We start from the raw sequence: 114,545 nt of genomic DNA, 5'->3' as shown, positions 1-114,545 counted from the left end.
TCCAGGCTGCATACCAGAAAGTCATTGCTCTGTCCTGACTCATTTCCTTTTCTGTAAAATGGGAATAGTTGTGAGAACTGAGATGACTTAGAGCAGTCCACACACAGCCCTCAGGTGATAGCTGTGATTATTAATTCAGACTTTGGTGGCAGGGGAAACTTCCACGAAAGGCCCATGAGTATATTCAGTGGCCTTGAAGATCTGGAAAAATTAAGAGTGGCTCAATGGTTATGAGCATCTGGCCTTACGCTCCCATTGTGTTCCTGCTGGAAATTCAGACTAAAGTGGGCCAGTGGTGGGTTCAAGATGATGCTGTGTGCGCCTACTAGAGCAGAGGTACTCGGGGCTGCCAACTGTCGCAGACCTAGCAAGCTGGGGCCCCACACTCAAGGAAACCTCTCCTCTAGGTCAGGAGTCAATAACCAGACTGAAGCAGCGGAGAGGTGCAGGCTTGTTAGAAACTGCAGGTTTCTAACTGGGCATAAGGTGAGCGAGGGCGGGTCTGCCCAGCAGCCTCCCTTTTCATCCATTCTCGGCAGATTGCTTTGTAAACTTTCTTAGCCGCACCCCGCCCCCCTCCCTTTGCTCCAGTGCTTTAAGCCCTTCTTTGTCCTCTTGCTGTTTCTTTTATTCCTCAGGACTGCCTGGGGGCAGGACGACTCTGGAGCCCAGCTTGGCTGCTCGCCTCCTTCTGAGTAAGAGCTTTTTTCTGTCTTCACCTGGGACCCTCCAGAGGGTGGAGGAGAGAGGCTGCCAGCAATGGAAAGCATGACTGCATCTGGAGCCCCTGGGGGGCATGGGGAAGAGGGGGAGGGAGGAAAGACAGGGGCTGGAGGTCTTCCTGTTGCAGCCTTCAGCTGGAATCTGAGGGATGGGGTCACTGGAGGAGGAGGTGGCTTCCTGCTCCATTGTTCAGGACTTCAGTGTTTCCCAGGAATACCTACTGTATGCAGGGTTTCCAGTAACCACTTGGAAAGCCATGTTTGTTCCCATCATTCAGCAGAGGATGAACACCTACTGTGTGCAGAGGCTGCAGTACAGCTTATCACTGGGAAAAAGGGTCAGGAGAGCCATCTGGCCAGAATCTTCAGTTTAGGTTTTGACATCTCCAAATGAGGTTTTGCATTATGTTGGACACACTGTTTTTTGGTCAAAGACCCACCATGTATGTCCTTAAAACTTGTGCCTTCCTACCAGAACGCTGTGTCTGTGGTGCACTGTGAATTATTACGAATTAATAAATCTTTGTTATCTTGTGGGCAGCACAATTGTATTGCAGTTTTTTGATATCAGAAGTATTGTTAACTATTTAAAGCCATGCTTCAATGTTTGTATTCCTGTTTGTCAAATAGGGAACATCAAAAAATAGAAGTGACCTGGGCTTCTGGATTCCACAAGGAGTCAGGTCACGGGGGACACACTGACTTGCGAACAGTCACGAGGGGTGAGCTAGTCTGTACCCAGCTAGGGGCAGACTCCTAGCTGGGGGGGAGGGGAGGGAATTTCCCAGAGGAGGTGACATCTGAGCTGGCTTGCAAAGACTGTAGCAGTTTCTGGGAGGTGGAGAAGGTGGGAGGGCAAGCATTCCAGGCTTCAAGAACAGCATGTGCAAAGGCCCGCAGGCGTGAAAGGACAGACCATGTTCCAGAATGGCCAGGATAAGTTATGGCTAGAGGGAATAGTGTGCGGGTGGAGCAGCAGGGGGAGGAAGCAGAGTAGGGACAGTGTCTTATGTCCCCTTGCCTGCCTGCCTGTCTCTGCCCTTGGCTATGGATCAGCAAAGCTGGTGATGAGACACAGATGTGGGGTGGCCTGGGACAGGCCTGGGGTAGGAAGAGCAGATTGACTCTGTGGGAGGAAGGCTGACTGCAGAGGACTGGGAGGCTTTCTGACATCAGACATTTCTGTCAGTTTTTTCTCTGTAACAATATTTTCAAAAAGTATATACAATCGCTAACCTGGCACCTATAACACCAGCAACTTGGAAGGCTGAGGCAGGAGGATCACAAATTGGAGGCCAGTCTCAGCAATTTAACAAGACCCTTGGCAACTTAGTAAGACCCTGTCTCAAAAAAAAAAAAAAAAAAAAAAAAAAAAAAGGACTGGGGTGTAGCTCATTGGTAAAGTGCCCCTGGGTTCAATCCCCAGTACCAAAAATAAAGAAAATAAACAGTAGACAATTGCATTAATAATGTGCAACCCGCTTATTTGATATGGTCTAGCCTATTGAAAGACATCAAATGGGCCCATTTCATTCAGTCCTCCTCTGTGCCAGACACCGAACGGGGAAGCTGCCTCCCCCAGCCATGCCTGCGGAGCTGCTGGGGGAATAAATGTGAGGCCTGCAGAGGAGACCTTGGCGCAGAGCAGCCATCATCGCTGGGGAGGTGAAACATGGAGGCTGGCTGAAGTGAAGCCATATCTCATGGCTCAGAACCAGACAGAGCCTGGGTTCAAATCCAGCCTCTGTCTCCTTGGAACGAATTACTCTCTGAACCTTGGGTCCCTCCGCCTGTGAGGAGTGTAACAATACCCATTTGTAGAGACAAAGTACAGCAGCAGTTGCTCCAGGTGGGGGAAGGGAAAGCGAGGAGCTACTTCACTGTTTTGGAAGAGGAAAATTTTGGGAGCTTAGTTGCACAACAATGTGAATGTAGCTTACCACACTGCATGCTTAAAAATGGTTAAAACGGGTTGTGTTTGTTAGTGATGAGAACTTGGTATGGTGGTCTTGGACTCCTGGGCTCAGGTGATCCTCCCACCTCAGCCTCCTGGGTAGCTGGGATGTATACTTTTAAAGGAGTATAATAGTAGTGCCCTGGAACACGGGGTCAGAGATTAGGTGAGACAATGTGACCCACTCCCCTACACGCCTAGTAATAATAGTAGCTAATGTTTACTGATCGCTCCTTGTGTGGGGCAGGATTCTCAGTGCCTTCCTGGCGTTCACTTAATGAATCCTCAAAACAACCCCTGGAGCTAGCAGTGGTTATTATCACTGTTTTATAGACGAAAACTGGAAGTCTGGGTAAGCTGCATAGTGTGCCCAAGACACCCAGCTAGTCAATTCTCAACAGATACTATTGACACTGCCGGACAAAGAAGTATCAAAAGAACCTCATCATGAAGGTAGATGCAATGAGAGAAAGAGCTAGACTCATGGTAGATTCAGGGGTGGCAAGTTCACCGAGCTATGCGAGTCCTGGGGCACCATTCGTGTTGCCAGGGCATCAGAGGCTTCAAGATGCGCATCTGAGGTGAGCCTTGAGGAATGGGTGCCGTTCTGACCAGGGTGAGGAAGAAGCAGCGCAGATGGTGGTAGGAGGGAAGGTCCACTGGGTACTCAGGAAGAGAGCGAGTTCGTATATGAACACGTGAGCAATGTGACTCCACATCATGTACAACCAGAAGAAAGGGCAGCTGTACTCCACGTATGTATAATACGTCCACATACATTCTGTCACATATGAACGACAACAAAAACAAATAGAGCAAGTTTCCCCCATGGGCTGTAGCGCCAGGGGCAGCAGAGGTAGAAGACAAGTCACCAAGACAGGCAGAGGGTGAGGGTCCACCAGGGCAGTCACAGAACTAAAAGCTCCCAGGTCCCTCAAAAAACAAAAACAAAAAAACCCAAAAAACAAAAAACCAGAGGGCAGAAGGAGGTGAATTTTGCAAATCGAACCAAGAAGTCTGAGTTTGAGTGGCTCACTGATGGCGACGAGCTGAAGATAACCAGGAGAAGAGGAGGCTCCGCCATGCAGATGGGACAAGGAGTGTGCCAGATGGGAGCCCAGCAAGGAGGCTTCGCGCAGTCCTAGAAAGGAGAAGCCCTGAAAGGCCACATCCAGGGTGCTGGCCGGGGGAGGGTAGGAACAGGCAGACGCTGGAGACGGTAGCTGGTCAGGTGCAGAGGTGGGTCTGAGGACTGAAGCAGTGGACAGAAGAGAAAGCGGAAGGGACTGGGAAGGAGGTGTGAGTGCGTCTTCAGATGAGTTGTGTGGGGAGGGGCCACTTGGGAGGCACTTGGTGTCACAGCCTTGAACTGAGGGAAAATGAGGACGAAGACAGAGGTGACAGTGTGGGTGAGATTTCTAAGGAAGACCTCTGTGTGGCGTTCTAGGTTCCTGTAACCTTTTGAAAATACCTTTTAAATGGGGTCACAGGATCTTGTATGGGCTTTTCTGTTCTCGTGTGCTTTTGGCCAGAATGTCCCTATAAGGCCGTCCGTCCCCCATCCCAAGCATGTCACCTGTTTCGCCTCATCTAACCCTGTCCTTTTCCTCCGACAAGGGCACGCTGTCCCCTTCCCGCTGAAGCCGTCCTGGGTCGTGCTGGCCTGCGGTGGCGCACACTCTCAGGTTTGAGATGGAGGAGAAGATGTGGCTGAGCCTCGTATTCCAGCCAAGAGCGTGTGGAAGGCCTCTGTGCCCAGGAGGAGCACAGCCCGCCATGAGGACCTGGGCGGGGCCTGGATGGGCCCGGGCGGCTGGAGCACTAGGTGCGGGGCGAGGCAGAGGCCCGCCTGCCAAGCACAGCGGGGCGCAGGGAAGCTTCCAGGCGACAGGTGGAACAGGGAACTCAACACCCTCTGATCACCCTCAGATCAACTGTCAAAAGCTGATTCTGGAGCCAGGGCACGCCTGTTATCCCAGAGGCTCAGGAGGCTGAAGCAGGAGGACCTCAAGTTCAAAGCCAGCCTCAGCAACTTAGCAAGGCCCCAAGGAACTCAGTAAGACCCTGTCTCTAAATAAGATATAAAAAAGGTCTGGGGATGTGGCTCAGTAGCTCAGTGCCCCTGGGTTCAATCCTTAGTACCAAAATTAAATTAAATTAAATTAAAAAAGAAGGCTGACTGTGGTCCCTGGCAATGGAGGGCATGGGTAGAGGAAGGTCGCTGGGGAGGGGGCACACTTGTTGACGGACACAGTCTGGCCTGTTTATGCTTTTCTGTGTCCTTCTGTGAACCTAGACAAGGACCAACAGATGTGTGGAGTTGAGCTGGTTAGTTCTCTTGCTGTTTAATTTGACACATTGCCTTTGTAAGCAGGTTTTGGGGGGGCTATATAGTTGCTCCACTCACTCTGCTGAAATCCCTATGGAACACAGTGGAGATCAGACTGCCCCTGGGTACCACCTGTAAAAAACATCCCAAAGTAACCTTCATTGACATTAATTTGATAGTGGCTGCTATTTTTTTCTGCTATCGGTTTCTTCCTTTTGAGGGGGGTACTGGGCATTGAATCCAGGGACACTTAACCACTGAGCCACATCCCCAGCCCTTGTTTCTGTTTTATTTTGAGACAGGGTCTTGCTCAATTGCTAAGTGCCTTGCTAGATTGCTGAGGCTGGCTTTGAACTTGGGATCCTCCTGCCTCAGCCTCCAGAGCCACTGGGATTATAGGCGTGCGCCACCGTGCCCAGCTCTGCTGTTGGTTCTTAAACATTTGAATGGAGGATTAGATAATGCAAACACAAATCTAGATATCCATGCCTTTCCTACTCAAGAGTGCAGCCCATGGTCAGCAGCATCAGTATCACCTGGGAAGTTTTTGGGAGTGAAAAATCTCAGGCGCCACCACAGAGGCACTGAATCAAAATCTGTATTTTAGCATAATCCCCAGGAGGTCCCCCCTAATAATAAAGTTCATGGGGCACCTGGGTTTCTAAGCAGCATCCCTCTGCATTTCTGTGGACAAGATTCACACCTCCGATATGGCCTGTCACATCCCGCCTAGTATGACAGTCCCTGCCTATGGTTTTGAAATTTCCCCATCAGGCCATGAACTTCTGGAAGGCAGAGGCTGAGCTTTGTGTCCAGCTCTCGGTGTCTCAGTGTCAAGCACATCGACAGGAAGCCGAAGACTGGGGCCTCGGACCTGGCCTGCCTTTGGGAGCTGTGGGTGTTGCACCCTCTGTGGGAGAACCCCAGCCTTTCCCTTGGACCCTCCAACCCTGACTGCTTACGAGCTGGAGATGGTGGCAGATTCCTGTGCACAGTCTCCTTATGGGCTTCGTCTTCAGGAGGGATCCCAAGATGGGCAGAAGAGGATGCAACTGTTCCAGAGGGGCTGGTGCTCAAGGGGGTGAGGAGCTTGGGCTGTCAGTTCACCGCAGGGTGAGCCCGGGACCTCCACCTGTCACCCGGGAGGCAGCAGCAGTACTGCTTCCAGTTCTACGGGTCAGGAAGTGACTCATCGAGGTTAAGGGACTAGCCCAAGCTCCCGGAGTCCTTAGACTCCTGCACAGCATCCATTTTAGGTAAGAGAGGTAGCTCAGCCTGGGGCGGATGGAAGGCCAGGGACAGACTGAGGCTCAAAAGACCTGCTCCCAGGGGCTCTTCCAGAAATTTCCAGCTTTGCCTAGAGTTCTTATCAGCATGAGAAGCCAGCTGATGTCCTGAAGGGAGAAGCATGCTGGGGGCTGGGGAGATAGCTCAGTCGGTAGAGTGCTTGCCTTGTAAGCACAAGGCCCTGGGTTCGATCCCCAGCACCAAAAAAAAAAAAAAAAAAAAGGGAGAAGCATGCTGTGTTCTGCTGGCTTCCTCTGAAGTTCAGGCCACAGATGGAGCTGGGAGGAGCCCAGTGCCAGGGCTCGGGACCTCCACGGGGCTGTGGAAGTCAGGGGCACTGCCGTAATGCTCACCAAGAGAGCCTGCGTTCAGAGGGGCCATTCTCCACCTAGAGGGACCTGGTCTGGGGTCCTCCAAGGTCCCCTAAAACCAGCTGTGAGCAGGGAATAGCAGGGAGTTGGGGAAGAGACGCGGAGGAGTGGAGATGATCCTGCCCGGCGTGGGAGTCGTATCTCCCGGAGCCAAACCACACAGCAGCCATGTGAGGCTCTGGGGCCGGGAGATCTGTGTTGATCTCTTTTCTCGTTTACTTGTTTTTGATTCCCTGTGGTCCTGGGGATTGAACCCAGGGGTGCTCTAACACTGAGCTACAGCCCCAGACTTTTTATTTTTTATTTTTAAACAGGGCCTCACTAAATTGCTGACGCTGGTCTCAAACTTGAGATCCTCCTGCCTCGGCCTCCCAAGTTGCTGGGATTACAGGCGTGTGCCACCACACCCGGCCTCCCCTGGTATTTTTCAGTCCAGAAAAGGCTGAGATTCATGTGGGAGGGAAGGGACCGAAAGCAAAGGTCTGCTAGCCCACTGAGAGATGTGACCCTCAGCTCTGACGCTTCCACAGGAGTTCCACCAACAGATGGAACTGTACCCCAGCAAGGCTCCCTGTTCACCAATCATTATTAACAACTGATTACCAATTCGCATAAGGATTCTCCCTCGGATCCCCACTACCTCATTCAGAGTCCAGTATTGTTCTTCATTTTAACGTTTATTTTTCTGCAGTTCGGGTGGCTCAGCGCGTGCTCTCTGTTCTTCCTTCCCTCGTGTGCTGCCGTCCTGGCCGGTGGTCCTGTCAGCAGAACTACAAAACCAAAAAGCAAGAGAATCTGAGAGGTTCCTGTGGATTCCAGGGAGGCCGTGCGGGAACACGGGGAAGAAGGTGGGTCTGGAGCCACACAGGCCAGGATCCAAAGCCTGGCTGGGGGTCCTGAGCCGTATGACCTCGAACAAACCACTCATCTGCAAAGTGGATGACGATGGGAACAAGATCAGGTAAGGAGGGAATGGCCCCCGGTACCTGGCAGGCGCACCGCAGCCTCTCCGTTCACAGCTGAGAACACTGGCATTGCCACTGGTCCCTCGGGCAGACTTAGTCTCCCCATGGCAGTGGACAAGAACTGAAAGTATTAGTGGACGCCACACAGCTGCCACCTCTAGCGGGTCCTGCCTCTCCAACTAACAGGAGGCAGGGAGGAGGTGCTGGGTTGTAGCATGCAGGACACCTTCCCCAGGGGTATCCATCACAAGAGCGATCGTTTATTGAGCACTTACTCTGCACGAGGCAGTAGTGACATGGTTAACTCATTTCATCCTCACAGTTTCCCATGAGGTGGACACTAGTATTACTTGGCTTTGCACAGGTAAGCAAGCAGCTCAGTTAAAGGACTTACCCCAAATCCCAGAACACCAGTCGATGACATACTCAAAATGGCACCAAGAATGGTTTTTACATATGTGCTCAGGGCTTTTTTTGTATGGTTGTACAAGTCATTGACTGCACAAAGAGCCTAACCCAAGGGGTAAGCTGAGGCTGAAACTTAGCCCATGCTCTGATGGCTCTGTACTTTGGGACAGAACTGTATGCCCGGAGGAAGGGCCACTTCTCTTTCTCTCTTTTCCAGTACTGGGGATTGAACCTAGGGGCACTCTACCACAGACCTACATCCCCAGCCCTTTTATTTTGAAACACAGTCTTGCTAAGTTGCTGAGGCTGGCCTGGAACTTCTAATCCTCCTGCCTTGGCCTCCAGAGTCGCTGGGATGGCAGGTGTGCACCCCTGTTCTCAGCAGAGACATCTTTTTCTAATTTGACAAAGATGCCACAGAGGAATCAGAGGCCTGGGAGGCACGTGATGTCTTCAGAACAGCTCCGCGCTGGACGTTAAACCCCACATTACAGAGGAGGAGGCCCAGGCCTGGAGACTGGGGCAGTACGCGGAGGTTCTGTGAGCAGTAAAGCCAGGATCTGAGCCTGGGGCCCAAGCCCTGCTCTCCCCACTAGCCACTGTACTGACCCTCCCCTCAGTGTCCAAGGAGCAAGTAAAGGACACACATCGCCACCTGGCTTCTGCCTTAGACATACGGCAGTTCTAAGCAGGCCTGAAGAAGGGCTGAGGCCCTCCATCTGAGACCAAATGATCGGGAACTCGGAGCCTCATCCTTCTGAGCTTCAAACCGTGGTTTTAACTGTTTCTTGAGCTCAGTTTCCTCACTGAACGTGAGACGGTCATCATAAAGGGACACCTCGTACTGTCTGGAAGTGTGTGCATGTGTAGTGACCCTCACATCAGCCCTAGGAGAAAAGCACCATCACCACCCTTCTGCTCAGGGAGGCAAGTGACATGTTCAGGGTCGCATGGTGAGGAGGGCAGAAGGGGCCAGAAGCCAGGGCCCCAGCTCCCAATCCGGGCCCAGCCTCAGGTCCCTTGCTAAGCACCTTAGGACTGTTGGAGCCCTGTGGCCTGCCTGGTGGCCCAGAGGTCACCCAGTGCACATACAAGTGAGATAAATCAGATGGACTGGACCCTGGCATGAGCCTTGCGACCACGCCCAGTCCTCCCGGGAGACCGCTTGGCGGGGAAGAGCACTCCAGGAGGAGCCTCTTCTCAGCCCAGAACAAAGCCTCTGCCTCTGCGGAGCGGGCAGCCTGGGTCCCAGCCACAGGACACCTGCAGAGCTGCCTGGAGGGGAGATGCCTGGCGGTCCCGGGACAAGTCTCCCCCAGTCTCTCGTCCCGGGCGGCAGCGGGTCAGAGGAAGCACCATCTGTGAAAGCACTCGGCAGAGAGGTATGGTCGGGTGCTCAGGGCCATTGTCCTTCCTCCCCGCTGTGCGTCTCAGGAAGCAGTTCTCATCTCCGCACCGAAGACAGACTCGCCCACCCATCAGTAAAAGGGAGGCTACTGCTCCCACCCCGGTTGGGCACCCTCCCAAAACTAACACACGCAGGCGCGCTCTCCCGCTGCCCCAACCACCTGCCACTCCCCCGGCTCTGCGGGCCTGCTCTGTGGGAGGCGCCCCAGGCCCGAGGCCCTTCTGGGATGTGGGTAGCACTTCCTGTTTTGGGCAGGTCTGTGGGTGGTCAGGGAGGGAGACAGATACAGACCTTCCAGCGATTCCCGCACTCGTTGCACAAGACAAAGGTAGTCATGGGCTCATCGGCACTGCGCGTTTGCACCTGAGAGAGAACCAGCCATGGAGTCACCCTCCTGTTCTGGGACCTCCACTTTGGCAATTCCCTTATCTCTAAGAACTCCCTAAGAACTTCCTCTCCCCTGGCTGACCGTCAGTCACTCCCAGCATCTCACCGGCTCAACCTGGCCTCTGCACTTACACTTTGGTTGATCTGTCTGAACCGATCTCTCTTATGTTGCCTCAAGACTCACCTCCTACAGGCGGAGTCCCGGCCTCCCCCTCCCCGAACACAGATGTGCCCTGCTCACCAGAACTTCAGGTGAGCTGGAAGCACTTTAGAAATCACCTTGTTCATCTTTATTTTACCCTGAGGCCTGGAGAGGAAAGGGGCTTGGCGGTCACTGGGCCTTGGTTTCCCCAGTATATAGCGAGGGGGCTGGCTTCACGCTGCTAAGTTCCCTTCCAGCCATAAGTGACTCAGGTTGGGCCCTGAGTCTGGCTCTTCTCATTCTTACTTCAGGGCAGGCCAGAGCATACCGTTCCCACTTCATAGTCACGCAGCCAGCTGTTTCTACCCCCTAGAGAATGTTCTAGAAGCCACAGGAGCACCCAGTGGTACCCCAAGGCTGGCCCTTCCCTCTGCAGTCTGGGGAATCTCAGCCCTTTCTCCCTGCGGCTCCTTCCTGAGCTTCTTTCTGGTCACCGCCTCTGTGTCCCCGGGCTGCTGCACAGGCCTGGCCCACCCCCCGTACCTGGTTATAGGTGCAGTTCTTCTTCTTGCACTTGCTGCACTGGAAGAGGTCGGTGGTGGTGCCGCCGGTCTTGGCCATTTGGTGCTCCCGGATGGCCTCCTGGGTCATGGCGTTCCTCAACTCCTTCAGCTCATCACTGGCCATTTCCTAGAGAGAAGTGAGGCTGCCCGTGAGGGCCGGCGAGCCCCAGGGGCTTCGCCCACACCTGCTTGCCGGAGCATCTGAACAGAGGAGTGGGGAGCAAGCCGGATGGAGTACGAGGGGCCAGTGGGAGACCTGGACCTGAGGGTTCCCATTCCCGTTCCATCCCTGGTGGCAAGGTCAAACCCGGGGGCTCTGGCTGGGCCAAGGTCAGCAGGCCGTGTACAGGAGGACAGCAGGCCAACAGCCTGGCCAGGGATTAGTGCTGTGGTCAATTCCATCGGGCCTGGCGCTTGCCCGGCCTGCCAGGGCCTTGGCCTGGATTGAACCTCCCTGGTGCGAGCTGACTGAACCACTGCCCATCTGATCTAGATGTCCTGTGTCCCCTTACCCTTCCAGGCTAGACTTGACCCAGGGCCAGTGCGTCCTGCCCCGGGAGCTTGGCCCAGCTAGCCATGACTTGCTGCTGCCGCCCCCCACCCAGGGAACCCTGAGGCTTCTGGGCTCACAGGTAAACCACAGGCCCACTTGAGCACGATGGCAGGACTCCCTCCCACGGCACCTCAGGGACTCCAGCACCCAGACCCTTCCCTTCCCTAGCCGCCCCCTGGCTACGGGTTTCCCCTTAAGGCCTGCCAGAGGACAGCAGAGAGGGGACGCTCGGGCTGGGGGCAGCGCAGCTAAGGGTGGGTTCGGGGAAAGGCGCACAGCTGAAGCTGACGCTGAAGCGAGACTTGGTGTTGGCGGAGGATTTCAATTGTGGCCAGCTGTCGTGGCTTCCGCAGGGAACGGAGCTGGCAGAAAGGTCAAGGATTTCAGAGCGCTGACCCTGCATTGTAGCCACTGGGCTTCTTGGTAAAATGCACATTCCTCTGACTCTGGAAAGCCAAGAGCAGACCCAGGAATATGCATTTTTACCAGTGCCCCCAAGTTGTTCTGGTGCACACTGACGTTTAAGTCCTGTTGTGTTAAATTCACAAATTAGGGCCTAATCCATGGCAGGGCCAATAGGAGAAAAATAAGTCAACCAGGATCACAGGAGTTAAAAGCTGCTGACTTTAATTTGGGGGGATTTTCCAGAGCATAATGTATTCATTCATTTGAAATTTATCCGATGCCAACTTACTGAATGCTTTAGCTGCAGTGCTGTTACGTAAACGGGCTTTGACAGTGGGAGTGCCTGAGTCATTGGAAACATCTGTCAATTTACCTGTCAAATATTCCCACCATGGTCAATTTCTTTTCTCTTTATTTTGGTAAAAGATATATATATATATATATATATATATATTTTTTTTTTTTTTTTTTTTGCGGTGCTGGGGATCGAACCCAGGGCCTTATGCTTGTGAGGCAAGCACTCTACCAACTGAGCTATATCCCCAGCCCCCTTTTTTCTGTATTTTATTTAGAGACAGGATCTCCCTGAATTGCTCAGGGCCTCGCTAAGTGCTGAGGCTGGCTTTGAACCTGCGATCCTCCTGCCTCAGCCTCTCACTCACATTATGGGATTACAAGCGTGCCCACTGTGCCCGGCACTGTACTCAATTTCAAGCTCCTAGGGTGATGGAGCTGAGTGCTGCACATGCTTAGCAATGGCGCTGGCAGGGCCCAGCTGGGCACACCACCACCCCCAGGCTCCCGGGCTCCAGACAGGAAGCTCTGCTCCCTGCCCCATAACAAGAGGGAAGGGAGTCCTGGGCCGGGGTGTACAGGTGCCGGAAGCACAGCCTCCCTCAGCAAAGTGCCTGGGAAGGCTGGTCATAAAGAGGCTGATAACCTTAGCCAGTGTCCACGACGGGGGTCTGGGAGAATGGCACACTCCAGACAATAGAATAGCAGACACTAAAGAGCAGAGGACAAGGACAGCGTGTGTGGGGAAGGGTATGTGGGGTGGGATCAAGTTGAGGAGTGTGGGAAACAGGGCGGGAGGCCCGATCCTGGAAGGAGGGTGTTAAGTGCCTGCTGATAGCAGGAAAACCACCCCCCACCCGCCAACCCGCTGGCCTGTCTCTGCCTGGCACAGTGGAATGAGGCAGCACCAGAGTCACACCGAGTCAGCCGCCAGCTCTGTGGTAGAGCGCTTGCTTAGCATGTGCCAGGCCCTGGGGTTCACCCCCTGCTGCACCAGAACAATGAGCCCGATGAGCCAGCAGGGAAGAGTCCTGAACTTGAACTCAGTACATATCTGTTCAGCACTTTCCCCCAGAACTAGAGATTTAACCCAGGGGCGCTCTATCACCAAGCCACACCCCAGCCCTTTTTTATTTTGAGGCAGTCTCACTAAGTTGCCCAGGCTGGCTTTGAACTTCCTGTGATCCTCCTGCCTCAGCCTCCAGAGTTGCTGGGATTACAGGCGTGCACCGCTCTGCCCGGCACCGTTTTTCTTACTGGAGCAAAAATCATCCTGTGTTTCTTTCCCTTTATTTTTTAAATGGCACTAGGGATCAAATCCAGGGCCTCGGCATACCAGACAAGTGCTACCCCTGAGCTCTACCACCGAGCCCCTCCCCAGCCCTGTCTTTTTTGGAGGTGCTGGGGGTTGAACCCAGGGCCTTGGGCGTGCAAGGCAAGCATGCTCCCAACTGAGCTGTACCTCCAATCCCCGTCTGGTATTTCTAATAGGAACTTCATTCCTGGGGCAAGAGACGCTCCCAAGTATTCCAATGCTGAACTCCTAATCCCTAAAGTGATGGGGTTTGGAGGTGGGGTCCTTGGGAGGCGATTAGGTTCTGAGGGCTGTGGGATTACTGTCTGTATAAGAGAGGCAGAGGGCTGGGTTGTGGCTCAGTGGTGGAGCGCTTGCCTGGCATGTGTGAGGCACTGGGTTCGATCCTCAGCACCGCATATAAATAAATGAATAAAATAAAGGTTCATTGACAACTTAAAAAATTTAGAAAAATAAAAGAGGCCAGAGACCCTCACTCTTCCTGCCAGCTGAGCTGGCCACATGTGAGAGCTATCTGTAAGGAATGAGGCCCTCGCCAGATGGAACCTGCCAGCCCTTGATTCTGGACTCTCAGCATCCAGCACGGATGGGAGTAAGCCTGTCACTCATTGGTGGCTCGGCTGTGGTGTCTTTGTCACAGCAGCCTGAACTGAGACACTGATAAGCTGATTTGCGATTTAAAACTATGGGCACACGCTTCGATTTGTCCAGACGATCAGATATTTTAAATTGAGCAGAAAGATAACCCTGGTGCATGTGCGCCAAGTTCCCTCCGTAGCTGAAGGCCGGGGCTCTTTGTTGTTCGGGAGCCCCTCCCCGAAGTGGACATATACACATCCCGGCACACCGCACTGCACTCAGCACGCACCACGCGGTGCTGAACACGCAAGGTGGACCCCACGTATCTACACGCCACACACACCGCACGTCCGTGCCACTCACCCCACACAGATCACAAACAGGTGCAGCCTTGCCAACGGCTTCAGTGGGCTCCAGACCCCCTGAGGCCCACCCAGGCCCCGGGGGCCTAACCTTCCACTCCCTTCTCAGGGTGACTTCAATTCTCCAATCTCTGGGTGCCTGCGGGGATCCCCTAGGGGCTCTGGCAGGAAAAAGCCATCGTGCCTGAGGGTGGCAAAAGGTGTCTTTCCAAGACGTGGGTCTGAAATAAGCAGAGCTGGGATCAAGTGGCCTCGGTTTCCTTCTCCACGAAATGGGGACATTTCGTCCTCCACAGCACCGTGAGAAGGGTCATGTGAAAGACTGGTGAGGGAGCCGTCACGCACGGTTCTGAGGGGAGCCCTGCCTGGAGGCCCAGGAAGCCCTTCTCCCCTGCACTACGTGTATATTACTTCACGTATCAATTCATTTAATCCTTCGCAAGAGAGCAATTGTGATTCTCATCCTCATTCCATAAACAGAAAAAGAGAACAGAGAGGTTAAACAGTTCATCCGAGATCACACAGGGAAGTGGCAGAACTGGAATTCAAACTTGGGCTGACACAGTCTGGGCTTCTATTGTCCCTCCTCAAATGGTCTCTTCCCTTACTGACCCCTTGAGGCTGGGTCGTTCTCCCCGCATAAATTCCCACGGTGGTGTTATTTACCACTCTGTATTACACATATTTGTAAATCTATCTCTTCACTTTGGACTCCTATCCTGGCCAGGGCCCTGGGCCCTGGGTCCTGGGATACAGCACTGAACAAGAGAGAGAGGGGGTCAGAGAAGGGTGGGTGCCTGGGCCAAACAGCTGCCTCCTGGCTTCAAGGCTTTCTAGCCCCCGCGTGCAGGGAAAGTCAGCTGACCTGTGTCCTCATCTGTAACATGGGGAAGATGAGCATTTCTACCTTAGTGGGTGTGGCCCACATGCTTAAAGTACTCAGCACAGCACTCTGTGCAAGTCAGCTGCGGTTGTTATCTAGCTGGTTCTCCAAGCCCTGTGGGGAGGTTGAGATGATTCTGGTGGGAAAAGGGCCCTGGGCAGAGTGGAGGGACCTGGCCTCCCACACTGCCACCGGAAGCTCTGGGCCCTCACCTCTGCGGTCATCTTGGCTATGAGCCCAGCGGAAATGGCCCCGCTGAGCACATTCCGCCTCAAGCCAGGGTTCCTGGGGTCCTTGAGGTTGCTGATGCGGCTGCGCACGCGGTTCCGGTACTTCATGTCTGTGCTCTTGAGCTCCTGGTAGATATGTGACAGGGTCAAGGGACAGTAAGACATCTGCAGGGCCATCTCCTCCTCTCCGTACACTTCTACAGGGGTCAGCGGCACCTCTGTGGCTTCTGACTGGCCACTGAGGGGTGGGACTTGGGCATTTGGGGTCACCCAAGTATCAGAGACAGAAAACAGCCTCCGTGGAGAGATTAATGGTAGCAAGCACTATGGAGTCAAGGCCCCCGGGAAACAGGCACCTTGCTTTTTCTGAGGCTCTGTGTGACCTCAGATGAGTCACATGACTCCTCTGTGCCTCAGTTTCCTTATTTAAAAGATATAGTGTTGGGAGTTGGGTAGGGTGGCGCAGGTCTATAATCCCAGTGATTTTAGAGGTTGAGGCAGAAGGATGGCAAGTTTGAGGCCAGCCTCAGCAACTTAGTGAGACCCTGTCTCAAAAGAAAAAGATAAAAAATAAAAGGGCTGGGGATGGAGCTCAGTGGTAAAGTGTCCCTGCGTTCAATCCCTAGCACTGCCAAATAAATAAGTAAATGAGTAAATAAATAAAATTCAGGGTTGTCACAAGGATACAGTGAGCTCACTGGTGTGGCATCTGAAGCTTATCAAATGTCCAACATTATGGGCTGTGAAGACCGCAACAAGATCAGGATAGACTCGGGAGGCTGAGGCAGGAGGCTCTCAAGGTCAAAGCCAGCTTCAGCAACTTCGTGAGACCTTGTCTCAAAATTTAAAAAATGGAAAGGGTTGGGTGCGTAACTCAATGGTAGGGCTCTTGCCTAGAATGTGGGGAACCCCGGGTTCGACCCCAGGGTGCTGGGCAGGGTGGGGGAGACATGCTGAAGCCTCTGAGAAGTACTGCCAAGAGGAAGAATCACCGAACCTGCGTGATACGGTGGACCTGCACAGCCGATCACAGGTCCCGCCCCCGGACGTGTACTCCGCTTGGTGCCATGTGCTTGTGTACTAGAAATTGCATCAGGACGCCTACCGCCGAGCTACATCCCCGGTTTTTGCTTTTTGTTACTGGGGATTTAAGTCAGGGTGCTTGACCACTGAGCCACATCCCCATCCCCTTTTGTTTTTTATTTTGAAACAGGGCCTCCCAAAGGGCCTTACTAAGGCAGTGGCTGAGGCTGGCATTGAATTTGTGATCCTCCTGCCTCGGCCTCTCAAATTGCTGGCATTACAGGCATGCGCCACCATGCCCGGTGTTTTTTATTTTGAGATAGGGTCTCATGAAATTGACTGCCCTCAATTTTGTGATCCTCATGCCTCAGCCTGGGATTAGGGGCCAGTACCACTGTGCCAAGCCCCCCTCCTCCTTTCCTGTGGTAATCCCCATGACCATCACTTCCATCCCATAGAACCCACTTTGGGAAAGGCTAACTTCTTATCCTATTACGAGACAAGGAAACTGAGGCTTGCAAAGGGTGCAGGCCTTTGCTGAAGGTCCCAGGGAAGATTCCCAGCAGACAGGGCTGGAAGCCAGACGCCCTGTTAACAGTAATGCTCTGGCCACTCACCCTGCAGGAAGTTGCCCCTGGCCACCGACCACAGCGAGTTTCTGTCCAAACGCTGCATCCCAGATGGGCCTCCCACCCCTCCACCCTCTGGAGAAGCTCGGGAACACAGCCTCATTTTCTTGCCCTCCTGAGCCAGGCAGAATCAGAAGACAAAGGCGGTTGCTGGGGAAAACCATATACAGAAAGAGACTGCGGGGGACGCAGAGCATGAAGCCACTGACTTGCTGGGGCGCTGGAAAGGAAGGCGGCCTTACTTCTGTTTGTTTTCTGTACCATAAAAGTGTGAAAAGAAGAGAGTGTGTCATAGTGCAACTCAAGAGTCCACGTGTGCTGAAAAAGCAGCCACGCAGGATTTCTGGACTGTGGACCTGTCGTCATGCGGGACGGAACGTGTCCCCACCCCCCTCAGTCTCTCTCCGACTCGACTCCTCCATTTCCTTCCCTTGGGGACACTGAGCATTCAGATGCCACATCCATCCTCCCAGTCATAAGCGAAGGGCTAAGAGGTTTGCGCAGTGTCCGTGTCCTTTCCTTTATAAGAGGGACATCCAGTGGAGGAAGCAGCTGAGGCAGGGAGGCCAGGAGGGGAACCAGGTTCACGGCCAGCCACTTAGTTTCAAACTAGGCTTGGGGGGGGGGGGACCTGCTTAGAGGCGGCTGTTGTGGAGAAAACGAAGCCCTGTCACCTCAGGTGTGCTGTGCTCAGCCTTCCTGCATTAACAGGAAATGAGGAAAATGTGTTTGTTGAAGCGTTGGGTGGTTCTAGTCACTGGATGTGCAGAGAAGCTACTGGAAAATGTGTTGGGGGACACAGGGTTGGTCTCAGGCAGGAGATGGAAGCAGGCAAGTTTGCTGTCTGCAGATTCAGCCCAGGCCTCTCCAGGAGACCCAGCTGAGAGCTCCCCCGCTAGAACCCAGGAGGCCTGGGAAGGGCCACTCAGGCCCCATGTGACACTTGGACTCCCTCTCCCCTGGGCAGCCTAGCCCCTCCCTCCACACCTCTTTGTCTCTGACAGGCAAACCTTTGTCTCCAGTAAAAAGACATTCTGTGCGTGCATTCAGCAGGGCCTAGTGGGGAGAGAGACTTTCCCAAGCCAGAAATTCTCTGGACTAATGGGCCTAGAGCACAGTGATGGTTGCTCCTCCCTGTCTACGAAAGGCCCCTTTCAGACAGGAGTGGGGAGCAGGCCTCTGGAGAGAGTCCAGTACACAGAGTCCAAAGACCAAAGCTTCCAGTCCAGCTTTGACACCCAGTAGGTCCTGGGCCTTGGCTTCCTCATCCCTACGGTGGGAACAGATTGCCTGGAGCATTAACAGAGACAGGAAGTGTCAGGTGCAGAGCACACACGCCCAGTACACATCAGGGGGTCAAACGTGGGCACTGTGACCCTTGGAGGCAGAGTGGAAAGGTCATGCGAGAGACCTGCTTCCTGTCCGACCACCCAGATCCACATTACGATGCGGCCTGTCCAGCGCAGCCACTGGAGCCCAGAGGTTCTGAAGTTACACCTTCTGGGTTCAAATCCCAACTCTGCAACCACCGTCAGAGGCAGGGCTTTGGCAGGTGGCAACCTCCCTGCGCCTCAGTGGCCACACCTACAGTGGGTGGGACGGGGAACCTGGGCGGGGCTGACTGAAGTGCTTAACAGGAAGCTTGCAGGGAGTTGTCCCCAGAGCCCGCCCCCACCAGGCATCCGGACACCCACAGCCCCGGCACATTTCAAGGATATGATCTTCGATTTCTGATGCCATCTTGTCGCAGTTGACTCCATAGTCCTTGTAATCATCTGAAAGAGACCAGGACATGGAGACATCAGCCAGACTTGTCCCTGCTGGAGCTGGGGACAGCAGCGCTCCCGTGCCACTCCAGGAAGCGGTGCTGGGGACGGGACACCTCGCCTGCCCCGGGGAGGCCCTGTCCTCCCTTTCCCTGGTCCACGCGCACTCACCTTCTGCCTTCAGGGCCGCTGACAGCATCTCCACACACTTGTCCCGGACAGAGTCCCCTGTGAGATAGCAGGGGGCCAGGAGGCAGGCGGAGGGGGCGAACGTGGGCGTGGAGGGGCTGCTGGGCGTCTTGGGGGTCTCTGCTCTCGATTTGCTGCTGTTTGATCTGGGGATGAGAGTCAGTGGTAGGCATTCTGACGTTAAGTGGACAGAGCACTGATCGAGCGCCGCCCTGGACGTTTTCAGGGGTGTCCGCTCTGGCTCCTCCTACCAGCCCAGTGAGGCAGGTTCTATTTCAGCCGCTTGATACGGATCATCTCATTTAATCCCCGTAACAATCCCATGAGGTCAACGCTATTCTCATCCCGACTTCAGAGGTGCGTCTCAGATGCAGATCCATTTTAAGATGCACTTGACTCGGATCACACATCCAGGCGCCAAGAGTTAAGAGCAGTCAAACCCAGGCCGCGGAGCTCCCGGGCACCTAGGCTCTGGGCCGGCCACCATTCTCCGCTAGTCCCAGGACAGGTAGCAACACCTGTAATTATGTTCCGATCCATTAAGCACTGTGCTAGTTTCTCTCCGTCCAGGTTCCCGTAAGCACAGGAGCCATTCATTCGTGGAGAAACTACCTATTAGGCACCCATTCTGCAGACTCCGTGCTACGACCAGGGGACAAAGCAGCCAACTGGGCATGGCTCCCCGCTCCAGGAGCTGGCGTCCTGAGAGCAGAGCTGGCTCCCACCCTGCGGGAGAGCTGGTCCAGGTACTTCACTAGCGTTCTCTACTTTAATCCTATCGCAGCACCACAGAGATGTGAACCCAAGGCTGCCTGGCTCCAGGACCTTTGTTCTTGATTCTATGATCTACTGCCCAGGAACAATCCCGTTTTTTAAAATGGCAGATATAAATGCATACCTGCACAGATAAAAGGAAGACTAACCAGGTGTCTTAGCTTGGGCTTCCGTAACAAAACACCACAGATGGATGACTTCAAGAGCAGAAATTCAGTCAGGCACGGTGGCACATGCCCGCAATCCCAGTGATTCAGGAGACTGAGGCAGGAGGACTGTGAGTTCAAAGTTAGTCTTAGCAACTTAGAGAGGCCCTAAGCAACTTGCTGAGACCTTATCTCTAAATAAAATATGTAAAGGGCTAGGATGTGGCTCAGTGGTTAACCATCCCCTGGGTTCAGTCCCTGGTACCAAAAACAAAACAGAAATTTATGCCTCACAGTTCTAGAAACTGGGAAGTCCAAGACCAAGGTGCCAGCCAATTCAGTTTCTGGCGAGGGTTCTCTCTGGCTTGTAAATTGCTCCTTCTTGCTCTTTCCACATGGGGGAGAGCAAGTGAGTTCTCTGGTGTCTCTTCTTGAATAAGGATGCTAACCCTATTGGATCAGGGCTCCGCCCTTATGATTTCATTTAGCCTTAAGGCCTCCATAAAGTTCCTACCTCCAAACAAAGTCATATTGGGGTTTGAGGCTTCAACATATGAATCTGGCAGGGGGTAATCACAGAATCCACAACCATGTTAATAGCAATTATCTCTCAGATATGGGATCATAAGAGATTTTCATTTTCTTTCTTTCTTTTTTTTTTTTGCTTACATACACTTTTGAAATCTTCTATAAAGAATATATATATATATATATATATTATAATAAGAATTGCTTTCTTTTAACATTGGACAATCATGAGTGGTCACTCTGAGCTGGTGGCTAAGACAGGTTTCCTCTCTTCCTCTTCTCAAGGAGCTATCAGCAAAAGGTGGAAGCAACCCAAGTGTCCACAGATGGATGAATGGATAAGAAAAAGGATATATACATACAATAGAATATTATTCAGTCATGAAGAAGAAGGGGATTCTGACACACGCTGCAACATGGATGAACTGTGAATAAAATAGGTGGAATCAACCAGACACAAAGGACAGATGTCATGTGATTCCACTTATATGAGGTTCCTAGAATAATCAGAGTCAAATGGAAAGTAAGATGGTGACCACGAGAAGCTGGAAGTGGGGGCGGGAATGTCGTTTAATGGGTGTAGAGTTTCAGTTTGAGAACTGCCATCCATCTCTGGAACTTTATGGTTGTAATGGTTGCACAACCTGTGAACAGACTCAAGGCCACTCGACTGCACACTTAAAATGGCAAAATTGGGTAAATACTATATGTATTTTCTTTCTTTCTTTTTTAGGATCGAACTCAGGAACACTCTACTACTGAGCGATATCCTTAGCCCTTTGTAATTTTTGTTTTGAGACAGAATCTTGCTAAGTTACCCAGGCTGGCTCTGAACTTGGTGATTCTCCTGCCTCAGCCTCCCAGGTTGCTGGGATTCCAGGCATGTGCCACTGTACTTGATGTGTTAAATATATATTTAAAATTTTTTGTAATCCATATTGTAAGTTCAGTGAACAGGAATGGCCAGGAAGTTCAGTGGTAAAGCTCTTCCCTAGTATGCATAAAGTCCTGAGCTCGATTTTCAGCACTGAGTGATGAAAAAGAGTTGGCAGGAAATCCGCAATAAACAGCTATAACTAATTTGTCCTATATATTTGGCAAATCTTTGTGTCAGGGAGTACAGGAGATTGACCACTGAGCCACATCCCCAGCCCTATTTTGTATTTTATCTAAAGACAGGGTCTCACTGAGTTGCTTAGCTCCTTGATTTTTTTTTCCAGTATTTTTTCAGTTGTCAATGGATCTTTATTTTATTTATATGCAGTACTGAGAATTGAACCCAGTGTATCAGGCATGCTAGGTGAGTGCTCTACCACTGAGCTACAACCCCAGCCTGCACCTTGCTTTTGCTGAGGCTGGCTTAGAACTCGCTGATCCTCCTGTCTCAGCCTCCCGAGCTGCTGGGATTACAGGTGTGCGCCACCTAGACTATATTTGATAAATCTTAATGCATTTGAAATGACACACTATCTCATTTTTCTCAGGCTAAAAAAAAGAGGTTAAAATGGTAACTTTTGTTGTATATTTTACCACATTAAAAAAAAAAAAAAAGCCTGTCATCCCAGCGGCTCTGGAGGCTGAGGCAGGAGGATCACATTCAAAGCCAGTCTCAGCAACAGTGAGAGGCACTAAGCAACTCGGTGAGACCCTGTCTCTAAATAAAATACAAAATAGGGCTGGGAGTGTGGCTCAGTGGTTGAGTGCCCCTGAGTTCAATCCTCAGGACCAAAAGAGAGAGAGAGAGAGAGAGAGAGAGAGAGAGGTGAAATTGGTCACAATTCATTCCAAAGAATTCATTCCAAAGCAAGAATGGAGAGGAGGCAGCCACTCAGAGGAGGGGACAGGACAATGACAGTCATTCTTGGCAGGAGCATATGGGAATGCGGAAGTCCCGGTTTGCATGGGAAGCTGAGGGGCTCAGCATCCTGGAGTGGGAGGGCGGGGAGCCTGTGGGACGCGGGGCTGGTGAGGGGCGGAGCTAGCAGAAGCCACCGCTGGCTACTAGCGTTTCCTATTCACTCCTCATGGTAGCCCTGAGAGGCACGAACTCCTGACCCTGTTTAACAGATGAGGAAATGGAACCGGGAGACGTGAAAGGACCTGGTGACAGCTGTGTGTGGCCCCCTCCCTTCCAGAGCTGTTTCTGCCCTGGTGGGGAAGGGGCCCGGCAGCCAGGATGTCTCTGCGCTGCCTGCCTCCCTTCATCTTCTGTGCCCACCAGGATCTGCCCGCCAACTCTCACGCTTCTGTTCACAGAATGACTCATCAGTGACTCTGGGCTTGCATTTTTTTTGAGACGGGGTCTTGCTATGTAGCCGAGGCTGGTCTCAAAATCACAGCCCTCCTGCCTCTGTCCCCTAAACAGCAGGGATGGCCGGCACCTTCAACCTCAACCTTGCCAGACCTGACTCATCAAAGAAATTAGACGCCCTTCCTCCAGGGTCTCCTCCCGCCCAGCCCTTGTGAAAGGACCCAGAGGCTGCTGGGCTTCCTGCCCAGGAGGAGGCTTCATACCACGAGCCTCCCGGAGGTGTAACTGCAGTCTGAGCAGCTGCACTCGGCAACCCTGGGGTCTGCATCTGCAGCTGCTTGTCAAGTTCACTTCCAGTGTGTGGATGTGCTTCTTCAGAAGAGGAGGGTGCTGGGCTGCTGAGAGAGTCTTCAGGTCTAAGGAGTTGCGGCTGAGGTAAGGCTGGCTGAGTAGCCAGGGCTTCCAGGTATTAAGCTCCTGGGGTTTCAGCCAGGCCGGGGGCACAAGCCTGTAATCCCAGCAACTGAGGCAGGAGGATCACAAGTTCCAGGCTCGCCTCAGCAGCTTAGAGAGGCCCTGTCTCAAAATAAGAAAGAAGGAGAGCTGGGTGGTGTAGCTCCGTGGCGGAGTGGTTGCCTAGCCTGTGTGAGGCCCTGGGTTCTGTCCCCGGTATCACCAAACCAAACCAAACCCGGGGTTCCAAGAGAATCCCACTCAGCATCCTCAGAGCACTGCCCAGTGTGAACTTCGCCTGTGCCCTCCTGTCCCCATGCCCGCGGTGGGGCCTGGCTTTGGATGCCCTCTGTGGCCACAGGCACCCCACACCACTGGGCTTTCTGCTATGCTTCTCAACGGCGTCTCCTCGTCACCATGTGGGCAAGGCGGGCTGGGAGCACAGGCTGGGCCCTTGTGCCATTTGCACTGTAAGTTCCTAAAAATTTCACTCAAAGGCATGCCTCCCTCACTCTCACTATCCATTCTCTAAGACGGTCCGCAACTTACTGTTCTGGATCTTAACCCTTGATTCCACCCAACTCCCCCTGGCCACAGGTGGCTCGGGCAGGGCCAGGGGATGAGGGTCCGGGACCCAGCTGGATCTCTCTATGGCCGTTTCAGCAGGAGGGGTGGGAGGGTTGTGGACGGGGTGCTTCTTGACCCTGTCCCCAGTCGCTGGGCTGCACAGGAGCTGTTTCCCTGGTGCTCTTGCCTCCCATAAATCCACTTGCCACCCAGCAGCTGAGGGACCCCTCAAAACCTCACGCAGGCCAAGTCATGCCCCTGCCTCTGACTCGCTAACGGCCCACTTATTTTCATCATCAAGTCCAACTCCTCACCTTGGCTTCCCAGCCCCTCGGCATCTGGCCCGTGAGACCCAACCTGGTGGCCCTGCCCCCCCGCAGCTCACTGAAGCCCCCACCGGGCTGCTCTTTCCGCTCCACTGCCACACCTCTGCCCTGTCTCCTGCCTTCTCCTGGAACGCTCTTCCTCCCGACAGGTGCCTTCCCCCTGGCCAGGTCTCAGCTCAAATGTCACATCCGCAGGGAGGCCTTCCCTGACCAGCTCAGCCGAAGCACACTGTCCCTGCCCTGAATTCTTCCCTGCAGAGCAAGTCTATAATTAACCTGTTTATGTGTTTGTAAACATTGTTTGCCTCCACCTCCAGATCACAGGCCACTGAGTGCCGCGACCTTGAGGCTTCCCACCACTCTGTCCCAGCACCTGTGACAGTGCTCCAGGTGGGCACCTGGACGGACAAATCCGTGACGAGCTGGGGAAGCTGAGCAGGAGAGGCGCGCGTGTCCATGGGCTCCAGGCGACCCTCTCGGCAGGTCAGTGTCCAGACCCCCTGGGCTTAAGAGGGTCTGTTTTCCCATGGCCTGTGGTGGCATGAAGCCTGTGGCCCAGCACACGTCCTTAACATCTCGGGCTCACCAGAGGGAGGCTTGGAGGGAGGCCAGAGCTCGCTGCTTTGAAGGAGCCATAATAACAGTCGCTGTTTCTGGACTGTCCACACCAGGTGGTATATTTATGAAGAATGCCGACTCCAGAGCCAAACTTGTAGGTACCTCCACTGTGCAGTTATAGGACCTCAGGTAAACTCCTTAACCTCTAGGTGCCTCACTCAGTGTCTTCACACATGAAATGGAAATAACAGTAGCACGCATCTTATGGGGTTGCTGAAGTGACTAAAGAACCTAAGGGAGGTTCACTGGAAAAGCACCAGGCAACCCACAGCAGCGCGCACCCCACACATGAGCATGACCACTTCCCAGCATGCACTTAGGAGCTCTTGCAGGGCTGGGGACAGTGCTGGCGGCTCATTACCCCTTGGCGCTTCTGTGACTTTGGGGGGTCATAATTACTCCTGTTTTACAGATCGTTAGACTGGGACTCCAGGAGCTGAACTGACTTGTCCAAGGTCCTCCATCCAATACCAAAGGGCGGGTCAAGCCACAAATTTAGGTCTGTCTGCCTTCCCAGTTCTTTTCAGCACATGGCACTGTGTCTCTAGACGAAAGCTTTCCGGAATCATGGTATTAGAGCAAGGCGAGGCTGCTCGGAGCCTTCTCCTCCACCTTCTCGCAGGGCACACCAGCCCCTCCCTCCGGCTTGGCCAGGAGCTGGCTGGCGGGCTGGAATGCCAATGCCTGTCGGGTGGCATTTCAGACAGCCCACTATTCTGCTTTCAGTGCACACGATTGGGAACCACTCGGAACTGCAGAGAGGGCGTCATCGTTGGAAGTAGGGTGGGGGCTGGATTTATCAGCAGTTTCTTTCTGCTTCCCCAAGGGCCAGCGCCAGTCCTTAGGAAACCCTTTCCCTGGTCCGGGCAGAGGCACCTGGAGCCCCTCTTGCTGCTTCTGTGCGCCACCTTGAGGGCATTTGAGTTACTGCACCACCAACATGCAGTTGCTGCTCTAGTCAAAGTCCAACGATTCTAACTAGGTTAAGGGCAGAAGATTCAAGTGCAAGTCCTTCCTTGTCACCATGGTGCCCTTCCTGGTCAATTTCCTGGTATTCCAGCTACATCTTGGAGAGTACCATCGTCACTTTTACTGCCGGGCGGTTGCCTGGGCCATTCCTCTGCTTGGGACGCCCTCTCCTGGACGGTCTACCCAGCAAACTGCTATTTATCTTTTGATTCCCACTCCAAAAACTCTCGCTGCCATGAGTCTCCAGTGACTACTCGCCACGTTGAAACACTCTCCCCGCGTCCCCACTGCGTGTTACATCCACTCCCTTCTAAAAGCTCTCACTCTGTGGCGTGTGTCTCCTCATGAGCTGTCAGAGACACAAACTCAGAGGCCACAAGCTTCAGTTTTTGCCTGGTTTTAAACACGATAAACAGGTAAGCTACAAAATAATGTTTGGTGTCCTGTTGTGCCTTAAAAAAATATGGATATGTTGCCAATATTTAAAAGTGGAAGTTTCACAGGAGGATCTAGGTGTTCAGCTCTCCTGAAAACACTGGAAGACCACCTGGCATTGTAGTGTGTGCCTGTGGTCCCAGCGACTTGGGAGGCTGAGGCAAGAGGATGCCTTAAGACCAGGAGTTCAAGGCCAACCTGGACAGCACAGCAAGACCCTGCCTCAAAACCCAAACCATAATATTTGTAGTCTACTACCTTTTAATAAGCTAATTAGTTGGTAATGTGACATTACTGATTTGTAAGGTGACACAAATTATACTAAATATATCAAATCAATAAAGACAACATGTGCTATTAAAAAAAAAAAAAAAACCCTGGAAGATACGGCCCATTGGGTCTGCATTTCCCAAGGCAACTACCAGCTGGGGCTGGGTAGAGACCGCCCCCTTCAGATGGGCACACACTCTCTGGTTTGTCAGGCTGGGCACATGCCCTGGGACTGCTGAGGTTGCAAGGAGGTGCGCTAAATGCATGCGCACATGGGTGAATAGGAAACACGAGCTCTCTCTGGAGAGTGGGGAAAACAGTCTGAGTAGAAGGTAAAGTGAATTTGCAAGATTGCATGTGTCCTTTAGGTTGCCCACCCCCCAATACCGAGCCAGCAGAAAATGGTTCAACCACTAGACGGACAAATATAATCTGCCTGACTGACCTTTAGGGAAAAAGTGCATTAGTAGAGGGAGCCAGGAGACTTTAAGGCTGGGAAGCAGTCAGGAAAGCAGTCTGGAGGTATAAGCCCTACGTCATGTTTTGGTTACAGCATCAAACCCAGAACTGGGTTAATGGTCAATTTGATCTGGGGATAGGACAATTGTTCACTTAACATCTATGGTCCCTGCCTACTAAATGCCAGTCGTGTCTTCCTGCCCTCACCCCTTACCCCATTCAAGTCATGACGACCAAAAATGTCCACAATGTCTAAGTGACTCCTGCTGAGAACCAGCAGGCTAGAAGCAAGATGACACTGAAGTCTCTGTCTAGGCCCTACCCATGGCAGACATTGCTAGTTGAGTGCATTCATGAAGATAAGTCTTATAATTGGGAATCTTTTCTTCAGAGGCAGGACACAGCTTCAGACTCCTTCTCCAAGGAGCAGTCCAGAGAGCCTCCACTCACCAGCTAGGGCTGGCACTCGACTGCCATGCTGGAACTGGGTCAGCATCTCAGGTCTGCTGCAATTTGCTACTAATGCCTTAAATGGCCAAATCTTTGTGCCCTTACCCTTCTTTCCATTAGTGTCTTACTGGTACATTAGACTTAAACCAATTTCAGCTCTCACACAGTCTCCTTGAGGTCAACACCCTGCTTGTCCAACAGGCCTCTCCAGAATTCAATATGGCACCTGGACCCTCACGGCTGATCTTGATCCACCTCTAAGCCACCTCCTGTCTGCCCTGCTCTTCCCTGGTCCTACTTCTCCTACTGTTCTGACTTCTGCCCTCCCTCTTGGGCCATGACCTGTGCTCACTCCTTCATCGACAATCACTTTGGTGATGTCACTTTGGTGATGTAACTTTAAATGCCAGCTTCACACTAATGACTCTGTAATTTATATTTCCGGCATAGACTTTTTCCCTGAATTCTACCCTTCTATGACTGTTTATTCAACTTCTCTGCCTGAACACACACCTCAAATCCAACATGTCCAAACCTGACCTTTATTTTTTTTCTCAGTATCAGGGATTAAATCGAGGGCCTTGCACATTGCTAGGCAAGTACTGACTCACAGCCCTAGCCTCCCCCCTTTTTCTTTTTGGGACTGGGGACTGAAACTAGGGGTACTTTACCACTGAGCTGCACCCCCAACCCTTTTTATTCTTTATTTTGCCAAGTTTCTGAGTCTAGCCTCTAGTTGACAATCCTCCCGCCTCAGCGTCCTGATCACTGGAATTACAGGTGTGCACCTCTATGCCCGGTTCTCCACACTCCTTTTCCATTTTTTATTTTGAGATAGGATCTCACTAAATTGCCCAGTCTGGCCTTGAACTTGTGATCTTCCCATCTCAACCTTCCAAATAGCTGAAATTACAGGGATGTGTATGCAGCTTCCAAACCGGACTCTTGATATTCCACCCCAAACCTAATTTCCATGCAGTCTTCCCCAAACCAATCAATGGCAACTCCATCCTTGCAGATACTCAAATGAAAAATCTTGGGAGTCATCTTCCAGTCTCACTTTTTCACTCATACCCCACATCCAATCTGCCAGGGAAATCCTATCAGCTCTTTTCCAAAACAGATCCTCAGTCCACCTCTCCTTCTACCCATACCTCTCTCACCCTGGTCCAAGCCACCATCATATCTGGTCTGAATCATCTCAACAGCCTTCTGACTGGTCTCTCTGCTTCTGCCCAGGGGTCCCTACAATCCATTCTCAGCTCAGCAGGAAGAAGGATCGTGGTAAACATGGTGTTTTGATTCCAGTGCTCAATGTCTTCTAAAGGTCCCCTCCAGCCTCCCTCCTCCCCCAATTTGCTCCCTCCACCTCCAGTGTCCCTGAACCCTATCAGGCTGTCACCCTAGGACCCTCGGCTTAAAAAGACACTCATATCTGCATGCTCACTCCCTCGCCTCCTTCAAGTTTTTCCTGCAAGGTCACCTTCTCAGCGTAGCCTCCTCGCCCCTCTGATGAACCTCCTTCCTTCCCGCTCCCTCCCCTCTCTGCTTTCCTGTATGTACTGCCTGTTGCCACTCTGGTGGGGACTTTTCTTCTTTTGTTTGTTTCTGTATTCCTGGCACCTGGAACAGTTCCTGGCACGTAACAGGCCCTTGGTAAATTTTTTTTGGGGGGGATACCGGAGATTGAACCCAGAGGTGCTTAACTACTGAGCCACATCCCCAGCCTTTTAAAATTTTATTTAGAGACAGGGTCTTGCTGAGTTGCTTAACATCTCTCTAAGTGGCTAAGGCTGGCTTTGAACTCACCAAATTCAAACTTCCCAAGCTGCTGGGATTACAGGCGTGCGCCACTGCGCCTGGCTCCCTCAGTAAACATGTGATGAACGAATGTCTGGATTTGTGCTGCCTTTGGTGGACGCCCTAAGCAGTTCAGCCCAAATGCAGGTATGTCACTCTAGAAAAAGGCTTTCAAGACTTCTGTCCTTTCTGGGTTCAACTAGATCTTGGGAATGTTTCCCAAATGGTGAGGGAACAACAGCAACTGGTCAGCTGCCCCAGAGAGGCCGCACCTGTGGGGCCCTGAATTTGGAGGCCACATAATGTATGAGGTTTCCTCCTCCCACTGCCTCAGACTGCCTCCGTTAAGCAGCGACTTTTACAGTGGAGAAATCAGTGGCTTCCTTTACCTTTCCATCGGAGGCCTTTTCGGAGAGGAGGTGGTGGAAGACTTGGAGTCCACAGAGTCTCTCCTGAAAGAAGAGAAATTGGAGATGAGAGTCTTGCAGGCTGGACCAGGGCTGATGCCCCAGGAGGCTGGGAGAAAGCGTCGTGGAGCCAGCTGGCAGTGCCTGGCGAGGGAGGGCCAGGCAGTGCTGGCTGCTCACCCTCACCTGCTCCCGTCCAGTGGAGCAACAGGAGGGGAGGAAGCCCAGACCCGCAGACCCGCTCCATATGTTACACCATGTAATTACTAATGACTATTTATTCATAACTAGTTCTCTGCAGGCTCCCTCCTTGCAGGGTTGGTCTGCACCTGTACCCGTCTGTAGCCAGGGACACCGTCTGCAGCCAGGGACACCGAGAGATGGGCTTCAGCCACCCCTGCAGGGCACAGTAGGAGGAGGGGCGGGAGAGAAGTGCAAAGAATTTGAAGATACCAGAGCTGAGTTAAAATGGCAACTGAAAGAGTCGGGGACAAAATTAGATGTAGACTGTGCCTGAAGTCATGCCAGAAAACCTATGCCTGGGGTGGGGAAAGAGATGGGAAGAAAATGTACCGGAACCCTATAGAAACTGTCAGGTTTGGGTGTTGAGATTGGGGTGAATTTCCTTTTTTTGCGGGGGGGCTGGTGCTGGGGATTGGACACAGGACGTTGTGCATGCTAGACAAGCACTCTACCAATTAATTGAGCTATATACCCCCAGCACCCCCTCCAGGTGAAATTTTTTTTCTCAATTTTCCAAAATGCATTTAACTTCATTATTTTCATGATTCTTTAACACCATTTTTTCATTCATTGGTTTTATGAAATGAACATTTGCAAACTGCAATTCTTCCAAGTCCACAGCACATGTCATCTTCTAACATGATGTATGACTGATTATATTTATTGCCTAACCACCCTTCACAAGAGCAGTTAGGCAGGTCTTGGTCACTGTGGTGGACACTGTGCAGAGTCCATTGCCTCTTGGGCCCTCCCTCTCCCAGGGTCCCAGATCCACAGGCTTCCTCCTCAACCTCTCCAGGGCCTCTGCCTTCAGGGTTTTTCTAGGCCAGCCAGGGGGCTGCCAAGGCTGGGGAGGTGCAGATCCCAGAAGCAGCCTTCAAGCAGACACATGGGGACTGGGGTAAACACCCTGGCTTCCTCGACCCCCACAGCGGCCATCTGACATGTGCTCTCCACTGTCCCCCAGGATTTAAATCCCAGTGCCCACACCGGTAAGCGGCTGGGCAATTCACACTGTGCTGGTTTCTGCCCCGTCCCTCTGGCTTCCGTCTCTCCGTCTCACTTCCCATTCCTCTATCCACACCTCCTGAATCACTTCCACAGAACTGCACTTGAATCCATGTGTCAGGGGCTGCTTCTGGGGAGCCCAGCCTACTGTGTGGTCAGGCTTATTCCAAACATACAGAATTGCGCCTGGCACCAAGTAGGTGCTCACCAAGTAGGTGCTGAATGCTGTAAAATCAAACAACACAGAAACGTCAAACTCAAAAGGTGGAAAAGGAACCTCTCCAGAGGCAGTTGCTAAATTTATTTCTTATTTATTATTAGTATTTGCAGTACTGGTGATTGAACCCAGGGCATTCTACCACTGAGCTACACCCCCAGTCCTTACTTTTTAGAGACAGGGTCTCAATGAGTTGCCCAGGCTGGCTTTGAACTTGTGATCCTCCTCCTCAGCCTCCCAAGTTGCTGGGACTACAGGCCTGAGTCACTGTGTCTGGCTGCAAGGAGGGGAACACCAGGCTCCAGCCCAGAACCCTCACTACCTTCTGACCCTGCTTCCTCGTTTTTCTTTTATAAACAAACCCGAAATAGTCTACAGTTATTACCAACGGTCATTACAAAAACTATTCAGGAAAATGAAAAAGTGCTTAGAACACAATAGGAAAATTAATAAACAGCAGACAGTAGTTTGCACACTCTGCTTACAGAAATGGAAAAATTAATTATGTAGGTAGATCCTTTGCCAAAGGTGGCACACTGTGGGCAAAGGCTTCTTAGTGTTATTTTAAATTTCATGACTGTGGCTATGGTGTTCGTATAATAAGAAAATGTACAATAAGAAAATGACAAAGAGAAAGTTCATCAATTGAGCTGAAATAGGACCCCTGCCAGCTTGCTTCTCCCAGCAGGGTGGGGAGACACCTCCCACCCTCTGTTGAGCCCCAGCAACATTTCAGAGCCCCGAGGCTACGGAAGGTGAGCTGGCGTCACAACTCAGCATCTCAGGAGAACATAATGTGCGCTTCAAATTTTATTAAGAAAATACAAATGTACATAGAGTTGTTTTTACAAGACTAGAAAGATAGTCATCAACATATTAGCAGTGTTTACTTCAGTTATTTTCTTCTCCTGTTTGGTTTTCTAAACTTTTTACAGGAAGCATGACTTACTGTTGAAATGAATAAATGTGTGTATGTGAAAAGGGTACAAAATAATATACAGGGTATACTTCCACTTGTTTAAAACAAGTATTTTATGAATAGTGATGCAGAAGAAAAAGTCTAGAGGGATATAATTGTGTGTGTATATGTACATATACACACACATATATACACACACATTCTAGGAAATGGACGATTTCTTTTCTTTTCTTTTCTTTCTGCAGTGCTGGGATGGAACCCAAGGCTTTGAGCATGAGAGGCAAGAGGTCTACCACTGAGCTATATTCCCAGCCCCCATGTATATTTTTAAAACTTCCTACAATGAATAATTGATTGCCTGTATAACAAAATAAACATAAAATAGTTAAACTACCTTTACTCCATGTACAAACAGAGAAACAACATGTATCCCATTTGTTTACAATAAAAAAATAGTTAAACTGTACAATAAATATGATTAAATATATCACAAATAAAATATTTCATTTTTAAGAAGCAGTGAGATAATGATGGTCATTTGACAGGCCACAATAACAAGTCTCAGAGACTAAGGGCGAGAGTAAGAGATCAAGGTCAGCCCAGAGCCTGGCTTCCTGCTTTCTAATTGCTGGCTCTCTCATACTGGTTATCTCTGTAGTCCTTTAAAGAGGACCCTTTCCTGACCATTGAGCGGGGTTTGGATATGGAGCAAAAGACAACACACATGATCTGGCTGTCATCTGCTTTTTTTTTGGTCCTGGAAATGGAACCAGGGGTACTTAACCACAGAGCTACATCCCCAACCCTTTATATTTTTTGAGATAGGACCTCACTAAGCTGCTTAGAGCCTCACTAAGTTCCTGAGGCTGGCCTTGAACTTACAGTCTTCCTGCCTAAGCCTCCTGAGTCATGGGGATTACAGGTGTGCACCACCACACCTGGCTCAGTCTGTCATCTTTTGCAGGGGGGCGGGGTGTACTGGGGACTGATCTCAGGAGCACTTGACCACTGAGCCACATCCAGTCATATTTTGTATTTTATTTAGAGACAGGGTCTCACTGAGTTGCTTAGTGCCTTGTTTTTGCTGAGGCTGGCTTTGAACTCTTCATCCTCCTGCCTCAGCTTCCTGAGCCACTGGGATTACAGGCATGTGCCACCACACCCGGCTTCAGTCTGTCCTCTTTTCCTGGATGTCTATACTCCCCATTCTCCAGCTCAGTCCCATAGTCCATTAGGTCTCCTCTCCCAATAGTCTAGCCTTTTATCTTTCAATTTCACCTCACAAGACCCCTCTCCATTCTGGTCCTTCATTTGCCGAGGTGCTTAGAACAAAACAGGTGCTCTGCCGTGGCTGGACCCCCTAGCGCATCAGGGGGTCCACAGGGCCACACCAGCAATGCGAGCAATGCACATTACGTTCTCGCTCTGTGCTTGGCACTGTGGGGGCGGTCAGAGCATCCCTGCCCAGCACCCTTCTAACCCCTCTGGGAAAACAAAACACACCCATGTGAAACGTCCAATGCGTTAGTGCTCTCCAGCTGGGACGCGACTGCAAAGGGAGCAAAATAAAAAGAACAGAACGTAGAAAATGCTATAGACTCTACGCTAAGATACTAAAAGACTAACGTCACATTTTAAAAAGCAGACTGTAAAACTGGTGATACGATTAGAAAACAAGTAGAAGACAGAATAGAAAGAAAAACCATATACCAGATATGAAGAGTGATTGCTTCAGGTGGTGGGAATGTGGGTGCTTTTATTTTACTTTTCTATATTTTCTAGATTTCTACAACAGATTTTCATTGCTCTTATTTGTTTCAAAAGTACACTGTTTGTTCTGATTATTTCTAAAGCAACACAGGGGCTGGGGCGGTAGCTCAGTGGCAGAGTGTTTGCCTAGTACACGTGAGGCACTGGGTTTGACCCTTAGCACCACATAAAAATAAACAAATAAAATAAAGTCATGCTGTTCATCTATAACTGAAAAAATATTTTTTAAAACAGCAATACAGGATCACTGTGGAGAAAAACTGAAAAAAAAGATCTAAAAATTTTATTGTGAAATATAGAATGTGAAGATCATCTTAATTACAATCACATAGACATATCTTTATTTATTTGTCTATTTATTTATTTATGGGTGCTGGTGATTGTACCCAGGAGTGCTATAGCACTGAGCTAAATCCCCAACCTTATTTATTTTTTTGAGACAGTCTCGTTAAGTTGCTGAGGCTGGCCTCACACTTGCAATCTTTCAGCCTCAGCCTCCCCGGTCACACACCACCATACCTGACTACATCTTTGTTTAAAATGTAGTTTCATTATTTTTTATTTCAAAATCAGTACATATTTTTTGGAAAAGAAAATAGATATAAACTTGTCGAAAGACAAAAAAACAAGAAACTTCTCAATTTTACCACCCAGAAATAATTGTGATTGCCATTTTAGTTTTTTTTTCCAATGCATATTCATAAAATTCACTTATTTCATTTTTATAACAATATTTTACTATATATACTACATCATTCACAACTTCTTTCAATACTTAGTGAACATTTCCCCATATCATTAAATATTCTTCTACCCTATGGTGTTTTTTTCTCTCTCTCTCTGTTCCAGGGATTGAACCCAGAGACACTTAACCACTGAGCCACATCCCCAGCCCTATTTTATTTTTTTATTTGAAACAAGGTCTCACTAAGTTGCTTAGGGCCTCGCTAAGTTGCTGAGGCTGGCTTTGAACTTGTGACCCTCCTGCCTCAGCCTCCCAAGCTGCTGGGATTACAGATATGCACCACCAGGCCCAGCCCCGCTGGTATTTTAAATGTTAATAAATGCAGTCATTCCTTAGTATCCATGGTTACCAAAATCCACAAACACTCAAGTCTCTTAGGTAAAATACCATAGTACTTGCACACAATCTCTGCTTACCCTCCTGTATACACCTCTACATTACTTTTAAAATACAATTTAATATAAATGCTATATAAATAGTCTATACTATATCTTTTAGGGGGGTTCATGACAAAAAAACCTATAGATGTTCAGTACAGACATAATTTTCCCCCAAATATATTTGACCTACATTTGGTTGAATTTACAGAGAGCCATCCATGGATGTGGAACCTGAGCCTGGGAGGGCTGACTGTATTTCTTCAATGTGGGGGGACTATTCTGTGGACTGCAGGATATTTAACACCCTGCCCCCATGCCTATTTCTTTTACAATCCAAAATGGGAGCCAAGTGGTTAGGGTATTTTCAATCCACCTGGTTGAGAATCACTCTCTCAGGGCCTTGTCTTTTATACAATTATAATAAATGTTCATTTAAAAAAGTGTTCAGAGGGGCTGGGGTTGTGGCCCAGCGGTAGAGCACTTCTTAGCATGTGTGAGACACTGGGTTCGATTCTCAGCACCACTTCTAAATAAATGTCCATCAACATCTAAAAATATATATATATTTTTTTTAAAAGAAAATATTGAAATGCCCTGAACGGCAGGCGTCTTTAGTTAGGTGTTACCTAATACCACCCCTTTATCTACTAGATGGACAAATGTAACCACCCCTTCCCCCCAGGAGTTCTGGCTACACAGGGAACAGGTAGGGTTTTTGTTTTTGTTTGTTGGTTTTGTTTTGTTTTGAGACTGGATCTTATGTTGCCCAAGCTGGCCTCAAACTCTCGGGGTCAAGTGACCTTCTTGTCTCAGCCTCCTCAAGACGTATTTAGACATCCATGAAAGCTTTAATCTACTGCAAAGACCATGGTGTTTGAGCCCTGAGACTCATGCAATTTGGGGGAACACCTTGGCTGGGGTGGGCAAGGGGGAACAGGGACAGAGCTGAGGCAAACAACTTCTATTCCTGTTTGCAGAATGGTGGAGGCCCCACTCCGTGGCATACTAGCCACGTGGTCTCGGAGGAGTCTCTACTCCCCTGACCTCAGCTTCCTGGTGGCAGATGGGAATGCCAAGTAAAAACTTAACCAAACACGTCTTCCCGATGAGCTCCCAGTCCCAGGGGCCCTGCAGACCTGACCAAGGTGGACCGTGGGCTGGGTTACCAGGCAACATCACTTACAGAGCAAATGACCCCTGGCTGGAAAAGCTGTCTAGACAGGAAAGGCTGAGAATGAATTGCAAATAATTAGTGGAAATCCACAGTCTCTGGGCTGTCCTGAGGGCAGTGGGTCGGGCCAGTGGGTAGTGTCCTTGCTGGATCCCAGACGCTCTGCCTCCAGGACTAGCACCATATCTGGGACACGGGGTTCCCTCCCACGTGGTCACATTTCCCTGTCCTGGGCTGTTGCCCGGTGACTGGAGTACAGTTCTGTTCCCTGCGGTTCCATGTGAGAACTCTGGAGGTGGAGCACGCCTGCTGCACACCTGTGTCCCCTCCCTGCACCCTAAAAAATGTCAGTGCCACCTTGGGTGGATTTGGTTCTGTCAGGTTGAGCCAACATCCCCTGGAGGGAGCGCTGCAGGAGGCAGCGACTGTACCTCCCAGGCCCAGAGGCTCCAATAAGCTACTATAAACAGCTGCTGGGGCGGGGGAGCAGGTGGGGATGAGTGTCAGACCGCTCTCCCCATCCCAGAGAAAAATACCTGTGTGGGGGCTCCTCCCCTCGCTTCTTCCTTGGGGGAGAAAGGCCTGCTTCTGGCTTCCAGTCTGAACAGCCCAGGCTTTTCTCCTCCTTCTTTGCTTTTTCTCTTTCCTCTCCTTTTTCCCCTTTGGGGTGTCCTGGGGAGTCTGGAAATGAAAGCGAGATATTGTCCCTCAGCCCAGTGCCTTCTCAGCAGAACCCTGAGTGACTTTGGGAAGGAGGGAGTCAAAGGCAGGGACCGGGACAGGGGCACATAGTCTACACACACATACACACACTGGACACAAGTGCACATATAGCATGCACATGTGTGGAAATACATGTTTTCATGGGAGGACATCAATATAAGTAGCACCACATCCGTGTGCACAGGAACACGACTTGCGTGCCTACAGACATGTACCACGCACACGAACAGGACCGCTCACGTCTACACGGCTCCCTGTCCTGTGCACAACACTGGCATTCCTCACTCACCACCTCCCTGGTCCATCTGCCATTTACTGAGTCACTTAGCAGACACACCGAGCACCTGCTATGAGCCACGCTCTGTCCCCTCCACAGTGGCCCGAACCAATCCTGCCCACGCTCACCCAGCAACCGCTTCCAGTTTTTGATGAGGACCTTGGCCAAGGACACCACCTCCCGGTCTGAGCAGTGCTTGCGAACCCCGTTGACGGCAACTCCGATCCTGGTCGTCTGCAAAGCAAGGGGTTAGGGCTGGTCTGGGAATGGACAGGCGGGACAGCTGCCTCACTGGCAGCACCTGCCGTGGCTCAGTCACCACCTCCCCTCCGACCTAGATCCCTCCAGAGCCCTGGCCCTGACTGGCGGCTGAAGTGATGACCCCAGTCCTACAGCGAGCCCACGGCTGAGGCCCTGACCTGCCGCCCTGTGTGCTGCCCAAGGCACAACTCTGACCCCAGATGTAGCTGGCTTTGGTGGAAAGCTGAGGACAGGGCTGTGGCTACAATCAGGACCTCGCCCCATTTCCAGACCGCTGGCATCTTCGAGCGCAAGTTTCAGCGAGGTGGCGACTCTGGCTCCCAGACCTTGGGTCTGCGCTCCTCTCTCAGAGGCAGGAGCTTCGGGAGGTTTGGGGGCATGTGGGCAATCCAGGGAGGATTTAAGGACAGAGGAATCTTCCCTCTTCCTGGATTCTGGCCTCTTGGATTTCACAGGCCCAGGCCTCGGGAATTGGGGAACCCACGGAAAGCAAACTAGTCTTGCCCCAGAACCAAGGTTGGGTGAGCTAGAAAGTACCCTGCCCCCAACAAGATGCTTCCGGGTATCCCTGGGCCTCCCCTCCGCCTGGCTGCACCTCAAGGTGCCCCTCCCCCAAGACCCTCCTCAGAAATTCCTCCCAGAATCCATCCTTGCAGGTCTCCCCCAGGGTCCCTCCTTCCCCCAGAGGCACTGCCCCAGGGGCTCCCCACACACACCTGTAGCAGCTGGATGGACATCTGACAGCTGTTCAGCTTCTTCAGAAGGTCAAGGGCCCCTTCCTGTGGGAGGTCACAAGGTGAGACTGACTGTTGCGTGGGTTTGGTGGGAGGAGAGGACAGAGGAGGCAGACTCGGCAGAAGGACCGACGTCAGGCAGACAGACAACAGAAAAGGAAGAAGTCCTATCCCAGACCAACCCTCTATCTTCGCCGCCCGCACCCAGCTGCGTGGAGTCCAGTCTGACCGGCCTCTGCTTCTGTGTGGTCTCTCAGCGCCTCCCCTTCCGTCCTCCTCCAGATGAATGGCTCCCCACCACCTGCTGCTGCTTCTGTGGCTGGAGCCTCGCTCCCTCCCTTCCCAGCTGGGAGGGTCCACAGGTGAGGACTGTGGGCATTTTTTGTTTTTCTTTTTCAGAGATAGGGTCTCGCTGGGTTGCCAGGCTGGCCTCGCACTCGTGGGCTCCAGGAATCTTCCTGCCTCAGCCTCCAGAAGGGCTGGGACCCCGGGTGTGTGCCACTGCACCTCCGTCTGTTGTGCTTTTCCCCAGCTTTACTGAGGTGTAACTGACATACCATAAGCCACACATGCCTAGGGTCCAGTTCGATGAGTTTCGACAATGTCTGACCCATGAAACCATCACCACGATCAAGATAAGAACATGGCCACTATCCACAGAGGTTTTCTTGGGCTCTTTTAATCCATCCCTCCCACCACCCCCAACTCCAGGTAACCACTGCTCTGCTTTCTGTCACTATAGGTGACCTTCCTTTTTTCTTTTTTAGCACTGAGGATTAAACCCAGGGGTGCTTCACCACTGAGCCACATCCCCAGACCCTTGTATTTTTTGGAGACAGGGGTCTCTCTAATTTGCTTAGGGCCCTGCTAAATTGCTGAGGCTATCTTTGGACTTGAGATCCTCCTGCCTCAGCCTCCTGAACTACTGGGATTACAGGCATGTGCCACCATGCCTGGTGTGACTGTGTATTTTTAAGGAATTTATATAAAAAGTGCAGGCTGAACATTTTTTCACTAGCTTAATTATTCTGAGATTCCAGCTGCCTCAGAGATCAACAGTTCCTTTTTATTGCTCAGTAGTTTTCCACTGTGTGTATGTACCATAGTGTTTATCCATTTACTGTGGGTGGGTCTTTTGGGTGATTTCCAGCTTGGGGTTACTGCACTTCAGGCTTCGAGAAACACTCATGTTCAAGTCTTTGTGTGGGTAAACTCTCACCCCTCTAGGTTAAAGAGAACCGTTTTTGTTGTTTTTGAGGTGCTGAGGATTGAACCCAGGGCCTTGTGCTTGACAGGCAAGCACTCTATGAACTGAGCTAGACCCCCAGCCCAAAGAGAACCCTTTCCATCTGAGTCCTGAGGGCCATGCGCAGAACCCAGCGCTCCCCAGTGAACGATGCGTGGATGAGAGCTGCAGAGCAGAAGGTGGGAGGGGAGGAGGGAAGCGTAGATTGGAAAACCTGGCTGCCAGCCCTGCACCCACTCCTGACCCGTTTTAGCCTTCTTCCCCCTCCCCCTTCCTAGAAGCCAGCCATGGCTTCTCACCTAAGATCAAGTGTAGTGTCTAGAAGCCAGTTCCAGCCCCCAGTCCTGAGACTGGTTCCCTGGGGAACACCAGCTGACTGTGTCCTGTATGTCCTTTGCCTGCTTCCAGCTGCCAACCCCGCCCTGGGAGGAGCTGGACCACCTCCCGCGGCTGCCCTCTCAGGCCTTAACCTCTCATGGAGCTTGGGTTCAGTGTTTTCAGAGGTGCGCCCTGCAGATGTGACATGCAGGAACCTGTGGGCCTGCAACTCGGTCTATGTGCCAGGCTCTCTTCTAAGTGTTTTACCTGCATCAAGTGCTCACGGTGACCTAGGAAGTAGGTCCTATTCACTTCCCTCATTTTTATAGACTTACTAACCTCTTTTCACAAAAGAGGAATCCAATCAACAGAGAGGTTAAATAATCTGCTCAAAGTTCCAACTTCGTAAGGAGTTGCACTGGGGTTCAAACTCAGGACTTTGGGCTCGAATCACGACAAACTGCGGGCATGGGCATAGATCTGTCTAGACGTGCATGATCATGGCATAGCAAGGTCACGTGCTGACCAACATATGACGGCCAGCTCTCAAGAAAACCACCTGATTTGTTGTGTTTGCCAGTTTCTGTGGTGGAAAAACTCTTCCCATGGCCAAGTTCAAGCTACTGACATGCTGTTACTGAATCGAAACAGATAAAGGGAAGAAAAGTGCAGTACCTTACCATCTAGCACTTCCAACATCTGGATTTATTTAATAGAAATAAATTACCTCTAGACTACGGATGAGAGTAAAATAATGAGAAAGTGATGATTTTGAAGTATTTATTACCTTTATTTTTCATACACTTTATTTAATTGAAAGCAGACAATCTATTTTTTTAAATAATGGCTGAGTTTAACAACCAGCTTGCAAAATCCCTGAAAATTCAACCACCAGTACTAAACCAGTTCCTGCTTGCCACTGGGGGCATGTCTCTGTAAAGTGGGGTCAGACTGGAGAACAGCCACAAGCCTGAGTTGTACCCAGTTCAGAAAGCCATGTGCAAAGGTTACGAGGTGTGTCTCTCTAGGTGTAGTGAGCAGTATCTCTGGTCCAGGTGTGGAGCTCCGGGTATGCAGCCCCAGGCCCAGCTGCGTTTATTTGTCTTTGTAGAATACCTGAGTTACAATGTCTGAGTGTATACATGTGACTGTTTGCTGAGTTTGCAGCTTTGCAAGTGGGTCTAGCTGTGTTGTGTGCATTCGGTGCATTCGTGTGTGCAGCTGTCTCACGTATCAGCTGTGTTGTGTGCATTCGTGTGTGCGGCTGTCTCACGTATCTTTCTACAACTGTAAGGGTCAGTGTGCGTCCTGTGGGTGGTGCCTGTCATGTCAGTGTCAGAGGCCATGCCTCACATGCAGTTAGGTTCTTAGGTGCCTGGGTAGCTTCTGTTGTGTGGGGTGTACGTGTTGACTCTGGTGATGTATCTGCAGCTGTGACTGTTGGTACTTGGTTGTCTGTTGGAAGCTGTTTCCCTTGGTACTCAGGTGCTCACAGTATGTGACAAAACCCGAAGTCCCTGGGAGTCAGGATTCATAATAAACCCTGGGCTGGGCTGCAACGTGGAGCATCCGTCTTCTTACAGGAAGTGTGTCCTCCTTTGCCTAACCACCACTGGGCGGGCCCACTTTCACTCCCAGACCAGGCCCCACCTTTCTCGGCTAGATGCCCAGAGCTCTGTGCCCACCCAGATGCTGCCAAGAGCTCAGGCGCAGACGTGGCTGTAAACTGGTTTTGCACTGGAAGGACCCTGCCACCAGACCAGGACGGCTCTGGACCCTTCCAAGGGAATCCGTCCTCAAGGGATACGGTTTCCTCTTCCCATTTCACAGAGGAGGAAACAGAGGCCAAAAGAAGGAAAGTAGAATGGCTTGCCTCAGGCCATAAAAGGAGTGAGGGGGCCTTTATCCTAACTGCCTGCCTTTCTTCAGGTCTCTTAAGCTCCTCTAAACTGCACCCCGCACCTCCCAGAGAGGCTCAGAATTTCTTTCCTGGCCCTAGTGAGGGTTGTCAAGGGGCTGTGCTGGGATAACCTGTCTATCTGAAATAGAATTCAGCTCAGGACACCTCAGGCTGCCTGGCTGGGCCCTGCCACTCCCAGCTAGGACAGCATCCCCCATGGCTCAAGGCTCTGTTTTACTGAGGATTTGGAGGAGGGTAGGGAAGCCGCTCCCAGCACTCTGGAGGTCTACACTGAACCTTTCTGTGTCCACCTGGCCTGGGGGAAGCAAGTCCATCACTCCCTCCTACCAGGCAGCAGACCTCAGCTATGCCTGAGCAGGGAGTTTTCATGGCTGAAGAAAGCAGGCTCTGGGCTTTTGTATGGATGCCATCTCATTACTGTCCACTCTAGGACCCCGACACTTCATGGTTCCAGTGACCCCTCCCTCTAGCCTTGGTCACCCTCCTCAGGGCCCTCCCTTCCCAAGCTCCTAAGGTCAAGGAATGTACTGGAATGCAGGTACTGATGCAGCATTCAGCCTATGGATGGTGGGAGGAAGAGGACCCTAGGACCGGGCAAGGTGGGGGACATGCCAACCGGGCTTCTCACCCATCTCTTTCCTTCACAGGGTGAGCCCATGCCCTCAGGTACTGTAGCCAAGTTTGCTTTGGCCAGGCGACACGGCCTGAGGCAAAGATCACCGGGAAGATCAAACATTAACTTACCGCCTGGCCTGCGCCCTGCGCGGCTGGGACTGCGAGCCCAGGAACCCTCAGGTAGGGCGGTGGGCCCGATCCCCCATGTCCCCTCCCGCCGCGCACCGCCCGGCGCGGCCCCGCGGCCCAGGCCTCCGCCCGCCCCTTCCCCCGCCCGCACCTGTTCCACCCCGCCCGCCGGCCCCACCCAGCCGCCAAGGAAAAAGTTGCAAACAGAACCGCTGCTGGCACCCGGGCTGTGGGGTCGCGGATCCCCTCCGGGGCGCGGAGGAGACGGCTCAGCACTCCTCTCAGCCCATCTCTTTGCTCCTTTTTGGGCCACCCGAAGTTTGCTCCCTAGTCCCTGCCTGCCCCGCCGCTCAGGGGCTTTGCACGCTCTGCGAGCGCAGGGATCCCTGAGTCCCTTCCCAGGCTCTTTGCCCGCTTTCCCCGGCCCTGCACAAACTGCCCGCGGTGAACCCTCCGCGTCCAGCGGGACGTGCACAAGCTGCGCCTCCGCCTCCGGGGCCTGCACGGTCCCGGCGCCCTGGGCCGTGTTCACGCCCACCCGAGGTACCCAGCAAGTGTCCCTGGGGACCCTGCGCCCTACACCGGCCCGCCTCCCTGGGGTCCCAGTGCCCCATTCGCGCGCGCCCGGCGCCCAGCCCGCACACGCCCCTGGGCGCCCTGGCTCGCCCGCGCCGCGCCTCCCGGGGCGGGGGCTGCGGCCCAAACTCTGCAGCTCACCGTGTTCTTCCTGGCCACCATCTTCTCCAGCTTTTTGGCGATCCTCAGCAGCTCCTCTTCCTGGCCCATGTTGGCCTGCGACGCCCGGCTGGGCGAGGGGCGCAGGGCAGCAGCCTGGACGCGGGGCAGCGGGCGCCAGAGCAGAGGGCGCGCAACCCGCGCGGGCCCCAAACACACAGGACACACACACGCCTGGCGGGGGCGGGGCGCTCCCCTCCCCCCCGCCTCCCGACAGTCGGGGGGAGGGGTGGCGTGCACTAAATATAGACTTCAAGGACTCGCCCGGACCGGGATTGCCCGCGCCAGTCTCTCGGGCCTCTGGGGAGCGGACGAGGCTGCGAGACTGGCACTTCACCTAGGACCCTTCCAGGAGTGCCGCGCGACTGAAGGGAGATTTAGGGAAGAGGACTTTCTGGTGAGCTGGGAGGCTCTTGTCCCGGGCCACTAGAGGCGGTCGTGGCGCGGAGGTCTCCTGAGGGTGCCCCAAGAGCTCCAGGAAGAGTTTTGGGCGCTCGCGTGTCTGCATGGTTGCAGCTCAAAGAGGGAGGACCCAGCTTCGTGCCCATGCCCAAGTGCAGGCAACTTGGTGCACTCGGATCACGTCCGGGTGCAGATCGTGGAGTCCTGCTCTGCCCTAACAAGCTTGTGCGGGTAGCCTGCTGTTTCGGTCCGTGGCTCAGAGCTTACAGTTAGCTCGCAATTTATTTCGTTACAGTTAAGGTTTTGCGTTTCTAGCAAGCTCCAAAGTGCTGGGGGTGCTGCTGGCCTCAGGGCCATACTTGGAGTGGTGAGGGAGATTCTTAAGGGCACCCAACTGAGAGATAATGACCAGGTGCCCACCGGTGCCCAGAATTTATTCAGCGCTAGACCAGGGCCTTCCCAGCTGGGTTGGGCTTGCAAGGGTAGCTTGCAGTGGAGGGGCAGAACGACTGCCTAGCTCCCCCAGCTGTCCACACATCAGCCTTCTTGTATAAGATCTCCTGAGCGTTCCTTGCAAACCTGGTTCCCTGGTCCCTTTCTAAACCTGCAAGTGTAATGGACAGAAAATGACCTTCCCCACGGACCGAAGGTGCCTGACTGTAATCCTAGCACTTGGGAGGCTGAGGCTGGAGGATTGCTGGTTCAAGAGCAGCCTGGACCCCTACATCATCAGAATTAGAAGGACCCTAAGAAAACATCAAGTGCAACCTTTCCATCATACATATGGGAAGACAGAAGCCCAGGGAGGATTATGAGCCCCAAGGGATGTGGTTCTGGACTGACACTGTAGGTACCCACTGTATCCCCCTGTCTACCTGTCCACTTGGAGGTCACTGTGGACAATGCATGAACACACCTCCAACGGCTTCCCACATCCCTGAGTTTGGGGCAGACTGGGAATTGATACATCCTAGAAGGACCCTGGTAACCAACAAGACTCCAGAGTTGGTGGCCAACACCCTTTCTCTTTACTCTTAGTGGAACAACTTGAGGAGTCTTCTAAGTATCATCTCTCAAAGGCACCCAGCAAAATTAAACTCGTGTTGCTTGCAGTGGTCAGCCCTCATGGACACATTCTTTATTGTCCCCACCCTGCCCTGGTATTAGGGATAGAACCCAGGGACTCTTTATCACTGAGCCACATTCCCAGTCCTTTTTGTTTTGCATTTGGAGACTGGGATTTGTTAAGTTGCTCAGGGTCTTAATAAGTTGCTGAGGTTGGCCTTGAACTTGCAATCCTCCTGCCTCAGCTTCTGGGTCACTGGGATTACAGATGAATGCTTATCCTGTTTGTTTGTTTGTTTCTTTGTTTGAGACGTGGTCTTGCTAAGTTGCTGAGGTTGGCCTCATACTTAAATTTGCAATCTTCCCACCTCAGCCTCCCAAGTAGCTGGGATAGAGGCATGCACCACACCTGGTTCTTTCATTTTTTGATCTGATTCACTTCTCTATACCCTCATTATGCTTCTGGGATCATCTCACAAATAAAATACTTACTCCTAAATCCTTTTCTCAGGGGTCAAAAGGGACTGGTGGAGCCTGTGGCAAAGGTGAAAACTTGACTCTCCAGCACAGTCCTGGGCTCTATCCTCCACACCAGAGCTCCGCAGCCTCGGCACCATCAACCTCATGGACTGGATAATTCACTGTTGGGTGTGTTGCTATGGTTTGGATGTGGTTCAGTGTCCTCCACAGGTCCACTTGCAGGAAGCTTGGTCTCCAGTGTGCCCATGTTGCGGGGTCAGGGGGGGATCTTTAGGAGGTGGGGCCTCTTGGAAGGTAGGTAGGTCATGGAGTCACTGCCTTCCAAGGGATTGATGCTGGCTGCCTGGATTGAGTGCTGGAGAGAATGGGTCGTTGGAAAGTGAGGCTACCCCACGCTATTGGTGCCTTCTGCATGCAGCTGATTCCTTTCCCTGCCACATTGTGACATGGCCAGGGTGCCGGCGCCATGCAGTTTGGACTCTCCAGCCACCAGAATTGTGAGTCAAATAAACCTCTCTACTTTAGAAAGTACACAGCCTCTGGTATTTTGTTACAGAAACACTAAACAAATTAAGACATAGGTATTGTCGATGTTAAGCAGTATCCAGACCTTAGTCCACTAGCTCCAGTAGCACCCTCCAACTGGGGGGAAAAGTCTCTTGTACCAGACACCTCCCGGGGCAAAACTGCCCCTGGTAGCACTGCAATCACTGCCCCCTACCAGGCTGTCTCCCTCGCAGGGTCCCAAGAAAGAATTCCAGGCCCCAAGATTTGTCCCCTTCCCTATTACTCTTCAGATCTCACAAATAAAATCAATGGAACTTATCTCCCCAAAATCCTTTATTAGAGATGAATGACATAACACGAGATGAACAAAACCAGACACTGGGGGCTCAAGGGCAATCCTGTTTCTGTGGGGCCGCAGACCTCCTGGGTAAACGACTCAGCCTCCCTGGCGGACTGCTGTGCTGCTGGCCCTCTGGCGGCCTCTGCTCGGCCTGGCCGGTGCGCACCTGGGCCCACCCAGCTCCCACTGGTTGTAACGTTGAGGTGTCAGCGGTTGGTGATTCCTGCCACGGGAAGAACCTTGAAGACTGCTCTGTCCCTCTCCTGTCTCCTTTCTCGGCCCCTCTCACCCCCAGCCTGGAAGGCTCCTGAGTTGACAGAACGGAGAGATGAACGGGGATCCATCGCCCCAGTCTGCTCCTTTCCTTCTTGCTAAATCATGGAGATAAACCAAAGTGGGTGAGCCATTCTCTGCTTCCTGGCTGGGGAAGACAGTGGAGACCCCCGGGAATGATGGGTTGTCACATTCAGAATGTTTACATAATAGCCAGTTCAGCAGGGGCGCTGGCCAATTAGAATAACGATGGGTTGCAGACAACCGTCACTGTCAGATGGGAAACCAGGTGACGGTAGGTCCTGCTCCTAATCTTAGAACCATCCCCTGGAATCTGGCCCTGCCCATTCTTAAGCCAGTCCCTGAGACCAGCTCTGCCAGGGACCACACCTGTGACCCTTGCCTTTTCCATGTGGCATCCATAGTGCCTTGCACAGACCTGGACTCAGCTGGGACTCAGTAAAGGAACACTTGACTAATAAGTGGTAAGAAGACAGTCCCTGGTCTGCAGAGTCTGGGAGCTGGAAGGAATGAGAGTGCCCCAGACTGATGGGAGAAACAGTCCTGGCCTGACGGGGACCGAAGGTTCTGTGCCTGAACCCAGCTCAGGAGCACTCGGATCTAACCACCGGGATGCCTGGCCAAGGAGCGTAATGAGATAGCGGGGAAAGGACCAACTCAGCCCCACCACAAAAGGGCACAGCATCCTCGGCAGGGACCTGGTCCACAGCAAGAGGAAGGCCAGCCACAGAGATCCAAGGGACAGAGAGTGTGAGACCCAAGGGAATGGATGCCTCCACTCTCCAGTTTTGTGGGCTAAGTCCCACTCCAACATGGGCTGTGCAGGGGTCAGCAAGGCCCTAGTCTTGCAGAAGTTGCACAGAACTTGCTGGAAGAACCCCAGTCTTTGCACCATCCCCTTCAGTGAAGCCAACCTGGGGAAAGAAAAATGAAGTGGAGTTTCCCAGCACTGTCATGTGGCAGGTACTTACCTCACTCAGCTTTGTGACTGCCCACGCTGAGGAGGCTGAATGATTCCCATTTTTACACACAGTGAAACTGAGGCTTAAAGCAGCGAGGCCACCTGCCCACTGAAGCCACCTTCCTCTAAGGCTGGGGCTCTTACAACCATTCACATGCCACAGGAGACTAAATGCCAGGTGACGGGAGCACACAATTTGATGGCTCACAATTATTTTAGTAGATGGACGTAAGAGTCTTTTTAATGGGTTGCCTGGCTCTCAGGGCAGTGGTGGAACCAGACGTGGACACAGGTTTGTACTGGCACTTGACTGATGGACTGAATGTGACAACTCCCCAGGGGAGCCAGCTCCTGCCCTGCCATCCCCACTCCCAGCACAGACAACCCGTGCCATCCCTGGGAATCCAGGGGAGCAGGAACACAGGAGGCCACCTTCCCCTGGGCTCTGATCGCTGCCCACTTGCAGCTGCAGCTCAGTACGTGTAACGGCTGGAGACCAGGCGCCTGCAGCAGGGCAGCCAGATTAAGGCTCTGCCTATTTCCCCGTCCCATCCCTCTATGCCTGGGATCTGGAAGTCCATGCAGATTCCAGAAGCCTCCTGTACAAGGGGAGAGGCGCGCCAAGCCCAGGTGTGCAGCCACCCTGACCCGCCTAGGCAGGCCTGGTGGTGGCAGCCCTGCTCATCCCTCGGGGAGCAACACCGCTTGGGCCGCTTTGCCTCTTCCACCTCTTGAGGCCTGGGTGGCAAGGAAAGCTCCAGGGCAGGGACTTCCACCAGGTGGCCATGTGGGCCCACGTGTGCCCCAACCATGGGGAGCGGTCTCCCAGCCGCGGCACCTGCTCCTGACCAACTCCGGCTCCCAGGCCGCCCCAGGGCCTTCAGAGCTCAGCTCAGCGGAGCTCCTACCTGCGTGCTCCTTCTGGGCACAGGCTGCCGCGCTGAGGGGCCATCGTCCAGGCTCCGGCCGCCCCGCCGATAGGATCGAGTGCTCTCTGAGCTGAAAGGCAGGGAAAGACCAACCCGTCGCCCTGGTGCCCGAGCCCCTCAGAGTGGGGAGAAAGGAAGAGAGCGAGGCCCGGGCTTCGGGCGGGTGGCCAGCCTCGAGGCTGCCTGCTCTGGGTCTGGAGACCCCCACAGGGCTCCAGGGATACCCCCAAGATGCTTCTCCCAAAACTCCAGATGGAAGGGGTTTATGAGGAGGGGAGAGGACTGGATTCTGGTTTGGAATTGCGGAGAGAGCGAGGGTCCCACGAGTCTCTGAAGGAGCCACGCAGCGGGGCTGAGCCTTTTCTCCTCCAGCTTCGGTGGCCAGGTCCCTGGCTCCTCCCCAGCCCTGCAGGCCAACCTGGGAGCAGGTGGAAAGGGGGAGGGGCCGCCCCTGCACCCAACGTCTAGCACCTCCGCCTGGGGCAGGGCCCCAGAGCTAGAGTGTCTGTCTTGAGGGAGGTGCTGTTCAGAGGGGGAGACGTGGTGATCAGAGGTCAGGAGACTTGCCAGCTTCCACAGCGGGGCCCTCACCCACCTGAATCTGACCGGGAGATACACCTCTGCAGGGGTGGCTCCAGGGGCCGGGCCTGGTCGGGAGGTGCCTGGGGTCTCCTGGGGGCCCTCTTCAGGGCCCAGCAGGGCTTGACTGGCATCCCCAGGCTCCATGGGGCTTGTGGGGCTAGAGGAGGAGGAAGCCAGACTGCCCAGAATCTCAGAGGCCTCAGCGGGCTCGGAACTTAGGCCGGGGACTTCGGGATCTGGAACCAGAAGTGACAGAGCATACTCCCATCGTTCCCTCTGCTCTCTGGCCTCCTTGGTTCTCTCCCAACTCCAGCCCCTCCTCCTCCACCGTCTCCAGCTGCCTCCCAGCCGGCTCACCCCTCCCCTCGGTCTGGCCTCTCCTCCCCGGCCCTCAGCTCAGTTCCAGGGATCCCCCCCCCCACCCCAGGAGCTTCCCAAACCACCCCCTCTCCCAGCAGGACCTGCCCCCCCCCGCCCAGACCTTCCGGGACAAGCCTGCTCTAGTCACTCAACAACAGCCCCTAAGCTCAGGCACAGGGGACAAAGAGCAGTCAACGAGGTCCCTGTCACACTGAGCCTGGTCTCATCGTCAACTGCATTCCAGTTTCTACTTCCTCACTAGAGGTGTCTCAGAGGCCCTTGGAGGACTCAGGACTCAGAAGATGATTCAAAAACTCATTTCTTTTTTTTGGTTCCAGGATTGGACTTGGGGCACTGGACCACTGAGCCACACCCCCAGCCCGGTTCTGTATTTATTTAGAGACAGGGTCTCAGTGACTTGCTTAGCGCCTCGCTCTTGCTGAGGCTGGCTTTGAACTCATGATCCTCCTGCCTCAGCCTCCCGAGTTGCTGGGATTACAGGCGTGGGCCACTGTGCTCAGCTGTCTGTCTTTATTTAAATGGAGTGCTGACAAATTTGGAATAAGACAGACATGGGTTTGAACTCCACACCAGAGGCTTATTGCTGTGGGAACTTAAGCATGTTACTTAACCTCTCTGTTCCTTTACCTGTAAAGGAGAATGATGATCCCTGTGCGAGGTGACTATGAGGACGAAGTGGACTGGCTAACACTCAGCTCAGGGTCCCCGCATACAGGAGGCCCTCAACAAATAGTACCAGGAGCCCGTTTCTGAGCAGCCCACTGTACCTCCACTGGGATGTCCTGTACGCCCGTGGACTGCTGACCGAGAGGAGCTTTTGACTGGCAAGGGCGGGGGGCAATCTTCACTCTGGCTCTGCTGGGTGGCTGGTCCCAGGCTGGCAAAGGTCTCGTAGGTCTTGTTGCTGATGTCCAGCCTGCCACTGGCCCAGCGGGCTTGGGCTGGGGGCTTCAGAGGGCAGCGCTGTGGGGGCAGGGCCAGTTTCCCCAGTCCAGCCTGCCCTCCCCCCCAGGCCCACTGGCTCTGCTCCCGCCGCCTGGAGCCACGGCAGGGCTGGCACCCACCTTCTCTTCCTGGTCCTCCTCGCTGTCAGAGCCAGGTTCCGCAGAAATCCCCCAGGGGTAGTCCACATGCAGAGGGAAGGTGAGGGTCCCCGCCTGTGCCTGATCCAGCTGCCAGGGACAAAGGGCCCCAGTTCAGAGGCCAGGGGCCCAACGGGAGGGAGAAAGGTCAGAGGGCAGCCCCACCCTCTCACTCACCAGCTCCTCGCACTCCCTGTGCTGCGTCTTCCTGGCTACATCCAGGGCCGTCTCTCCTGCCTCATTCACTGTGGAGGGGTAAAGTCGGGGTCATGGTCAGGGCCAAAGAGACATTACAACGTAGTTTAAGATGGGCCCCTGGAATCAGAACGTCTAAGTCTGAATCCTGGCCCTGATACTTCGTAGCTGTGTGACCTTGGGCAAGTTACTTAACCTCTCTGGGACTTAACTGTCTTATTCATAAAACGAGAATGATAATTGAAAGTATCTGAAGAGGTTGTTGTAAAAATTTAAATGAATCAACGAGTGAGTTGGTTGGCATGTGTTAGTGAGCAGCAGCTATTAGAGTCACTATTATCCAGATCTGGCTAATATTTATTCTGATAGATACTTTCAGAACCGTTACGTCATTTCCTCCCTTTAGCAGGTCTGCCACACTGGTGGTGTTACGCCCATTTTATAGATGAGGAAGCTGAAGTTCCAGAGATGAATGACAAACCCCAGGGTCACAGGGGCGGTCAGAAGCAAGCCAGGATTAGAGGCCAAGTCATTTGTACAGCCATGCCTGAAAGGCAGGAAGCCCCAGGAAGGCAGCGGGGACAGGGCGGGGACAGAGACAGGGGAGGAGGTGTCCCCAGCGCACCTGTGCCCACGGCGGCTCTCGCCCTCAGCAGCAGCTTGATGCAGTCGACCTGGCCGTGGAGCGCCGCGCAGTGCAGGGCAGTGTTCCCGTCCGCAGCCTTGGCATCCAGGTGACCGCTGGGGGGTTCAGGGAGTATGGGAGTATGGAGCGGAACCAGATGGGGGGTCAAGGCCAGGGGAAAGGAAAGGAGGAGACGGGAGATGCAGAGGGCAGGCAGCGGGCGGAGGGGCCAGGCAGGCAGGCTCTCACCCGTTCTGGATGATGAAGTCCACCAGGGGCAGGGACGCCTGGTTGGCCACTTTGACAGCCAGGTGCAGGGGGAGCTCTCCGGGCGCCTGGACACATGCCCACACCTGAGTTTCCCCAGGTCACCTGCCCCCAGCCCAAAGCTGCCCTCTTGGACCCGTGCTGCCTCCAACCCTCTAGATAAGAAGCGGCCGGAACCCGAGAGACGAGACCCAACGGACACAACCGCAAGTGTGGGGAGAGGGGCAAGGGCCAACCACCACCGAGTGTTTCCCTCCATGGTTCCTCGTCCCAAGCTGGGTTCTGGCCCTGGCCTCCTCTCTGCCCCCATTTCCCCATAGAGACCTGTGCAGCCTCACACCCTGTCATGCTGACCGCGCTGAACGGCTGCACCCTTGCTGACCACTGGACGGACGCCCATCAGAATACCAGACGTGGCTCAAGACATCCAGGTTCTTTGTTGTTTTGGTGGTGGCAGCTGGGGCTGGACCCAGGGCCTCGTCCACACTAAGCATGCACTCCAACACTGAGCCACACGCCCAGGCCACGAGGCCAATCCTCAATGTCCAGTCATCACGGCGATCTGCTGACTTAACCTTTCCAGTGCCTCTGATACCCTCCTACCTCACACGTGGTGTGGACCACTGGAATAGCCGGGCAGTGGCCTTCCTCGCTCTAATCCGACCTACCCTGACCCAATTCCAAGGCTATTCAACCCTGTGGGCACTATTCTTTTTTTTTTTGGCACTAGGGATTGAACCCAGGGTTGCTTAACCACTGAGCCACATCCCCGACTTTTTTTTATTTTTTAAGACAGGGTCTTGCTAAGTTGCTTAGGGCCTCACTAAGTTGCTGAGGCTGGCTTTGAATTCATGATCCTCCTGCCTCAGCCTCCCGAGCCACTGGGATTCCAGGTGTGCACCACCGTGCCCAGCTCTGTGGGTGCTATTCTGAACTCATTTTACAGGTAAGAAAATAAGACTCAGAGAAGTAACCTGCCCCAGATCGCACGGCTAAGAGGAGACACAGCTGGACTCGTGGCCAGTCTGCTTGACTGAGGCGTGCTCCTCCCCACTGACCCCCTGATGGTGAGAACTGAGCACCCGGCACAGAAGGGCACAGGGGAGTGACAGCTGGTTGGCAGGAGGTCTGGGAGTATGAGGGTGCTGGTGGGTTATAAGGGGCCCTAAGCCCGGGTTCGCACCTGCCCATCAGGTCCTGGCAGAGGCTGTCCAAAGTCCTGCCCATTGGCAAAGGCCTCCAAAACTGACAGCAGGTCCCTGTTGCAAATGGCAGTCCAGAGTTTCTGGGGCTCAGGTGTGGACCGACGTGCAAATCTGTGTTCCATATACTTGGCCACGATGTAGTCCCTGCGGGCATTCCTACCAAAAACAACTACAGATTCTCAGAGCAAGAGCCTATTTCCACCCAGAGGGCCCCTGAACCAGCCCACTGGATACAAGTGTCCAGTTCCCCAGAACCATGCCCGGGAGACTCCCAGTCCTGAGGTTCCCCTCTCCCTGGACATCTGATCCCAGATCCCTCTGAGGCTCTGGGAGCTGGGGAGGTAGAATCCCCGAGTCACGGGGTCCTTCCCTGGGAGAATCTCCTTACATGTCACTCTCAGCTGAGGGTTTAGGTCTGCCGTGGGAGGGCAGCTGGGCCTCCATGACCTCATTGAAGCGCGTGTTTCCGATGTTCAGGGCCAGCTGGGGTTAGGGGTGTGTGTGTTTGGGGTGGGGAATGTGTAAAACCCGGAGGTTAGGTCAGCGCTAGGGGGAAGGGGAGGCCTCCAGAAGTCCCCGCGCAGGGTCGCCCTCCTCCCCAGGCCCGGCCCTGGCTCCTTCGGATCTAGCCTATCTCGGCCTAGCCCCGCCCCCTGGCCGACCACACCCCTAACCCTCCCTCCGGCCCCGCCCCCGTCCTCACCAGCAACTCGGAAGGGCCCAGGAGGTCCAAGGTGAGCGACTGCATGCGCGAGAAACGCACGCCCAGCTCGCGGTGGACGCCGGAGCACTGGATGCAGGTGAGCACGCCCAGGTTGGTGCTGAGCCACGTGGGGTCTGCAAAGGAGCGCAGCTCGAGCCGGCGCCCCTCCCCGCCCATCCCCTCCGGGCCGCGCGCCCCAGCTCACCTGCAGCCCCGCAGTCGCAGCACTGGCCGTTCCCGGGCCGGCTCTTCACCTCGGCGATGAGCAGCTTGGTGAGGTCCTGGGGCTCCCCGTCCAGCCCGGCGCCCACCCAGGGCGCCAGGCCGCTGCTGGGCTCCCCGAGGAAGGCGCTGCTCAAGGCTTCGTCCTTGCTGTTCTGCAGCACCGACACCCACCTGCGCAGACAGAGCGGACGCGGGGGCTGGGAGGGGCGGCCCAGGCTCCCCGCCCCACCGCAGGGCTGGTCCAGGGCACTCACGCCTCACACTCGCGCTCGTCCTCTGCCTGGAAGTGGTACGTCCGGTTGTCTGTCGGGAGAGAAGGGGCGTCAGGCCCCCACAAACCCTGCAAACCCAGGCAAAAGCACTGACACCAGAGGGGCCTTTCTTCCCTGCCCTGTGGGCCCTCCCGAGCCAGGAGGCCCAGAGAGGGTGTGGCAGCGGCCGGCAGCAGGGGCAGCTTCTCAGAAGACACCTCCAAAGTAGGATTCCAAAAGGTCTGCCTCAGTGAAAGCCCTGGCTCCTGGGTCAGGGCACAGTGTCCCCGCCCCAAGCGCAGGCAGGCCCCTCTGACCTACTGCCACCACCCCACAGGCCCTCAGCCTCTTGCCTGGGCTCCCTGCTTTCCCATCTCTCCCCACCCGACCTGCACCAGCTCCCACCACTGCGCCTAAGGCTCTGGTCGGCTGCTGTCCTGCTCCAAGACCTCCAGGGTTCCCTACCGCTGGGAATAAGGTCTGAACCCTTAAGACGCCTTCCCAGGCCTCACACCCGCTCCTGTGAACCCTCCCGAACCCTCCTTGGAGCTCTGTGCCCCACTCTTCTGGACACCTCCTCACAGGCCACAGGCCCAGCTGCCCCTCATATCCCTGCTGGAGAGGACTCCCTGACCAGGAGCCTCAGCCTTAGTCCCTCATATAAGAGGCTCCAAAGGAGGAGAGAAAATTTGAGTAAGTAACAGCTTCAAAAGCCGGATCACCCAAAGCCATGCGAATATGCCAGACATGATGACCACATTTAACACAGCGGCACCTGGTGGGAGTGACGCCTCCCTCGGGGGTTCCAGGCCTGCAGCAGCAGCCGCTCCACACCAGGTGGACAGCACAGCTCCTGCAGCCTCCCAGGAGTCCACCAGCCTCTTCCAGGAGCCCTGGGCAGTCATGGGGAGGGGGCAGGGGACACTCACGGGTCACCAGATGGAAGCACTTTTTCTCCTCGGGGTTCGGCCTCACTTGGCACGTCAGCAGGGTCAGCTTCACTGGGGGCCGGTTTATCTGCAGTATTTGGGGGTGAAGGATGTACAATCTACCTTATGGGCCTCTGGAACTCCTGAGGCCTCAGCTTCCTGATCTGTTAAATGGGTATATGGCCCTGTCCTAATTTGTCTCCCCTCTCCCAGAACCTCAAGGGCGTGAACTGCAGACCATGGCTAAGTTGGGGGCTTTGGGTCCCACACTTTCTTCTATGAAGGGTCTTCAGTTCTCTGATCCAGTTTTAAGGGCCAGTCTTGGAGGGAGGACTGGACATCTGCCTGCCCAGAACACAGGGGAGGCCTCACCGTGCTGTGGGAGATGGTCAGGCAGCCATACTTGACTCCACACTTCCTCTTCTGCCAGACTCTTCGAATCCTAAGGGCCAGAGGGACAGACAGTGACCAAGGCTTGTCTAACCCTCCCGTACTGGAGAAGAGTCCTGGCCTCGCCTGTGACCTCTCGCCACTCCTCTTTCTCTTCCTTCCTCTGACCTTCCTTTCACTCTGTGGGACCCCTGCTTTTTTTTCTTTTGGTGGAGCTGGGGATCGAACCCAGGACTCTACCAGCTGAGCTCTATCCCCAAACCCTCTGTGGGTCCCCTTTGGTGGAGGAGGCACAGTCTTGCCCTCAGGAAGTTGCCGGGCGATGGAGAAGGGCTTGCTCTCGTGGATCCTTATTCTAAAGGGAATGATGTGGCTATGGCCCCCCAAGAGCTCTAAGGCCTGAGGAGATGCCACTCATACCTCAGGGAGTGCCTAGTCTGAGAGGGGGCGCGGGATCTCCACCAGCACACGAATTGTGGTTAATTAAGCAAGATAAACCTGGAGACCCCAGAACTAAACAAATCCACCATTCAAAGCTACTTGGCACTTCTCCTTAAGGGTTCAATATTCCTTGGTTTCTTCTTCAAAGTTTTTCTTTTGGGATAAAAACCAATTTGTAGTAGAAATGTGAATACACTCTGTAAAGCCTTCGCATTTCAGTTTTTGCTTCTCGTGCACCAGGGAGCAGGCCCAGTCACACTTCCATTTCTGGGCATATTCAACACACTGCAGAGATTAAGGGTGAGGGCACAGAAGTGCTCAGTGGCTGCTGCTGCTGTTCTTCAGGTTAAGAACCAGGGACCTTCCGCAGCTGTCCTGATGACTGTGCACCCAGAGTGGCGGGTCCTGGAAACCCTCTGGATCTACACAAATGACACCAACAGTCCCTAGGGGTAGCTCCCCACCCTGTCACTTCCCAGCCGTGCCTCTGGGCAAGCGGCTAAGCCCCCTGAGACACTTACCCATCGCTCTTCTTGTACAGAAAGCCCACTTTCTCTGTCCCAAACTGCTTGTTGCCTTGGTGCTGGTGAATGCTGTAGCCACCCCCTGAGTTCTTCCGGCTCAGGTGCTCCTGTCCGTCAGACGTGCAGAGGAGCCCTCAGGACCTCTGGGAGGGCTGAGCCCCATTCTGCAGGGCTCATTCAGGGGGGCTCCTTAAGGGGACCTGTGGGGTCTCCCCTCTCTCCCTCCTCCATGGTGAACTCTGGGGGAGGGCGTTCCTTTTGGATGATTCAGGGCCTGACCTCTCTGTTCTCCAGCTGCAGGGTCCCTCGGAGGGAGTCCCGGAGCTGGGTCAGCTTCTGTAGCTCCTCCTCCTGGGCTTGACGCAGCTGTGGGACAGGATGGAGGCCCTCACCAGCCAGCACATGTGCCAGGCAGAGCCCAGACCCAGAGCAGCAGGGCAGTGCCTCACTCCATTGGCAGATTTTCCCAAAGGACGGGGGCTTGGCCACATGCCCAAGGGTGAGACCTGACTTACCGCATGTACCGAGGCTGCCAGCTTCTCGATGAAAGGGGACAGGCTCTGAGCCGCCTTCCATCCATCTTGGAAAAAGCTAAGAAGAGCCAGAGGCCAAATGGGTCCAGAGGGGAAGAAAATGAAGATGAAGCCCAAGCGTGGAGGAAAGAAGGTGCTCAAGGGTCCTGGGCACCGAGGGGTGTGATCTGACGGCCAAGAGCGGGCACTCGGAGGCAGGGGTCTGGCTTCAGAGCCACTTACTAGCTGTGCCCAGGCCCACCTGCTAGCTTGGGCCCACGTTTCATCTGCAAAATGGTGACAGTAACTACAGCTGCTCATTGGGGTGTTGGGGACCGAGTGAGACCGTGTGTGAAGTTCTCAGTGCCTGGCGCTCCATGAAGACCAGCAGTGGAAATGCTGCCAGAGCCCAGACCCCGCGGGGCCTTGCCCGGCTGGCGCAGGGCTGGGGCCGGGCGGTACCTACTTGTGCTGGGCGTGGAAGAACTTGATGAGGCTCTGGAGGAAGTCGGGGCCTTGCTTCATCTGACTCTCCCCAGCTTTGAGCAGGTACTGGGGGGACCAAGGATGTGTGCCGTGAGCCCAGGCTGGATCCTGAGGACGAGGGCAGAGGTCCCCACCCCAAGCTAACCCTCTTGGCCATGACTGAGCCTCGATGACACCCCAGGCCATTCAGGCAGGACCTGAGCTGAGCCTGTGACTGGGCCCCTGGGGGTTCAGGAGAGGCCAACAGGAAGACACCATCCTCTTCCTCACCTGAGGCACCCCTTACCTCACACATGTGCAGCTGGAAGACACGTCGCTCCCGCTGGGTGTCCTGGGTCACCTCCCCTGAGCTTCCTCCTGTCACCCTGGCCCGGTCTCGCTCCTTCTCCAGCCTGGCCCTAGGCCACAAGAGAAGAGAGGCCCGAATAACTGCAGCCTTCCCACATTCACCATCCCTCCAGCCTCCTTTCTGCCTGGGACACGCGAGCAAGGGGGCCACACAGCACATGAGGCCCTTCTCTGTGACCGCCATGTGCTGAGGCTGGGGACAAGAGGACAAGGGAGACTCCAGGACTCCAGGGGGTGATGGGGGAGAAAGAATGAACCAAATCACAGCAGAGTAAGAGGAAAGAGTAGCAGGGAGCAGATCTCGTCCTGGCTGCTAAGAAAGTGATGTTCCTGCAGGGATCTAAAGCCGAGAGCTCAGCAGGGAGGAACCAGGGCCGGCCAGGGGGACTGGATCTTGTGGTGGCCCGAGGCAGGAGGGCTCAGGGCCTCTGGAGATGGACAGGGAGTGGGTGCCGGCTGAGGTGATGAGGGGCCAGACCCCCCAGGGCTGCTTCAGACCCGTTCTCAAGATTTGGTCTTCAGCCAAGAGCAGTGGGCAAGGTCTGAAGGTTTCTGTGGGAGGAACTGACAGGTGGAGATAAAGACCAGGGGGACCTGGTGGCCAATTTTGATCAGCTGGAAGGCAGTAGGATGGCGTGGGTTACAGGACCACAAAGTGCCTTCATTCTTTTGTGCCTATGGAGCTTCCCATTTTTTTTTAATGATTTTTTTTTAACTTTATTTATTTTTATGTGGTGCTGAGGATCAAACTCAGTGCCTCGCCTGTGCTAGGCAAGTAGTCTGCCACTGAGCCACGACCCCAGCCTGGAGCTTCCCATTGAAAGCTTAGAAAATCTTTGTCCTGGACTGGGGTGCAGCTCAGTGGTAGAGCCCTTGCCCAGCATGCACGAGGCCCTGGGTTCCATCCCCAGCTCTGCAAAACAACAAACACCTTTGACCTTTTCTCATTAAGTGGAGTCCGAAAGTGCTTCCCATCCTGAGCAACCCGGGCCTTCCCACTGTGGGTCCCCAGGGTGGACCCTTTACTGTTTGGGGATGGGGAGGTGTGTAAGTGGGTTCCTGGAAGTGCCACGCCACCCACCGACAGCCACATCTCAGTCGGGGTGCAGGTGACCAGGAATCCCACAGAAAGGAGACGTCTTGGTAATAGTTCCACTCCTTCCCGAGTGGGCACCAGCTCGAGCAGAGAAAGCAGGCATGGGTTCACACCAGCTCTGCTGCTTGTCAGCTGCATGACTTCCCTCTGCGTCTCCATCTCCTCATCTGGAAAACCAGGACCCTCCACACTCAGGTGAAATGGGCACAGAGAAGACCGGGCGGCCATTGTTCTAGGCCCGTCCAGGCTCCGGCCTTCCTACATGTAAGCTGAGGAAGGGGGTCCGCACTGAGTCTTCAGGTTCTGCGCCTTCCTGAGGCAGTGTTTAGGAGAGGCTCTGTCCCTGGAGACCTGTAGGGCCGTTTCTCAACCCTGGAACTACTGGTGATTTTGCCAGAGCTTCTCTGTTGGGGCTGCCCTGTGGTTTGTGTGTTTAGCAGCACCCCTGACCTCTACCCATTAGCTGCCAATGGCCCTGGCAGCACGACAGCCCGACATGCCTCTTGACATCGCCAAATGCCTCCTGGGGGAGGGTGTGGTGCGAAGTCTTCCTGGGTGGAAACCACAGCACTAGAACAGGGTCTGCAGCCTTCTAAATCCCCACACTGGGGAAGTTATTTTTCATTTTCCTAAGGACACAATACCCCAAGTGGGAGTTTGAAGAAGGGTGGAGTTGGGGGCTAGGGGTCAGGTGAAGATGAGCAGCAGAGAGGGCAGGCAATGGCTAGTCCACAGTGTGTTAGCTAAAAGGTGCCTGGCAGCTGGCCAAGGAGGGCACAGACAGTCCACAGCTTGGCTAAGAAGGGGCAGGGCAGTCTCCCAGGGTAGACTGTTGTCATGTCTTTCAAGAGTGAAAAAGGAAAAATGAGCTAAATGTCAATCAACAGGAAGTAATTAGAAAATTATGGCATATCCACATATAGGAATATTATGCAGCTGTTAAAATGGCCAAACATGGAAACATATGGCCCAGCCATTTCTATTCTTGCCTTACAAGATTGAACCCAGGAGCACTTCACCACTGAGCTACATCCCCAACCCTTTTTATTTTAAGACAGGGTCTAAGTTATTTAGCGCCTTGCTAAATTGCTGAGGCTGGTCTCAAACTTGTGAGCCTCCTGCCTCAGCCTCCTGAGCTGCTGGGATCACAGGCGTGCCCCACCGAGCCGGGCATACTCATTACTCTTTACGCACGGACTTCATACCAGGCTCTCTGTGAGGCCCCTGACACAGTGAAGTGGCAACCCATGAGACAGGGCTCATCACCCCATTTTATAGATGGGGAGCCTGAGGCTAAGGTGGCAAGTCACTTGTCCAAGTCTTGAGGCCCCTGGGTGGTAGAGGCAGGATCTGAACCCTGTCCTTCTGATGCTAGAGCCTTAGGGGCAGCAGGGGAGCGAATACTGACTCAGCCTTGTTCCCCCTGCCATCTGGTGACAGTCCCACTGTCTTTTCTGACAGGTCACAGTCAGTAACCATGTTACAAAGATGAAACTGAGACCCAGAGAAGGAAAATAACTTGCTCAAGGTCACAAGCTGGTCATGGCATGTGCCAGGGACAGATGTTTGGGCTCTGGCCTCTAGGGCCCTTCCTGTGTTGTCAGGTGCCAGCTCGGTTCAAAGGGACAGTCAGCGAGTGCTCAATGAACAGAAGTGCTGGGTGCTTTGTGTGCCCGGTGCCTCTCTGATCTCCACGCTGACCCTGCAAGGTGTCACTGGCCCTACTTCACAGCCTAGAAAACACCTGTACACGGAACAGGGCTGAGACACCTTTCCCAGCAGCCCCAGGTGGAAAGGCGACTTGTTCCTGTCTGGACAGCCACAGTGAGGTTCCAAGGTATTTCACAAATGCTACCTGCACCCTGGGCCCCTTCAGCTGATGCCCTGGCCGGTCTGGTGAGAATGTGGTGGAATTACACAGCTCACTAATATCCGGCTAACCCTAGAACCTTCCATGGAAAGAGGTAGACAGTCACCTGTGTCAGGAAATGTCATGCCAACTATGTAGCTCTACAGCAGGAGCCAGGGGACCAGGTAGCCCTGGGTCTCAATGCAAGACCTGTCAATAACTCACTGAATTACCCTAGCCAAGCCCCCTTTTCCATCAACTAAATGAAGTCTTTTCTTCAATTGAAATCTTACAGGAAAGCTAGTAAAAGCAGCTGGGGCATGTCTGTAATCCCTGCTGCTCAGGAGGCTGAGGCGGGGGATCACAAGTTTGAAGCCAGCCTCCTAACTTCGTGAGACCCTGTCTCCAAATAATAAATAAAAGAGCTGAGGATGTGGCTCGGTGGTAAAGCGCCCCTGGCTTCAACCCCAGGTGCCACACAAAAAAACTGGTAAACGCAGATGTGCTTGAGGGACATCAGCCGGGTGGAGATGATTCTTTCCACTTGGTGATGAGGCCTGAAAGGCTAAGGGCTTGGCAGAGATAACTCCGGAGAAGGCCACGTGATCCCATAGCAAATCATAAAGACAACCCTACCACCTGTCCCTGGGCCCCTAAAGAGGGCAGATGGCCACGCCCTATCTCAGGCGGGACGGGGGGAGGGCCAGGCAGCGCCTACAGCCTACGTCCCAGAAGCCACGCCCACAGCTGGGTTGGAGCGGCAGGGAGGAGGCGTGGCCTTCCTTCAGAATTGGGGCGGGGCCTACAGCTCTGGGCGATGGAAAAACAATAAATGCTCCAGGATCTGCGTCTTGGAATCGATCCTAGAGAAGTAATTATGGGTGGGAGCAAACATTTAGGTCCAAGGATGCTTGCTCAATGACAAAGCAGATTAAATACATCATGGGTTACGCACGTACTGGCAAACCCTACACTCACGTAAGAGATGCTGCAGAAGAATAAAGAAAGAGGGTCACGATGTATTTTCAAATGAAGCAAGCAGATTACAGAACAGTTGATCATTATGATCTAAGTTTTGTAAAGATACTTCAATCGGACATAGAAAAATAAATGGACACATGTTAACACTTCAGGTTAAAAAACTAAGGATTATTCTATTTTTTTGTTGTTGTTGTTGTTTAATAAAATTAGTGTTAACCATTTAAAAAATTTTTTTAAATTCAAGCAGGACATGGTGGTGCACACCTATAACCACAGCTACTCAGGAGGCAGAAGGATCGAAAATTTCAGGCCAGTCTCAGAAACTTAGAAAGGTCCTAAGCAGCTTAGCAAGGTCCTATCTCAACAAAGAAAAAGAAAAGAAAAGAAAAAGGACAGGCACAGCACTTGCCCAGTATGTGCCAGGCCCTGAGTTTGCTCCCCGGTACGGGGGCGGGGTTGGAGGGGACAACAGGGAAATATTAGATACTCCCCATACCCCAGTCCTTTTCTACGATGATTAAATCTTTCTTATTTTGCTTTCCTATATTCTCTAAATTATACATAATAAACATGCATTGCTTTGGCAACATGCAAGAGAAAATAAAATTTTACCAAGAATAAATGACACTGAGCTATGGCCTGACTGGACCCTGAACAGAGACCTCGGAAGGCAGAGGAGTCTCTGCTTGGGAAGATAGGTCCCTGGGTGCCCGAGGCTCCCTCCGTTCCCATGCCCTCCCAGTCCCCAGGTGGAGACCCACAGCATGGTGTGGTGCACACAGGAAGCCTGGGCGTGACACCAGCTCCCTCGCCTCCTCTGTGTTCAACTAAATGTTGACAGACACCACCTGGCACTGAGGAACGAGGGGCTAGAAGTGTGAACCCCAGCTCTGCTCTACCTATCTGTGTGGCCTTGGGCAAGTGACTTAACCTCTCTGAGTCCCCAGTGCCTCCTCTGACAATGGGGACACTAGTAACTCCCTCACAGGGCTGGGCGACCAGGATTCAATGGCTGGCACGAGGAGACGTGGTTCTTCCATCCCCACCACACTGGCACCACTGAGCAGGCAGTCACTGAGGCCAGCATCCTGGGGTCCCTTCCTTTGGTGGTCTTGTGACCCAGCCCCCAGAACCCAGCCAGGCCTGGGCATGAAGCACCTCGTGAGTGCCTCCAGACGGCAGGGGCCACGTGCTCCTGGGTGACACGTCCCTGCAGTACTAAGGGTCAGCGGGACAGCCAGCCTCCTGCCGCAACACAGGCCCTGTGCTCCTGGACAAGCCGCCCGCTGCCATCACTTACGTCCTGGCTTCGTAGTCCTTCCAAGCCTTCTCCAGCTGCTTTTTGGAATCCTGTAGTTTAAAAAACAACAATTTGCCCAAAAGCTTGAGTTCCACAATAAGCAGGACGCCCTGCCTTCCGAGGTACCCCACCCTCCAGGGGGACCCCGCCCTGGGCTCCCAGGAGGCTCACATACCCTCTCCAACCGACCCCCGCCCCACGGCCCTGACTACAGACCTCGCCCCCAGGAAGCCAACTGGCCACATGTCAGGGCTCCACCCCTTCTCCCACCCGACCATCTCCTCCCTAGAGCCACCAGGAATCAGGGTGGGTGGGCCCTGGCCAGGGGCACGGGAGACTTTTGGACTGTGCCCTGAGTCTTGTCACTCAGAAGATGGAGATAAGCTAGGAGAACAGGGATGGGAAGGTGAAGGTCAAACTCCTGCCCTGCCTTTGGCCCACCATTTTCTCCTGCCTGGTACTCTTCGCAGGAAGGGCACAGGTCAAAAAACATGCACAGAGAAGCCGAGGAGTCTCCCCAAGGCCACACAGCAAGCCAGGGAGACCTGGCTGACCCCCTGGCTAGCCTGAGCCTCCCCCAGCTGGGTTGCTCACACCTGTCTGAACAGCCTGGGCTTCTAAGAAGAAAAGCCACCCATCTGGTTTGGGTGGTTCCCAGGCTAGTGTGCAGCCTCGGGCAGGGAGGGAACCTCTGCGGGAGGAGCTCCTCCCCTAGGCTTCTGGGGCAGGCTGCCCAGGGACAGTGATCCGTCACCTGCCTTGAGCTCTACGCTGCACTCACTTGGGACTGTCAGGCACACAGAGCAGCTAGTAGGGCTCAGGGTCCCTGGAGTCCCACCCTGGCTCCTCCGCAAGCCGACCTCAGCACGGCAGCTCTCCCTCCCCGAGGCCTGCGAAGAGGCCAGACACCGACAGAACCGGCCTCAGGCCCCTGGACAGAGCTGCAGGAGGCAGATGGTGGGACAGCCAGGTCTCCCAGTCCTCCCAGGGGCAGCGGCATGGGGGTCAGCACTCCCGCTGTGACAGCCCTCAGCCTTCAGCCTCAGTCCGCCCTGCCTCCCCGGCGTCTCCAGGCCACCCCTCACTGCGCGGTCCCTGCGCCCTGCAGGCTCACCTGCCGCCCATCCCTCAGCTGCCCCTTCATCAGACTGTCCAGCGGGAAAGAGACGATGTTGTTCAGGTTCTGAACCTGGAAAAAGCAGAGACCCCCCAACAGCACCTTGGGTGACTGCCTGCCTGGCTGAGAGGCTCAGAGCACAGTGCAGCGTGGGGAGCCAGGACAGCCACCAGGCACAGGAACGGGGACAGAGAGGAGCACAGTGCAGCGTGGGGAGCCAGGACAGCCACCAGGGCACAGGAACGGGGAGAGAGAGGAGCGCAGTGCAGCGTGGGGAGCCAGGACAGCCACCAGGTGCAGGAACGGGGACAGAGAGGAGCGCAGTGCAGCGTGGGGAGCCAGGACAGCCACCAGGCACAGGAACGGGGACAGAGAGGAGCACAGTGCAGCGTGGGGAGCCAGGACAGCCACCAGGGCACAGGAACGGGGAGAGAGAGGAGCGCAGTGCAGCGTGGGGAGCCAGGACAGCCACCAGGCACAGGAACAGAGCACAGTGCAGCGTGGGGAGCCAGGACAACCACCAGGTGCAGGAACAGGGACAGAGAGGAGCGCAGTGCATCGTGGGGAGCCAGGACAGCCACCAGGGCCCAGGAACAGGGACAGAGAGGAGCGCAGTGCATCGTGGGGAGCCAGGACAGCCACCAGGCACAGGAACAGGGAGACAGAGGAGCGCAGTGCAGCGTGGGGAGCCAGGACAGCCACCAGGCACAGGAACAGGGAGACAGAGGAGCGCAGTGCAGCGTGGGGAGCCAGGACAGCCACCAGGTGCAGGAACAGGGACAGAGAGGAGCACAGTGCAGCGTGGGGAGCCAGGACAGCCACCAGGGCCCAGGAACAGGGACAGAGAGGAGCGCAGTGCAGCGTGGGGAGCCAGGACAACCACCAGGTGCAGGAACAGGGAGACAGAGGAGCGCAGTGCAGCGTGGGGAGCCAGGACAGCCACCAGGCACAGGAACAGGGAGACAGAGGAGCGCAGTGCAGCGTGGGGAGCCAGGACAGCCACCAGGTGCAGGAACAGGGACAGAGAGGAGCGCAGTGCAGCGTGGGGAGCCAGGACAGCCACCAGGGCCCAGGAACAGGGACAGAGAGGAGCGCAGTGCAGCGTGGGGAGCCAGGACAGCCACCAGGTGCAGGAACAGGGACAGAGAGGAGCGCAGTGCAGCGTGGGGAGCCAGGACAGCCACCAGGGCCCAGGAACAGGGAGACAGAGGAGCGCAGTGCAGCGTGGGGAGCCAGGACAGCCACCAGGCGCAGGAACAGGGAGACAGAGGAGCGCAGTGCAGCGTGGGGAGCCAGGACAGCCACCAGGCACAGGAACAGGGAGACAGAGGAGCGCAGTGCAGCGTGGGGAGCCAGGACAGCCACCAGGCGCAGGAACAGGGACAGAGAGGAGCGCAGTGCAGCGTGGGGAGCCAGGACAGCCACCAGGTGCAGGAACAGGGACAGAGAGGAGCGCAGTGCAGCGTGGGGAGCCAGGACAGCCACCAGGGCCCAGGAACAGGGACAGAGAGGAGCGCAGTGCATCGTGGGGAGCCAGGACAGCCACCAGGCGCAGGAACAGGGACAGAGAGGAGCGCAGTGCAGCGTGGGGAGCCAGGACAGCCACCAGGGCCCAGGAACAGGGACAGAGAGGAGCGCAGTGCATCGTGGGGAGCCAGGACAGCCACCAGGCGCAGGAACAGGGACAGAGAGGAGCACAGTGCAGCGTGGGGAGCCAGGACAGCCACCAGGGCCCAGGAACAGGGACAGAGAGGAGCGCAGTGCAGCGTGGGGAGGCAGGACAGCCACCAGGGCACAGGAACGGGGAGAGAGAGGAGCGCAGTGCAGCGTGGGGAGCCAGGACAGCCACCAGGTGCAGGAACAGGGACAGAGAGGAGCGCAGTGCAGCGTGGGGAGCCAGGACAGCCACCAGGGCCCAGGAACAGGGACAGAGAGGAGCGCAGTGCAGCGTGGGGAGGCAGGACAGCCACCAGGCGCAGGAACAGGGACAGAGAGGAGCACAGTGCAGCGTGGGGAGCCAGGACAGCCACCAGGCGCAGGAACGGGGAGAGAGAGGAGCGCAGTGCATGGTGGGGAGCCAGGACAGCCACCAGGTGCAGGAACAGGGAGAGAAAAGGACCAAAGGGCAGAAGGGACCAGGGGAGTCAGAATCAGCCCCCGCTGCTCCAGTGCGTCCCCACCGGTCTCCTCCCTGCGCCTTGCCAGGGGCCTGCCCACCCCTTCTCCCCTGACTCTCAGGTGGCCTTTGGGGACTCTGCCTGTTTGTCTGGCTGGCTCTGCATCTCACCTTCCTGTGGGAAACGCCCTCCCTGCGATTAGACAGGGTGACAGGGTTGGATCCGACCACCACCCAGGGTGACAGTGACCGGATCGGGACATGGCCCCTTGGCCATGGGGAAGGCTGCCTTCTGCTGATCCTGGGCCTGCTGGGCCATCTTGCCCGCTAAGCAGACACAAGAGAAAGGGACGAAGCCTGAAGTCAGCTGCACGCAACCTCCCTTCACAGGGCGAGTTCCCTTTTGAAGAGTTAACCCACTTCGAATTGGGTTTCTGTCATCTGAACCCAAAGAAGCCTGTCCCATATTTCAGCCCAGCTTTTGGGGTACAGTCCCCTCCCCAGGAGGCCTCTGCTGGCCGTTCTGGGCTGACCGCCCCTTCCCGGGGCAGCCCAAGGCTGGCCCACCACGCCGCTGGGGCCGCTCCTGACATCCCGAGGGACAGACTGTGGCTCTCTGAGGCAGTGCCTGACTCCTTCCTGTGCCACTGGCCCCGGGGACAGTGCCCAGCCAGAAGCAGACCCTCAGGGAGGTGAAGGCAGAGGATGCAGAGACGAGATGACGACAATGGCATGCTGGCCACCAGCCACTGAGTGCCAGCCTGGAACCCGCTCCATCCTCACTGCCACTCTGAGGTGGGTGTCACCATCACCCTGCTTTACAGATGAGAGACCTGGGGCTCAGGCAGATTAGGTGACAGGCCTTGGGGACAGCAGAGCAGGGATTCCAAGCCAGAGCTGAGCCCAGGCCAGGGGTCGACCACAGAGCACCCTGCCTCTTGGAGGTGACTCAGCCCCTGCAAGTCAGGGAGGACACGGGGCAGGACTGCAGCAAACGGCCAGTCCAGGGCCAGGAGCCTGGGGGAAGGGAGGCTTTCCTGGGGCAGCACAGGGGCCGGGCTTAGACGCTGCAGCCGAGCCCCTGGGTTCAGACCAGTGGAGGACCTCGGGCAGCCTGCCAGCCAGTCCTGGGCTGCAGAGTGGGGACGAGTCACGGCAGCCCCACAGAACCAGGCAGGATTAAAGAGCTCTCACACGTGACACACGTGGAAGGGGCTGGTCCCATGGGGGGCTTCAAGGGAACTTGAAGGGCCAGGGAGCCTCACCCAGGAGGCCTGCAGAAAGGAACCAGGGGCTGCTGGGCCCCGTGCAGGGCTGGGGCTGTGGAGTGGAGGGCTAGTGCTAGGAGCTGAAGATGAAGCAGAAGTGCTGGGAAGGCAGAGGACACAGCGTGGGGGGAGAGGTGGCAGTGGTGACAGGGACGGGAACCTGCAGCCTGTCCTCCCAGCTCCCAAAGCTCCCGGGGAAGCCGCCTTCCCCACCATGAGACCTCTCTGTCCCTGGGTGAAGAGGAGCAGGAGGAGAGAGGGGCCTGTGCAAAAGGTGGGTGAGCAGGGCAGGGACCTCGGGTCATGGTCAGAGACCAAGTGCAAACCAGAGGGGGAACCGGGGACTGACTCTTTCTGGGCCAGGCTCTTCCCACCTCTGGATTCACCCTGGGCTGAGGGCTGGCGAGGAAGGAGCTGGGCCTCACCAGGTTCTTGAAGAGCGCGGCCACCTCACGGGTGAACACAGCCAAGTTCAGAAAACCCGTGGACAGTTCATGGCTGTTCTGGGACAGGTGGCTGTTGCCCAGGGACTCCACTGCCTCTCGGTACTGCTCCTCGTTCTCCACGTGGCCTGCAGAGGAGGAAGGAGCTCAGAGCGTGCTCGAGGCTGGGCAGGCGAGCCCCCGGGGACCAAGCAGCTTGCTCACCCAAGCCCGAGCTGTGGATGGCCCGCACGGCCTTCTTGATCCTCTGCAGGATGGCCTGGTCTCCTTCCAGGACCTGGAGGCAAACGTGGAGAGGTCAGCACGTTGAGCCAGGACGGGGTACTCTCTTCAGGAACCCCAGCTCCACCATCCGGCCGCCCTCCAAACTCCTCCCTAGGCCTTCCGCACCCCCACCAAACATAAACAGACCACCCTCTTCCACCGGACCCCACAGAAGACACCAGTCAGCCACGCAACTCCAGGAAGACAACAGACTTCTCCCAACTCCGATGCCAGCCAAGTAAACAGCCAGCCCAAGGTTCAAAGGCGTATGGCCCAGCAGGTTCAGGCCTGGGTTTGAATCTTGACTCACTCTAGACAATCTGTTAACTCGTCTAAGCCTCAAGTGCCTTGTCTGCAAAATGGGGCTGACACTACAGGTTCTGAGTTGCTGGGAGGATTCAGGATTTGACAAATGTGTACTGAAGGCTTAGCAAAAGACCAGAGGAAGGACGAGGACATCCCGGTACTTCTGAAACACGTGTTCGACAAACCCAGGCTCAAGCAACAGTCACGTGAGGACAGGGAGAACGAGGCCAGGCGCGCCGGGCGGACAGTGGGAGCGGGAGGCGTTCAGGACCTGGGTCACTTCATCCCACTCTGGAGGCCTGGTAGGTGACAGACCTGGTGGGGTGACATAGGACAACCCCAGAGCCCAGGGGTGCGGAGCGACGAGCAGACGGGGCCAGAGGCTGTGAGGGCGAAGCAGACACACAGGCCAAGGCACGCTCAGCCCGGGTGGGAAACTTCCAGATGCCCCTCCTTCCACAGGCAGGGACTGGCAACGCCATGCAACCCTCGTGAACAGCAGCTGACTTGGAAAGCACAGAAAGTCAGGGCCACGAGCGGGAAACCGAGGCCGACAGAGAGGACGCCCGTCACAGGGGGCGGAGGCAGAGCTGGGCTTCCGGGGGCACCCTGTCTGTTCCATGGCTCCACACTGACCCAGACCCTGCTGTTTGTCCATTGGCTGCAATGGGATCAGTTTGATTTCCAAAGACATACTTCAGGGTGGCAAGAGGTGGCAGGTGCCTTGGGAATGGTACCTCCAAAGAGACGAGCCGAACCAGGCAGACCTTGGAGCTGTGTGGGTGTTCTGGAGGCTTCTGGCCTGTGCAAAGCCTTGGGGCAGGTGGGGAGGGAGTCTGGTTTTGAAGCCCCACCCTGGCCAGATCTGTGTGACCTCCAGCAGGTTGCCCTTGGTCCCCGTTTTGAAACTTGGAAAGTCAGAAAGTGATTGACTTAAGGAGTTGACGTCACTCCAAAAGACAGCAGAGGTTAAAGATGTAAACAATTTCCAGAGATTTCAGGAAATCCCTAGAGAGTGTGCTTACCACACAGAAGATGCTCAGGAAATGTTTACCTAAGTGAATGACTGTTGGCAAAGGACGCGCTGATGGCAGAGAGGCTGGGTATAAATGGGAACTCTGTACTTCTGTAATATTTCACCATGATCCTAAAACTATTCTAAAAGATAAAGCCTATTAAAAAAATAAAGAAAAACAAAGGAATGGAGTGGCACCTCTATCGCCCCTCTCTTCTGGCTGTAATGCATTTGTGATGTCTGGAGCTCAGGCAGCCATCTTGGACCAGGAGTTAGAAGTCATTTGTTATGGATGGTAAGGCAACAAAATAGAAGCTTTGCTCCTGGTGGTGAGGAGCAGCCCTCTCAGGCCTGGACTGCCTGTCTGTGGACTTCTTTTATGTGAAAGCAAAATAAATGTCTATCTTATTTGAGTCAACCTTATGCTTACCAGGTATTCTGCCACTTATGGGTGAACCTAGCTTCAACTGGTACAGGCAGGTTAGTCACCCAGGAGCTTCCTTGATGTCCTTGACAAAGATCAGGAAGTGGCTTCCCCGCAAGACACCACTGCTGTCCCTACGGTTCTTTTTTAGCTGTAGATGGACACGATACTTTTATTTTGTTTATTTATTTTCATGTGGTACTGAGGATCGAAGCCAGTGCCTCACAGGTTCGCAGAGCTGTTCATTCTTCACTCATTCCGCTGGCTACCGAGTGCCTGGCTATGTGCCCACATTCACGTGAAGTCCCCGCGGTCAGGGCATCACCGCCCAAGGGAAGGAAGCCAAGCAAACAGACTCGGTGCAACGCGACCAGGGCTAGAATGGAGCTGGAGACGGTTCCTGCGAGCACAGGGGTAGTGGAGCCAAGTCTTCCCTTCAACCTGACCTTACGGCACTGGGCAGGCAGAAAAGAGGCAAGAGAAGGCACTGTGAGGCGGGGTCGGGAGATGTGGGTGTGAAGGTAACACCCAGAGAAGCGAGGCTTGCTCTGAGAAGAAGAGGCAGGCAAGCTGGGCACCACGGCACACACTGCAGTACCAGCTACTGAGGAGGCCGAGGCAGGAGGATCACAAGCCTGAGGCCCACCAGCTACTGAGGAGGCCGAGGCAGGGGGCTCACAAGCTTGAGGCCTGCTTGGGTAATTTAGTTAGACTCTGTCTTAAAAATAAAAAGGGCTGAGGGTGTAGCTCAGTGAGAGAGCACCCCTGGTTTCAGTCCCCAATACCAAAAAAAAAAAAAAAAAAAAAAAATCTAAGCTAAAACAATATAGCTTTAGGGAGGAAATTCCATCAGTAGCCTGGGGAAAGGGAAGATATTTGGGGAAAAGCAGAGAGGTTTCCAGAACTCTGGAGGGGCTCATTAAAGGGAGCTGGGATTCTAGTTCCAGCCCCTCCCCAAAAGATCTCTGGGTGATCAGTTCTCTAAACCTCCTCTTCTTTAAAATGGTTTTTAAAAATAAAACAGCAGGGGGGAAGAAATCTATTTTCTGCCCAATTCACAAAAGTCCTGAGGGTATCTGAGCCTGCCCACGTGGGGCGTGGGCAGGGCCAGGCCTTTGGAAGGCGGGAGTGGGTCTCACCGTGGAGACAGCTCTCAGCGTCCACACCCAGATTGGCTCAGTTAGGGGCAAAAACCCGCCTCCCCCGGATTCAGGTGGAGCCGCGGAATCAGCCAGTGGTTCTGAGAGGCCTTCCTGACCCAGCAGCACCAGCGTTTCGAGGAACTCAAATTTTTGTGGAATTCAAATGTTTCAGGTGGATGGGCAAATCTAAGGGTGGGGCCCAGCAACCCTCGGCCCCAGGTTCCAGGGGATCCCCATGCAGCTGAAGTCCGGGCACTGCAGCTCCATCGGGTAGCTGTTAGGGGACCTCTCTAGACCTCGACGTCCCCACTCGGGAATGGGAAGGCTGGTGGGGAGATCTGTCATTGGAGGGCTAAAAACGTTCTCTCCTTCGAGATTGCATTTGGTTTAGGAATTCCTGAACTTGCCTTGCACTAGGGAACAATGTCCCCTCAAGCCCCGAGGATCCCCTCCAGAGAGATGTGGGACCACGGGTGCAGAGGGGTCTCAGGGGAACCTGTGCTGCAAGCGTCACTGAGTGCAGGAGGCTACCCGTCTGGAGCGACCTCCCTGGGACACGCCTCTTACCGGTCACTCTCCTGGCCATGCTCTGAGTGGGCATCGCCATGCCCGTCCACCATGAAAGTGCCAGGAGGAGGCTGTCTAGGTCACAGAGATAAACAGTGGCAGTCAGCACTTACCCCAGCACCGGCTAAACCCAGGACCGTGCTCTCTCCCCAGCGAGCCACCCCACAAAGGTGAGGAGGGAGGCGCGGCTTTGATCCCGGGCCCGATCTGCCTCTGAACCTCAATCCCAACCCCAGCACCTCAGCACAGCCCCACTGGCCCCTGCACTCAGGGGAGGGCGGAGGAGAGCAGAGGGGACCTGCCCAAGGTCAGCAGGTTGACAGCAGTGCGGGGCCCGGACCGCAAACACTCCACGGCTGTTCTGCGGGGAGGAGGCAGACGTGCTCCGGCTGGCCCGGGAGCGGGCTGCAGACTGAGGGGCAGAGGTCAGGTCAGCTCCCTGGAGGGACTGAGCTCCCGAGCTCGCGAGGTGAGCACTAAAACTGAGGGCCGTCCGGATTTCTTTAAAGCTGGGTGGAGGGCTCTGTGCAAGGCGCTGGGCAGGCGCTGGGCAGAGGTGGGTGCAACAGTGAAAGGGACGTTCTGAACTTGGAGAGCCCACTGGGGTCCTTCAGCGGCCTAGCTTGGCCGGCCCAAGACAAACCTGAATTCCAGCTGCTGGCACTGCCCTTTGTACCCTCACCTGTGCGCGCGCACACACACACACACACACACACACACACACACACACCAGGCTCTTTGGTTTGTGCTCTCTACAGGCAAAAGACCACAGATGGCAGCACGAGGCCATGCCAGGCTGCCCTGCCTGGACGGCCTTCTGCATGCCCCCTCCTGGGTCAGGAAGCATCAATAGGACCCATTCTTCATTCCTGTGTTTCCCAGAGCCAGCTGTGGTTACCATGGCAACTCAGCCAAGGGGGCAGAGCAAGGAGTGCTATGGCCTTGGGAGATGCAGATTGATTTTTCACATTAGACATTCACTCCTTTGGACCATTGTGACACAGGGCACAGGCACCACTTTGGTATCTCCTGCGACGGTGACAGTCATCACTGATCAATCACAGTCTTTCTCCCTGTGACCCTGGGTTTGGTTCATCACTCTGCTAAGGAGGCTCTCCAGGTAGCCTCTACCAACTACACTAGAATTGCTACAGGGGATGAAAATATTTTTTATCTTTGTTTTTGGAACACTTGATACCCCTCGAGAGACTAAGAATAGTAGAGATAATCCAACATAATCTTCTCATGTCACAGACTTTTACGGACTGCAAAACAAAGGTTCAGATGAGTTTCTTGCTCCAGGTCTCACTGGAAATGCAAATAAACTAAGGAAGGATACAACCAAAACCTGTAGAGGGCTTTCCGGTTTGTAAGGAAGTTTGATACCCATCATGAAGACTCACAGCAATCCAAGGAGGCGGTCGTCATTTGTCTACATCTGGCTGATCAGTCAGTAAAGCTCAGAGAGGTGAAGAAAGTTGCCTGAACTCACACGGCAAGAGGCAGACCTGAGTGGGGCATGGAGGCACATGCCTGTAACCCCAGCGGCTTAGGAGGCTGAGGCAGGAGGATGGCGAGCCCAAAGCCAGCCTCAGCAACAGCGAGGTGCTAAGCTACTCAGTAAGACCCCTGTCTCTAAATAAAATACAAAATAGGGCTGGGGATGTGGCTCAGTGGTCGAGGCCCCTGAGTTCAATCCCCGGTACCCTCCCATCCCCAAAAAAGAGGCAGACCTGAGACCCAAACAGACTCCAATTCCCTAGCTCCCTCGAGTCCAGACCAGGGTCTATGAAGCCACACTTATTATGAGCATCATAGGCCAATTTTTAAAGTCTCACGTTCGGCTGGCAAAGATCTGGATAGAAGAGAAAATAGAAAAGGGTCTTGCAAATTCATTAACCACGCTGCACGCAAAACTGTTAGGTCAAACTGCACGCAGCTGTTAGGTCAGTGAGACACAGGACATCTTCAAGCATTCTTGAACTACAGTAGCTTCTGTCCTCTCCCACGCTTCTCAAGCTACCATCCCAAGAATACAACCGCAGGGGAAGGTCAGGGGATGCCCACGTGCCAGGAGCTCTCCCGTGAGGTGGGGACCCCAGCTCCCCAATCTTCGACCAACATCCACAGAGAAGTTTAAGTCACGTGTGCTACATATTAAATGTGACCAATAAGCAAACAAGGTACAGGTAAGACATTTAGTAAATAATAGGTGCAGACACCTATCCATCACCCAACGCACGAGGTTCACCTCCCAGTTGTCCGACAACAGTCAGCAAACTGGTGGAGCACCAGCTGCCTGCTGCTGCCTGGAAGTTCACTGTTACAGTACCTGCAGGTTTGGTTACACGTGGCTGCCGCCATTTTGAGACAACAGCCAGGCCCTGTAGGACCCCTGGCCAGACTGACTGAGCCCCGTCTCCAGGAGCCCTCAGCCCGACCAATCACTCCCTGCCTCTGGGGCCCTCACATCGACTGACTGCTCCCTGCCACCAGGACCCCAGACCAACTGACTGCGCCCTATCACCGCGAACCCAGACCGATTGAACCCGGCATCCAGGATCCCACAACCACACCAAACACACCAGACCTCCAGGACCCCTGCCTGACCAACTGCATCCCGCCTCCAGGACCTCTAGCTGACCACGTCCACCCCTGAGCTGCAGCTCCCCATTTGCCAACACATTTCGAAGACAGAGCGGCCATCTTGGATAATCCTGGAAGCGGAGCTCCGATCTTTGGGTGGGGCAAATCCCATCCTGCAATGCCTGCTGGAGGCTTGAAGCTCATTGTCAGGTACCTCTCATGCATCAGGCTACTGAACACTGGGAGGCTTCATTACTATACGACTGTTATACTGTAGATTTTCTTTTTTCCCCTTATAGAAAAAATTTAAGTTTTTATTTCTTTACTTTTCTTGCTCTCTTTTCCTTTTGTTTACCTGCTTCCTCAGAGTCTATTTCTCCCTTTTTTGCATGCTAACATCCAATTTCTTTTGATTACACTCTCACCCTTTCTATTATCTAGAACTTCTGTATAATCTTTTCTTATCCCATTAACAGCCACATTATACATCCCTCTGCAACCTCTTTGTCCTCCATTAGAAACTGCAGACCTTATTTCAAATGTTTGTTTTATTGAAGATAATATTTGAACTCATTCTGTTCATTATGACAATTTTGTTATTGTCCTCATAGGGGCTATTTGGTCTAGGATTGCATAGTGTCTAAATTGGGCACTGCTAATATTGATCTCCCCTTAAAGAAAGGGTTTTGGAAACCTATAGGGCCACTATAAGCCTATAGGGGGAAATCTGCAATACCCCAGATCTGCACTGCTAGAGGGAAAGATACATGAACAACATGAAAAAATAAGGGAAGAAAATGATCCAAACAAATCTAGATTCTATATTAATAGAATCCAATGACAGTATGTTAGGAAAAATGTCAGAAAAGGACTTCAGATTATACATGATTAAGATGATTTGCGAAGCAAAGGATGAGATAAGAGAGCAAATGCAGGCAATGAATGATAATACCAATAAGCTGAAAGAGCAGCTGCAGGAAGCAAAAAATCATTTCAACAAAGAGATAGAGATTCTCAAAAAAAAAAACCGAACGGAAATCCTTGAAATGAAGGAAACAATAAACCAAATAAAAAACTCAATGGAAAGCATCACCAAAAGACTAGACCACTTGGAAGACAGAACCTCAGACAATGAAGACAAAATATTTATTCTTGAAAATAAAGTTGCCCAAACAGAGAAGATGGTAAGAAATCATGAACAGAATCTCCAAGAACTATGGGACATCATGAAAAGACCAAATTTAAGAATTACTGGGATTGAGGAAGGCACAGAGATACAAACCAAAGGAATGAAATAATATCAGAAAATTTCCCAAGCCTGAAGAATGAAATGGAAAATCAAATACAAGAGGCTTACAGAACACCAAATGCACAAAATCACAACAGATCCACACCAAGGCACATTATAATGAAAATGCCTAACATTCAAAATAAAGATAGGATTTTGAAGGCTTCAAGAGAAAAGCATCAGATTACATATAGGGGGAGACTGATACGGATAGCAGCCAACTTCTCAACCCAGACTCTAAAAGCTAGAAGGGCCTGGACCAACATATTTCAAGCTCTGAAAGAACATGGTTGCCAACCAAGAATCCTATACCCAGCAAAACTAACCTTCAGATTTGAAGATGAAATAAAATCCTTCCATGGTAAATGATAGTTGCAGTGCCAAAAAGTGAGGCTTCCTCTTTCTAGATCTGGTTACTAATTTGCAGGAAGTGCAGAGGGAGGGACTCGGCAAACCACACCTGGGAGGTAGCAACGGCGCCAGCCTCGACACTGCAGCCACGTCTCCTTAACAAGCCAATTGCAGTAAACAAACAAAGCCCCACAAAACCAAAAGACAAGGGAGGAGGGGGAATTTGAGACTTAAAATGACACATCAACAAGTGACAGTGCAGCCGGGAGCGGGGGCACAGACCTATAACCCGAGCGGCTCAGGAGGCTGAGGCAGGAGGATCAAGAGTTGGAGGCTGTCCTGTACAACTTAGGCCCTAAGCAACTTAGTGAGACCCTATCTCAAAATAAAACATAAAAAGGACTGGGATGTGGCTCAGTGATTAAGTGCCTCTGGGTTCACTCCTGGGTACCAACCAACAAACAAAAAAAACCCAAACAAATGAAAAACCAAACGACAAGCATGAACCTTACCTGCATCCTGATTAAAACACCACCAACAGCAATAAAAAAAGTTATGATGATAAGACAACTAGAAATTTGAAAGCTGGATGACTGATGATCATTGTTTGACAATGATAATGGAATCATATAAACGAAAGGAGCACTTACTGTTTACAGACACACGTTGAACTCCTGAAGGGTAAAATCTAGGGCTTGGGATTTGCTTCAAAATAAGATGAGTCAGGGCTGAGGCTGGGGCTCAGTGGTAGAATGCTCACCTAGCACGTGTGAGGCACTGGGTTCGATCCTCAGCACCACATATAAATAAATAACATAAAGGTATTTTGTCCACAACTAAAAAAAATATTAAAAAAATAAATAAGCTGAGTCAGAGCAGCTGGGGTGTGGACCGGGCAGGGCTGGCTGATGAGGAAATGGGCTTCACTCTCCTGTTCTGTTGGTGCGAATAATTCAAATTCTCCATGAAAGCAGAAAGTGGGAGCTAAGGGGTGAAAATATAAGACTGGCCAAGCACTGACAATGGTGAAGCCTTTATGTACGTTTGGAAACTTCCACAATACAACTAATAAACAAGGACAAAGGGGCCAGGCCAATGGTGCACGCCTGTAATCCCAGCAACACAGGAGGCTGAGGCAGGAGGATCACAAGTTGGAGGTCAGCCTGGGCAACTTAGACAGGCCCTAAGCAACTTAATAAGACACTTTCTCAAAATAAAAAATAAAAAGAACTAGAGCTGCAGCTCAGTGGTAAAGCATCCCAGTATCAAAAACAAAACAAAGAACTCCACAGAAACAGACAAAGGGGTCTCAAACTCTGGATAGCTGGGAACGTCTGCATTAAATCATGTGAACCTAGCTTTGCCACATCAGTACTGTATAGTGGATGGATCCCTTTCAATCCAAGGATAGGCTCTGTCAACAGGAGCCACCAGATGGAAGAGTGGGTTTGTGGTCTAAGGGAGGCCAGAGGGTCGAGGGTCCAGGACCAGGATCCTGCCAACTGATCTGCTGGCCAAAGGCAGCCACGAAGCTGAACTGCAGGGGACCCGTGCAGGAAGAGTACAGGAGGAACCCTGCGGGACCTGACCTACTCCGAGCACCTGGAGCCTGGGCGAATCCCTGGCTGCTCCGGGCTGCAGACTCCCACCTGCAGAATGGACAGTGGCCACAGCTCTGGTCACTCCCACTGAAGGCAAACCACAGAGACTGGGGGTGTTCGTGGCCACGCCCACACAGGCTGCCCTGTGGATGTCACCCTCTTTATCATTCACCCAACTGCCAGATCCAGGGAAGACGGGAGCCCCACGGGGCCCCTGCTGAGTGGCCCACAAGGACTGGGAAAGGGTGGGACCGGAAGTCTTTGCTAGCATCCCGTCCTCCAGGGCGACCTGCCTCAGCTCCACTCCCGCACCCTCGAGGTGAGCCAGGGCCCTTCAACAGCTGTCTGCTGCAGAATCTCAAACCTGCAGATCTGTCCCTCCATCTTAGCGAGGCACGGGGGTAAAGCCTCTAACAGAGCCGCAGGCACACAGTAGGTGCACACATGCAGAGTGCCTGGCTGTCCCCTGGGCCCTGTGAGTGATGCTCTTTCCGTACTGAAAAAAATGAGGAAGCACTGGTGGAGTAAAGCAGGAAAGGGACGATGACCACATGGGAGCAGAGGCAAAGTCCCAAGGACAGAAGCCCTCAGCACAGCTGGACAACTGCCAGAGGCTTAGGTGGCCAGCGGGGACAGGAGCAGAGACACACCAGGGCTAAGTGGCCCTGAGACGACCATCTAGGAGAGCGGACTCTGTGCGATTTTATATCTTTTCAGCAACCCCAGGAGCTTTCACAGATGAGGACACCGAGGCCCAGGGAAGTAGGGCACGTGCCCAAGCTCACACAACCGGTGAGTGGCAGAACCTGAGCTCAACCCCAGGCAGCCGGCTCCAGGGGCCACGCTTTTAACCAAACCTGAGGTTTTATCCTACACGGGACGGGCGCCAAACAAGAGGAGTGACTTAACACGTTCTCATGGTGGACAGCTCAGCTCCTGAGCTCAGCTGCAGACCTAGGTCCAGGCAGGAGACAGGGAGTGCAGCCCTGTCCCCAGGGCACAACAGGCTGACTGGGCAACACAGGTTGGCCCTGATCAAAGCAGATGACCCAACAGGAAGGACTCGATTCCAAGCTCCCGGCGCAAGTCTGTCCTAACCTGAGCGCACCCGCTGCCCACTTCCTGAGCACTGGCTTTGGGGCAGGCACTTGGTAGTCACCCTCTCGCTATTCCTCTGACAGCTCTGTGGGGTAGTCATTATCCTCTCCACCTTGCAGAGGAGGAAAGCAGGCTGGGGCAGACCCAGCAATCTGCTCAAGGTCACGCAGCAAGGAAGTGCAGAGCCCTGGGCCTCCAGAGCCCTCTCTACCACGCCACAGCAAAACCCGAGGTGAACACACGCTAGGCCCCAGTCACCCAGCCAGGATGGCGACCTTTTCTAATGGTGAGGTCCCCGGGGGGTGCAGAAGCATGTTGAGGGAACGGCCTTCCAGTGCGGACTACTCAAGGCCCTGAGACAACGGCCCTGGAGGGAGCTGGTGGGGGCAGGGCGCGCCTCTCAGCCATCAGCCCCTCCTGGGCCTCTGAGTAGCTCCCTCCTCTTTCTGCACCTTAGTTTCTCCCTCTGGACCATTTAGAGCTGGCAAACATATGCCGGGTTGACACTCTGGGTCTCAGAGCTGAGGTTCGCTGTACCCTGTGCCCTCGCTCCAACGGTGTCCACCACGGGGTGGAAGTCTTCCCAGCTGCCCCTCTGCCTGTCGTGGCCCCTGGGGAGCCACAGGGCAAAGCCTGGGAGCCAGGACCTAGGGCCCTTGCAGTTCTGCCCCCTCCCCAGCAGGGTGACCATGCCCAGGCTCCTTCCCTGCCTGGGCCTCCGACTTCTAGGCTCCTTGATGAAGAGGTTGGGCGGTGACAGGGACGACTCATGCCAGCTCTGACATTTATTATTTCAGGATCGCTCAGCCTCTTGCTGTTTTCCTTCCTGCGCTGCTGGAGCCGGTGCCTGGCCATGCGCCCCTCGGTGGGGCCTCTGCCGACCGTTCCCCAGTCTGGGCACCTGTCCAGCCTGGCCAGCTCAGCCTGGCTGCTGCCCCTCGCAAGCGGTGGGAAGCGGAGAGGAAGGGGGCTGCAGGAAGGGCGCGGCGCCCTCCGCTATGCCGAGGCCTCTGCAAACCCCAAGTTTCCTGGCCGGGATTTTCCTCTGGAGCCTGCTCGGCAGCGATGAGCTAAGAGAGCAAGAACTTTGCCGGACTGACGGCTGAAGATTCCCGAAGATTCCCGCCTGACCTCTGGCCGCAAGCCCTGAATTCCATCAGCCTTGGGGAAGAGCCTGGCTGCGGGTTCAGACAGCACAAGGGTCCAGTGCCTCGCACCCTCTGGACTCCCTTGCAGGCCAGGACGAGCCCCTCCCTGTCCCCTGGGCTTGCTATCTGTTCACCACTGTGCCCTTCAAGGCCAGCCAACTGCCCAGCCACCAGACCTTCCCGCACGCGGCTCCCTTTGCCTGGTAGGGGGCTCCTTCCCCTTCTTCTGGTTACCACTCCATCTTTCCTGACTCAGCGTGCAGTGACCTCCTCACCACAAGACACGGACCTCTCCTCTTCATGCCACCCTGCGCCCACTACAGGCTTTTTCTTCTTCTTTTGGATACTAGGGACTGATCCCAGGGGCACTCTACCACCAAGTTACACTCCCAGCCTTTTTTATTTATTTTGAGACAGGGTCTCATTAAGTTGCCCAGGGTGGCCTCAAACTTGTGACCCTCCTTCCTCAGCCTCCCAAGCCACTGGCATTACAGGCCGCACCACTGCACCTGGCTGCAGCTGGTTTTTCTCAGAGCACTTGAAGTCCTATTTACCACACCCAAGCTCAGTGGGGCTGAAAACTCTGGACGGGTAGGGACTGCCTGCCTGGACCTGGTGTCTGCAGCTGCCAACACAGCGTTCAGAACAGGGGTGTCCATAAACACCTGTGGGATGAATGAGCGTTTAAATGGATGAATATTAGCAAGCAAGGCCTTCTGGGAAAAAAGAAAAGGCAGCAGGGCTTAAGAACTCCAGCTGCCAGCTCACACTGTTTTGAGGTCCAAATTCTGGTCCCAATACTCTTAGCTGTATGAACTGAAGCAAGTGACTAAGCCCCTCCGAGCCTATTTCTCCCTGTCAAATGGGACAATGACAGCCAGCCCACAGGACTGAACTCCAGCAGGCATCTGAGTACCTATCCCAGTGCACAGCACACAGAAAGCAGCTATTGCTGCCCAGCAGGCGCCTTCTCTCTCCCTAGGCAGCCCAGGGCAATCATCTGGGGTGCTGGGCGGGTGGGGGAGGAAGCCAGAGCCTCACTGGGACCTGTAAAGATGGAGGCCCTGGCGGGGTGGGAGCCAGGCATCATCAGGAGTGAGCAGCCAAGGGCCCAAGTCCAAATCCTGGCTCTGCCACTCACTGCTAGTAGTTGCCAGATTCAGCAAAAACAAATGTGGAGCCTGCAGTTGTATGGCAATTTCAGATACCAATGAATAACTTCCCGGCACCACACAGAAACCCTCTGTCATCTGGAGACCCTGACCACTAGGCTACCTTGCCTCTCCATGTCTTAAAAGCTTCCTCATGTGGGAGCACACACGTCCATGTCATGTCTGGGAAATGCCTACAACGTGTCTGGTGTGTTCCTAAGTCCCATTTTGATTGCTTTTAAAAGCAACAGACCAAATGGATGAACTTGGAAAACATGCTAACTGAAAGAATTCAGACATGTAAGGTCGCACATTGAAGCCCATTTATATGAAATGTCCAGCAGGCACATCCACAGAGACAGAAAGTTGCAGGGGCTGCGGGAGGGGACGGGCGATTGCTAATCAGCACACAGTTCCTAAAGGGGGTGAGGGAAGCGTTCTGGAACAGATGGTGATGATTGTACAACACTGTAAATATAATAAAGAGCACTAATGCATGTTTTAAAATGGTTAACAGGTGAATTTTATGTTAGATGGATTTCATCTCAATTTTTAAAAAATCTACCAAAAAAGTCAAGCGTGGTGATGCACACCTGTAATCCCAGCTACTCTGAAGGAGGAGAATCTCAAGTTTGAGGCCAGCCTGGGCAACTTGGGGAGATCCTGCCTCAAAAAAAAAAAAAACAAAAAACAAGAAAACTCAGTAGTAGAGCACTTGCCTAGCATGCATGAGGCCCTGGGTTCCATTGCCAGTACCACCGCCACCACCAAAAAAAAAGGCCACCTAAAAGCCAGAGGATTGCAGGTGAAGCCTGAGGAGCTCTGGGTAAGCTCTCAGCAAATGTCTGAGGAAGAAGCCAACGGATGGGAGAGGGCAAAGGGCAGAGCTGAGGGAAGATCCTGCCTCATTCAAACTCAGCTCAGCTCTTCATTCCCCAGTATCCCAAGGTATGTAGATTTTTCTGCCAGGACTACATGGACAATTTAGTGCTCACTCATGGAATCTGCCTCGCCCCTGTTTTAATTATCTTCCCTTTTCTCTGTTTAGTTCCTGACCTATGTGTGTAGGTTTACTTATGTTTTAGTAAAAGGGACTTTAAAGAATCATGAAGTAACTGTTATAGGCCAGGTATGTGATAGAAGCTTTATATGTAATCCCCTCAAACAAATCCGTAAGAGTCATCATCATTGCTAATTTACATAGGGGAAACTGAGGTTCAGAAAGGTTGTCATGTGCCAGAGGTCACACAGTCAACAGCAATCAAACCCTGGACTGCCCAACTTCAGTTACTAGTCCCTTGCCACAGAACTCAGGCATGCCCATGTGCTGTGGGCTGTCAATCTTCTTTCCCGCAGTAGAACCCTCTTACCAGATGGGGACCTTGCCTGGTGAGCTCCTGCCCTCCGAAGCCATCTTTGTATAGGGCAGCTGTTCCATAAACATGGCTGATGGATCACTAATCTTAGGTGGGCATGCGACAGCTCACCACTGCTCTTTTCACCCAGCTGCTCATCGGGGTCACCTGGGGAATTTCTGAGCCACTCGCTTGCCCAGGCCTCACCCCAGGATTATTCTGTAGGGTTAGGGTGGAGCCTGAGGCAACTGAGGTGCATAAAAACTCAATGAGGTCTAAAACTAGCTCAGTTAGTGAACGTTGAGCAGCCATTCCTAGCTCAGCCCCCAAGCCTTCCAAAGCACCTCCAGTGACCCCAGTGAGACGACTCAGGCTCCCCAGGCCTGGCCCAGGGTCTAAGGAGCTGCTCACTGTGCCTTGCGGGCCTCACTGACTCATGCGCTTTGGCCCAAGCACTGGGCCCATAGAAGGGATCTTCTCCAAAATCTGCCTAAGAACTATATGACTGAATTGCCTTCTGGGAAAGCACCTTCCATCTCCTCTGACCTAAGTTCTAGTTTCTGTCCCCAGCTCTGCCTGTGTTACATCAGTAGCCAGAAACAGATAGATATCAGGCAAGGAAGTGAGCCCTGAAGAAGACAGAAATGTGGCAAAAGGAGGAGACTTTGAGACTCTGGCTCAAGGCTGATGACTCTGGGAAGACCCTTAGCCCCATAAAGAGGCAGCTGGGATGGGAAACTGAGATTCAGAAAGGTTAAGTTATATGCCTGAGGTCACACAGCCAATAGGAATTCAAACCCTGAGCTCAGCTGAGAGGGGGGTCCAAGTCCAACTGGTGAGTCTTGGCCCAAGTCCCTAGCTCCACCCCAAGTCTTTGCTTCTATTCTCACCTATCCTCTTTGAACCAGTCCAGGCAGGTGACCAACGACCTCCATGCTGCCAAAGCTAGGGGTCCTAGCTGTCATTTTCTTGTTTTACCTGGGAGCATGCAGGCAGCAGGACACTGGCCTCAGGGCACCGCACTCTCTTGATGTCCTTCCTTCCTGGCAGCTCCTTCCCAGTCTCCTTCACCAGCGCCTCTTCCCCAGTCCTAAACCAGGGCCTCCAGAGCTTGAGCCTGGGCCCCCTTCATTCCTTGCCAGGTGATCTTCTCCATCTCCACAACTTTAAACGCCAGTAATGCGAGGTACACAAGTGTGGTTCCCCTCCTTTGCTTGGGGATCTCCTGAGAGGCTGGAGTCATGGCAGATTCCCAGACACCCCACAAGCTGGCCAACCCGCTGGCAAAGACATCTGTGCTGCGCACACTCCCATAATGCCACCTAGTCACAAGGCCGAGACAGGAAGATGGCAAGGAGAGGTCAACCTGAGCAACCTAGCAAGACCCTGTTCTCAAAATAAAAAATAAAAGAGGCTAGGGATGTGGCTCAGTGGTAGAAAAGCCCTGAATTCAATCCCTAGTACTGGAAAAAAAAAAAAAAAAAAAAGACATTGTCACCTTCCAGAGTCTAGTCCGCTGAACCTCCTTCCCGCGTCTGAGAATTGCTTGCTGCACCAGTCTCAGCAGCCCTTGCCTCCTCCAAAAGCTGAAAAGACCAAAGTCTTGCTTCCCAGCCTCCTTTGCACCTAAGCTCAACTAATCAGAGGCCCTCACTGCAGACTCTGAATCAGAAGCAGAGACAGTGGTCCGTTTTAATGCTAGTGGCAACAGCAGTGCTAGTGCCCAGTGTCCAGGGGACAGTGGCATTACAAGCTGTGTGGCGTTTAGTGTGTGGCACAGGGTTCTGCCAAACTGGCTGCGTGGTGTGATTATGGCCACAATCCTTGACTGCTTCTCAGCCCCTGTTCTCTGGCTCCCCAGAACTTCGGGAATTACTGAATTTCCCTTTCAGCGACATCCTCTTCTATTTAAATTAGCTCAGGTGGGCTTCTGTGGCTTACAGTAAGACCCCCAGGATGCGCCTAGTGGATCACTCTCTCTGGGCATGGAGTGGACATGGTGTCAGGTCCTCACATAGACACACATTTGGGAACCCCACCTCATGCTGACAACTCTCAAATGTATCTCCCCAACCCACTCCTTTGAGCTCCAGACTCATCTCCAACTGCTTCTTGACATTTCACTTGGTTGTCTCAAGACCCATAAGATGTACAAACAATTCTTTCTCCCAAACCCGGTTCCCCTCCTGGATTTCCCTTTCTCAGGACATGGTACTCTTCCATCAGAGATTTGGGAACCAGCATGCCAAAGGCCCTAGACAAAATCCTCTGCACCAAAAATAGGAAAGGAAGAAATAAATGTGGGAACCATTCTTGACTATTCCCCACATATATTTCACCAATAAATCTTGATGTTACCACTTATAAAATACTTCTAAATACTGGGTGTGGTGGTGCACACCTGTAATGTCAACAGCTCTGGAGGCTGAGACAAGAGGATCACAATATCAAGGTCAGCCTCAGTAACTTAGCAAGACCCTGCCTCAAAATAAAAAATAAAAAGGGTTGGGGTTGGGGCTCAGTAGTTAAATGCACTCAGGTTCAATCCTGGGTACAAGAAAAAAAAATCTATAATCTGTCCACTTCTCTCCTCTTCCACCAATCACAACCCCACCTACACTACCCCATCTCCTCCCTGAACAATTGCCATAGCCTTCCTGGGTCTTCTCCTGCCCTCCAATGTAGCCTCCACACACCGGGTTATGTTACTGGTCTAGTAATACGTAGAACCCAAACTCCCAAGCAGGGCCTACAAGTTTACATGTGAACTAGCCCCTGCCCACCTTCCCAAACCCATCTGGTGTCGCTCTTCCATTTGCCCATCACTAGGCTTCTGCTCCTCTGCCCTCCTTTACAGTGTCACATGTACTTCAAGGTCTCTGCTGCCTCGGGGCCTTTGCTTAAGCAATTTCCTCCATCTGGACCTCCCCCACACCATTATTCTCTATGAATGCTCCTTTTTAGCTTTTTTCTTTACTTATTTGTTATTCAAACAATACTTTCTAAGCATCTATTATGGTGCTATGGTAAATGCTAGGGGGCTTGGGTGCAGCTCAGTGGTAGAGCACATACTGAGCATGTGTGAGGCCCTGGGTTCCATCCCCAGTACTACCAAAAAAAAAAAAAAAAAAAAGAAATGCTGGGAATACAACAGTGAGATTAGAGTCTAGCCTCACAGAAGTAAAAAAAAAATCTATCAAGAAATTAAATTTTAATAAAATACAAAATAACGTGAGCTGCAAAGGAGAGCGGTACAGTGCTTGTTCCAGGAGATGACAGGCCGTGGACTAGGTACGGGATGTAGACAAGGGGATGACTGCAGAGGTGATCCAAGGTAGAACTGACACCAGGGAAGGGGCATGAGTGGTGGAGCGAGGCTTCCGGCTTGTGGGACCATCACTGGGAAGGGGGCACCTGAGAGGGGCTGGGCAGTCGGGGGCACAGTCTAAGTCACCGTCCAGTGAGGGTCTGGAGGGCTACACTTACACATGTACAAGCCACCTGGAGGTGGGAGGTGACCAAACCAGGGGTATGGACAAGACGGCCTCGAAAGCGAGGCTGGCTGGTGCAGAGATGAGGACCCAGGGCCTTCCTGCCGCTCGGCATAAGGCACAATCCTGCCATACCTCCCTGCTCCAGGCTGTCCTCCCTGGAAGACTGTAAGTCCTAAGGGCAGGCACTGCATCTCTCTCTCACTGAGCATGTCTTCTAGAGGGCTGTGCCTCTGCAGCCCTCGGGGGGCCAGCCTCATCCATTTCTTGGGTGACGTGACTGAGTCTCAAAGCCTCACTGGTATGAAAGTCCCTCCAAGTCTTGCTGTGCCCTCTTAGCATTGCAACCATCCTAAGTCTCGGGTTCCAATCTGGGGTTCACCCACACCCCTGAGAGTGCATGTAGGTGATCTGAACCGGGAAGGTGCACCACAGGACGGGCACAGTGCCTCTCCTGGAGCCAGGGTGATGCCACGCAGAGAGGAGCTCCGTGCACACTCGTGGGGGCTCTGTGGGCCCCGCCCTTCTCCTGACAAGGGCTCCCCTCCCACGTGGCAGGTCTCTGGCCGCGTTCACCCTGCCTGTGTCCACTCCTCCATGACCTCTCTGATGAAACAGGGGTGGAGACCCAGCTTCTGGAACAAGCCCAGAAGCTGGGCCGGGCTGTCAGCCCCTGCCAGGAACTTGGAAGTGGGACATGAGACTGGCTTGGTTACCTTTAGACACTGGACCAGTGAGATCACGTGAACACGGGGGCCTCGCTGTGCTTTGGGCCTGCCTGATGGTAAGGGAGCAAAAGCAAAGAGAGTCCCAGGCCTGGCGAAGTCTCAGTTCCTCCAGGAACCTGCATGCCCTTACAACGAATTTCCCTTCAACAGAAACAAGCTTGAGGAAGTTTATGTTTCTTTCAAGCAATCCCTAGGGTCATATAATTTTTACACTCAAATATAGATGTATGAGGCAAACTATAAAATTCATGCGAATATTAAAAATTAAGAATGAAATCCTTTCTAAGTCCAGATTCAAAGAAGCAAAAATCAAAAGTAAACTTAAAATGTGCATTATAAGATATGATAAGAAATTTAAAATATGGGGCTGGGGTTGTGGCTCAGTGGTAGAGTGGTTGCCTAGCATGCGTGAGGCCCTGGGTTCAATCCTCAGCACCACATTAAAAAAATAATAATAAAATAAAGGTTAAAAAAATTTAAAATATGTATTATAAGATATGACATTGACCTAGGCAAATATCCCTCTAACCACTCCCCTTCCCACCAATCTACTTTCTATGAGGACATGCATCAGGAGCAGGCACATTTCCATTATCTCCGGGGAGAGTGGAGTCAACACGGCTTATGGGGTTCCCAACAGTTGGTGTTCTTCACTAAAAGCAGTTCATTCATCCAGCCTGAAGTGTCACTTCCTCCAGGAAGCTCTCCCTGGCTGCTCCAGTCCTCACAGGCTCTCTCCCTCTCCTACCCCCATGGTCTCTTATGGCACTGACTGTACCTTTCTTTGAGTGCTCAGGACAGACTCCTGGCATTCCTACTAATCTCCCTAAGATGGGCTACATGTCCCAACCAGTCAGTAAACCTAAACGGCATCTTTATGTCCTTGGTACCAACACAGAGATGGCCTGGAGAACCAGAAAGAGCATGGCAGTCAGACTCGCTACGTGACACAGGACAACTGCTTAATCTCCCTGGCTCCATTCTCACCTGTGATAGTGCATCAATGGGATGTGGCTGTAAAGGGGTCCAGGACAGGAAGAAACTGGCTGACGTACTGATCATCTTAAGATTCCCTCACTTTACGCAGTGCTTCATAATTAAAAACAAAAACCTTCAACTACCCAGTGAGGTAAGCAGGGAGGGATTATGAGTCCCATTTGAAGGATGAAATAACTGAGGTTCGGAGCAGTTACATTTAGGGAGGACAGGCAGGAGCACTTTAGAAGAGAGAGAAAAAGAGCAGGGGTTGAAACACTAAGGAAGAAATGCCGGTTCTCTCACGACCCAGTCGTGAGAGCTTAGACAGTCTCCTGTCCTCTCTGGATCTCAGTTTCTCCATCTTAAATGAGGGAATTCCCAGATGGTTTCTGTATTAAAGGGTCCCTCAGCTCAGACATTCTAGTTTCCTGTGACCTGCCCAGGGTCCTTCCCAGCAGGGCTGCCAAAAAGAGCCGCAAATCTTAGGACAGGGTCCTTGTTACTTAAAGGAAACCACGTGCAATTGGAAGACTTGATTTAAGAATCAGTTTCATTTCAATTCAGCCACATGGAACTTCAAGCCTGGGGGTGGGTTAGTTATGCCCAGAACTGGGTGTGGGGGTGGGGGTACAGCATCATACCACATGTAAGCACAATATAATAACAACATATAAATGTAAATGCAAAACCAATCAGGAAACCTCAGGAAAGTCTAATCCAAAGGTCAGACTTTGGGGGGCACTGAAAGGCTAAAGAGAAAAGATGTGTTTAGGTGACCCAAGACTTTCTGTTACAAAAATGAACCCTTGCATGCACCAACCAAAGAGTCAAAGGTAAAGGAGGCTGGGTTTTGTCCAGCCTAAACTGGGGCAGAGCTGAGCCCTGACCAGTTTTCTGGGCTTCCAGACCTGTTCTAAGGGCCCCCTCCCCCAACACAAAGTGCTTACACACACAATGCCAGTCAAAGCCAGATGCACGGGCATAAATGGACGTTTCTCTCCATGGGAAAGGGTCCACAGTGCAGCTCCTTCTGCTCTGATTTAACATTCTAATGAACAACCTGGAGAGGAGGGTAAGCTCTGAAAGTCCTAAGGATTCCCACGGCACTGAACTCTTTCTGGTCATGAAATGCAAAGCTATGGGGATAACCCTCAGGGAGACTGCTCAGGCGAGACTGCGTGGCAGCACTCCCCCGTGAGCCTCCCAATAAACACCCATGTTCCTGGGCAACAGACTCAAACTACTGATTCTGCTCGAGGAAGGGATTCCAACCTCACAGGTTCACTTTCTTTAAAACATGCACACCTACTATGTCCAAGAGCAATGAAGACCAAGAGACTCAATCACCACCATCTAAAGAGGTCTGTCAATTAACCTGGGGATCAATAATCATTCCATGTATCAAGATGCATGCTTTACACCCACTGCTTCACCCGTAATACCATACTCTGAGAGGTAAACATTATCCCCACTTTACAGATGACAGATTAAGTCACATGACCAAGCTCACTCAGATGGCAAAATGCAGAGCCAGATCCTGAACAGTACTCTGTCTTCCCAAAGTCAATTCCCTTTGTACAATTTTCTACTATCCTTAAGAAGGGAGACAAACAGACTTGCAGATGGAGGGTCAACCCACCAGGGGAGAGAAGAGATTTCCCAAGTCACTGGCTCAGAGTACCATAACTATGGAATATTGTTCTGTCACACAGTAGATGCCCAGTACACTTACCGTAAGGATGCAAGGTTAGGGACACAGCTGAGATCCACAACTACCACCCCAATTCTGGAAAGGAGCTGCACAATCACTTTATTCTGTTGGCCCAAAGCCATAGGGTGTCTGCCCTAGACTATTCCCTGCAGAGGAGTCAGGGAAAGCTGCGGCAAGTTCGGAGAAGAGGAATGAACTCCAGCGAACATGGGAACGGGGTGGGGCAGCCTGCAAGGGCGAAGAAAAGGCCTGGGACGCTTTGCCGGGAAAGACAAAGAGGAGAGGGGAGGGGAGAGGAGCCTATAAACTTGCCAACAGCTCGGCCAAGGTGAACCCCGGCTCCTGGCGCCTTCCCATTCGCATTCATTCCACAAGGCGGGCCAAGTCTCAGAACCAGCGTCAGTGGGTAGGGCGAATTCCCTGCAGCTCGGGAGAAGTTAGAGAATGTGGCGGGGAGCCTGCTCTTCAGACAGGGAGTGACTTGGGTGGGGGGACACATTTGTGGGGCTCCGAAGAGGAAAACACAGAGCTGTAAGGCGCTGAGCAAACACGCATGTGACCGGGCAGGTCTCCCAGAGCATTTGGGGCATGTGCCCCGACATGTGGAGTCTGCCACCGAGGTGACCCCGAGGCCCCTCACCGACAGTCCCTTGGGCCCTCTCCCGCCCGACGGTGGGGACACAGATGTTTGAGATGCGCTCGGTTCCCACGGATCTGGGAAGGGGGCGGGTTTCTGGGGCCCAGCGGAGGGCCATAGCAGCTCCCATCGCGCCCGTGAAGGTCAAGGCCAGGACCTCGGCTCCCTCCCGCCTCGGCCCCCTCACCTCCTCCCGCGCCAGCGCCGCCCCCCGGCATCGGGGCATCTTGGCGGCGAAGGCTGCGGCTCCAGCCGGGGAGCTGAGGTCCTCTGCGGTGACGGCCAGGAACTCGGCGACGCTGAGCTGCTCGGGCATGGCGGGCGCTGGTCGGGGGCGCCGGGGCTGCCGGGGCGGGACGCGGGGGGCGCTACGCTGCACCGCGCTGGGCCGGCCTCACCACAGACGCGGGCCCCGTCCCAACCTCCGCACGCCCCGCCCCCGGGCCTGTCGCCCCGCCCACCGCCCCGCCCCGGCCTCCAGCCCCGCCCCCGGCCCCTCGCCGGCGCCGCGGGCTCGGTTCCCGAGGGCTCCCGGGCCTCTGGTCCAAGCGCCAGCCCCGCCCGCGGCCCCTCGCCCAACTCCTAGACCCGGTGCTCAAGGGCCTCCGGTCCCCCAGAACTCCGCCGCGGCCGCCCGTTCCCTTAGCCCCGCCCCGGTCCGCTGGCCAGACTCCCGGCCCCGCCCCCGAGGTCTCGCGGCCCCGGCCCAACTGCCCGCCCGGCCCCCGCGACCGTGCCGCCTCCAGCCCCGCCCCGGCCGCCGCCCCGCCCCCGGCCGCCTCGCAGCTGCGGCGCGCGCCTCCCGCCTGGCCCTTGCAGGGCTCGCTCGCGGCGGCTGGGCTCTCGAGTCCCCCAAGTCCTCCTTTCCGGTCGCGGCCCCATCCCCGCGCCCCTCCTTGGTGTCCGTAGCCTCCTCCCCCTCCACTGATCCGCTCCCGGTCCCCAGGACCTCGCCCCTCGGCCTCACCCCCACCCGGCACCTCTCGAGTCACGGGTCCCGGGACCCGCACTTCGCGCCTTCAGTTCTGCGCCTGGCCAGGGCCGCCACCTGCTACCCAGGGCCGCCACCTGCTACCCAGGGCCGCCGCGGGGCACCGTGTGACCCGGCGCCGTTGGCTAGCTGTGAGACTTTGGAAACACCACTTCTCTTACCCGAACCAGTTTTCTTAGCTGTAAAATGGAAAGCTTGATGCCCATGTGGTTGTGATGTTTCAAGTAAAGAATGTTGGACCCCATAGTGCTCAGTAGTCTACCCCCGCTTACCCTGCCCTCTTCCCTCGCCCACAACTTCGTTCTTCCTGGGTTCTGTCCCGTGCCTTTCACACCTCAACTGCCTCATTATCCACCGGGGTGGATGAGGGATCAAATGGGGTTCAACATAGAAACCCATTTAGGTTTAGTTGGGGAGACTGAGGTCCTCTGGACAAAAGCAGGGAAGCCCGTGGTAAAGAACATGGTTTTTGGAGTGGGGACAAACCCAAAATCCAGTCTTGGTTCTGCTGTTGCCCAACTGTGTGCAGTTAGATAAATTGCTTCCCTGGTTTTTAGTAATCCACAGACCCCTTCTCCATCTCTGCATACGATTATTCACTACAGGAATGAGGAACAACTACTTGAACAATGGTCTGCTATCACTGGATTATCGTGCTTGATCTGGGTCATTGACAAACTGCTGTGTGTCAAGAGAATTCAGATATTACAGGAATGGAGCAGTGGAGGGCATGAAAAATGAGCCAGAGAGGCCCTGGGAGACCTCTGGGTGAAGCCCTGGGGAACAGCAGCAGGAATTCCAGGGCGGTTGTACGTGAAATCAAAACCATCCAGGGTTTGTTTTTTATTTTGTGGTACTGGGAATTGAACCCAGGGGCATTCCACCGTGGAGCTACATCCCCAGGCCTTTTTATTTTATTTTGTTTTGAGACTGGGTCTTCTTGTTAAATTGCCCAGACTGACCTTGAAGTTGCAATCCTCCTGGCTTAGGGTCCCTAGTAGCTGTGATTTAGATGTGCACTCTCCGGCCGGCACCAACCAGGGTTTTAAGCCAAAAAATGATATGACGGTAAGGAAGAAAGAGACTAGGAGGATAGCAGGGGAAGCAGTGTGGAGATCCTGAGAGGGTAGGCCTCACCGACGGCTTCCGTCGGGGAACAAGGAGGTAGGAAAAGGGGAATGGAGGCTGCTGCTTGTACGCCAATATTTTCTTAGGCTCCTGATGAGTAGCCTTTGCTCTCCTTAACCACTGAAGCTGCCCTGTCCAGGTCATGAGTGACCTCCGCATTGCTGAGTCATGGCCAAGGCTCTTGCTGTGCCTTCCAGCGGTTTCTCCATGCTGTACTTCCATCTCCTGGCCTCCAGGACATCGCATGGTCTTGATCTTCTTGCTGATCTTTCTGATTTCTTGATACTTAAGTCCTTGGTCATCTCTGCCCCACTCTTGTTTTTCCCCCTTTCTTTTTGGGGTATTGGGGTTTGAACCCTGGGACTTGAGCATGCTAGGTAAGCTCTGTACCCCTGAGCTACCTCACAGATTTCCTCTTCACTCTCTAAGCTCACGCCCTTGATAAACATATTCAGCTCCATAACTTGAAATACCATTTAGGTTCTGATGATTCCCAAACTTACAGCTCCAGCCTAAACCCTCTCTCTTGAACTCCAGACTCCTGTGTCCAACTGCCTCCTTAACATTTCTACCTGAAAGTCTAACAGCATCTTGAACTTAATGTATCCAAAACTGAGCTCCTGACTTCTCTCCCTGAACCTCTTAAGCCACACGTGTGTACATATAAGCATACACCCCTATCTTTCTCATCTCCATCCGCTCTCCAGTGTTCAGGAGAGCATTCTTGATGCTTTTCTTTGCCTACATCAGGAAATCTGTTGGCTCTACCTCCAAAGTATATCACAAATACACCATCCCTCATCATTCCACTGCTATCATCCTGATTCAAGCCACTGTCATCTCTTACCTGGATTACTACAGTATGTCTTAACTTTTTAGTGTTATTGTTCCCACATCTGGTACACAGTAGGCATATAAAAACATCTGCTGGGTCAAGTCGGTGTTATTTACTGACAAAGTCACATGACTAGTGAGTGGCAAGGAGATTAGAATCCAGGTTTATCAGCAAGGCACAGTCGCACACACCCATAATACCAGCTACTTTGGAGGCCAAGGCAGGAGGATTGAGAGTTTGAGGTCAGTCTGGGCAATTCAGTGAGAGCCTGTATCAAAATTTAAAAAAAAATGTTTAAGGGCTGGGGTGTAGCTCAGTGGGAGAGCACTTGCCTTAGCATGTGCAAGACTCTGGGTTTGATTTCTTATACTGTTTAAAAAAAAAATCTAGGTTTTTCTGATGTCAGAGTCCCAGCTTCTACTGCTCTATAATCGACTTTCTGGAGGTAAGTCTTAGCCTTACCTCCAGAGAGTGGAGAATTTCTGTTCCTAGTGCAAATGAAGATTGATTGTTGATTGACAAGGGCAGATGAGGGCAGACAGGGACCCTTACCCCCAGGATCAAGTCTGTGCTCCTCTGAAGGCCACAAACCCTCCAAGATGGGCCTCCAATCCAATGACAAATGTCTTGTCTATTTATTTATTTGTGGTACTGGGGATTGAACCCAGGGGGAGTGCTACCCCTGAGCCATACCAGCCTCTGTGCACTTCCTGAGGGCACCCGGCTTCCACCTGTCTGCTCTTGTCACCTGTCGGTTCTGGTGCAGGCTGCTCCTTCTGCCTGCATTCTTCTTCCAGCTTCTTTGCTTGGCTATCTTCTACTCAGCCTCATGATTCAGATGCCACCAATGTCACTGATGGTTTGGCGCTCTTCCAGAGGTACCTGTGCTTCCATGAACCCAGAGAAGATTGAAAACTTTTTTCCCATTTTAATTAGTGCATTAAAATTATATATAACAGTGAGATTCATTGTTACATATTCATACAGTCACATAACATAGCAACATAATTGGGTCAATATCATTCCCAGTATCTCCCTGTCCCTCCTCTCTTCCCTCCCCTTGGTCCCTTTCCTCTACTCTACTGATGTCCCTTCTGTTTTTGAGACATGCACCACCCCCACCCTGACCTCTTTTCTTTTCTTTCTTTCCTTTTTTCTTTCTAGCTTCCATTTTTAAGAGAAAACATACAATCCTTGACTTTCTGAGTTTGGTTTATTTTGCTTAACACAATGCTCTCAAGTTCCATCCATTTTCCTGCAAATTACATAATTTTATTCTTCTCCGTGGCTGAATAAAACTCCATTGTGTACATATACCACATTTTCTTTATCCATTCATCCACTGATGGGCTCCTGGACTGGTTTCAATTTTTGGCTATTGTGAATTGTGCTACTATTAACATGGGTATCCATGTATCACTATCATATGCTGACTTTAATTCTTGAGGAGTGGTGTAACTGAGTCACATGGTGGTTCCATTCCTAATCTTGAGGAACCTCCACTCTGATTTCCATAGTGGTTGTACCTATTTACAATCCCACCAACAGTAAAAGTGTTCCTTTTCTCCCACATTCTTGCCGACATTTATTATTGTTTATATTCTCAATAGCTGCCAGTCTAACTAATCTCAGATAGTTTTTTTTGTTTTTTAGATGTTGATGGACCTTTATTTTATTCATTTATTTATATGTGGTGCTGAGAATCGAACCCAGTACCTCACACGTGCTAGGCAAGCGCTCTACCACTGAGCCACAACCCCAGCCCCTCAGGGTAGTTTTGATTGGCATTTCCCTCATTGCTAAAGATGTTGAACATTTTTTCCTATAATTGTTGACCATTAGTATTTCTTTTGAGAAGGGTTTGTTTAGCTCATTTGCCCATTTATTGATTAGGTTATTTGGGGTTTTGTTGCATAAGTTTTTGTGTTCTTTGTATATTCTGGATATTAATTAACTGTGAGAGGAGTAGCTACCAAAGATTTTTTTCCATGCTGTAAGTTCTCTCTTCGTGTTTTTAATTGTTTCCTTTGCTGTGCAAAAGCTCTTTTTTAAAATCATTTTTTTAGTTGTAGATGGACACAATACCTCTGTTTTATTTATTTATCTTTATGTGGTGCTGAGGATCGAACCCAGTGCCTCACACGTGGCAGGCAAGCGCTCTACCACTGAGCCCCAACCCCAGCCCCCAGAAGCTCTTTAATTTAATACCTTCCCATTTATTAATTCTTGGTATTATTTCCTGAGCTCTGGAGCTCCTTTGAGAAAGTTGTTGCCTGTGTCTGTATTTTGGAGTGTTCACCCTACATTTTCTACTCACACTTGCAAGTTTATTGTTTAATTCCTAGATCTTTGATCCATTTTCAGTTGACTTTTGTGCAGGGTGAGAGATAGGGATCTAGTCTCATTCTTCCACAGACCAATAACCAGTTTTCCCAGCACCATTTGTTTAAAAGTCTGACCTAAAAAAAAAAAAAAAATGGTCTGACTTTTTTGGGTGCCCTTGTCAAGGATCAGATGACTGTATCTACTACATGTGCTTTGGGTTTGTCTCTGGGTCTTTATTCCATTGGTCTATGTGTCTGTTTTTATGCCAGTAACATGGAGAGTGTTTTATTTGTTTGTTTTCATTTTGTTGGTTCTGGGAAATGAACCCAGGGGCACTTAACCACTGACTCACATCCCCAGTCCTTTTTATTTCGAAACAGGGTCTCACTAAATTGCTTAGTACCTTGCTAAGTTGTTGAGGCTGGTTTTGAACTCTTGATACTCTTTCCTCAATCTCCAGAGCCGCTGGGATTACAGAATTGGGTCACCATGCCTGGCTGTCATTGAATTTTGTTCCAATAGTTTTGTATAATTTGAAGTTGGGTTTTGTGATACCTCTACCATTGATTTTTTTGTCTTATAATTATCTTAACTATTCTGGGCCTTTTCTTCTTCCAAATGAATTTTAGAACTCTTTTTTATAATTTTGTGAAGAATGTTATTGGTATTTTGATGGGGATTGCATCTGTCTACCACTTTTGGTAATATGGTCATTTTAACAACATTAATTCTGCCTATCCATAAACATGAGAGGTCTTTCCAATTTCTAGTGTCCTCTTTCATTTCTTTCGTATGATTTTCTTAGAGGTCCTTCATTGGTTAGATTTATTCCTAGGTACTTAATTATTTTGGAGGCTGTTATGAATGGGATTGTTTTCCAAATTTCTTTTTTATCAAATCCATTATTGTGTATAGGAAAACTATTGATTTTTGCATATTGATTTTGTAAACTGCTACTTGGCTAGATTTGTTCATTAGTTCTAGCAGTCTGGGGGCACTTTTTGGATCTTCTAAGTATAGGATCATATAATCTGTGAACAGTAATAATTTATTTCTTTCTTTCTTATTTGTGCCTCTTTTATTTCCTTCTATTGTGTAATTGCTTTGGCTAGTATATTGAATAGCAGTGATGAGAATGAACATCCTTATCTTGTTCTGGATTTTAGAGGAAATAGTTTCGGTGTTTCCCATTCACTATGACGTTGACTTTGGGTTTGTCATACATAGCCTTTATAATGTTGAGGTAAGTTCCTTCTATCTCTGCTTTCGTCAGTGTTTTTATCATGAATTGGTGCTAAATTTTGTCAAAGACTTTTTTTTGCATATTTTGAGATGACTACGAGATTTTTGTTCTTAATTCTATTAATAGTGAATTGCATTTATTGATTTGTGTGTTAAACTATCCTTTCTTCCTGAAATGAAACCAACTTGGTCATGATGTACAATCTTTTTGATATGTTTTTGAATACAATTTGCTAATATATTATTAAGGATTTTTGCATCTATGTTTTTTAAGGATATTAGTCAGTAGTTTTCTCTTCTTGATGTGTCTTTATCTGGTTTTGATATCAAGGTGCTTCTAAGACTGGGGATATAGCTCAGTTGGTAGAGTGCTTGCCTCGAAAGCACCGCAAAAACAAAACAAAACAAAACAAAAAAAACTCAAGGTACTTCTGGCTTCACAGAATGAATTTGGAAGTGTTCCACCTCTTACTATTTTATGGAATAACTTGAGGAGGATTGGCAATAGTTCTTTAAAGGTCTAGTAAGAATTTAGCTGAGAATCCATTCGGTCCTGGGCTTTCCTTTGTTGGAAGGCTTTTTTATCAGTACTTCAGTTTCATTGTTTGTTATTGCTCTGTTTGAGTTTTTTCAATATCCTCTTGGTTAAACTTTGGCAGGTCAGATGTGTCTAGAAATGTTCCATTTCTTCTAGATTTTCCAGTTTATTAGAGTATGAGTTTTCAAAATAGTCCCTAATGAACCTCTGAATTTCTGTGATGTCTGTGGTATTATCTCCTTTTTCATTTCCAATTTAATTAATTTGGATTTTCTCTCTTTCTATAATTTTTAAATTTTTTGGTAGTTTGGCTAAGTGTTTATCAGCCTTCTTTACCTTTTCAAAGAATCAACTCTTCATTTCACTGATTCTTTGTATTTTTTTAATTCTCTATTTCATTGATTTCAGCCCTGGTCTTCTTTCTTTCCTTTTACTGGTTTTATAGTTGACTTGTCCTTGTTTTTTAATCCTTGAGATGCATCATTAGGTTGTTTATTTAGATCTTTCTGATTTTTTAATTTGTTCTTTTTAGATATACATGACAGTAGAGTGTATTTTGGCATATTATACATACATGGAGTATAACTTCCCATTCTTGTGGTTGTACATGATGTGGAGTTCCACTGGATGTGTATTCATATATGGACATAGGAAAGTCATGTCCAAATCATTCTACTGTCTTTCCTATTCCCATCGCCCCTCCCTTCTCTTCATTCCCTGTTGTCTAATTCAATGAACTCTGATTTCCTTATATAGGCACTCATAGCCCTAAACTCTCTTAAAACTGCCTTGTAGTCTCCCAGAGATTCTGGCATATTATATCACTATTCTTGTTTGATTATACGATTTTAAAAACTTCTCCCCTGATTTCTTTTACTACCCAGTCATTGTTCAAAAGTGTATTTAATTCAATCTTCATGTGTTTATGTAGTCTCTGTAGGTTTTCTTGGTCTTAATTATTTTTTAAGATAGATTTTATTAATTTCCCCAACCACATTTCTTTAGACAGAGGAGGTTTAAATTTAACTACCTAGGAGAAAACAAGTTAAGACTGCATTATCCTGCAACTCATTACCAGTAGCATATGGTAACTTACAATAGCTTGGAAAAGACGGTGGGAGGGAAGGGGAGTGAGGCCTGGAAGATAAAAGAAAAGGAATTAAGCTGATTAAGTGGAATTTTTTTTTAATTCTTGGGAACTAGGAAGTCCTTTCAAGCACAGTTCATTTCCGCAGATTATTTTTTTAAGTGCATACAAAATGGAACCCAAATGGTGGATCCCTAAGAACCTGGAGAGATGCGACCTGATTATCCAGTGGCAAGCAGTCCAGCCTGCGATCACCAAGCACTTCTCCATTCCTAAGCGTCAGCGGGATGAAAACATCTTCCCTGCTACTGGTTTCATTTCTTTCTTCTCAGCATCTGGGTGTGCACCGTTCAGCACCTTGAGGAAGTTGGACGTTTTTGCTCAAATATGGGTGAATGTGAATATAGACCTTAGCACTTGATGTTGTAGTGCAGGGGTCCCAGAACATGAGGATCAGGGTGATGGCGTGGTCCTGAGCATTGGCCTTGGTGTGGTGAGGGAACAGCACAAAGGTGATGTAGCTGACCTTGTCACCACAGCAGCATCTGTCTTTCAGTTCCAGAGGAGGTTCCCTGTGGCTAAAGAAGACCTGGGTTATCGCGTTCCCTCTGCCTGCAGAGAGAGACACGACAAACGTCTGAAGCTTTGGAAGTTTATTGTGCACAGTCTTCCTTTCTTTCCCTCTTTTCTATCCCCTTCTCTCTTTTCTTTCTCTCGCTCTCTTTCCCTCTGCTTAACTCTCGCCTGCTCCGGTCGCTCCGCTTCTCCTGCTCGGCTCACGCCTGCTTCGGCCACTCCGCTTCTCCCACTCGGCTCTCGCCCTCGCTCGCACTCTTCTTCCTCGCTTCTACTACTCCTCCCAGGAAGTTACCAAGCTTATATACACTTCAACCAATCAAGGGAGAGTACACGAGGTAAACGGCGAACAGCTGTAGGTATAGAATAGGCACACGAGAGAGGCATGCACTAATCACATTGTTAACTAGCTAATACTGTATAGCCAACCGCTTTTGGCTCAGCACCAGGCGCCATCTTGACCGTGCCCAAGGCTGGGAGTCCCGGGTACCCCGACACTGGGTGGCTGTCTGACTGGCTCTGCATGCTTCTTTGAACTCCTGCGTGGGCACCTTTCCATTGACCACATTGTCAAACTCTGTACTGAAAACTACCCATGACTCTGTCCTTTTTAGATTCAACATACATGTTCTTGTCATCTCTCCAATGGACATCTGCCCTGTTCTCTCCTTCATGGCTCTATTCTTGAAATTGGAAGTATTTCTCAAAGATAGAAGCAAAAGAATTTCACTTCAATATGCCAACCTGATGCACAGTGGAATTCTTGAATGCTGGTAGATTTCCAAGGTTGTATGACAAAGAGACATATCCTGATTCTGGATTTATCAAGAAATTCCTGTAGCCAGGTGTGATGGTGCACACCTGTAATCCCAGTGACTTGGGAGGCTGAGGCAGGAGGATCACAAGCTCAAAGCCAGTCACAACAACTTAGCAAGTCCCTAAGCAAATTAAACAAATTTAACAAATTTTTAAAAAGGGAGGCAGGTACTGGGGATGTGCTTTAGTGGTTAAGCCCCTCTGGATTCAATCCTTAGTGAAGAAGGAGAAGGAGAAGAAAAAGAAACTCCTATACATCCTCTTTAATAACTCATTAGCACCATGTACCTGAAGTTCCCTGTAGAATTTCAAATAAATACTAACCATCACTTTTGCTTTGTCTCCATTAGGATTTGAAATATGTTAGAGATTACAATAGAAATATGATGTCACTTCTGTTGCTTCTGGTTTGTTTCCAGAAGATGTGTTCTCAAACTTGAGCATGAACATCTCTTTAATGAAGTGATTGTTCACCTCTGGCAGGATCATGGTGGTGGAGGCTGCCCTACAAGGGTGGATGAGAGTGGGTAATGAGGGGAAGGATGGAGGGAATGGTCTACTGTCCCCTGAAGAGGGAGGCTGGGTGGGGTAGGAGGTTAGGCAGAAGGGGAGAGGGACCCAGGGAGGAAGAAGGTGAAGACGTATGAGCTGGCCTACACATATACTGATTGCATGGCATTGAATTCTTATTTCATTTCATTATGATCTGATAAGATGCAAGGAATTAATTAATTTTTTTTGTATTTGCTAAGAGTTGCTTTGTGGCCTAGGGTATAGTCTGTTTTGGAGAAAGTTCTATAAGCAGCTGAGAAGAAAGTGGATTTTACTGTTGTTGGATAAAGTATTCTTACAAAAGTCTGTTAGGGTTATTTGATTTATAATATTTTAAGATATGAAGAGTATTTATTGAGTTTATGTCTGGATATATTGGTGAGAGAGGGGTGTTGAAATCTCCCAGTATTATTGCACTGGACTCTATCTGAATCTTTGAGTCGAACAGTGTCTGTTTTATGTAATTAGATATATTGAAGTATTTGCTATCATATCTTTTTGTTGGATTGTTCCAATGAAGTGAACTTCTGATTAATTAATTAATCTCTTCTGATTAATTTTGGCTTGAAGTCTTTTTTTCTTTAAAAAAATTTTTTTACAGACTGCATTTTGATTCATCGTACACAAATGGGGTACAGCTTTTCATTTCTATGGCTGTCCACAATGTAGATTCACACCATTCATATAATCATACATATACATAGGGTAATACTGTCTGTCTCATTCTACTCTCTTTCCTTCTCCCACCCCTTCCCACCCCATTTTCCTCTACACCATCTAAAATTCCTTCATTCTTCTCTCTCCCCCTCAAGCCCCCCTTTATGTATTGTCATCTATTTATCAGATAAAACATTCAGCCTTTGGTTTTTTGGGCTTGGCCTATTTCACTTAGCATGATATTTTCCAACTTCATCCATTTACCAGCAAATGCCATAATTTTATTTTTCTTTATGGCTGAGTAATATTCCATTGTGTATATATACTACAGCTTCTTTATCCATTCATCAATTGAAGGGCATCTTGATTGGTTCCACAATCTAGCTATTTGACTTGAAGTCTTTTGTTGGGTATGAGAGCAGCTACTTCTGCTTGTTTTTGAGCTCCATTTACATGGAATATTGTTCTTCTTTTTACTTGCAGCCTATGACTATCTTTGCCTGTAAGGTGAGTCTCTCACAAAAAACATATAGCTGTGTCTTGTTTTTTAATCCATTCTGCCAGTGTATGTCTTCAAATTAGAGATTTGAGACCATTCATATTATGTGTTATTATAGACAGAGATATAGATATATTAATTCTTGCCATTTTGATTTATTTCTAATATTTAATTTGGTCCTATTTCTCATTTGCTTAGCTAGTCCTCAAATGAGTTTTGTCCATTCATGAACTCTGTTTTTTTTTTTTTCTTCTTCTTCTGTGTTTAGTATGTCTTTATATATTTTCCATAGTGCCAACTTAATGGCCATGAATTCATTTAGTTTCTCCTTATCTTGCATAGTTTTTATTTCTTCTTTGATTCTGAAGGAAAGTCCTGCTGTGTAAAGCAATCTTGGTTATTTTCCAAGATTCCCCTGGATTTTAGAGTTTGTGCTGAGGAATCATTAGTAATTTTTATTGGCTTCCCTATAAATGTGACCTGATGTTTTTCTCTTGAGGCTTTTAAAATTCTATCCTTGTTAGGCATTTTAATTATAATGTATTGCACATAGTTTCTTTTTTTCTTTTAATCTTGTCTATTTGAACTTCTGAATGACTCCTGTATCTGGATGTCCATCTCATTCCCAAGTTTTGGCAATTTTTCTATTATTATTTCCCTGAAGAGGTTATTCATGCCATTAGCATGCATGTCACAACCCTCTTTGATTCCAGTGATTCTTAAACTTGCTCTCTTAATGTTGTCTAGAGTTCTTGTCTATTCTGATAATGGTTACCTATTTTCTTTATTACTGTCTGAATGTTTAAGACTGGCCACTCTGTCTTCTGCATGGTATACGCTGTTAGAGACTTTCAGTTGATTTGTTGTTGTTGTTATTGTTGTTATTTTTTGGTACCAGAGATTGAACCCAGGGGCACTTAACCACTGAGCCACGTCCCCAGCCCTTTATTATATTTTGTCTAGAGAAAGGGTTTTTCTGAGTTGTTGAGAGCCTTGCTAAGTTGCTGAGACTGGCTTTGAACTCACAATCCTCCTGCCTCAGCCTCCTGAGCCACTGGGATCACAGGTGTGCACCACCAAGACCAGCTCAACTGAATCTTTTATTTGATTTATTGTGCCTTTCATGTTCAAGATTTCTGTTTGGTTCTTTTTAAATATCTCTATCTTCTTATTGAATTTTTTATTCATATCTTGTACTGATTTCCTGAATTCATTGTTTTTCTGTGTTCTCTTGGAATTCATTGATCAATTTTATAATTATTCTTTTTAACTCTTTATCTGGTATTTCACCACTGCAGTATTTTTGGAGGCTGTTGCTGGTGAATTATGAACCTTAGGAGGTGTTGTTACCTTGCTTGTTCATATTTCTTGTGTTCCTGTGTTGAGATTTGTGCATCTGTTGGGATGGATTTCTCTTTCACTGTTATACGTGGGCCTTTTTAGGGCATAGTTTTCTCTAGGTGAAATGTTCTGGGAGCTGGGTGTGGTGGCACATGCCTGTAACCCCAGCAGCTTGGGAGGCTGAGGCAGGAGGATTGCAGGTTTGAAGCCAGCCTCAGCAACTTAGCAACCCTGTCTCAAAATAAAAAATAAAGAGTTGGGAATGTGACTCAGTAGTTAAGTGCCTCTAGGTTCAATCCCTTGTACCCCCCCCCCCAAATGAAGTTTTCTGGGATATCACATTGTTTTAAATTTTTCAGTATATTTCCATGTGGGTTTTTTTTTTTTTTTTTTTTTTTTTTTTTTTTTTTTTTTTGGGTGCTGGGGATCGAACCCAGGGCCTTGTGCTTGCAAGGCAAGCACTCTACCGACTGAGCTATCTCCCCAGCCCCTTCCATGTGGGTTTTTAGTGTGGTTTTCCTGCTAACTCTTTGATGATGATTAGTGTTCTTTGATATAGTATGTACAATTTCAGAGTTTGCAGATGAGGATTCCACTTTCCCTTTAGGTCTCACAAGAGTGGGGTCTTTCTTGTAGTTCAGGCAACTGTGTTGTATACATTGGGGTATGTGGGGTACACTCTACATAGATTGCACTTCTAGGCTTAACAACTCTATTTTTTTCACATCAGACAGGTAATGTGCTGATGTTGTAATGGGGTTTGGAGGGAGGGACACACCCCAAACAACAGTGTAATCACCCAGTCATCATGCTTGTACACCAAAAAGGACCACAGCTCTGCATATTCTAAAGGGGTATGGATAATCTAGACTGAGACCCCTAGTCAGTGCAGTATCATATTCTTTGTGTTATTTCTCTCTGTTTTGGCTGTAGGGCCCCCTCGATGTTCATACTTGAGGTCTGTTCATTGGTTTGGGGTTTTCATCTCTCCTGTTCTTTGTATTAAAGTATTGTTGAAGTCTGAGCATGGTTGGTTTGTGTGAGGGGCAAGGAGCACTGTCTCTTAGCTCAGTTGTGGGCATAGGTCAGCAGTAGAGTCTCCAACCTGTCACTCCACAGTGCCCGGTAGATTCTCAGCACATCACAAGGAAGGGGAAAACAAACAAGAAACAGCAGCAGCACACAATACACAGCATTAAGATAAATACCTGGTGCCTACACTGACATCCACAGCACTACTTACCACAAATCAGGAATGGCAGGGTCGGCAATTAACAACAGCCACAATAATAAACAGCTGTGAACTAGATGTAGCACTAAAGCAAGTCGCAGGGGCCAATTGTGCCTTCTACGGTCCTGATAACCTCAGCCACGTGCAGGGCAGGGCAGGAACCAGGCAGGCCAGCAGCTCTGAGAGATGTGAAGAGTACAGTTCATTAAGAGGAAAGAAGATGTGATAGGAAGGCAAAAGGAAGCTTAGAATGTTCAAAATGTGAACCAAGAGCCTGCAGAAGAAAGGCAGAAAGCGACGGCTGGGGGAAGGAGGAGGAAAAACAGTGAAACAGAGAGAAGGAGAGAATGCGGCCAATAGAGGCGAGAAGGAGTAATCAGAGGAACAAAGCAAACAAACCAGACCGAATCTGACCCTCAAAAGACAAAACGAAGCAAAAGGACAAGTGGACTTTTACAAGATAACAATAGGAAAAAGGCAAACATGTATGTGTGTCTGTATCCACAGCAAGAAGACCAAAAACAGAAAGGAAAAAGAAAAGAACTTCTCAATGAAAAGCGAAAGCTCGTCTCCACTGAGGTGGTTAAAACCAGCGACAAGGTTGCTGTTCGCTGCCTGTGCCAGGCTGCCTCTGCTTCCGTTTCTCCATTTTTTTCCTTGGTGGTGCTTGAGATTGAACCCAGGGCCTCGTGCATGCCAGGCAAGCACTCTATCAACTGGGCCACATCCCCAGCCCTTCTTCCCATTTCTTCTTGGGCTAAGCACCCTTCAGAGAGAGCAAGGCCCGCAGGTCATTAAACCCTTCCTCTTTCTTTGCTGTTCACTGAGCCGACAGCTGACAAGGCCTGAAAGCCAGGCTGGATGAAGTAGCTCCCAGCTTCCGTTCCCTCCTGCAGGAGGTAGGACAGAACAGGGAGCACGGTCACTGGAGTTTTGTCTGGACAGACCAGTGGAGCTGACACTGAGTTCTAAAGGGGAAGTTTCAGCAGCTGGGGCTCAACCCCCGGAACTTCCTCAGGTGGCATCTGCTCTGGAGAGTTAGATCAACACACGCCCCAGCGTTGGGCACTTGGATCTCAGGGGCCTCCAGAGAAATCCATTCGTAGGGCAGGGTAGCAAACCCTCCCCTGGCTCTCACCTGCCCCGCTCACACACGCAACCTTCCCAGGTTCAGAACCCGAGGGTCATCACACCTGCAGTTCAGTTTCCCCTTCGGCTGTCACGGGAGCCACTGGGCTCCCAGGGAGGGCACTCCCCTCACCTCTCTGAGCTCTTGCTCTGATCTCTAGGCTCCTGCAGCAGCAAGCTTTTCATGGCTTCCTCAGAAGGGCTCCTGGCTCAGCTCTCTGCTTACAGCTCACTGTGCAGCCTCTGGCTCAGCTGTAGACTGCTCTTCTGTTCTGCGACAAATACGTCCATGCGTTTGTCTCTGTTTGTGTTACCTCTCCCTTCTGTGGTGAGCTGGCACTGGGTGGGCGCCCCTGTACTCTTGGTCTTCTGTTCAAGGCGCCTGGGTTTTGGGTCTCTGTGGGTCTCTGACTGTCCAATTTTAATTTCCCTGATTCCCTCTGTCGCCCACCTCTGTGAGGTGCAGCACTCCTGCTACTTGACTCCCAAGCCACAGAACTACTGGAACATGCAGCCTTCCTCTCATCCACCATCTTGAATCTCAAAGGTGGAAAGCTTCTGAATAGATATTTGGTGAGCACACAAAAATATCCATGTTAAAAGCGTAGGAATGAGGGACTGCGGTGGTGACTCAGTAGTAGAGCGCTTGCCTAGCACGTGTGAGGCACTGGGTTCAATTCTCAGCACCACATATAAATAAATGAATAAAATAAAGGTCTATCTACATCTAAAAAAATATTTTTAAAAAAGCATACAGATTCATCTGCACAAATGGCACCACCACAGTTATTAACAAGGGCACTTGGAATAAGATGTCTCCCAGGGTATAGAATAATAACAAAAATGATAACATTTTTTAAACGTTGGCTTTGTGTAGGTATTCGTGTGTAACCTGTTACATACAATCCTGTCAGAGTTGATTCCTGCGTTTTACTTCATTTCCTTGGTTTTTTCTTTTCTTCTTGTGTCTGCAGTGTACATAAAAACTCTCACTCTGGGCTGGGGATATAACTCAGTTGGTAGAGTGCTTGCCTCGCATGCATAAGGCCCTGGGTTCAATCCTCAGCACCACCAAAAAAAAAAAAACCAAAAAACAAAAAAAAAAAACCTCTCACTCTGCCAGACCATGAGCTCCACAATTCTCTGGATTCATTTAACAGTTGGTTTCCTACCTAAGGGTCCCACAAACAACTGAAAAGTACCCAAGAGCCAAATGCAGCTACTCTCCAGGACCTGGCGGTTTTGTTGGTATATCCTGAGTTTAAGCCATTTGCAGACCCTGATCTAAGAATCTCAACTCTTCAATTCCCTTGAGAGAGAATTGGGCAGACCCAGCAGAATCGGGTGCTCACAAGCCTCCCTGTTGCACAATTAGAGGACTGTGAACCACAGACTGCATGGTGGCGAGTGTTGGGCACTGCACAGCCTACACAGCTGGAAGGCCAGAGCAGTAGCCTGAGTGCCCACTAGGGTCAGCGAGGCCTCCGGGGACCTGTGGGACTCAGGCAGGCCCACAGAGCACAAGCACATCTCTAGAACTACTCTGGGCACACAGGGGCAATTTCCAGAGAAGAAGGGGTGGACTGATTTGATATTATAAAAGCTGGTAGTTGCCATCAGTTCCCAAAGAGTCTGTGAAAGCATAAAAGATTAGAACCTTCTAACGAGATCTTTGGTGATCACATAAGCAGATCTGTGTTAACAGCATGTATGAGAATCCATCTGCACCGCTGGGCACCGCCATATTTATTAAGAAGTGGGTTTAGGGTGAGGTTGGTGGATATGAAATAATAATGGAAATGATAATATTTGTCAAAGATTTACTTTGAATACTCTTCTAAATCCCTGACATAGAATAACTGTTAATTTTTCGTTGCTGTAGCCATAATACCTGACAAGAACGACTGAGAGGAGGAAAAGTTTATTTTGGCTCGTGGTTTCAGAGGTTCAGTCCTTAGTGGATTGACTCTGTAGCTGTGGACCCAAGATAAAGCAGAAGGGCGTGAGGAAGGCGGCTGCGCCATTGTTCGTGGTGGCCAGGAAGCAGAGAAAGCAGGGAGGGGGTGCAGGAAAGATGAACCCTTCTCAGACATGCCCCAAGGCCCACCTTCTCCAGCCGCGCCCCCCCACCCCACAGCTACCACCCAGTGAGTCCATTCAGACTGGGACGGACTGATTAGTTACAGCTCTCACGCTCCAATCATTTCACCTCCAAACACTCCTGCATTGACACAGGAGTGCCGGGGATTGAACCCAGCATGCTCCAGTACTGAGCAACATCCCCCGCCTTTTTTCTTTTGAGACAGGGTCTCCCTAAATTACCCAGGCTGGCCTTGAACTTGTGATCCTCCTGCTAGAGCCTCCTGAGTAGCTGGGATTAGAGACATGCGCCACCACACCTGGCTTATTATCTCCATTTTGCTGATAAGGTAACTAAGGGAGCAGAAAAGAACTCGCCCACGGTCAACAGCAAGCAATTGTCCAGTGTCTGTGCTTCTGTCTCCCTTGACCTAGATGAAAATAAACCCAAGGCAAGGTAAAGCATGGAGAAGTCCAAGCTTATCTTCCTCATCAGAAGGGAAAATGTGGCCAAGGTCCTCCAAACTTTGTCTCTGCAAGAACCAGGAGAAGGCCTCCAACACTGCTGGCCAAAGCCCACGCAGGAAGGCTCAAGTGGAAGCTGTCGTATTATGCTGTGATGGGCTGACAGTTCTGGCTCCATGAGAATGTTACAGGCCAGACTCTAAGGGAAATGACTAAATAGACTCCATTTTGCTCTGAGACTCCATGTTATATAGGAAATAAGCTTCTCCCTTGGGAACATCCTGCCTCTGTGCCCATCATCAGTTACTTGGTGTGACATGTTTAACAACACAGAATGACAATTCCTCTGTAAAGAAAAATTGCTCTCTTTTGATTCCTATTGCTCGTAAACAATGTACCCTGTGAACAGTGATTGTGTGGATGTTAGTGACCATACTTTAATTTGTACCTAGGTAAGGGTCATTCTGACCCACTTCCCCCTCTGTTGATGATCTCATGATGTTAATGTGTAATTTCGAATCATAGCAACAGACACTCATGATTGATGTGATTTTTGGTATAAGAACCCCTACAACCCTGTGGTCGGGGCTGTTCTCCCAATAGCCATTTTTGGGGCGTTGTGTGAGACTGTCAGCCGGCTGGCTTAATAAAGACTCTCAAATTTGGACTTCTCAGTGGTGATCGGTCTGTTCTTAAGTTGTGCCACAATAGTGGTCATATAAAGTCTTGTCTTTTCATCATTTTCTTCTTCCTCCTCCTCCTCCTCCTTCTCTTCTTCTTCTTTCAATGCTGGTGATGGAACCCAGGGCCTAATTCCTGCTAGAAAAGTGCTCTACCACTGAGCTCCATCCCTAGTCCCTGAAGTCTTCTCTTGAGACTCGTAGAGACAGGTTCCCATTCTCTGTGTTCCATATTAGCTTGAGCAAGTCTCAGTTTCTCCATAGAGAAGATGGAGACAGTACTGCCTGTCTCAGGGATGTCATGTTTAAAGGAGAGCATGTTCTAAAACACCAACAGGTCAGGCACCCACACCTGTGATCCCAGCTACTCAGGAGGCTGGGGCAGGAGGATTCCAAGTTCAAGGCCAGGCTTGGGAATTCAGTGAGATCCTGTTTCACAATAAAAGGAATCAAAAGGTCTAAGGGTGGAGCTCAGTGGTACAGTACCCCTGAGTTCAGTCCCCAATACCACAAAAAAAAAAAAAAGAAAAAAATGGACACACACCACACACCCTGTAAGCACTCAGAAAATGTTGACTGTGGTTTGGTTTTGTTTTTAAGATGTTGACAGACCTTTATTTTATTCATTTATTTTTATGTGGTGCTGAGAATTGAACCCAGTGCCTCACACATGCTGGGCAAGGACTCTACTACTGAGCCTCAACCCCAGCCCTACAGTTTGTTTTTGCTTTTGTTTTTTTAATAGTACTGGGGACTGAACCCAGGGAGGCTTTACCACTCAGCCACATCCCCAGTCCTTTTTTGTATTTATTTAGAGATAGGGTCTTGCTGAGTGGCTTAGGGCCTCACTTTTGCTGAGGTTGACTTTGAACTCACAGTCCTCCTGCCTCAGCCTCCTGAGTAGCTGGGATCACAGGTGTGCACCACCCACCTGGCTTGACTGCAGTTTTTTGTCTGTCCAACATGAGGAGTTGAAGAGAAGAAAATTCAGTACAGTTTTCTGGACACCTTGTTCTTCAGGCCGAAAGTCTGAAATGGATCTGGCTGGGTTAAAAGGTGTGGGTAGGGCCGCGCTCCTCTGGGGCTCCAGGGAAGAACCCCGTGCTCTGCCTTTTCCAACTTCTAGAGGCTGCCCACGTTCCTTGGCTCATGACCCCTTCCTCCCTCTGCCAAGGCAGCAGTGTAGCATCTCCAAGTCAGGTACTGACATATATATGGAGAGAGAGACAGACGGACAGGGACAGTTTCACATGTAAGGACCACAATTACCTTGGGCACATTCAGATAACCAGGATAATTTCCCTATGTCAAGGTCAGCCAATTAGCACGCCTAAATCCAATTATAATCTTAATCTTCTCTCACCATGGAGCATAATATAGTCATAGGTTCTGGGAATTGGGACATAGACATCTTTGGGGAGGGGCATTATTGCGCCTGTGGTAAATAAGAAAGCTCTGTTGTTGGGCAGTGGTGGACAGGGACTTCGACTTATGAGTCACCTGGGCTCAAGAACCCACCATGGCCCCCTATCACCTGCAGAATAAGAGTCAGACCTCTCATCCTGACAGGCAGGTCCTTTCTTGAACTGGCCTTTGTCCCCATTTTATAAACAGGTCCTTTCTGGCCTCCTTACCTCTGTTCTACCTGAGAGATATTTTCAAGATCTTTTTGATCTTGAAAGTCCTGCCAGGGTCACAGAGCTAGAGAGAAGGTGCTGGTCCCGAGAGCTGGGCCTGCTGGGGAGGGTTCATGCAAGCAGAGAGGATAAAGAGATCAGGCTCAGCTGCAGGGCCTGAGAGTTCAGCTCAGTGGGAGTTGGCAGGGTTGCTGGCTTGCTGCAGGGGACATGTGGCTAGCAAGAAGACTCTGTGATCTTGGACACCCCTGCAGGCTTTCCTGAGAACCTGGTTCTGGAGGACCCCATGTGCACACACGCCACACTCCCTGTGCTCCCCCCGAAGCTGGGGGTCTTCTCACAACTTATTTTTGAGGGAACATCCTTCTCACTCTTATAGGCAAAGGACTCTTTGTTTAGCATCCGGCATTGTAACACATGGGAAATGTCTGAGATCAGAGTGGAGCCCCTGATGCCAACGAGGAGGCTGGACCATGGCGTCTGGAGTTTAAATGACCAGATCCCAGCCTGGTTCCATCACAGGGTCTGGGACTAGGGCGAGATAGATGAAGAGTCCTGCTTACTTGCCTTTGTCCCGGCCCCATTCACCACTTCCTAGCTGTGTGACTTCAGACAAGTAAATTCACCTCCCTGAGCCTCAATGGCGATAATAATACCTATTCTATAAGATTTTTGGAAGAAGTAAATAGAACAAAACCTAGTCCTTACTGAGGTCTCCATGAAGAACAGTTCTTTTCCCTGTTTCTGCATTTGGCAGAATGGCCAGCAGAGGGCAGTGGTGCCCACCTTGAGAAAATAACCTGTCTACCCAGGAGCCGGGCAGAGGTGACCAGGCACACACCCCACCTGAGGTCAGGGATCTCTTGAATTGAGGAACCTCACATTCCAGGAAAGGGAGTGCTGTCTTGTTTGAGTCAACACAGCCACCAGCTGACAGATACACTGGCCATCTTGCTGGTCACTGTCCCCTGGGGTTGCTCAAGGACTGGCACAAGCCTAGGAACCAGTGAATTGGATTTACTGGATGCACTCGTTCGTATATTAACCAGGGAGTCCCCTAACTCCAGAATGGTTCCTTCTGCCTGCTGTGCAGCCCTCTCCTCTTTATCCTTTGGCAAAACTCTCCTTCAGGTCCTGACCCTAACGTGACCGCCCAGAGTCTGCTCCTTCCATGGGGAAGTCCTGCAGGACTGCTGGGTACCCTATTCTTCCCTGATGGTGACATTTATAACGCTTCATTAAATGGCATATTCATATGAGGTTTGACAAGAGGTCAAGAGTGGGGACTCTTGCCTGGTGTGGTGGCACATGCATGTAATCCCAGCAACTTGGGAGATGGAGGCAGAAGGATTACAAATTCAAGGTCAGCTTCAGTGACTTAGCAAGACTCTGTCTTAAGATTGAAAATAAAAAAGGCTGGAGGTGCAGCTCTGTGGTAGAGCATCCCTGGGTGGAACAAAAACAAAACAACAACAAAAAAAGGCAGAGTTGGGGATCCGCAACCTGGGTTCCGCTGCTGCATCCTCTAGCCTCTCTGAGCCTGTTTCCTCATAAACAGGGCCCATAGCAATACCTATAACAACCCATGTCATAAAGTTTTCCTGGAAACGAAATGTTTTCCTGAAAACTAGGACATGCAAGACCCTGCTGGCTGAATGAATGAGTGAATGTCTGTCAAGACCTATGGGGCTCAAGCTCCTCAGGAGCAGGGCTGCTCTTTCTTACACTGTGCAATGTCCGCCTGCCAGCGCCGATGTACTGTCTGGTGCAGTGCTTTTCAAAGTGGCATCTTCAGCCTTCACCTTGGAGTTCATTGGAAACGCACATTTTCAGGTCCTCCCTGATCTCTGAATCCAAAACTCTGCTGATGGGGCTCAGGGTGTAGCTCAGTGGAGGGGAGCTTGCCTAGCGCTCCAGAGGTCCTGGGCTCCAGCCCTAGCACGGCACACAAAACAAACCCACAGAGCCTCTGGGGCCAGAGCTCAGAAATTTGGACCTTAACAGGCCTTGCAGGTGATTCTGATGAGCCTCAAAGGTGCTTGTATAAATGTATGTGCAAATCTGTAAACTATGCGGTTTGCATCAGAATAGGCTGTGAACGCCCCCAAGTCAGGGGCCATGGATTCTCCAGCACCTAGAAGAGGCAGAAATACACTTGGCACGTTCGTGGAACAAGTGAGTGAAGACCCTCTCAGTTCTTTCTATGGTGCTTAGAAAAGTATCTTCAGTTTTCTAAATTTCAGCTTTATTCCCTATTCTCTCTCCCAGGATGGATGGGAGGATCAAGAGGCGAACTAAATATCTGAATATACATAACAAAAAAGTAATGTCCCACTGTTGAGTCCTGTTAGAAACTCTCCATAGGACCCCAGGAAGGTCTGGTCTTTATTTCTGACGAATCCAGAATTTCCGCCCCTCAAGGGCTCTGCTGTGGACCTGCACCTGCCAGACCTTGGCCGGCCGTGGGAGAAGGCAGCGAACGCTTCCGGCAGGCGCACGGCCTCCATGGGGAAGGAGTGTAGTTGTGACCCTGCCTTGACACAGGGCAGACGCTCAATAAAAGTCTGATAAATAAATGACCCTTGTTCAAGGGAGTGACATAATTTCGTAGGTGCTGGGTAGACAGACCTGGGCTCTTTCTCCTTCTGGTCTTGTGTGTGGGGTGGGGAGGGTCCGGGGGATTGAATCCAGAGGCCCTCTACCCCTGAGTCACACCCCAGTCCTTTTTATTTTTATTTTGAGACAGGGTCTTGCTAAGTTTCCAGGGTTACAATCCTCCGATTTGCAATCCTCCCGGACTTCCGCCTGGGATTACAGGTGTGCCCGACATCCCAGGCTCCTTCTGTTTTTGTCTGGGGAGGGGCTGGTGACGGAGTCCAGGGCCTCCTGCACCCTAAGCCCGTGCTCCACCCCTCCCCCACCCCCAGGTAGCCTTTCTATTCCACACGCAGCGCATGAGAAAAGCACGTGCAAAACCCGTTCAGCACACAGCTGGGCAGCAAGCATGCTTGCTGGTACGGCCCCTGCCTTCCCAGGCCAAGCCAATCTGGTGGTGATTTTTTTTTCTTCTCTTGCGAGGTTATATTTAATGGGTTAATTGTTATTTCTGATTTGTGCCTCTATGTTTGAAAGAATCAATCTGTCATTTTCTTTTCTTGCTTTGTTCTTGACTAGTTGTACGCCTTGTACACCTACTTAAAGTATACCATTCAATGGTTTTCAAAATATTCACTGAGTCGTGAAACCATCACCCATCAATTTTAGAATGGGTTATTGTTCCCCATAAAACCTGTGCCTCTAGTAGTTGCTCTTTCCTCTCTCTGCAGACTTAAGCACCCAGGAATCTACTTTGTTTCTACAGATTTGCTTATTCTGGATATGCCACATAACTGAAACCAGATCCTTTGTGTTTGGCTTCTTTTGCTTAGTACGTGTTCACATTCATCTCCATTTTAGTGTGTGTCAGTACCCCATATCTTTTCATTGCTGAGTAATATTCCATTGGATAGATATATTTTATTTACCCATTCACCAGTTGATAGGTGTTGAGCCATTTCAATTTTGGACTCTTATAAATGATGCTGCTATGAATGTTTATGTACACATTTTCATGTATACATAGATTTCCAGTTTTCTCAGGTATATACACAGGGGTGGAATTACTGGGTCAGATGGTGATTCTGTTTAAACTTTTGAGGAATGAACAAACTTTTTTTTTCCTGAGTGTCTGCAATTTTAGTCTCACTAGCAACTTTTTTATTTTTTAATTTTTAAATTTAAAAAAAAAATCTTTTAGTTGTCGATGGACCTTTATTTCTTAAATTTATTTATATATGGTGCCAAGAATTGAACCCAGTGCCTCGCACATGCCAGGCAAGTGCTCTACTACTGAGCCACAACCCCAGCCTCACTAGCAGTTTTTGAGGCTTCCAATTTCTCCACATCCATGCCAGCGCTTGTTATTTACTCTTTCATTACTAGTGGGTGTGAGGTGGTGTCTTTACTTCTGATTTGCATTTCCCTGATGGCTAATGATATTAGAAATTCTTTTACTCACTCATTGGTCATTTTTATATCTTCTTTGGAAACCCATCCTTTGTTTCTTGGTACTGGGGATTGCTCTACCACTGAGTTACATCTCCATTTCCTTTTATTTTTGATTTTGAGATACAATTTCACTAAACTGCTGAGGCTGGCCTCTAACTTGCAATCCTCCTGCCTCAGCCTCCTGAGCTACTGGGATTATAGGTGTGTGCCACTGTGCCCAGTCATTAGTCCTAATTTTTAAAAAATAGATTCCTTGGGCTGCAGTTGTAGCTCACTGGTAGAGGGCTTGCCTTGCATGTGTGAGGCTCTGAGTTTGATTCTCAGCACCATATAAATAAATAAAATAAAGATACTGTGTCCATCTACAACTTAAAAAGAAACCAAAAATATTTAAAAAATAGATCCCTTAGGACTTTGTCTATCCAAGACCTTGTTATCTGCATTTTTCTTCCTATCAATCTGGATGCCTCCTCCGGCCTCCCATTTCTTACCTAATTGTCTGCTCGAATTCCCAGTATAAGGTGGACAGAAATGGGAGGGGTGGACATCCTTGTCTTAATTCTGACCTCAGAAGGGAGCACCACTAGCCAGGTGTAGGGGCACATGCCTGTAATCCCAGCTGCTTGGGAGGATGGCAAGTTCAAGGCCAGCCTCAGCAACTTAGTGAGACCCTGTCTCAAAATAAAAAATAAAAAGGGCTGGGGGGTGCGGCTCAGTGGTAGAGCAACCTGGTGCCAATCCCCTGTACTGTAGCCCCCTGCAGAAAAAAAGGCAGGGGAGTAACATTCAGTATTCCACATTTCGGTGTGACGCTAACTGTGAGTTTTTCACAGATGCTGTTTAGCAGGGCTGAGAAACTTCCTTTCTAGTCCTGGTGTATTGAGTTTTGTTTTGACACCATGAAGAAGCTGGGCATGGTGGTTATGATGGTGGCATGCACCTGCCAACCCAGCTATTCTGGAGGCTGAGGCAGAACTATCACGGGAGCCCAGGAGTTAGAGGCCAGCTGGGGCAGCATAGTGAGAACTGGCCTCAAAAAACAACAAACAAACTGTAAAGGGTATTGAATTTTGCCAAATGTTTTTCTGTATTTTTCAAGGTGACATGACTTTGCCTTTATTCTTCTGATATGGTGTATTTGTTTTTTGGATATTAACCAAACTTGCATTCCTAGGACAAATTCCATGATAATTCTTATTTATGTTGCTGCATTTGGTTTCCTAGTATTTTGTTGAGGATTTTTGCTTATCTATTCTTAAGAGCTCTCATGCCATTTATAGTTAGCCCTATGTTGGACATTTCATATAAATGTCATTATATAATGTGATTTGTGTGACTGGCTCCTTTCACTTAGTCTAATGTTGTTGTGGGTCATACTATAGCCTGTATCAGTTCTTCATTCCTTTTTCATGACTGAATAGTATTTAATTGTATGGACCTAATAATTTTGGCTGTTCACCAGTTGATGGATATTTTGGTATTTCCAGTTTAAGTCTATTTTGAATTTGAATAATGTTCCTGTGAACACTATGTGCAAGTATTTTCATTTCTCTTAGGTAGACCCTGAGAACTATTCAGTTCTGTGTTTGTTTTATTCATCTTTTTACTTTACTTTCCTTATTTTTGCAGTGCTGGGGATCCAATCTAGTATCTCACACATGCTAGGCAAGAAAGAACTGCACCACTAAGCCACATTCCCAACCCCAGTCCTTGTTTCTTGTTTCTTTGTGCGTGTGTGTGTGTGTGGGGGGGTGTTGGGGGAGGTTACTGGGAATTGAGCACAGGGCACTTTACCACTGAGCTACATCCCCAGCCTTTTTTGAGACAGGGTCTCAAACAAGTCGCCGAGGCTGGCCTCGAACTTGCAATTCTCCTGCCTTATTTTCCGTCCCTGGGATTCCAGGTGTGCACAGTGCCCAGCTCATCC

General features: G+C 51.5%; 2 protein-coding genes, 1 long non-coding RNA gene, 1 other non-coding gene and 1 pseudogene across 7 annotated transcripts; 1 reads left to right on the top strand and 4 right to left on the bottom strand.

The window, feature by feature from the left end:
• Window positions 1-7,286: 7,286 nt before the first annotated feature.
• On the bottom strand, window positions 7,287-42,935 carry Tcea3 (transcription elongation factor A3). Its single transcript, XM_047554653.1, has 11 exons — window positions 42,612-42,935; window positions 37,648-37,710; window positions 36,799-36,904; window positions 36,207-36,351; window positions 29,200-29,262; window positions 18,747-18,910; window positions 18,528-18,584; window positions 15,140-15,294; window positions 10,517-10,663; window positions 9,736-9,807; window positions 7,287-7,433 (listed from the first exon to the last, which is right to left on the bottom strand). Exons 1-11 carry the CDS (start codon window positions 42,678-42,680, stop codon window positions 7,425-7,427), a joined length of 1,050 nt encoding a protein of 349 aa, XP_047410609.1. The 5' UTR covers window positions 42,681-42,935; the 3' UTR covers window positions 7,287-7,424.
• LOC124986224 (uncharacterized) lies at window positions 22,705-32,141 on the top strand. 2 transcript variants are annotated; one of them, XR_007109000.1, is made up of 5 exons: window positions 22,705-22,898; window positions 24,127-24,292; window positions 24,481-24,556; window positions 24,840-25,812; window positions 31,850-32,141. It is a non-coding gene; the product is annotated as an uncharacterized LOC124986224 (long non-coding RNA). The 2 variants fall into 2 exon arrangements; XR_007108999.1 differs by lacking the exon at window positions 31,850-32,141 and having other exon boundaries at window positions 24,840-26,094.
• Window positions 42,936-45,403: 2,468 nt separating the features above from the next.
• Window positions 45,404-89,370, bottom strand: Asap3 (ArfGAP with SH3 domain, ankyrin repeat and PH domain 3). Of its 3 annotated transcripts, none has more exons than XM_047520571.1 (25): window positions 88,952-89,370; window positions 67,128-67,200; window positions 66,906-67,051; window positions 63,094-63,168; window positions 61,980-62,029; window positions 56,692-56,803; window positions 56,386-56,471; window positions 55,923-56,016; window positions 55,687-55,773; window positions 55,405-55,514; window positions 54,425-54,494; window positions 54,053-54,140; window positions 53,127-53,175; window positions 52,853-53,043; window positions 52,648-52,781; window positions 52,333-52,427; window positions 51,923-52,100; window positions 50,722-50,807; window positions 50,473-50,588; window positions 49,830-49,897; window positions 49,635-49,742; window positions 49,338-49,518; window positions 48,203-48,425; window positions 47,587-47,677; window positions 45,404-46,631 (listed from the first exon to the last, which is right to left on the bottom strand). In XM_047520571.1, exons 1-25 carry the CDS (start codon window positions 89,078-89,080, stop codon window positions 46,557-46,559), a joined length of 2,715 nt encoding a protein of 904 aa, XP_047376527.1. In that variant the 5' UTR covers window positions 89,081-89,370; the 3' UTR covers window positions 45,404-46,556. The 3 variants fall into 3 exon arrangements, with proteins under 3 accessions (XP_047376527.1, XP_047376517.1, XP_047376534.1); XM_047520561.1 differs by having other exon boundaries at window positions 49,338-49,533; window positions 88,952-89,369; XM_047520578.1 differs by having other exon boundaries at window positions 49,338-49,533; window positions 55,923-55,998; window positions 88,952-89,369.
• A 7,819-nt stretch (window positions 89,371-97,189) lies between these two features.
• LOC124965250 (actin-related protein 2/3 complex subunit 2-like) lies at window positions 97,190-98,791 on the bottom strand (annotated as a pseudogene).
• A 3,284-nt stretch (window positions 98,792-102,075) lies between these two features.
• Window positions 102,076-102,181, bottom strand: LOC124968837 (small nucleolar RNA U13). The gene has a single exon (XR_007105868.1). It is a non-coding gene; the product is annotated as a small nucleolar RNA U13 (small nucleolar RNA).
• Between the last annotated feature and the right edge of the window lie 12,364 nt (window positions 102,182-114,545).

The sequence above is a fragment of the Sciurus carolinensis genome, chromosome 1 (genome assembly GCF_902686445.1).
Source record: "Sciurus carolinensis chromosome 1, mSciCar1.2, whole genome shotgun sequence".
NCBI classification, from domain to species: domain Eukaryota; kingdom Metazoa; phylum Chordata; class Mammalia; order Rodentia; family Sciuridae; genus Sciurus; species Sciurus carolinensis.
The sequence above is the reverse complement of the archived record's forward strand: the minus strand, read 5'-3'. Positions and strand labels throughout refer to the sequence as shown.

Coding starts and splice junctions, on each gene's coding strand:
- Tcea3 (XM_047554653.1), bottom strand. CDS start 42,680: ATGGGCCAGGAAGAGGAGCTGCTGAGGATCGCCAAAAAGCTGGAGAAG. Junction 36,352..36,798: donor AAACTGGAAGCGGTTGCTGG/GTGAGCGTGGGC, acceptor TTTCATTTCCAG/ACTCCCCAGGACACCCCAAA. Junction 18,911..29,199: donor AAAAGGCCTCCGATGGAAAG/GTAAAGGAAGCC, acceptor TCTCATCCCCAG/ATCAAACAGCAGCAAATCGA.
- Asap3 (XM_047520561.1), bottom strand. CDS start 89,080: ATGCCCGAGCAGCTCAGCGTCGCCGAGTTCCTGGCCGTCACCGCAGAG. Junction 54,141..54,424: donor TGACCATCTCCCACAGCACG/GTGAGGCCTCCC, acceptor CAAATACTGCAG/ATAAACCGGCCCCCAGTGAA. Junction 47,678..48,202: donor TATCTCCCGGTCAGATTCAG/GTGGGTGAGGGC, acceptor CCTGCCTTTCAG/CTCAGAGAGCACTCGATCCT.